The sequence below is a fragment of the Phasianus colchicus genome, chromosome 3 (assembly GCF_987193195.1).
Source record: "Phasianus colchicus chromosome 3, bPhaCol1.hap1.1, whole genome shotgun sequence".
NCBI lineage: Eukaryota > Metazoa > Chordata > Aves > Galliformes > Phasianidae > Phasianus > Phasianus colchicus.
The window spans coordinates 87,339,753-87,483,931 of NC_143438.1; the positions used below are offsets into that span (position 1 = coordinate 87,339,753).

At 42.1% G+C, this 144,179-nt stretch overlaps 1 protein-coding gene across 3 annotated transcripts; it reads right to left on the reverse strand.

Annotated features, from left to right (window-relative positions):
- Window positions 1-14,958: 14,958 nt before the first annotated feature.
- Window positions 14,959-86,548, reverse strand: ST3GAL1 (ST3 beta-galactoside alpha-2,3-sialyltransferase 1). 3 transcript variants are annotated; one of them, XM_031591249.2, is made up of 7 exons: window positions 86,414-86,548; window positions 40,726-41,455; window positions 30,917-31,113; window positions 27,704-27,883; window positions 21,968-22,013; window positions 20,086-20,205; window positions 14,959-18,507 (listed from the first exon to the last, which is right to left on the reverse strand). In XM_031591249.2, the coding sequence occupies exons 2-7, from the start codon at window positions 41,035-41,037 to the stop codon at window positions 18,334-18,336; spliced, it is 1,029 nt and encodes a 342-aa protein (XP_031447109.2). In that variant the 5' UTR covers window positions 41,038-41,455; window positions 86,414-86,548; the 3' UTR covers window positions 14,959-18,333. The 3 variants fall into 3 exon arrangements, with proteins under 3 accessions (XP_031447109.2, XP_089994152.1, XP_031447110.2); XM_090138026.1 differs by lacking the exon at window positions 86,414-86,548 and adding an exon at window positions 42,660-43,347; XM_031591250.2 differs by lacking the exon at window positions 86,414-86,548 and adding an exon at window positions 42,640-43,347.
- Window positions 86,549-144,179: the final 57,631 nt, after the last annotated feature.

Below are 144,179 nucleotides of genomic sequence, written 5' to 3' on the forward strand. Positions count from 1 at the left end.
TTCTTTCAGCTGAAAAATGGTTTTGTACATGACATTTGGTGGGAAAAGCCCCGAGTCCCTTTTTTTTGAGATCTCTTGCTCTCTTTTTCACTCTTTGCATCGCTCTCCCAGGCATCTGGCAAGGCTGACTGCTCATAACTGACAGTGTTAATTAAAAATTGATATAGCATAGAACTATTTTTCCCTCTCGTCTCATTAAGGAGTTTAATAAATAGCGCTATGAACCTGAGGCTGTTTTTGCAATAAGTGGGCTTAATTAGTGTTTAACATAGACTAAAAAAGAGAGGAGAATTTCAGAATCAATGCTGGGAAGTTAATGACATCATTGCCAGGTTGTAAGAATTTCTTTTGTCAAAAGCAACCATAAAATTTGTCCTGGAGAGTTCTGGATTTGTTTCTTCTGGCTGTCTGTGGTCAGGCACTTTCAGTTTTCAGTTTACAGGAAGAACACATCTACCAATCCACCCCTCCTTTCACAGTACTGCTTCTTCAAACTCTGCTCGGGCTGTTGACATCCAGCTGTGTGCTTTCAGACTCAGCCAGTGTCACCAGGAATAAAGACTGCAGAAATGTTTCTGCCTTCCTTCACTTTGCCCATCTCCACAGCCTGTTTCTCTGCTGGAGGTGATGCGAGCAAGGAGAGGCTTTGGGGGCAAAGAACCCTGACTGGGAATATGGAAAAGAATGACAGTAAGCAGCTGTACTAGTTCTGCTGGGAAAAGAGGGGTTAAATCTCAGAAGGCGTGTTGTTATCAGTAGTGGCTGTATTTTGATTATGTACAAAGCTTTAGTACCATGAACTTTTTCAACAGTCATTTTAGGAGCTGTATTTTGAGCACACAGAGAAAAGATTAGATGTCAGGGGGAAGTTTTTTACTGGGAGGGTGGTGAGGTGCTGGCACAGGCTGCCCAGAGAGGTTGAGAATGCCCCATCCCTAGAGGTGTTCAAGGCCAGGTTAGATGGGGCCCTGGGCAATCTGATCTAGTTGTTGATCTAGTGGCTGGCAGCTCTGACTGTGGTAGAGGGGGTGGAACTTAATGATCTTGAGATTCCTTCCAATCCAAGGCATTCTGTGATTCTGTCAAAAACAACCAAATGAGGTGAGGACTGTGGGGAGAAATGTAAGAGAAAAAGTTGGAGTGATCAGGTGGGAATTTGGCACAGAGAAATCAGCACATGCTATATACAGGAAGAATTGCATAGGAAGATATTAGTAGTTTATATTGTCTTAATAACACTCTTACAGATGTCAAAACAGCTCATACTCAGATGATGGAACATCCCAGAGCTCAAAGTCAGACACTAAGAGTTGAATGCAATGATCCTTATGGGCCTCTTCTAAATTGGGATATTCTGATTGATACAAATCTACTTAAGGTTATCCATGAACAGGCAGAGCTGTTGGCTTGGTAGCAATGGCAAAACTTGGAGTCCTCCCCTACAGAGAGTACCTAATCCAAAGTTGGCTCACTTCCTTGCTCTTCTCTTGGTAAATGGATGCACTGGGATAGAGCAGAGGGAAGGTAAATCCCCAGACCAAATAAACTCCCAAGATCTCTTCTGCTTCATGTTTTTGTTGTTGTTGTTGTTTGGTTTTTTTGTTTGTTTTTTGTTTTTTAATGTTCTGTAGCTGTGAATATAGGTGGGAAGGAAAAGATAGGAAGAGATGTTGGGAGTACATAGAAGGGATGTACATAGATAAACGAGCCTGCAAAACAGCATGAAACTGGGAACCATGCCAGGTGACACTGCAGGAGGGACTAAGCTGTCCTTAAGGGAATACTTTTTTTTTCTTTATTTTCTTTTTTTTTCTCTCTGTAAACAGTTGGATTTTCATTTCTGTATGGCAAGTGAGTTTGGGATACAGTTACTTACAGTTAAAATGGCCACCAGTGAAAAAGTTCCTATATGTTGGGAGAACAGGTGCATATCATCTCCTTCACGGTATAGTTACTCATTAAATTGGATATTTTACCAAAAACAAACAAAAAAAAAAAGCAGGTATTACAAGGGAGGACTAAATAGCTAAATGCGCAAGTGATAAACGTCTGAGTTACTGATTAACTCCTGACTTTTGTAACCGGAGCAGTTCTTAAGTTGGTTTACTAGGAGACCAAAGCACAGAGCTGTGCCAAAAAGGGCTTAACCTTTAATTAAACACTTAACCGCTCTTGCAACACATCCTGTACTGGGACAGTTGAGACTGTACTGCCCTCTACTGATGGGAAGAATTCAGACCTGTTTCAATGCCTGCAATGCTGGAGGACGGATAAGTCAAAAAAAGCAAAAGAAACATATGTGGGACAGGACAGGTTGAATATAACCTCCTCTTCAGTGTGCCAGCTGCCAGAGGCTGAAAGGGAAGGAGTGCTCCTCAAGCATCTGCTCCAGGGCATTCACTGCAGATGGGATGCTGGGCAACTGAGCCTTTGGTCAGAAACACTATGACTTATGGTCTGGGTTGATATCTGGGCTGAAAAGGGGAGACTCAGACATTTTGAGAGCAATCACACCTCGTAAAGCAATGCAGGAGGATGCTGAACAGGCTGATATTCATTTGTAAGAAAGAAGGACAAAGAGTGTTTTCAGATGTCTTCTTCTGCCTCTTCCATCTGGAGTTCTTATACCTGCTTGCTCTCCTGCTCAACCGACTCCATCCAGACTGGAGTTTTGCCTCAAGCAACACTCCTGATGTCCTTCCTAATGTTGTCTGTTATTGCGGCCTGTCACTTGAGAGCGTGCTGGTCGCCATCTGCGAATTGAGAAGCGAGGTAGTGATTTTCACTACAGTTAACATAATAGAATCATAGAACTGTTTGACTTGGAAGGGATCTTTAAAGGTCATCTAGTCCAGCTCCCCTGCAATGAACAGGGACATCTCCAGCTCAGTCAGGTTGCTCAGAGCCTGGTCTAGCCTGAGAGATTCAGCTGAGCAGCCTCAGAATCTGGTTCTCCTCTACAGTGGCTGGTACGTTCTGAGCTCTTTTAGGGATCTGATGAAACCCCTTAAAATGTGGTGTGAATGCAGTGGGACAGCTCCATCTTGTGATGCACAGGAAGTCTTTTTAAAGTTTAATAATGCATTTTAATTGATATAGGATGTGCTTAAAAAAAATTACTCTGGCAAAGAACTGATCCTGCAATGCCTTAATCTTTGTTTTTCTCATAGCAGGAACTCTCAGTATCATCAGTACGTATGGACACAGGCTTGCTAGATGAACAGGACACCACCCTATGCTGGTGGGACTCAGGAACCCACAGAATGAGTATGGATGATGGACAGTGGTGAACAGAGCCCTGGAGGTCCCCATTATCACCAGGCACATAGGTCACCCGTGTCTCCAGGCTTAGAGTCTACCCTGTGAATGAAATTTGAAAGGGTGCAAGTCTGCTTTGGACTTTATCTTTCTTCTCAGTCTCTATTAATGCTTAGAATCATAGAATCATTAAGGTTGGAAAAGACCACTAAGATCATCTAGTCCAACCACCCATCCATCACCCATCCATCATCCATCATCCATTTGGTGGGTATGCCCACCAAACCATATTCCTTAGTGACACGTCTGCATAGTTCTCCAAAGACAGTGATTCCACCACCTGTTCCAATACCTCATCACTGTTTCTGAGAAGAAATTCTTCCTAGTAGCCAACCTGAACCTCTCCTGGTGCAACTTCAGTCCATTCCCTCTTGTCCTGTTGCTGTTGTCTGGGAAAAAAAGGCCGACACCCTACTACAGCCTTAATTAAGGGAGTTGTAGAGAGCAATAGCATCACCCCTGAGCCTCCTCTTCTCCAGAGTAACCAATTCCAGTTCCCTCAGCCACTCATCATAAGACTTGTGCTCCTGACCCTTCACTTAGAAACACAGAACTACAGAATATGTTAAGCTGAAAGGGACCTTAAAGGATCATCAAATCCAACTTCTCACTCCACACAAGACCACTGAAAATTCAGACTTTATGTCTGAGAGTGTTGTCCAAATGCTTCTCACTATTAAACAAAAAGCAACAGCTATTAAAAAATACCTATGCTTTGTCATCACTATTAGCTGTCAGATAAGGCAAAAATGTGCATTTGCTGGGACCAATTCATTCTGCTGCTTCACCTGCCTTCTCTGTGCTCAACTTTAATTTTTTTCTTTAACAGTTTCACAGTAAGGCTCTATTATTCAGGTCTCAGGGAAACAGCAGGGTGCACACTGAACAATAGTGAAGAGTTTGGCAGCACACAGGTTGCACACTGGTGCCAGAAAATCTTCTCTGATGGCTCTCAGTTCCTCTTCCCCCACCCATCTCTTCCAAAGGCTGACATCAGGGAAAGGGAAAATACAATTGAAAACCATCAGGAGTAATGTCCTGTTTATTTTCCTGCTAACTGAATTATTTTCAGGGCATCTCAGAAAAGGGAGCAGGGTGTGGAGGAAAACCAGAACAAACACATGCTGGAATTTCATTAGCTTTCACCAGAGAAGAGATGAGGATCAAGATCAAAATGCAGGTCAGGGACAGGATAAATGGGGCTGAACATATGTCTTATGTCTTTGTTTACCATTCTGGGACAAGATCATGAAGAGCTGGAGAGGTTTGTGTGCTGGAAGCGAGATGATGTAATCTGTTAATTATGCTTGTGACCATACTTCAGTTCAGTTACTGCTGGCCCCCATAAGTCCTTGGAATAACCAAACCAGAGCAGTGCTAGCTCAAGCATGCACTTACTAGGAAAAGAAGAGATCTGGGCTCTTTACAAGCAGTGACCACTGCGATTTGCCCTTGTTTCAAGTCTTTACTTGTGGAACTACACAAAATGAGGAATACGATCTGACAGGTCTTGGCTGTTGAGAGGATAAGGTTTTCTCCCTCTCTTTTTCACTTCTCCTCATTCAGTCCTGCTGTCTTGTACCATACCTACCTGGATAGGAAGGAGAAAAAATAATCTTCCAAGTGATACAGCAGCTAGGCTATACCAAGTGCTGTAACACATAGTTTTCTTTTTGTATGTACTATTTTATTATTTTGTTGTTATTGCTATTGTTATTTTGTTGTTATTTAAACACCCCTATGGCAGAGGCATTTTATCTCATTGATCTTTAGGGTTCCAACTCAAGCCACTCTATAATTCTGTGATTCTATGACACACTGACTGCCCAGGTCATCTCATGGTCAGTGAAGCCTTCGTAGATAAGCAGGTTCTTCTTGTCTAAATGATATGTGAATGTCAGAGATTCTTAGTCCTCCAGGCTTTCAGTCAGTCCTCAGCAGCTCAAAGGACTTCTTAGTTTGTGCGAGAGAAATGGGATGGGACACCCGCATACCAAGGTATGGGGTGAGGAAAATGGCAAATCTGTCAAGATTTGCTATGTGAGAAATGGGTTGTTGAACACACTGTTTCTGACCACATGGCCTCTAGACCATCTCTGCCTGCTTCCATGTGGGAGATTTGCTTCCTCTGGTAACCACAACCTCAGAGTAACATGTTATGTTGTTCTCACTGCTCTAATTGCAGCTTCCATCTCTACAATTACAGCTGCTGTAGATCAATAACAAATTGATGAGTGAGAGCCTTTCCTGAGGCAACTGCACAGAGAAGTGGCAGGGAATGGAGCAGGGTATTTTCCAGCTTTCAGTTCACTATGTCCTCTCAAGTCAGGGTCAGCAATAAGACAGCTTGCAGGTCTGACCATAGTGGAGATCATGAGAAAGAGAAGATGAAGGGAGGAGGTGGAGCACAGGTCGCTTCCTCCTGAGGTCAGGCTGATACAGGCCATGGATTTACATAGGGATGGAATCATGGGTAGGATGGGGTACTTGAGCTCTCTGCCCTTCCGTTGTCAGAGCTGTCTCACTACAGCAAAATGTGCTGTGAAAAGAATAGAGAGTTTTTTGAGAGTAGTCCTTTCTGTAGACAAGAGTGAATGAAAGAAGGAAATGCCCTTTATATATTTTGCCCTTTATATATTTATATATTAATATATATTATATTTAATATTTATATATTAAAATTGCACCTAGACCCACACACTGGCCAATCTTCTAAACTGGATAAGCTATTTTACTAATCATAGAATCATAGAATCATATAATTGTTTGAGTTGAAAAGGATCTTTAAAGCTAATCTAGTTCAAGTGCCCTGCAATGAATAGGAATACCTACAGTCAGAGCAGGTTGCTCAGAGCCCCATCCAACCTGACCTTGAGTGTCTCCAGGGATGGGGCATCCACTATCTCTCTGTTCCTGCACTTCACTACTCTGATCACAAAAAATTGTTTCTTTATATCCAGTCTAAATCTCCTCTCTTTTAGTTCGAACCCATTTCCCCTTGTCCTATCGCCACAGACCCTGCTGAAGAGTCTGTGTCCTTTTTTATAGCCCCCTTTAGATGTTGAAAGGCTGCTCTCAAGTCTCCCTGGAGCCTTCTCTTCTCCAGGTTGAACAGCCTCAGCTCTTTCAGCCTGTCTTCAGAGGAGAGGTGTTCCATCCCTTGGAGTATTTTGTGGCCCTTCTCTAGTTGCACTCCAACAGGTCCATGTCTCTCCTGTGCTGACTCACATCTGGATGCAGTACTCCAGGTACGTCCTCACCAGTGCAGAGCAGAGGGGCAGGATCACCTCCCTCGACCTGCTGACCACAATTTTTTGATGCATCCCAGGGTGCAGTTGGCTTTCTGAGCTGTGAGGGCACATTGCTGGCTCATGTCCAGCTTAAACATCCACCAGTACCACCAAGTCTTTTTCAACAGGGCTATGCTCCGTTCTTTCATCCCCCAGCTTGAATTGGTAGTGGGGTTGCTACAACCCGTGTGCAAGACCTTGCATTTGGCTTTGTAGAATCTCATGAAGTTCTCCTAGGCCCACTGCTTGAGACAGTCTAGGTCTCTTGGATGGCATCTTGTCTCTTGGGCATGTTGGCCACATCCCACAGCTTGGTGTCATCCGCAAACTTGCTGGGGGTGCACTCAGTCCCACTGTCGATGTCACTGATGAAGACAGAATCAGTCCCAGGACTGTATCATTCCAGTACTGTACTTAATCCATGCACTATATCTTCCCTAACTCATTCCCATTTTGTTAGGGTCTGAGTTCATGGAGTCTTTTTTCTCCACAATATATAGCATAAATTGCTTGCTATTGTTCCACTCCAACTCTCCAGTGGAAAAACAAACACACGTGTGCTTTGATTGTCATCTCTTATGCTAGTATAGAAGAGGAGAAATGCAAAACCTGATCTCTGAGCCAAATCTAACAGAAACTGGTTGGCACTTGCTGTGCTGAGGAGAGGAATGGTGCTGGTGACAGCAAGAAACACAGGGAGGCTTCACCTGCCTGTTGCAGAGTGGCCTTTTCCATTGCTCTGGAGTGCTCAGTATTTGACTGTGTTGGGCTCATACTTATAAACAAAACAAAGCACAGACTAAGGCTCTGTCCCACAGCTGCTCCTGTTGTTCAGTCAGTTCTGGTAGGGGACAACCAGCACTGTGTCCAGGTTTAGAACTATAGGATCTTAGGATCGTTTGAGTTGGAAGGTATCACAAAAGGTCACCTGGTCCAACTGCCCTGCAATGAACAGAGACACCTATAGCTATAGCAGGTTGCTCACAGCTCCAACCAGCCTGACCTTGAATATCTCCAGGGATGGGGCATCCACCACATCTCCGGGCAAGCTGTTCCAGTGCCTCACCACCTTTACTGTAAAAACCTTTTACTCATTTCCAATCAAAATCTCCCCTCTGTCAGTTTGAAACCATTTCTCCTTGTCCCATCATAGCACTGTCCAGGGACTGTTCCCACCAGGCAGTACTTGGTATGTGGCACTGACTGCACCAGTGCCAGGGGAATTCTGTGAACTTTTCTGTTTGCTGGCACAAACCTTTCAGTGCTAATCCAAACCCACTAAAGAAAATGCAAAGATTTCCAAGAGACTTCAGCAGTCTCCGTGCTGTGTTCTAAAATGAATTCAGGCCAACACAGGATCAGGCCAAGTTCACATAAGCAGCTTTAGCCTGATGTCAGTGGAGATGCTGATATGAATTTTCAATAGAAAGGCTTGAATTGCAGGGCAATTGCTTCCTGAAGGCAAAGCATTCACGTGTTATATCAGCTCTAAGAATCTGTAACTGTGAGAAGGACACAGTCCAGCCAAGGTAAGATTTAGAAATGTCTTCTGGATAATTTTTAATGCCTGCTTTACAGAGCAGGAATGACTTATTGTAGCGTGAAATCTGTGAAGCTTGTGCTTAAAGCAGCCTTCTGCACTCCTCCTTCACAAATGAGGATTCTTTCAAAAGGGAATAAGACCTTAGAAATGATTAATTTTCCCAAGGAAAATTTTCTCTTTGCCTCAGTGCCTTTTGCCCTGTTATAAAAGCAGATATTTGATATTTTCTTCTAGCTTTAAAAACTCTTCCAAAACTCCCAAAATTCTGGGTGAAAACCAAGATTGGGACAACATATCGAAAACAAACAAACGAAACTCACAAAGGATAAGCATACATCAGATATGGCATAAATGCACATATATGTCTTTGTGCATGTCTGTATTACAGAAACTCTAGGACACACCTGCTTTAACAATAAAAAGAAAAAGTTTTTTCCTCTATCATATTGTGGACAACCTGTTGCCCTGCTGCACATCATGTAAATGATACGAGTTTTAGGAACATGTTGAGTCAGCAAAATGTTTGACTGGCAAACAGGCTTTGCTGGATGCTTGAACAGATCAAAACTGATCATCCCCATCTCCTCCCATGCTAAGCAATATACAGAGGCATGATAAAAGACAAGCTCAAAGGGATGAATAGAGAGGATGCCAGGGCATGGCACGTCCAGAAATGGCATTTCCATAGATCCACAAATTAATATTCAGGAAGTTAAATTCACAGAGATAGAGCTCAGATAATGACAAAAAAAAAAAAAAAAAAAAAAAAAAAAAAAAAAAAAAAGGCAATGTATTGCTTTTGGCTGGTGTAAATAGATGTGATTGCTTTGCTTCTGGGAAGAGGAGCTGTTGTCCACCTACTGAGAAGATCACCAGCTAACAATGTGCTAACAGGTATCCTTACACTAACAGGTATCCATCCCTACACAGGTATGCAGAGCTGATGAGCTTGGTTTGTTTAGGGAAAAAGTTTTTATCTTCTGTTCAAAGCTCTTTGTATCTTTGTTTCAATAAAGCTATCCCATCCTCGGACAGTCAACCAAATACAGACTCAGTCTTGCAAATGAAGAGAAAAATTCTGCATGTTCATGAGAATTTCCTAGAAGCATAGCCTGGAAGGACTCCCTGAAGATCTCTAATCATAGTGGCATCAGACCAGTCATGGTTCTGTCTATCCAGCTCTCCAGCAACAGATGTCCCATCAATTTTCTGTTTGATCCTTCTCATCCTCCTAGTGAGGAAGTTTACTCTCATATCCTAATGTCCAACAACGGGCAACAGTGACTGGAGCATCTGCAAGTCAGGCTGGTGAACTTTGTATCACATTGTAATCAGAGAGTGGTTTGCATTAGAAAGGACCCTTGAAGATCATCTAGCCCAACTCTGCCACAGGCATCTCTCACTCCATCAGGTTGCTCACAGCCCCATGCATCCTGGCCTTGAACACTTCTGGAGATGAAGCTCCCTGCATCTCTGAATGCTGCAGTAAATTGCTGTTCTGTGGGTCTCTTGGGATTGGCACAACTGTCTCCTTATAGAAGGTGGATGGGACACAGCTCCATATCCCAGCAGGGACAAAACAAGTGATGCCAGCATGCCCCAACAAGTGCCATCCCAAGATAGATGCTCTTACATCTGCACAGACAGACACTGATGGGAATTAGTGTGGTCAGCAGCAGAGCCATCTGTGAACCCGAGGCAGGAGCCAGGAGTGCTGGGTCCTTGTGGCTGCCCTGCCAAGTGGGCCATGCTTCTCCCCCCAGTGCTCCCTGATCCCTTAGCTTTAGGGCACAGCTAGGGCCAGATAGGACTTATGCTTTCACTGAACCCAGCTAATTAATTTGTGACATTGATTGCTTTTTGCAATATATTTGCCTCTCATTTAACATGTGGCCACTGCGCCTGAGAACAAAAAGATCCCAAAGCACACAAGTTGATTATATTGGTAGCATAGCATACAAGCCTTGTTAGAAACAAGCGAGCTGCCCTTATGGTCCACAGAAGGCATTTTCATCTGCTATAACTAAAGTCTTTTAGATCTCCAATTAAAAAGATTTGAGCATTACTACAACACCAGGAATGCCAAATATCTGCCCGTGATCAGGAAATTAAATTTCAAAGGCAAAATAATTTCCTTTTTTGCAGTGACAATCATTTCTAAAGACTCATTACGAAAGGCAACAAATGCATAACTGGGTGTGTTGTCTCCTCTCAATGCATAAAAGAAAAACTGCACAGACACCCGCACCGATGTGAAACCTCACAGTGTGGAGTCTTGCAGGACTCCTGCCTGTAGCATTCCCCAGTCCCTTTCATTGCCAGCGTGCTCCTGCATTCAGTTCTCAGACAGACCAAAGACCAAAAAGATAGATCTAGTAAATGAATCGCAGCCTCGCTGCTATGAGTGAACTGTGCTCTCCAGAAGCCACTCTACTACTCCTGGGAATGGAAAAATAGCACTCTCTAGTGGGGAAATCAAATAATTTACTGGAAAACAAATCACTGCGTGGTGTGGAACACTCCATAGGAAAGCAGCTGTTGCTTCATATCTTCACCCAATTTTTCTTCCACCTTTTTCTGTACATCTCTGGTCACTTACTGCCTCCACTTAGCCAAGGAGGAAGGTAGTACCTCCTGGATGTCCCACCTGCTGCCTTTCAGCTTTGGCTGATTTCTTTTTCAGATACCAGAACTGGGTCTTCCCCCTTGCTCTTGGCACATCATACACATGCCTCTGCCAGTGTATGGACAGTGACGAGGGCAAAGGGAGAACAGATGGACTAGTGAAGATGATGTCAGGGTGTTTCCTTAGCACAGCAATAAGAGGGCTCCTTTCCTCTCTTTCCTTTTCACCATCACCCAGTGGAAAACTCCCTCCTCATTAAGATGGAGAACTCATTACAGGCTAAACTGAGATGCTAATCAGATATTAGCTGTAACCATTAGTGAAAGAGCTAATGAGGTGCTGAGACCTCCATCTCTGACTGAAATGAGTTAATCACATCTCACTGCTCAGAGACTCATTAATCTACATGCGTGCTCATGTTTCCCATTCCTTTGTTTATGATAGGAAATAAAAACAACATTCTATCTTTATTAACTTATGCCATTGGATCTCCCTGCTAATCTATGAAGTCATGCAGAGATGGGCCAGGCTTGCAACCAGTGACCAGCTGTGAATTCCTTTGGTTCTTGAGGAATAACATCTGTGGGGAATGTTATCACTGCTGCAGTGGCACACGCTTTTAGGGAAGGAGGTGTTGCACCAGTGCAGGGAGGGAAGCAAATGCCACACACACAGTCACACTGAACAGTGATTTCTTGTTGCCCATGGCTTTTGGAAATGGTGGTTTAAAAATTATTCCAGCTCTCACAGTAACAATAATTGAGTTGCCACCAGTGATTTCAATGCAACTTCAGAAGCACTTCAGCAAGAGCATACAAAGTGCCCCTGGTTGCACTCCTCCTGATGAAACTCCCAATTCTTTCCTGTTTGGATCGTGTCATTCCTGCTAGTGATGAGCAGTTATTTCACCTGATTCCATTGGGTTATCTGTGGGATAAGTAATTGGAAAAACTTGTAATTGAGTTAGCTTGATGCAGTTTTGACTTGGTTTCTCTCACGTGTTACTGATAGTATCTTCTCTCAGACTTCTGGAAAGGTCTTTACAACCCTTGAGTTCATTTTAACCTTAAGGTTTGTTGGGTTGGAATCAACTTTGTTCATAGCAGCTCATATGGTGCTGTGCTATGCATTCATGGCTGTATGAGTGTTGATAGAGCACCAGTGTTTTGGCTGCTGCTGAACAGTGCTTGCATGGCATCAAAGCCTTTTCTGTTTCTTGCTGTGCCTCCCAGTGAGGAGGCTGAGGTGGGCAAGAGGCTGGGAGAGGACACAGCCAGGGCAGGCAGAACTGCCTAGTAGTTATTCCATCCTATATAATATCAACCTCAGCAATAAGCTGAGATGGAGGGTTGTCTTCTGAGGTGGCTGTTGCTTGGACACTGGTTGGGTATTGGTCTGCTGGCATGAGATGCTGAGTGACCACATTTGCATGGCTTGGATTTTTGCTTCTTTTAACAGATTAAACTTATCATAGCCCACGAGTTTTCTCTCTTTTGCTCTTTCTGTTCTCTCACGTATCTCACTGGGAGGAGGGAGCAGATGTGTGGATGCTTTGCTGCTACCCAGGGTCAATCTCCAACAACATGCACTGCCCAAAAGCCATAAGCAGTCTAATTCTCTCCTGGCCTACCAACTTCGACTGACCAAAACAAATGGTTAAAACATTTTTGTTTCTGAAGGTTTTCTGAAGTTCTGCTGATTTTATTTAGTCTGTCTCGAACTTCCATTTATTTCTATTTCCCTGTCAAATTAAACCCTCAATGACATGGTCTGTCAGCCAGACAACTCTCCAAAATCCCCAATGATGAACCCATGACTGTGACTCCACAGCCAGAAACTCAGTGCTTCATCAGCCTCCTGGGGCCTTTGCTCACCCCTACACACCCTCTGATGTCTGAGCACGAGGATGCGTTCTAACAAGTCTTCCCACACCCAAAGGAGAAACAGGATCAGAACACAATGAAAATAGATGGGGAGAAGCTGCTTTAAGTGTTCCTTGATGTAAAACCTGATGTTGGCACTCGGCTTGGACTTCACAGGAGGAACACTGTGAGCCTGTGGGATGTAGTGTTGGTGGCATAGGGCAAGATGATTTTCTTGCTGATTTAGTGTCTGGGTGGACAGGGAGGCAGCTGACAGCACAGCTATGGGCCTGCTATGTGACACTGGAATATTTGATCATGTGGAAAAAGTAACAGTTCTAGGAAATGTTACGTCTTAGTAGGAGTGTTAGTGTCACAGGTCCAGCCAAATTCCCATACAGATATATTTATAATCTGCCAGCCAAATGTTGCCTTAGAAACTAAGGAGTATAACACTGTGCAACATTTCCTATAGGAGAAAATTAAACCAAAACCATGGACATTTACCTCCTCATAAAATAACCTAACCTTAGAGAACTTTCCACTGAGGGAACCACATTTTATTTCACATTGCCTGAAGATAAGAAAACAATGAGATCTGCTCACTGAAAGTGCAGGAGAGACAAGTGAGAACACATTTTAAAGGTGGCAAGACAGTCCTCCTCCTTTTCATTGGTTTGCTTTAATTGCTATCCTCAGTGTGAGCCATCAGAGAAACCCGTGCCATGAACTGAAGCCATATTTTCCCTTTGCAAAGCTGTTTCTTGTTGATTGTATAAACAAAAGCCTTTGTCCAACTCCTGCAGTTGGTCCATCTGTCTAGATGTCTTGCTCTTGTTGCTGCTACATATCTTACCGTTCCCTGGAGTCTTTAGATTGTATACTTAAGACAAATTATCCTCCAGACAAAATCACTTCAGGCCTGGAATCTGCATTTCAGCATACTTCTTGGGAGTGGACATGAAGCATGGTTTTGAATGGCAAGCTGTCCCCATTTTATTTTGCTTTGCAGACAGAAGAGAAAGGCTAAGAGACCTGGAACTGTTCAGACTGGAGAAGACTAAGAAGGGATCTCACCAATCCTTACAATTCTGTCATTCTGTGATGGCACCTCCTTCTACCCTTCTGAGTAACTTTGCCGCCAGCAAAACCTCAGCACAAATGAAATCCATTAAGAACAATGTGGTATTCAGAAGCAGATACTGGAACAGGCTGCCCAGAGAGGTTGTGGATGCCCCGTCCCTGGAGGTGTTCAAAGCCAGATTGGATGGGGCCCTGGGCAGTCTGGTCTAGCATTAGGTGGGAAGGTTGGTGGCCCTGCGTGTGGCAGGGGGGTTGGAGATTCATGATCCTTGAGGCCCCTTCCAACCCTGGCAATTCTGTGATTCTGTGATTAATATGGTGCCAGATGCATGAGCAGATCCTTCCACCTAATTGTGGACCCCAACAGAGCAAAGGCACATTCCTCATACACATTTGGGTATGCTATGCCTATGTGTTTGGTGAGAGGTCTGCAGTGGTCGTGAGACTGACCCCACTCACACACACACATTTGGTTAGTTAATGGTGGGACTGTTCTCCCTTTCAGCTGGCTAGGTAGATACATTAATTTTCAAGATGCTCCTGGAAGACAAGACTAGCCACACTGACAACAGCTTTGACATTGCAATTTTTTGCTTAAAAGCTCCCAACAGCATTAAAATTTGAATAACAGTGACATCATGAAGCATTTAGGGTTAAAACTCTAGAAACTTTATGCTGGTGTTGGTAGGTTTCATGTGGGCTTAGAGGCTGGCCAATAGAGAACCTCTAATCTCAGTAACTATCTCTCAGCAGCATCAACCTTTGGCATGGTGTGAGGCCAAGCTAAGTAAGAGCCACAGGCAAAGGATTTTGCTATCACAGTTAGGTTGAGAGTCTAGTTATCATTTCATGGCTGTAAGATCTTCTGCTAAGGAACAGCCTATTCTGTGAGTGTCTGTGGGGACAGCTGGAGAGGACCAATCAGGCAATTACTGAGTTATTGAAGGGCTGGGATCAGGTGGACATAAGACCTACAGATACCTACAGGAGATTGAGAAGTGAGCTTTACCTACAGGTCAGAGTGGGAGACTCAAATGCAGCTTCTTGCACGTTAGGAAGCCATTTAGGGGGATTTAGGACTCAGAATGCTAACCTTGCTGAAGAATGTGGGAACCTTCAATTCAAAACCTTGAAGTTTTGCTGTTTTCAACTTTACACTGGGAGTGAGGAACGATTTGCAGACATCATGACTATGGTAGTTTTCTTCATGGGAGAAGGAAACTGTGTCATGAGAAGATGGAATGCTTCTATCTTGTACTGTTATGGGTCAGAGGAGGTCCTAGGAGCTAATGATGAAGGACGGACAGAGAAAAACACCTTTGACTTAATAACAGTAAAAAATTTATTTTGATTCATATCATACTGAAAAATTAAATAAATAAAATGTCAAAGAATGATTGAGACTCCCCACCATCACAGCAAACAAAACAAAACAACAACAAAAAAATGATTATCATAATCAATTATGCAGTCAGAAAAAGTAGGAAGAAAATGTGTTCATGAGAGGAAAAAAAGTGCTCAAGACATTTGGCTTTGGTTAAGAACACAACACACACTCAAGGAGTGCTTCAGAGAATTTTCAGGGGTGGTAAACACAATTCAAGAGTTTGATGTCTTGACATGTTGATTTAGCAACTTGTTGTTTTTTTAAACAAAATAAAACTAGAAAATTTATAGCAGGAAGACAGACAGTCTTCCACTGACAGTGGGAATGAATTCTTCCTCCAGCATCATTTGTTGGTACCTCTTTATTCCGAAGGCATTTGAATGATGAGTAGTCAGTCACATAAAGGACTCTGTAGAAAGTTCCTCTGGAATAGAAATGCAATGGTGTGGACTATCCTTCATCCTACAGTTTGTAAGGTCCACCCTCTGCTTTCCTCCTGCTCTGAAAAATGGACCTCAGTGGTACACAGTTACTATCTGCTGTTGGCAAGAAAAATGTAAATTGCAGCTTGTCACATGAAGACTTTAAATCTACCCAGAACAGTATGAGCCAAGAGCTTTGTATGTGCTGTCAGAAGCAGAATATTCAGGGAAAAGTTGGAAATTTAATTTGAATAGCAACAGGAAACTTCTTAAAATAATACAGGCTAGAAGATAGCTGATTTTTTTAATATCATTTTTCTTGACTGCAAGCTGCCACTTGTAACAAAAAATCAATGGGAAATGGTACCAAGCCACAACTCTCTTCCACATCTTTCTGAAAATGACTGGAATAGCAATGAAATGTTCCCGTTACTGACATCTGAGTGAAGAAAACAATGAGAAAATAAATTGCAATATTTCAAACTAATGATTTTTAAAAATCACCAAAATCCAGTCAGAGGGTGAAGATACTGTTGGAGTCTTCCATAGAAATTTTTTCCTCTTAAAGTTTCTTTGCTTGACTAATATTAGTGTGACATCTTTCCAAAAGCATATGAATTAACAATTTAAATAGTGGGAATTATTAAAATAAACAAACAAGATTCAGGTAGAAACATTCAGCACGTTGAATTTGCTCCACCTGTGACATGCAGGTGAGTAGCTGTGATGACCAACATGCTAAGAGAGGACTTCTTGACATAAGGATCACGACCAGGTCTCATAATGAAGATTTGAAAATCCAGCCCTTTCCATATTGCTGAACTGAAGAGTTATATGCGTACATCAAAGACAATTTAGTTCCTCATTTGGCACCCATGGCTCTTTTCATGTTTTAAGTCCAGTAATAGCCATGTGGGCAAAGAAGTTTATCTTGGTGAAACACGTATATTCCATCTGACTGTATCATTATGCCATGAACTGCTGCCTCAGAGGGGAGCACGCTATTAAAAGCTGGCCAGGGGAGGCAAATCTTGGACTGAAGCACATCACTGATTGCAGAGCGAGGCTCACTGAGGCTCACTGAGCTCACACCAAAATGCCTATCCATTAGGATGTGCTGTCACAATTGGTGCATGAAAGACAGGTCATTTAGATACAATTTCTGAATTACCTCAAATCCCAACCACTGTAATCCATTAGAAATGAAAGATGCCATTTTTTTTTCCAGGCTTGATCTAAAGTCCTTTGAAGTCTGTGGCAAGAACTCCATTGGTTTCAGCTGAGCTGAAAATTGGTCAACAATCCGTAAGTTCTATTTTCATTATTTCAAGAGTTCTCCACTCTTGAGTACCTGAACTTCATTCTTGGACTCTTTGAATCCAGACAAATTCTGCAGATGTAAAATCACCACTGTCACTTCCCTCCTCTCCTTGCCTAGAAGCTCTGCCAGTAATGCAATCATTCTTCCAGCAATGCACATAAAGTCTGGCTTACACTGTAGGATCAGTTTGTGTAGATCGTGTCTTCATAGATGCTGCAAGGGATTCATCATTACTGTGTCACTATCTTATACTCCAACCCATGCTATTTCTTCCATTTCAAATGTAGACGTTGTAAAGAGATACCACTTTCTAAATTTGTAAAAAAATAAGAGGAAAAGATTCCTTGGAACATTTGGATATTTTCCCATAAAAAAGGTAAAAGCTACCTTTAAAAATTAGCCTTGTTTGTGTATGCTTAAGTACAATATAGGAGCTATTATTCTTAGTTTCAACTACAAAAGTATACCACTTGGAGGCTACACTTTGGTTAATTTTCCTCCCCTTTAATAAAAAAAAGAAAAAAAAAATACCATTTGTCACCATTAAAAAAAATCACATCTGTTGCACAACTATAAAAGGCACATGTAAACGACTGAACGAGAAAACAGTCCACTTTCCAACCTTAAACTGATTGAATAAAAATAAGCATTCTGGAGTAATTTTCACAAAAAAAAAAAAAAATTAAAGTTATATATAACTAAACATGACAATTAAACAGGCTAAAAAGGCCTTTGTTTTTTTTCTTTTTTTCTTTTTTTTTTTTTTTCTGGAGTTTTCAGTATTCTTTTTTTTTTTTTTCTTAATATGGCTGTATAGGAAGCAATAATAAATAAGTAATAATCACAGGTGACTTGATCTGTATTTTCTAGATGTCATCAATGCAAAATGTGGCTATGGTAGAAACAGTTACTACTCCAGGCAACTTCATCATGTTTTTGCTTTATAGTGCATGAAACAAGAAGTAATAGAGGAAACAGAAGAGAAAATTCAAAAAGAAGATTAACAGCAGAACTGAATTCATTTCTTTGAGGTAATCCTTACTATGATGTTCAGAGCTACTTTAGTAGGTGTCAAATCCTAGAAGACATTTTCCATGTTCTTCAAGGATTTCTTGCCTTACTCAAGGAAAGAATGGACATACAAACAGCAGTTCCTGTGCCCAAGTTTCCCCAAATTGCAACAGGTAGATCTTTCACCAGTAATTCAGGAATCAATCCATAGAGCCTAAGGAGTGAGTCAGGATGTCATTTATTCCTACAACTGATTGGTAGTTCCCAGCTATCTACAGATAGCAAATCAAGTGCAGCATTGAAGCTGGTCCTCAGCCAAGCTCCCTGTGGTGAGCACTGCAGCAGTGTGACACTCTGAATCCACTCCAGGTTCACACCTTCAAACCTGGCTGGCATCCAGATCATCTTCACTGAGCTTTGTGCTGCTGCATGTTGGAAACTGCAGCCCCTACTTGTCCCTGTGGCTAGGGTCATCTGCCCTTGAAAAATTTTATTTTTTCAATGGAGGCAAGAGTCAAAGTTACATTGAACTCAAAATCCCCATCATGGACACCTGTCTGTCGGAAAGCCCCAGCTGAAGCGTTGTTTTCCCAGTAGTGATGCCAGTGTCCTTTGCTGTCTGCTCCAAAACCATACACATTCACCTAGGAAATAAGAAAACTAGTTGTTATGGCATGGAAGGCAATTGGTCATCTGAAATATTGAAAGCTTTCTCTTGGTTATCAGTACATCTATAGACATCCTCACCTGAGGACCTCTTTGTTATACCAAGCTATTCTACTGGCTGAGATGGTGCCACCACAGGATAATGGTCCATGGCCTAATCAGTGCACATTACACCCTAAGCTGTGCTGAGAACTACCATACCCAGACAGAAAAGGACATTTGAAGACACGACTTCTTGTTTAGTGATATGGAAAACACATTCTTGTTCCCTAAGCATGATGTTTGATCTCAGGAGGTCAGAAACCTAGGTTGGAAAGTCTCCTCTGTATCAGATTAAAGCCACAAAGAGTAGAAAAATCTTCTGTTTGTTTGTCTTCAAAATAATGACTTCTGCCAAGCCTTGCAGTCACTTCTGATTCAGAGTCAGATGGGCTTTATGCTTTCTGTTTGTGTACAGGAGTACTCCTGTACTCCTATGCCTCTCCTCTCCCAGCTGCTCACTCATCAATGGCTATGCCTGTCGCCTCTGGTGGTAAGTTCAAACGTCATGGTTGACTTTAATGTAAACTAGCTATGGTGATATGGCTGGATTCAAATGAGTCATGGCCCATAAAACAAGCACTCTAACCTGGACTCACTGAAATATGAGTGTCTTTACATTATTTCTGATAATGTCAATGCTTTGCTCATTGCCTGCCTGACAGAAACCAATGTCCAGCCAACCTGCCCATCCTATCTGCCTTGCCATGGTACAGTTTCTGCCAGTGTCATTAGGAGTATTACTGTCAGCATACTGTCAACACCCCTCCAAGCAATAAAGACTAAGGAAACAAAAGCTCTCTTTAATCAGCAGAGCTGTGTCCAGGCCAGGGATTTTGCCAGCACTGTGTTTTTTTTCCCCTCATGCTACCAAGCTCATGCTTGCAACACCTCACATTACCCAGTCAAGGAAATTTCCTCAGACTCATTGAACAGAGGCATTTACTGTTTAAATTCACAAGCCTGGGAACAGAAAAGAATTTGAAAATAAGTCATTTTGCATTCTCCAAACTGATTTATGTAGGAGTTGGTAAATAAAATTATTCCAGTGGGATTATGTTTAAGATTCAGATATCTAAATGGGTGTCCTTGAGCACATGGATTTTAAACCCTATCAGTCTTAGACATAAGGAAGAACTTTTTCTCTGAGAGTTGCCAGGCATTGAAATGGCCTGCCCAGGGAGGTAGTGGAGCTGCCGTCCTTGGGAGTGTTCAAGAGGTGTCTGGATGAGGAGCTATGAGATATGGTTTAGTAGCTTGTGGTAGCAATGGTAATGGTAGACGGTTGGACTAGATGAACTTGTAGATCCTTTCCAACTTTGTGATTCTATGATTCTACTATTAAAAGAAACAGTGATTGTCACTTGAGCGTATCTGAATGTTACTGAGGACTTCGAATCTGTCTGAAGAAGCAAAAGGCACAGAAGGTGGCAAATAAAGGCCAGGGCATGATTTTGGCATCTCAGTGTGGTACATCTTATTTAAAACCCATATATCCACGTGTAGCCAGACTTTACCTCATCGCATACATGGAGTGCAAATATCACAGAAAGAAGGCCTGTGGAAGGGTATCTCCCATGATTCTGAAGCCAGTTTTCATAGACGTATTTGATAAAAGATGGATTGTAAATCAGGATCTAGGCAAAATTGGAGAGATGGATTCATTACTAAAACACCTTGGGAAAAAAAAAAAACACAAAACAAACTGTAGCATTTCATCCCTAAGTGACACCGGGTTGGAAAGTACCACAGAAAGGAATAATAAGTATTCTTTAATGGCAAGCGAAAGGAAAACAAAGTCCCACAGTTAAACATATTCCATATTTTCTATGTGCAATTACACATATCTATTCCTTTGTCCGACTCAGTACCCTACTTGATCACACTAACATAAAGCCCAAGTAATTCCTCCTGAAACCAATGGGTATGAGTCTGTGCAAGAAAAAGAAAATTAGGCATTCAACTCTCCCTGCAGCATCCTGCCGTAGTGCAGGAGAGCTCTGGAGAGTCTGAGACCTTTGCAAAGAAAATGTAAGATTACATGCTGTATTTGGGGGCTGTATGAGCAACTATGTCTTCTGCAATGTATGGCAGCCATGTCTTGGTGTCTATATTTATAGGTCAAAGCAAATCTGAGGGTTAGGTATAAACTATCAGGAAGCCTATCAGGGAGCATCAGCTGCATTTCTCCTGTTTACCAAACATATTATTTTTCTATGTTCTTCTGTTTTTTTTTTCGTTTTTTTTTTCTCTAGCAAGGCATATATCAGACTTTGTTATTTCCTGGGGAAATTATGGGATCATCTAATGGAAACAGTAATTTAGAACAGGCAAGATAGAACAGTGATTCCAAGTACTGGTGGGAGCCCTTTTTTTCAACCTTCTTGTACTGAATCAGTAAAAGAGAGGCTTTTCCCTCCATGCTGCGTTTGGAATTAGAGTGACAGTGTTTCACTGCTATCTGGTTAGCTGCAGGGCTTTTTCTTTTACAAAGTCAGGGGTTAATTGCTGATATTTTATCTGTGTGTAATTGCTTCTCGAATGGTGCTTAGGATCACATAGTGTGTAAGGAAATACATACTTCTTGTCTCTCTTGTTTGGGAAGCTGCTGAATATCCCCATCCAAGGGCTAGGCTGGTGCTACACAGTTGTGACACCACTTTAACAACCTGCCACAGTCTAACTCACAAGGGTTTTGCAGAAGGTAATGTGTCCATCACCACAGGTAGAAGTGAGCTGAGTAATTATTTAATACCCCACATAGGTCCACTGTTGAAGTAGAGTGATACAAACTGATAGTGGTTAAAGGTCTCATCTGAAATCCTTGGCAAAACCTAATCTGGTAAATGAAGGATGGACTCTAATTTGTGCTTGTAATCCTCCGTGACTGACAACATACTGTGCCAGTCCTTGAGAGACTAAGAGCTCTAAGCTTCTCTGAAAATCAGCTTCTTCAAAAGTTGCTGGAACAAGACTTCCATGTTGTTGGAAAGTCTGTGGAAGATGAAACATCTTTAACCTCCCTCTACACAGCCTGCCTTGCTTATGTCCTCAGATCACGCAGCTACAACAAAAGACTATGCATGGTGACTAAAGGTCCAGCATGGGAATGGCCATCTTGCTCCATTGGAAATCCTGCCCCCAGCAATAGGGTCTGTTAAATCACAGCGTTCTTGGGAAAAAAAGTCAGTCTGATGACTATTATTTAGTGCATAATCTATACCATGAACAGCACAAGGGAACTAAAACTTTTGCTTATCTAAGTCTTGTAAAAAGAGTGTATTTTGGTCACTGCTTTCATGGATGTTAAAGACTTTCTTGGATTCTTGCAGTCTCCCAAAGAGGCAAATGATCTACAGATGGCCCAGCAGAACAAATTAACAGACAAGCACTGCTCACCTTTTCTTTTTTGACTTTGATTTTCCGTGGAACAGGAACATATGTGCTGGTAAAAGAAAAAAAAAACAAAACAAAAACAAGAGCAACAACAACCAAGATTAGTGAAAACCAGCACATTATAAAGTCATGTATTTCTAAAAAGAGAACAAATGTACTTCACATAAAGTAATACATTCAAATAATTTGAAAGTAACAAATTCAGAAAGTGGTTGGAAAATGAGGCTGCAATTAAGTAATAGAGCATGAAAAAAAAATAATCTGAGCTTTTACTGAAGCAAGGCTTATAGAAAGGCATTACTTTTTTTTAATTTTCAAAGCAATTATCGACACTGGAACATCGAGGATGTAGTGAAGCATATACTACACAGTCACTACGACACAGAGATCATGACTTCTAATTCTTGGACTGTTACTTCCACAGCATTTGCACGCTGGTAACAGGCCTTCACTTAATTTCATGGCAGAGAAACCTTTCCCCACCAGAGGGAGACCTTTCCCCTCCTAATACTTGTAGCTGCCGCATTATTTTCGGAGGTGGTGGTAGCAGAGCTCATTTCTGCAGTAATGTGCAACTCGGGCATCCCAATACACAGCCCCTCACCACCAGGCTATTCCCTGCCTCCCAGGCGGATGCAGACGGCTGCCAGCAGTTCCCCAGTGTAAACCTTTCAGATCACACCTTATGACTGGCTTGAAATCACGAGTCATGTCTTGAAACAAAAAAGTCTTTTCTGCTCCGTGTCCCATGAACAGCACATGCTGAGATTGCACAGATCATCACGAGTGCTGAAAAAAAATCTCCCTAAGGTTGTGTCAAGTGAGAAAATCTGGCTTCTAATTGGAGCGCATCTCGAAACACGCCCTGTATACTTATTGCACAGAGGCTGTGAGCCTTCCATTAGCATCATCTAAACATTTACGTGTGATTTTTGGTAATCCAGTGGTGAAAATGGCAATGTTCTCATTTCCTTAACTACTTTTGGGCACCGTGACCTGAAACGTCTACTTTGGGCTCTATGTAATAGGAGAGGGGACAGTTGGGTTGCAAGTGTGACACAATAAACATGCACAGAGTTTGTCAGCGCTAATGGAGAAAGGGACACCCATTCAGACTTCTAAGTCTGCAGTCAGCAAATCTGCCCCTGCACCTGTTTCCCATTTCTGACCCTGATCGTGAGAAGCAAGCTTGACAAACCTTTCTGTGGTTAAGAGGACAGAAAGGGCTTCCTTGTTGATAAAATCTCACTATTACATGAATAAACAGTCAGTCTTTTCCAGAAAAGTGACAGTGATGTAGAGGAAACAAGGAGACCATATTTCACAGGCACGTGGCCAGGTCCAGTTCAAGTGTTCAAGATAATATTGGCAGACAGCTCTAATCCACCCTCAAGACTCCTGTAGCTCTTGTAATGTGATAAGTTAGTCTTGCTTATTATGGGATATATTTTTTTTAGAAGCAATACCCAAGTCCTGATGCAGAATCTCATATAACTGCATAGAGTACTGGCACACTGCTCGAAGTCAATTGGAGACCCCAACTGTTAAACTTATATAAAATTTGGGCTGCTGAACAGCCAGAATGCTTGTGATCTTTTAGCAAATAGATCAGTCCTAGAGACCCACACTGTAATAGGACGTCCATCAATCAAGTGGTAGAAGTCTGAAAGAATCAATAAAGGCATCAATTATAGGAATATCTGCTGTTTGGCTTTTATTTTGGACAGTAAAAAAAAAGAACTATGAAATATAACAATAATATAATAATAGTAAATTAATAATATAATCTGGATGTTGGTGGCCCAGCCTGCCTGCCTGTGGTGATCTTTGGTGGTCCATTCCAATCCAAACCATTCTATGATTCTATGATAATGCTACTGGGAGGTGAACAAGCTAACTCACACATTTGAGTCTTAGGAGTTTATTATTTCGTTTGAATAGAACACAGAAAATAAAACACTGCATAAAAGTCCAACCAACAGTGATGCTTACCTTTTTTAAGTATGAGTGCTGTTAACCCAAACTCGGTCGACACTACACAAGCCTGCATGTGACACATAATGGCCACGCACATGCAGTAAGGAGTTAAACATGTCTCCTCTTTCAAAATATCAAATTTCAGATGGGTTTTATTCTTATTTGATCCTCCCTCTCTTCCACAATGTACTGTCAGCAGTTTCCTTATACACTATATCTGATATGATGATTAATACCTCCTCAGAGGTTTATACCATTAGTCTAAAATTCCATTTAATGTATTGTTATGATTTGTGTGCTTATGATTGTCTGGTTTTATTATCCAGCATGTGCCAACTAATTAATTATGCAATTGCCGTGCTATGAGTATATGGCAAAAATCTTAAAATGCTGTTATTTCTTCCGTGTGATAAATACATACTGATTTACACCAGCTGCTTACCAAGCCTATTAATACAATCTAATTATAAATATATATCCTGCAACTTACTAAGCAGAGATATTTTTCCCTTAATGTGCTGATTTCTAATTCCTGTTATTGACCAGTAGTTAACCAATTGTATGTTCCAGCCAGGCTACTGCTCACTCAACTTCTACGCTCACTGCAACCCACTCACTGTGACCTCTGAAAGGTAAATACTCCACAGAACGTAGGAATGGCTTTGCAGTTTGGGCACAGAGCAATGACAGTGATGGAAACACGGATGGGTGATGCTAGCAGCAACTGATGACGGGTCGATGGTTAGACTAGATGATCTTAGTGTTCTTTTACAACCTTAATGATTCAATGACTCTACAGACTGGCCCCTAGCAAGCTCCTCTTCCTAGCACAGACATGTATTTGACAAAGATGTAGCAAGGGGCTTCATTCAAAGTCCACTGAAAGCAGCTGGGAGCTTTCCATTGCTTCCTGATAGGATTTGGATCCAGGCTTAAGGCCAGAGATTTTCAATCTTTTTTAAATCAATATAACTTATGAAATAAAAGAATTAAGCCCTGCAAAAAAGGTCAGTGATATTTCTTAGCTGATTTTCTAAGTGGGTTGATTTATCTGATGTATGACTGTTTTTTTCAAAATGGATTTTTTTGAGACAACTTATGATTGGACATATTAAGTGCTGGTGACAAAAAAAAAAAGCTAAAAAGAAACGAAATCACATTTGTTACTAATTAAGAGAATCCTAATGAAAAGTGAAGAAAATCAAAAATGCATTTGTTAAGAGAAAAATATATAAAAACAGAATTAAAACTCTATTTATTGTCCCATCAAAAGTTTACATCCAGCAGATAACCTCATGTACAGTACAAATATCACATTATTTCATTCTCTGGATTAAGAAAAGCCATTTTATGAGAAGAGAAAATCTGCTAGCAAGCATCCAGAAAAAACATACAATTTGTTCACATTTCTAATTCTAGTGCTGCCAAAAATGCACTTCCATCTGAAAGCACTCATAAAGAGGAAAGAGAGAACAAATATCATTGTGGCACATTATTGCCAGGTAAAATGTTTTAATTTAAGGCTAAGTCACACAAGTGCTGCAAGAAACAATGCTGTCTCCTCTGCATGGTTGTCAGTCACCACGTGCTTTGCTATCCTGAGACACCTTCATACTGAAAGAGCAAAGATGTTGTGGCAAAGCTGAGCAGAAGTTCATAACTTTCAGCAGGGTTATCTGAGGCAAATTCAGGGAGCAAGGCATGAATGGGAAAAGGAGAAGGAAAAAGCTAGTCAAGGATGCACAGAGTAACTGTCTTCATCTACACCAAACCCAAATACTACCTCTTGTATCATCACTATTCCCCACTGAAAGTCTTAGGTCAGATTTAGAGAGATTTGCTTCTTCTTCACTTGGAACAATTACTTGTTTGTTCTCTCTGAAAATCCTTTCTGGGGGGATGTGAGACCCCACCTCTGCTCTCATGAAACTCCATCTGGAATGCTGCAGGAGCCCCCAGTACAAGAAGGACGTGGGCCTCTTGGAGCGGGTCCAGAGGTGGCTGTGAGGATGACTGGGGCTTACAGGAGATCTGGAGAGGGACATTCTACAAGGGCATGTAGTGACAGGACAAGGGTTTCAAACTGAATGAGGGCAGACATTAGGAGGAAATTCTTCATTATCCATGTAGTGAGGCACTGGCACAGGCTGCCCAGAGAAGCTGTGAATGCCTCACCCCCGGAGCTGCTGAAGGCCAGGTTGGATGGGGCCCTGGGCAGCCTCATGTGATGGGTGGCAATCCTGCCCTCGGCAGAGAGGTAGGAACTGGATGGGCTTTAAGATCCCTTCCAACCCAAACCATTCCTTGGTTCTGTGATCTCTGGTCAGACTAAGGCGCTGAATCCCAGGACAAAGGAGGACATCAACAGCTAGTGGGGAGCTGAACTGAGCAGTCAGGGCAGGATGAGCCATTTCCAGCTCTCCCTCTGCCCTAAGCCATGTGGTTCTGAGTCACACGAAGGAGGAAGAATTTGTTTTCTTGAGAATGCAGGCAGGATTGTTCTTCCTCTGCTGAAAAATCTAGGAAGAATCAAAACTGCTCAGGTAACAGCTGATAAGTACAGCCAAGTTTTCACTTTCCATCTCTCTTCCCTGCTGCAACGCTTCCTGAAGACCCCTTCAGATCTCAGCCATGCAATTAGCTACAGATCTGATCCCACCACATGTCTGACCTCCACTGTACATTTGAGATCTGATATAGATTTGTGCCAGAACACCTGGACTGGAGACAATTTCCCACCAGGAAATTAAAATAATACCAGACAGAAAGTTCAAATGGTGGCTTTGCTCTCTGAAGCTGGTAGAAGGGAAGGAGTGAGAGTAAGAGAAAGAGCGGAGGAAGCAAGAGAATGTGAAGGGGTTCTCCAGCCTGAGAGCGAGTCTCAGAGCAAAATAATGCTCTGACATGGATCCAGCTTTCCTACAGATGTGTATGGCTCTATTCAGAGAAATGTTGCAAGTGTTTTGTCTTCAGGACCTTCCTGGAAAGACTGGGGAGAAGTAGGTGTCTTCTGACCAGGTAAAATGCGTACAGCTTCTTATCAACATGCCCAAGGGAAGAAGTTCTGGATGGATGTCTAAGTACCATGGTCTGTGTCTGCTCTTGCTTCCTTACACAAGCATTCTGCACATTCTGCATTCCACGAGGACAAGCTGAGAGAGCTGGGGCTGTTCATCCTGGAGGAGAGAAGGCTCTGGGGAGACCTGAAAGCAGCCTTTCAAAACCTAAAGGAGGGCTATAAGAAAGAAGGGGACAGCTCTTTAGCAGAGCTTGTTGTGACAGGACAGGGGGAAATGGTTTCAAACTAAAAGAGGAGTGATGTAGACTGGATGTGGAAAAAAAGTCTTTTACAATAAGGATAGTGAAGCACAAAAGCAGGTTGCCCAGAGATGTGGTGGATGTCAAGCTGGATGAGGCTCTGAGCAACTTGACCTAACTGTAAGTGTCCCTGTTAAGTGCAGGGGAGTTGGAGTAGATGACCTTTTGTGATCCTTTCCAACTCAAATGATTCTATGATTCCTCTCCGTCTCCTTGTCCTCTTCTGCAAGTGGGATAATGTATGCTAGAGACATTTTGGCCAGCAAAATGTCACAAGCAGGATAATGACTAACCTATAAAACGCCTGATTCTGTACCTAATGCTGCTGTAATAGTGAAAAGACCACACTGGCAAATCCCAACTTCTGCTTAACTTACAGGGAAGCTTCATAGACCCTCATAGCACCCACCCTTCAGCCTGTCCACTTGGGATGCCCTTACTCACAAGTTGATAGTGCCCGTGGTGAGAGCAGTGACAATCCAGCGCAGGTCCAGGGTTTTGAAGGGGATCACGATCATGCTCACATTTTCTGCCAGCTCTCTGTAGCTCTCAGGATAAACAAAGTGATGGGTGGTCTTGCTCCCAACATCTGATTCGTAACCAATGGTGGGTGCCCGGTTCATTCTACAGCCCAAAAATAAGAAATAAGAGGGTGAGAAAGTGGGAAATGAATTAGATAGGTGCAAATGTGATTTTTCTTGCTTGAAGTGGCAGGAAAAAATTCCCATGGCTAAAGAGAGTGCTGCATGTAGGCTCTTCAGGTGTAGAGATCCCCAGGCAGCTGAAGTGACCTTCACTGTGGATAAATTAAAAGCAAACAAAGGATAGGCTTTAGTGTACAGTTGGGTTTGTCTGCAACAGTGTCTCTCTGAGCATGCCCCTGGGTCCCCTGTATGGTCAGGAGAGAGTCAGTCAACAGAGCCGTGGGCCAATAAGGTCACATATCCTCTTACCCTAATCAATGTATTAATTACACCTCTTGCAGGTGAGAAAATTACTGCCCTCAAATCCATCAGCTAAACTTCACGCAGTTCCATTTGCCTCATTCATACAGGTGTATTTGGATGGCTGGGGTGTAAGTAACAAAAGCATGTTATCTGTGATGAGAAGCAGCAAATACTCCTTGTGGTCCTTTCATGAGAAAGCACCAAATTCTCAGTGGCAAATGCAGGATCTGCTGCCAAACCCTTCATTTTCTCAACTTTGATCATCTATCTAGGGAACAAGGAGCACTACAAAACCAGCTTCAAAGCCTGATAATGCCTGCTTTATATCCAGTCTGCAGATCAGAGAACCATACAGTGTAGCTGGCCTTGCATATCTCCATGTCACAGTACAATACCAAGAGGAACTCTCAAGTCAGCTCTGAGCAAAATAAATTTGTCTGTTGCTCAGAGGAGTCTCCTGTAGATACAGAAGCTCATCTCCTGGCAGGAGGACAAGGAAGGATGTAGCTGAGGAAATGGTCAGCATCATACATTGCTGGATAACATACTGCTGTGGCCACTGCTAACACTGCTAACAGGGAAGTAGTTCTCTTTAGCAAGTTTTAGCCAAGTTGCATTCTTGCAGTGCTCCCCCAGGTGAATTAGTTAAATTTCTTCTAATTTCCTCAAAGGGAGTTATTAACATAGGTAGAACATTCTGAAGGCCTGCATGGACTTGTTGCTGAACTGTCTCTTCCTTGCCAACTTTAGGGATCCTCACTGTAATGCGTAAAAATACTATACAAAGAGTAAGAATTCCTACACTTCTATCTTGAGATTAGTCAACCTGAAGTATGTTATACATGGCATGTTTTCTGTGAAGACAAAGCTAAGCATTGTGCCTCACTTACGGACACAAAGGCAGCAATCATTATATCATACAGTCTCAACAGGAAGGACTGGGATTTCACTTAGTCAAGAAAACTGACAACAAAACAAAAGTGACCTGGAACACAGTGTATGGAAGGAAAGGTGTCACCTCAGGCTCTTTTTCTACATTTGGGTCTATTGCCAGAGCATGTGCAAGTGAATGACCAGATCACCAGAGATTTCATTTGTTGGATTAGCACATGGATGGACCAGCTCCTCTGCAGAAGGTTCTTCAACAAATCCTAAAACTTTGTGCCATTCATTCAGATCCAGCTTGAGACAGCTAAATTAGAAGTCACATGTAAGGAAAAAGTCTTTCTTAGTGAGGGGGTGAGGCACTGGAAAAGGGCTGCCCAAAGAAGTGGCAGATGCCTTGTCCCTGAAAACTTTCAAGGTGAGGCTGGATCAGGCTCTGGGCAATCTGATCTAGCTGTGGATGTCCCTGTTCACTGCAAGGGGACTGGACTGGATCACCTTTGAAGGTCCCTTCCAACTCTAAGGGTTATATGATTCTATTTCGAAGTCAGAGACAGGCATGATAAGTTCCAAATCACAGAGAGTTTCCCCTTTGCCAGGGATGCATAGCTACGGGGAGGGGAGGGAACACACATCCCCCTAGTTACTATAAAAAAAGTTTCAATTTTGATTCCAGCAGAGCCTGCCAGGCTTTCCTGTAAGAATTTTGGAAACATAGGTCAGGCAAGGTAAGAAAGTCCACACAGGAATAGGGTGGTCTCCAAAGCAAGGAACAAAGAGTTAAGCATAAATGCACTTCCACTGCCACACATTTACAACCTGTGGGATGAAGGTGGGGAGCTCTTCCCTTCATGTATGAGATCTGGTTGGCTGACTGCCTCTGGGAAGATATTTGTTGCTGAGGGCAAGGCACTCAAATGAAGGAAGCAATCCTTGAAATAATTTATCAAACATCTGGTATCCAAGCCACATCAAAAACAAAGAGGGTTAAGGTGGCCTAGCAGTTCAAACAGTGCTGATCTGTTGACTCACTTTCAACTGCTTCCAGCTAAACATTACACTCCTTCTGAGAGCGTAAATTCACACACTGTATTTTCAGTAGTAGTCTCTCCGTTCAAGGCCTTTTGACCTGCCCTCAAGGGTCCCTGAATTGTGCTGCACTGCCAGCTGTGATATAGAGCTGGAGAATGTGTTGGACTACTGTGGTCAAGAGAGCTCCCCCTGACACCTTGGCAAGGTGAACTTAGTCCAGATATCTTGACTGCCCTCTGGGAGGTTCTCTTTGCCTATCTCATGTCTTCTTGTCTTACAGCAGGAAAAAATAGACAATGCTCATTGTCACAAAAGACAGAGGTGATGCGTCCCCTAACAAAGTAGCTCTAGCCATGAAGCTGTCTCCTCCCTGCACAGGAGCCTTCTCAACCTACCACTGCTTATAAGTGAACCAGTGCAAGAAAGAAAGATGTGATACAGTCAGTTATGTGTGCAAAATACCATTTGTAAGCACTAACTAGAGAGAGAATGTTTACCCAAAATTATCATTTTTTCAGGGATTTTTTTAAAACGCAAGCAGCTATGAACAGTGCCGAATAAGTTACAGTATCAACACCTACCTAAATCCAAGACAGGTCATGTTTTCCTTCTGGACTAAAACAAGAGGCCGTACCTTTAACACACATAGTTTATGTTCCTGTAGCTTAGACAGGACCTAAGCACATGATTTCACTAGGTAGTCCTTGAAATCTTTTTTGCTCTCTTGTCCCAGAAAATAGCAGTGAATCTTCAAACAACAGAGACCTCTGGAGCTGAGGTTGTGCCTGCTTACCTGAGCACAAAGTCATGGGAGTCAATTTCTTGGCCATACTGAGACTGACGAAGGTTGCCAGAGTTGCCCACGACGGCACACCGTCTGCATGAGAAAGTGCCTCGCTCCTGCAGGGGGTCCCCATCCCCAGGAATGATCCCAAACAATTCCTTGAGAGTATCATTAATATTCTTCGGAGATTTCTCTCCTTGAAGTTTCTGTTAGGGAGAAAAATCATTCCAGGTTACCAGTGTACCAAGATAGCCAGCTTCTCTGTGAGCTAGACATGGCTTCAGATGTCTTCCCAAGGACCACCTTAGCTCATGCTGCTGCAGACACTGTCTCCCATAGTGTATGCTACAAGGCTTCAGGTGGGAGCTTCAAATGTGAAGGAAAAACATGGAAAACCCTTTCCCAATTACTATTTTTAACTTGCTTTCCCTTTTCTCTTTCTTTTCCATTAACTGCCTCACATCTCCAGTCTCTATCTAGCCATAGTGGAACAGATCATACATTCTCCTCAAAGCTGACCCCAGCTCAATTAAAGTTCTTCTGAAGTCTAAAAGCTTTGTACTGCCTTGGACCACACGTTAAGGCATGTATAAGATTACTTTTAACTCTCCTAGGAAGGACAAAACAGTCTAAGGGAACCCAATGGAGTACAGAAGTAGGACTGAGCCAGCAAGAATAGCCATGGACACCCTTCCCTCAAGTTCTGGCATATGCCAGAAGTGGGACGGTGAGTTTTCACTTCTGTTGTCCTGAACTGCAGAGAAGCCAAACGCTAGTACAATACACTACAGAAAAGTAGAGTTAACCCTGAGAGCTGGAGATGTAAAACCATATAAAAAATTCTCAAGGATGAAGAAAACCACCCCGGACCTTGGTCACTGTGCCTGTTGCCATGGAGGGGAGCTCTTTGTATCAGTCCTGTGGTGCGTGGTGGAAACAATGGCCAGACGGTGAAGGCACAAGCAAGGTGCAGGGCAGGTGATGTTACATTCACTCCCTTTCTGGGAATCTGCTCTCCAAGGGCTGCTAAAAAGGTTGGGAGTGCTGGCATGCTGACACAAATCACTGCCCACACCCATGGTGTCACCTGCTCACACATAGGATAGAAAGCTCCCCAGAGGAGAATGGATCCAAGACAACATCCGCCAAAAGGTTCTGCCCTTGCTCTGCAAGCCCAGGGCAAGGAAAGACAGGGAGGGAGGGAGGAAAAATACCTTTTCCCACGACTCCCAGCAATGGCCTGGGGTAATTTGGCTTTACTTTTGACACTTTTCTCTCACCTGCACCAGGATCTGTAAATCTGTCCTACTCTCTCTACGTACACGTAAAGAACTATGACTGCAAATTCTGTTTGATCAGCAAAATTATGTGTTGTCTCTTCACAGATCTATGTAAAGAAACCTTATTTGCACTGAACTGAAGGACAAGTCCATGGAGTCAGAGATACAGGACAACAAGGCCAAGAACTCAGAACAAAGGAGCCAAAGAAATCTTACCTGAATCACAGAATCATAAAAAGTATTGGGTTGCAAGGGATCTCAAAGATCATCTAGTTCCAATCTTCTGCCATGGACAGGGCTGCCACCCACTAGAACAGGCTGCCCAGGGCCCCATTCAACCTGGCCTTGAAACACCGGCAGGGATGGGGCATCCACAGCTTCTCTGGGCAACCTCTGCCAGGACCTCACCACCCTCACAGTGAAAAATTTTCCCCTGACATCTAATCTAAATCTCCTCTCATTTAGTTTAAAATGTTCCTTCTTGTTCTGTCACTACCCACTGACAGCAACTTCACTTTCCTGCTAAGCATTGCTAACCTACACACTCATGTACGGACTGGTGGTCCTCATTAAAAGAAGTCAGCACAAAACTCTTGCTGGGCTGAAGCTGCCATCCATTATTGTCTTGGCTTGCAGTTGATGCTGAGTATTGGCAGAGATGAGAGGAAGGGCTTGGACTACCACAGCTCTGAGTCCATTGGGTAGTGCTGAGAACTGACATCAATCATAGCATCACTGAAATAGGCACTGCCTTCTTCTGGCTGCATTAATAACTCACCCCTTTGTGTTATTCCTTCAACCCACTTTGAGGGCAGGATATTAGAAAAGCCAGGCCAAGCAACCAAATGGACAATTCCACAGCTAGAAGGTGATTAGGATGCACAGACAAGAACACTTATTATTACTACATATGTCAGTATTCTGTAGGCAGTTTAAGTACAAATAGTCATTTTCTCCTAAATTTTTGTGTGTGATGTTACCAACATATCTTCACATACCTAAACTTGTGTGTTCTTTATGAACCCAGTCTAACCTAATTTTCAAAACTAACTGGCCTATTAGAAAACCACTTAATGTTAGCCTAATCCTGCAGCCTTCAAAATAAATGAGGGCTTTTCATAGATGTCACAGAATGCAGCATCAGGTGTATAATGCAGAAAAATCCCATTTTTTAAGAAGGAACTTGTTTTGAGTTATTTGAACACACGTGCACACACCATCTGCAGACTCCTCTCTCTGTAAAGACTGAACTGACTTTAAATGCCTTTAAGAAATGAAAGAGAAAACCAGCAAACACTGCTTCAAAACATTTTAAAGAACGTAGTCATTCTAGGGAAAATAAAAATCTCTTCTTGAACTGATTTTGCCCAACAAAATTCTGATAGAGAAGGTAATTTTCAGAAAATCCTAAGCACCCGAGCCTTCTTTTTATATTAAACTACCTTTTCAGACAGAATGATAGCATCAGTAAAGGAAATGAACAGTAGCACTTAGTTCTGTTTTTGGTGCATTATGGACAGGCACAGAACTGAGATCTGAAGTGTCTTTCTGTTACACTGTGATCAGTCTAGACTAACTGCATTGTAATCATGTTAAAACATAGTCACCAAGCCCAACCAGAAGGCAGGATACCATTGTCTTAAAATCTCTCAGTTTTACAGAATTTCTCCAGCTGAGATTAGTACTGGCTTTACAGACTGCAAAGACCTTATGTAGAAGGAGGACTTTGTGCTGAACTCCACTGAGGAAAACACCAGTCCGTCATTAGAAGTGCTGTTTTCATATCCTCAGTGATAATCTGATTGGACTTTATTCTTGAAGAGCAGGACTAATCTTCAATTGGTTAGTCTTTGACTACTTTTCAGCAGTACAAAGAAGAACAGGCAACAAAGTTGTTTAACTCCAAGGCAGATCTCTTTTAAAACTTCAGGCGTAACATGCAGCCAAGTTCCTTATTTCACAATGTTTATTTGACTTCTTGAAAATGTCTATTTTAATAGCTTTATAATTACAAGCCAATTATAGTTCACTTTCCCACATCCTGTCATATGAAGCAGAGCCATGTAAACCCTGGCAGTGCAGACAGCAGCGTGATGCCCGCTTGGAGCTCTGCTGAGATGTGATATTCCTTCCAAGTGCTGTAGGTATGCACCAGGGATATGTCTATGGATATAACTGCTGGAAACAGGCTTAAATACATTGAAATACCTGAACCGTGCGTCCTTGGTGAAGTCACTGGTCTTCTCCAAAGTCTTTGCAATCAACAGCCTTATCTAATGGTGCAGTTTAATCCCTTGCCCAAGTCCGAAAGGAATCTTTACCTGACTTGTGTCCACATTTCAAATATCTCAGAACACTTCAGTCTCTAGCCCTCTGAGAATAAGAGACCAGAAACCTTAGGATTTTCCTGTTTTTATATCTCAGAAGGCTTCCCTAGGCTCTCTGGTACCATCACAACACCAATAATGGTACCAAGCATTGCTTAGAAGCAGTACTCAAAACTGACTAAGGGAATGCAAGGGGAGGATGTGAATTCAATCAAGGCTGCTTGGCGCTAATAGCTTGGAGCAGTGACAATGAAGTCAAAGAAGGGAAAGTCTGCTGGTGCTTATGCACCCTGCATCCATGGGCAATTTGGATAGTTCAGGTTGGATACTAGGAAAAATTTCTTCTCCAAAAGAGTGGTAATGAATTGGAACAAACCAGGAATTACACCCCCAGAAGTCTTCAAGAACCATATAGATGTGTCACTGAGTGACATGGTTTAGTGGGCATGGTGGGGGTGGGTTGATGGTTGGACTAAATGATCTTAGTGGTCTTTTCCAACCCTAATGATTTCCTGATTCTAAGTTTGGCACTGCATTATATTAGACACACCTTCAAAATCCCAATATATTAGCATGTAGAAAATATCCTGCTTAACCTGAATGTAGAAGGAAATGGATCAAGCCTGGGTCAGGACACAACCTAAGTGGTGGAAAGCCATAGGTATGGGACTGGCAGCATATCTGGGACAGCCCTTTTACAAGAACATTGCCAGGCAGCCTAGGGAAGTAAGTGCAGAAATACTGTTTTTCAGTGTTTTTCCTTTTTCCAAACTGTCTTTAAAAGATAGAGACTTAAGCCCCATGAGAACCTCTTTTGCACAGCTACTAATTGCCTTGCTGCAGCAGTTTGGAGGCATTAACACTCAGGCAGCACATCCCAGTCATAAGACATTGTACAAAGATTAATCCCAGCAACAGCCTGATGGGGCAAATGCAGGTAATCTCCATTTTGCAGACCGAAGGAAAGGTTAAAAGGAGACCATCAATTTTAAAAATGTCTCCTTGGTCTGGAAAATATGACATTATTATTGTTATACTTAATGTCCTGCAATTACTATGCATCAAAAAGATTTAGGGGAAGAATACAGGGCCTTTCAAGGGTTTGGGTTGGCTTTGTGTAATGATTTGTGACTGTCATAAAATATGCATTTTCAAATATAAAGTTAATGTGCATTTTTTATGTAAATAGCATACAGTAATGTGTTTATGCCAAATTGTATGATTTCCAGCTTCCATGGCTGGTACAAGCCACCTCCACAAGAACAAAAAGACCCTACCTCTGCCAGCTCTGTGTGCCTGTGTTTCTGGCTGCGGGATGCTTGCAGCTCAGCAGAACTGAGCCTGCAGTTCAGAGGGATTGCAAGTTCAAAACACTTTCAAATCCATCTATCCTCACCATAGGGGAACCTGGTGCTGCAGCCCAGCTGGACATACCCGAGACTGCTGGCAGGGACAAGGGGAAACACAAGGTCAGGCTCTTTCTCTCAGTATGTCCAAGGCTGGTCTGAACACTGGGCTTGCACCCAAGCAGGATGACATGAGGTCACACCGAGTATGTGCAGCCACTGGGACTGCACTGTGCTCTACCTTCTAAAGGGAACACGCTGCCTTCGAGGCGCTGAGCCCTTGGTACTGCATTTCAAGCATCACGGTGTCCCAGTTTTAAAGATTTCTTGTGATCAAAGTATTTGGATAAATTTTCTACAAAGAGCATTCAAAACGCATAACTCAGGTGCCAAGTATCTCTGATACTGCCTTAAAAATAACAGCAGCTTCCACGCGCACGCGGTGGGGATGCCCTTTTATTCACAGTCTGCTGAGAAAGTCTTTAAGCCATACATTACACTTTTTCTTACAGCCACGAGGACTAAAAGCTAGCATTTTCTTTTAGATAATCAAATGTCCCCAAGTGCTGAGCTTTCTTAAAAGAAAAAAAAAAAAGGAAAAAAAAGAAAACAAACTCCTCCAATACCAATACCACAAGACTCAAGATAAAATATGTTATAATTGGAAGTTTATGAACAATGTGCAGCAGATAAGATTGCCAGGGAACTCTGAGCCTGATTTTACTAAATACAGCTTTAATCCATCAGCTTGAGTGGAGTTATTTGGAATTTAGGACAGCAAGTTCCATTCTTGCATTTTTTATACTCTCTGACCACTAAAAACAATGAAGAAAAACTTTAGGACAAAACAAAAGAACTATAAATAAATGCTATGCCATGTTACAGCATGTATTTTTTGTTCCAGCTCCTTATATATGGGCTACTGAATTCATTGGGACTGTCATAGATCAATGGAAAACTTGAAAGCGAGCCTGTTGTTCAGGAGAATGGGATAGATAATAGGGAGAAATGCAGCACGTTGTATAAGGTGCCAACTTCCAGAGAGACTCTGACAATCCCTGAAATGTAAGATGAGTAAATGCAAATGGACAGAAAGACAGAGGGACACATGGAGATGAGGAGAGGGGAGGGGAGGGGTAGAGGGGGGGTAGAGGGGAGGGGAGGGAAGAAGAGAGGAGAGGAGAGGAGAGGAGAGGAGAGGAGAGGAGAGGAGAGGAGAGGAGAGGAGAGGAGAGGAGAGGAGAGGAGAGGAGAGGAGAGGAGAGGAGAGGAGAGGAGAGGAGAGGAGAGGAGAGGAGAGGAGAGGAGAGGAGAGGAGAGGAGAGGAGAGGAGAGGAGAGGAGAGGAGAGGAGAGGAGAGGAGAGGAGGGGAGAGGAGGGGAGAGGAGGGGAGAGGAGGGGAGAGGAGGGGAGAGGAGGGGAGAGGAGAGGAGAGGAGAGGAGAGGAGAGGAGAGGAGAGGAGAGGAGAGGAGAGGAGAGGAGAGGAGAGGAGAGGAGAGGAGAGGAGAGGAGAGGAGAGGAGAGGAGAGGAGAGGAGAGGAGAGGAGAGGAGAGGAGAGGAGAGGAGAGGAGAGGAGAGGAGAGGAGAGGAGAGGAGAGGAGGGGAGAGGAGAGGAGAGGAGGGGAGAGGAGGGGAGAGGAGGGGAGAGGAGGGGAGAGGAGGGGAGAGGAGGACGACTAAATCAAGGGAGGGTTTATCTCCTTAGTGGATTTAAGCAAACGAAAAGTAACAGCCATACAAAGAAGCTCCTGTTTCTATGAACAAAGACACAACCAGGCAGATTTTTAGACCTTCACACGTAGCAAGAGTATTTCCCCTCCAAAAGGCCACATACCACCAAGCCGTTGTATATTCTACAAATACACCAAGAAGGAGACTGGTAACCATGCAAAGATTTGCAGGCAAGCAAAACCACCGTGTCCTTTGGCCCCACATGTCACTTCACCTCAAATCTTTGTCACTAGGCTCTGAAATCAGTTATGGCTCTGCCAGAAGTGGAGAGATATTTATGCCATGTCATCGTTTGGCTGAATAATCCCTATTCATAACTTTAGAAGCAGGGTTAATAAGAAAGGAGAGTGGGCTAAGCTTTGACAGAGCAACCTCTCCAGCAACAGCTCTACATGTATTTAGCCCATATCACATTTGTCTTCCCATTTGTCATACCAGAGACACAGCCTTATACAAGAGTCCCAGCAGAGTCACCCTCCTCTCAATTACGGGGTAATGAAAGCATTGCACTGTCTGGAATCTGTCCTGCAAACATTTCTGCCTTGAAATGAAGTTGAAGTAACAACTAGCAATTTCAGCTCTCCTTGTGCTTCATTTCTAAGTACAAATATAGTGAAAAGTCCCCAGTCCACTGACTTAGCAAACCAAGCAACCATAAAATGTGGCCACGTGCAATATTTTCTTGAAGACTGGCAGAAATCACTGAATAAACTTGAAAAAAAAAATGAGACTAAAACCGAACAGCAGAAATGGGGCTCTCCAGGATGCACCTGGGATACACCAACTGTAGAAGCAACTCAAACTGTCTCAGAAAGGGCTACTCAGATTGGTTGCAACCAGGAGCTGCAGGGCTCCTCCACCATTTAACATTAGGGGAAGTGTTTTCAGTGCGTGGCTGATTTCCTCTGAACAGTGCAATTTTGGGTGGCACCAATACATTTCACATGTTCTGGTTGAAAGTAAGTTCTCACTGAAAAACAATGGTGGAGAAAGTGTAGAAATCTTCCATCTAAGAAAAAGTTGCTTTGATTTTGTGTTCTGAAATAGCGTATTCCCTTTGAACTTGACCTGAATTTAAAAAAAAATGAAGGAAAACAGTAAAAATAGAGTTAGACCTGAAAATTCGGGGGGGGGGGGGGGGGAAAGCTTTGGGCTGTCCTGAAAGTCTCTTCATTTAGCTGAAAAAGAACCCTCCTCTCCAAATATCTGTTTTGAGTTGAACTGGTGTTAGATATTTGTGCTTTTTCTCTTTCAGTTTCACTACAAGAAGGAGAATCAGAAATTTCGTTCTGAAAGTCCCAAATTTTCTTCCGTTTTTTTCAACTTTTATTTTAAAGAGAGAATGCATCCAAGCCTTGTGTTTAAATCAAACCTGGGTCTGAGTGCAGAACTTAAGCTTGTCATCTTCCCTTTAAATGGGTCTGGCACAACCCAGATGAGAAATAGGGGGATCAGAAGGAAGAGTGTATGAAGGCAGCAAGAAAACACATGAGTGGAAACAGCTATCATGGCAAAAGGGCAGGTGAAAGGATGAAAGAGTTGGAATATGAGGCTAATAACCTCAAAATGGGCTTTTTCGAAAATGAGGATATATTTTATGTAACAGTTAAACATTGCAGTTTACTGGCAGCTATTTTCCACCAGAAAATACAACAGGCAATGGAGTGAAAAGTGATAAATCAGATCCAGCCTAGTTTATACAGCACCTGACACCTCCTCTGAGACCTGGACCCCCTCAACATGCACACGAATGTCCACCTTAATTCCACATTAAGGGCTGTGCATGGGAGACCAGGTTGTAGGCAGTTGTGCGTTCAAAGAAAAGCTCTGTGAATCTTTTTTTTTCTGACAAGCAGAGAAGCAACTCATTATGAAACCAGCCAGAACCTGTGCTTTAGCAGCTGGGCAGCAGAGGCCATCAGCAACTCATTTAACGCAAGATCTCATTTCAAGAAAACACAAAAGGGGCTTCAGTTAGACAAATCATCAGGAAACACCTTCTTCCCCTCTATGCTTCTGGAACAAGGTATCTACCCGCTTTCATGATGTTGAGATCCAGCTCTCTGCACCACCCAGTCCTAAGGACACATATGGCTGCTCCCTCCCGTGACCCAGTGTACCTGTGTGCCTCGCAGACCTGTTTTACGTAACCAGCAACAATGCAGCCTGTGCTCATACACATGGAATGAATCATTTTCTGTTGAATCCTGCTAATTATTTACATGTCTTACACTTGGTACAGTCCCAAACGAATTACACACTTCCCCATAAGTTTGCTTTGCTGCTTCAACAGAAAGGCAGAAGGCCTTTTTTTACCACCTGCAGTGCAATAAGCCACATTACAAATTCTCATCGCAACAAGAGGGGAGTTTCCTCCCAACAAGAAGGCAGGTAATACTGAGACTTGCAAATCCCTAGCTCTGTCAGGGAATTTCATAGACTCATTTGAGTTGGAAGGGACCTTTAAAGGTCATTTAATCCAACTCCCTTGCACTGAACAGGGACACCTACAGCTAGATCAGGTTGCTTAGAGACCCATCCAGCCTGACCTTGAATGTCTCCAGCGATGGGGCATCCACCAGCTTGCAGGGCAACATGCTGCACTGCTCACCACATTTATTACAAAAATCTTTTCCTTATATCCTGTCAAAATCTCCCCTCTTTTAGTTTGACACCATTTCTCCTTGTCCTGTCCCAACAGATCCTGTTAAAGAATCTGTCCCCTTCTGTCTTATAGCCCTCCTTCAGATATCAAAAAGCCACTCTCAGGTCTCCCTGGAACCTTCTCTTCTCCAGGCTGAACACCCCCAGCTCTCTCAGCCTTTCCACGTAGGGAAGGTGTTCCAGCCCTTGGATCATTTTTGTGGCCTCCCCTGGACAGGTTCCAAAAGGCTGATTTTCCTAATTTTTCCTGATTTTCCTTGCAGCAAACAAACATACGCAACAAGTACCCGTGTGGTAAACATCAGAAAAAACACTAATTTTTTCCCCATTCTGACTGCCTCATCAACTGGGACCACAAATGTTTACAGCAGGAATTACCTCCCACCATCTTTTTCAGCATCACCCGAGGCCCCAAATCTCAACACATCAAGGACAGGCCGTCTCCCCGCCAGCACACCTTCCACTTACCAGCCACCACCTGTAGCTATCCTCCGGGATCAAGGCATTTTGTGAGGTCAGGAAAGGTTGCATAGTTGAGTTAAACCTCTGGTCGAACCAGAGGGAATGTCCCAGCTCGGAAATACAGGTGCTACAGCTACACGGCCTCCTAGGAAATTTGATGAGTTTTCGGACTTGCTCAGAAAACTGAGTGAGGATATGTTTAGGATCCCAAGTGGTCATGGTCACCTGCTGCTTGTAGTTCAGCAGGAATGACGTCACCGTGATGAGCACAAAGGCGAATGTGAAGACCTTCACGTTCCTTTTCCTGACGGTGACCATCTTGCTGCTGGTGGGGTACGACCTGGGGGGAAAGCTAAGGCAACACGGACAGGCTGCTGCCAGCCCTCGGGGCTGGTCACCACCTGGGGCCTAGGCTGCACCTAACAACTGCAGTACCTCCGTCCATGGGGGAAGAAGATTCGTTTTCCTCCGACAGGCTTAAAAAAAGGCAAAGCTGGGTATTTCTTTTCCCTATTCACGGTGCTTGGAAGTCTCTCCCACTATGGCTTCAGCAAAGACAGATCTTCATCCTTTCACATTCCAAGTTTTCTGTGCGGGATCCAAACTGTAAAAAGCAGACCGCGGTTCTTTCTTTCCTCGTAGATAGTTCACCAAGGATCAGATCATTAGGGGGTGTATATTCCAGCTGAGAAACATACTTTGATGTCCATTTAAGCCATATAAAGCAGTTTGCAGCCTGGAGACACACACAGAAAAAGAGAGAAAAACAGATGTCAGTTTCCATGCTTTCCACTGCCCATCCCAAAACTTCTGAGCCCTCAACACAGCACCAGCTATGACTTCAGCTGCCCTAAATGCATACCAAGGAGTTTCAGGCTGAAATTTCCAAAAGGGCAGAACATCGACCTGTGGATGTTGAGTCCCTTTATATTGAGTCAGCCACAGCTCTCTGGCCCTGTTTGAATTACAGGTCAGTCATTTGAATAGCAATGAAACACCTTATTCCCTTAGGCTGACCTTGATAGCCACCAGATAAGCCAAGTATGCATAACGTGATCCAGCTGAACAAAAAGCGCCAGACAGAGGAGAGAAGGACAGGAAGGAAGAGGAATTCGTTCCTTTCTCTTTCTCCCCCAACAAGTTTCATTTCCTAAGTATTGGGGCTGGATTTGCAGTTCAGAGAAAGCTAAGCAAGAACAGCTCGTGTATTCTGGGACAGATGGAGGAAGTTAAAGGATAAATGGCCTTTGTTTTGCAAGGATTATTGTTATTTTCCCTCTTACTGCCAAGGTAGGCTAGGTACAGCCAGCTTTTGATCTCAGAGGTTCCCCTGAGATCCCAGCCAGGCAGAGAGGCAGGGAGTGGGGGCTGGTGAGCAGCCCAGATAGGAGGTTTAAACAAGCACCAAGTCTTTAAAAGCTGAAAAACGGATCCCTTCCTCCCACGATGCCACTGTTTCATGGGAAGAAGATGTCGCGTGGCTTTTTGAAACTTAGATCTTTGCAAAAAAAAAGGCCTCTAAAGTGCCATCGCTTAATCAACATTCTCTTAACTAAAAAAAAAAAAAGCAAAACAACAAAAATGAGGAAAAAAATTGGAGAAGAGTCTGCATTAGAATAGGGGCAGTTTGTGAAAAAGCAAAAGACCAGCAAATAAAATCTCATGGACTTAGCTTCAGGCATCAAGCCAGCAAAGAAAGAGCAAAACAGCAACTGTTATCTGTCAGAAATTCCCATATTAAACTAATCCTGGTAGGATCCCTCCCATTTCACCCCCCGAGCTGAGGCTCCTTCAGACAAAGGAAAGAGGCTGCTTCTTCACTTTGGGATCTGCAAGGAGACCCTAAAGGCCAAACTGCTTTTCCAAAGAACTAGTCACAGATACAGCACAGTTTTTTAGAGGTGTTGTTTAAATATTTACCGAGTTTTGTAAAGCCAAACCTGAAAGCAGGAGCTTCGATCATGGTTGTGAACCCCAGCTCTGCTCCAAGTTTCTCCTCCGTGATGGGCAGTGCGTGCCACCCAGTTAGTTGCTGCTTGCCAAATGCCCTGAGATTTATTTGCTGCCTGGACCAAACAAATGCAACCAAGGCTGACAAGCAGGTCAACCTGGACAACGAAAGGCTTTATTAACCCAGGCTGCTCAAGCAGTGAATTATATTGCAGAGAGCAATCCTGTGTGCCTCTAAAATCCTGTCTGTCTCTAAAATGAATATTTTGAAGGGAACTGTAGTGAGTTTTGGTGCTAACCAGAGACCTCCCTGGGTAGTTTGGGATTCACATTCCAAAAGGCAATGGAGATGAGGTCACTATGCCTTGGAGAGTAAGAATGGGATTTTAACAGCCCTGTCCACACCAGTTGGTCTCTGTGCCAGAGAGCGGTCCCAAATTTGTTTGCTTTACTGGTATGGATGCAGTTGCTAGTCTAAACAAAAACACAGTCCCCAACCTCCCCAGGCTGTGCCAAGTCCCAGAAGCAAATTGATTCTCCATTTACGGGCCGGATAATTCAAAAGCTGCAATGTTGGCGGGTTGAACTCCTCCTGCTGTTAATGTTGAGCCAAGTCACTGTTTGTCAACACAGTTGCTGTTATTCAGTAATTTTTAAGTGGAGGAGGGAGGGGACCTTCCTTGGAAAAGCCTATAAAATGGGTTATTGTTCAGAAAAGAACACAATTGCAGCCTCAACAATAAACATCCATTTCACTACATTTTTTTTTTAACTGATCTATGGTGAAACTTATATTTAGAATAAAAAAAAAAAAAAAGATGCTGTGTTTATGCAGTGAACTCCAGTGACTCCAAACTGTAATCATACCACCTGTTATAGCAGGGGATGAAGGTGAGAAAAGAGCAGAACTCCCACGGCCCTTCTCCAGCATGGAAATGCACACCACAAACTCTATTTTAATTCTGACTGTTTCCGTTTCCTTAGGAATGCTTTCCTATGGACACTCAGAATAGGAAAAAATATATATAAATATATCCTGACAAAAAGGCTCTCGGGACTATAAATATGATTTAGGGCCTGAGGAAAAGGCATGCTGAAATGAATAGAAAAACTTTTCATTGGCTTTGCTGTGACTTGGATGAGGCCCATTTTTTTTCTGTTCTTAACACAAGTTAGATCCAACCCAGAGATCAGGATTTTCTTTCTTCCTCGCACTGAGACTTCTAATGCATCTGAGACCACTCACTGGGCAAGAAGAGCTGGGCAATGCCAAAGTAGCAGCCCTACCTCTGCTGCTGATGTGGGCTAGTGCCTGCAACCCCCACTCTAGATTCTTTCCCTGTACTATTTGCACTAGTCAATTTAACTTCTTGCAGAAAAGCAGCGTGCAACCAGACATGGTTTTATCAACACAACTCACTGCGACCTTGACATTCACGTATCTGCAAACAGGTCGTTTTGGCATTGGACCAAGGAACAATTCCTGGGAATTTAAGATGTGGAGGTTTAAATGACGTGCCCAGCCCTGCTCAGCTATGATGCACTGATAGTTTAATGGGGTTGAACTGCACTGTGCCTGTGCCTACCTCTGTCTGTTGTCAGCAGGTTAAGCAATCTTAAGCTACTGGGTCTTATCTGCAATCTGGATTTCTCCTGCTTCCTCCCTACTTCCTCCTGCTTCGTACGTATACCTTTGTTCTCATTTAAAATATCCTTGGACATGCTGAGATAATTTAATTCTGCAGTGAACTCACAACAGACAGTGGCATACAATGCAGAGAAAATGCAAAATTGCATTTCTCAGGCAAGATCAAAAGTAAGGCATATTCATTTGTGGTGGGTTCCAAGTGCAGGAGTGGTTCCAGTGTGACTCTGTGGTCATAAAGGAAGACAGAGCTTAGTCTACTAAGTTTTATGAACTGAAATAAAATATCCTGGGACTAATCCACTGCAATTGACTGTACTCATTTTTTTTGCATTTTGGAAAGAAGGAAAATAAATACCATTTTTTTCCTCCCAGGGTAGATCTTATTTGTATTGCAAAATCTGAAGAAAGTCTTTGGTCTTTGCCAACTTGGAATGTGAATAAAATCAAATTTATGTGATAGAATAACAAAACTCCTAAGACCTTCAGGAAATTCTTTTTTTTTAATACATCCATCTAGAAATGCAATGTATTCTCATTGCATTTGTTAGGTTATGTGAAGAAAGCTCACCTGTACGCCACAAAGGAGCACAAAGAGACAGGGACAGGTGGGAAAGCCCAAACAATACCCTGTCTGGCTGCTTCCTGGCTCATCTTAGGGTGCCATCAGCCCATCAGAGCCCACTTCCTCAAGCACAGGGACACGAGGGCAGATGAAAATGTGAAATAATGACTCAGAAAAAGAGCTACCCTCTCTGAATCCATGGCTATCCCAGGACAGCCTCAGGTTCCAGGTGTGAAACCCACCCAGATAAGCCAACACCAGAGCACCTTTCTGCCTGCCTAGTGGCATAGAGCACAGTATGGGGTGCAAGGGAAAAGCATCTGGGGATAGTAGAACCTGATCTAGTGCTTAATCTAGTGGTTGGCAATCCTGCCCATGTCAGGGGGGTGGGAAATAGATGATCTTTGATATCTCTTCCAACCTCAGTCCATTCAATGATTCTATGATCCAGGCATGGTGCTGCCCCAGCCTCACCTTCTTGCTGGATCCAGATCAACTGTCCCCTAACAACACTGAGTCAGAGCAGCAGTGTGAATTACTCTGTCATTTCAAATCACTTTGGCCACACACCACAGGTAATTTCTTTGGAAATACAAATCTTCAGAAAATATCATTCAAGAATGAATGACAGAAAATAATCTGAGTTGTGCAAGTAGCATTTTGTTGAGGTCAAACCTGTGTGCTTAATGTTGCTTACAATAATATCACTTCCTCCCGACTTTTGTTTCTAAACATGCAAATTCTTTTTCAAAATTATTCTGAATTATTTTAGAAATGAAAGAAATGCTTAGAAATATTCAAGTGTGTGTTAAAGACAGTATTTCATAGTCGTGATGGGTTGAAGTTGGATTTAATGATCTTAAAGGCCCTTTCCAACCGTAATGATTCTATGTTCTATTAAAATTCGCAGAATGCTTCATTTCTTGACTTTTTTCTTAGTCTTAAACAAACAAAAAAAAAGTGTAATGAAAATAATCATCTCCCCAAGTAAATGGCCTTTTATGGTTGAGTTTAACCACTTCCTAAAGCCTGTCTGCTAGCAGGAAAGTACTAATTGCCAGCACATCACTGAGATCTTTGCCAGCCTGCATTTGATGCTGACAGTTCAGGATCCAGCCTCCTGGTCCACAACCCACATTAAAACCTAGGTATAAAACACACTTATCTGGTTTGATGTCATCAACATTTTCCATATGCAGGACATTTGTCAAAACAGCACAAAAGCAACAAGAAGCAACATCCCTGAATAGAGACATTTCCAGCTTTCCATGCAGACTTTGAACATCTCAAAGGTTCTGAGGTGCTTTGCATTCACAATATATTTGTTATCAAGCCTTTTGACAACACAAGCTGTATTTCCTCAAGCATGCTTCCTGTCTTTTTGGGACTTTTTCCCATTCATACACCTCCTGAGTAACTATGTTTCCAACCTTGAGTCTCAGAGCCGTGTCCTTGGATGCACCATGAGGATGCAAAATGAAATCTTGCTTTACTGTACAAATGAAGGTCCCAAATGTTTTGGAAGATATCACCACAGGACAGCAGAAAGCCTGTCCCTAGAAAAACGTGTAATTTTTCAACTCAGTTTTGTGCTAAATCCTGGAAAGGAACAGTGGATGGGACTGTTATTCCAAACCACGGGCTCGTCTGCCCTGCCCCAGCTCATCGCTGGCTCCTTCCCACTGCTAGCAGCTGGCTGACATTTAGAAACACTTCACTGGTCTGACACCTTGCCAGAGACCTCTGAGCATGAGGCTTTTGCTATGTGAGATGGATTGAGCAATTACAGCCTGACAACTCCTCAGAGCTAAACACGAATCTCCCTTACACGGACAATGCTGGGAGCCCATGGAAGACCTCTGGGCCATCTCCTCCAACTCCAGATAATCAGGCTCAGAAGGAACCAAGGACCACACGAAGGATGCAAACACCAGGGGATGTTGCCCATGCCCCAGCAACACAGGTGTCCCTGTCTCTGCCACCAAAAGCTGCCAAGGATGCTATTCTGGAAAAGTACCAGGTGGCACATGAGGGTGGTGAGACTACCAAGAGAAGTTGTGGATGCTCCATCCCTGGAAGTATTCAAGGTCAGGTTGGATGGGGCTTTGGGCAGCCTGGTGTAGTGAGAGATGATCCTGTCCATGACAGGGGATTTGGATTAGATGTTCATGAAGAATCTTCCAACTTAAACTACTCTTATGATTCCACGAGTTTGTTCTTTTCCATCCACAAGTTAATTAACACCAAACTGTGTTCTGTTTCTCAGAGCAAACTGAGAACTCTTGCCCATCCTTAGGGGTGACACAGGTGCCCCTGTTCTGTGTGCACTGAACAGCAGCTCCAAGTCCCACCTGTGTTTTAATCAGTAACAGAATGATCTGTAAGTCCCCTGCCACATCTCTGACTGCACTGTGAAGAACAAGCCTGTTTGACCACTGCTGTCAAAAAGGTCATAATATCAAACTCTGTCTAACACGTTGATAATACTGCTCACATTTGTTAAAATGCTCACCTCGAGTATCTGCGACTAATCATATCAACATTGCCTATAAGAAAACAGACAAAATACAAAAAAAAAAAATTAAATGAAAACAAAAAGTAAAATTACACATTAGGTAACATTTAAGCTACGAGAAAAATTTGTTTTACTCAAATTTCAAGAGACCAACTCCTCTGCATTTCTTGAATTTGAAGCCAGTTCTTGGGCACTGTTTCATCCATCACAGTGAATAGGAAAAAAACTGCAGGCGGTTTATGGAGCATAAATGCATGGCATTTAGGTGCTAGTGATCTGAAAAAAATTATTACCTGTGTCTTATCTGTCACACTTGGGCTGTCCAGGCAGATAAGAGATCTCCTTGATACTAACAGAGCCCTCCCTGCCTACGTGCACAACAGGTCTGTGTGGTCAGAGTAAGCAAACAGCTTTTTGTGCAAGATGTGTACAATATTAACAGAAATTTGGGTGGGGAAGTTGCACTATACTACCTCAAAATAAATCTTTATCTTAGCAACTTTTAACAGGAGTGTTACTAAGGTGCCTGGAAGTGGAATCTCTACTGCAGTTCTTGTGGGAAGGGCTGAACAACATCTCTGCTCTTCCCTATCTATTGTGTCTATGGCAGATGTCATCATGGGGAACTGAGTGTGGAGGAAGGCAGATGCTCAAATGAAACCTTTTTAAGGATGAAGGACAGCAGGGAGCTGCTGAGCCAGAAATAGGTCTGAAACAAATTCTGCTCTGAGAAGCAGAGCTTGGATTGGACTCTAAATGAAAAATAGCTCAGGAAAACATACACCATGATCTTAAGGGTTTGCTTTCTTCTCTGATCCCAATAAAAGAAAAAGATGCTGATGCTACAAAATCATTCCAGGATTCCATCAACCTGTCACTTTTTTGATAAACAGCACACGACCTACTGTCATCTCTTTGCAGCCTCCGGTCTTCATCCTTGAGAGGAGTGAAACTGGGTTTGGGGTGAAAGGGAAGGCTGCAAGGAGCATGCCAGCTGTCTAAGGTTGACATCCCCTCGGGTCCCAGTTACTACTGGAAAACACAGAGGTGACTGCAACTGTGAAGATAAAACCATGATCAGATCAGCCCCTGAGTATCTATTCCATGGGATAAACTGGGAGAGACCACTGAGATGGGCGATTAATTCTACCCTACAGGCAACTTCACTGCTGAGACATTCCTTCGACTGAACCCTCAGTTTAAGCACCTTTAAAACAAAAGGAGAGCACCAGAGCAAAAGCCATCCAGCCACACTGTGAGCAGCAGTGATTACGGCCAAGGGTGAGGTGGGAGGCTCCCAGGTCTCACCTGGGTTGTGATGGAAACCAGAGGGGGAAGAACCTGCTGTAGGAAGCAACATTATCCCACTAAAAAGTGATTTTTGGATGAGGAGTCTTATTTCTTTCTGCATACAGTATGACTCAAAAACAGGACCTCTGCTTCCCTTGTGGTACCTCATTTTCTTTCATATATTCCAAATTTTCTTTCACACATACACCTGTTTTAAACAGAAAATGCATCACCAGAAACTCTCAAAAATATTTTTTTCCTTCTTCATCTTGCAGTCTGCAATGCTGGTCAGGCTCAGAATTAAACTGCTGGACTAGGAAGGCTATTCTGCAGTGGGACAATACACACCAATGGGCTGGGCTGGGATTTTGCTGCTGTCTTTATACAGGCTGGCACACCAAGAGCCCAAAGCTGGGGCAAGAAATACAACAACTCCACAGTGAAAATCCAAACCTAAAATTCCTTCATAATATCCGTCCCTGAATTGTTCAACTTGTAACAGTGCTTAAAAACATCCAACCAGAAGACTGGACCAATTAAAAATTGCTGTTTGACACCCTTTGATGACAGAAAGACCACGGTGGACAGAGAGTTTCTGTACTCTGAAATCTTTCGCATGCCATTAGGTGGTATTTAATCGGAGATCAAGCTTTGCTGGCTTTTGCTTGGGAGATCAGGAGCTGTCAAAGGGATTTTCAGGACACTCACGTGTATTTCCACCAAGTGCAATTCTTCAATAGTTCATGATTGGATCCTCGTCATGGAGCTTGTCAAGAATAGTTTGCTTGTCCTACTCTCCCTTTCTTCATTTCTTTCTTCATTTCTTTCCTACATTTTTCCTTTCTTCATTTCCTCTCTTCCTCTCCTTCCTAACTTTCTTTCTTTCTTTCTTTCTTTCTTGGTTTCGCTACGTATTGACTCTCTCTCTTTCTCTGTCTGTCTGTCTGTCTGTCTGTCTCTCTCTCTCTCTCTCTCTGTCCATATTTAAGAATCTTGCATCAGTTTTCCAGAACCAGTAAGAATGCTACTGGCAGGTAATCCAAGTACAAAAAGACAAATTAATGGTGGCAACAGCAGTAATAGAAATAGAGGCAAGTTAAAAATATTGTAGAAGAGAATTCCTGTACATGCATTAGTTTCAGTTTTATAGGATTACAGGAGAGGATATAGGATTACTTCAGATTATGGAACACTCTAAACTAAAGGTAGAATTCAATCACATTGACAGCACGTGCTTTGTTAATTTGTCTACGTGCATCCAGCCCCAAATAGTCACCAGCTCCCAACAGTCAGCAGGCTGTTTCTTCGTTAATACCAAGGGAAATGGATGTGAGTCCAAATACAATTGCTCGTGTAAGATGCTGCAAGGAATATATTGTGAAGAATCTTGATTTCTGACACTAATAGTGTGATTAACATGCTGCAGAATGCCTCTGAGCACTGTAATTCTAAACCCAGAGAAAGGTTAGATAATAATGATAATAGTATTGTCAATAATCCCCCAAATCTAGGAAATATGTTTTCAAGCCCAAGCATCTCTCACTGTCTTCTCTGGAATTTCTGTCTGGAAGTACTACTGAACGGTTTTTGGCACTGCAGGCTCATTAACTCATTGCATGTACACTGAGGGCTCCTTGTCAAACCAACAGCCTATGTCTTAGAATCAATGACACCGACCAGTGCAGCTCTGTGTTGAACATTTATTCATCAAACACACTGCACTCATGCTGGAGAAGGTCTAATAGAACCACAGGGATTTGCTCCTTCATTAACGTGGGATTTGAATTCAGCCTAGTGAAGGCAACGGTGTTGGCCAGCCCACAATAAAATTTGGAGTGGTTTTAGCATCTGTGCAGTCTGAACTTGTCAGCCTATGCAAGATACAGAAAATACAAATTAAAATGTTTAGTTTTCCATTTACTGTGCATGCCTCTGAGAGACTGGCAGTCATAGGAGTTTTCTAAGGAATCAATAAATAATACATTTAAAAACATATAACAGAGATAAGTAATGCACGTGGTAATTAATACACCGTGCTACGAGCCAGAATTACAAAGCCATTATGCAGGTCTTTTAAACTGATCGATCATTTGTACATCCCTAAGAGGAGCACTTGACCTATTTGGATCCATGCGCACTGTGCTCACACATCATCCAGCCTCTGTGCACAATAATCTTCCCAGGCCAGTTTCTGCTCTACATCTACAACGACAGGAAAGAAATGAATGACTCAGGCTGCCTTTTGTCCAGAGGACTGCCAGATCTCAGGCTGTTTCTAATACCTGTTGGATAGAAGCAGATGCCCGAGGCAGGCAATCTGAATAAGCACCTACGATGTTCTGTGAGTGGAAGCTTTGCTCTGGATTGTCTGCCAGCCTGGTTGGAGAAAACACTATTTCAGGAAAGAAATTCTGTCTTTTTGTCTGGACTTTTTAAGTGTTTGTAGGGAAACAAAGATTAGCATACATCAGAGTGGCACAGAAAAGGCTTCCCGTAATCCTGCATATGAAAATATGTCAAGAGCTGCATGCAAAATGGATTTGCATACATCAGAACTGCATATACGGCAGCTCGACTGGGCATCCTGAAATGTATTAAAAATGTTAATACTGAAGTATGTGGATGCTGATAATTGCATCCTGGAGAAATACATACAGATGAGCACAAAACTATGGCATCTTTTCCACTTATCTTACTTGGATGGTTAAAACATAAAAAGAGAGAGTACTAAGGTAGCTATGTAGCCAGCGCTCCTAGAATATTTAAGGGATTCCTGGTTCAAAGAGAAATTCAAAGTATGTCCCATGAAGAAATAATTAACAGAGAAAAATTTCATTTATTTAGTACTGAAATTCTGAACCTTGAATATCATACTATAGGCCATTGAGTTAGAAAAAAAGCAGAAATTTTAGCACAAGGAAATGATCACTAATTCCATTTTGCACATATGGCATCAGCGCCTTGCTCTCACCCTATGCAGTGCTGCCAGCCACATCCTGCTCCAAGCCACTTCCCAGGGGCTTTGAGCAACGTGGTCTAGTGGGAGGTGTCCTTGCCTAAAACAGGGTGGTTGGAACTAAATGATCTTAAATGATCTTCTACCCCAAACCATTCTGTGATTCTATGATTCTACTCAGAAATAAAGCCGTAGCAGGCCAGATGCTGGAAATTTCCCTTTTTGTCAATGACATGAAGAGGAAGGGAAACACTGCTCAGGGAGGTGGTGAAGTCACTGTCCCTGGAGGTATTCAAGAAGCATGTAGATGTGGTAGTAAGGAACATGGTTTACTGGGCAACATTGGTGGCAGGTGGACAACTGGGCTAGATGACCTTAGAGGTCCTTCTCTACCTTAATGATTCTTTGATTCTATGATTCTAAATGTCAAACCTACTGAGAAGCTTCCAGGAGCTGTGAATGCATGAGCATCACCTAATGAAAGGCTTAAAAGCAAGCTCCATCTGGGATGCAACACAGAAGCTACACAAATATTGCTACTGTGCACAAAAGTTTCCAACAGAAATAAAAAGTAATCTTGCTTCCAAAAGAAGGATGGATGTTTCAGACCAGGAAAGGCTACTGCAGTCAAAGTGGGGTCTCAGGGCTCCTGTTCTCACTCCCATGAAAAGTGTAATTGAAAATGGAACTTACAAAAATGTCACCACTTGATCTAGCATTAAAGCTCCAGGCAAGTTTTAATGGGCACAGCACTAAAAAGTAAGGGAAAATAAGGGTCTCTGCAACCACAGCAGTGGCCTGGGGCTTTGGGTTTGCTTTTAAATGAGCAATCAATTCAAGTCAATAAGTTTGCTTTGCAAGTGGGAGCTACAGGATCTTTATTTGTATGGCCTCAATTAAGCAAAGGAAAAAGAAAAGTCATTTCACCTTTAATTAAAATTTCTCAAGGATTTGCCAGGAATTGTATATACTGTGAATTCCTGAAAACACACTGTTCTGCGTGGCTTGGCTTTAAATAGGTATGATAAATTTTTAATCCCTTTTTTTTTTAAGATGTCTTTCTCACTCAGATGTGAGAAGGAAATCACTGCAAACAGAATTTCATAGAATCACAGCATCACTCAGGTTGGAAAAGACCACTTAGATCATCTACTTCAACCACCTACCCATCCCCACCATGCCCACTAAACCATGTCTCTCAGTGACATATCAACACGTCTCTTGAACACCTCCAGGGCAGCCTGTGCCAATGCCTCACCACTCTTTCTGAGGAGAAATTCTTCCTAATGTCAACCTGAACCTCCCTACAACTTGAGGCCACCACTTCTTGCCCTATCACTGATATCCAGGAGAAGAGGCCAAGCCCCAACTCCCCAACCTCCCTTCAGGGAGTTGTAGAGAGTTTTAAGTTACCCTCAGAGTCTCCTCGTCTCCAGAATAAAATCCCAGAAACAATCCTAATAAATTCCCACAGGAGAACTGATGAATGATGATTTATGCAGGAAACACAGCATTGGCTCAGGGGCATTGCTGTTTCCAAGCTGATCTAAGAGGGGTCAAGAGCTCCCAGCCCAGCAGCTTCACAACATACAGCTTCATCCAGCAATGGGCAGTTACTGCTACCAGGCTGTTCTCATCCAAACAGTAAATACCCGCAGGTCCCAGCTGTTCGTTTAAAAAACCTCCTTCCTAGAGATCAGCATCACCATTGCACAGACATTTCCAAACTTGCAACTGACAGAAATTCTTCTCATTTTCTTGCCTCCTGTGCTTCCTACTTAATTCCATCAACCCTGCTCCGATTTACATGCACGGCAGATTTGGTGCATTGCTGATCTGTATGAGAAACAGTGAAGAAAGTGTGGGAGACAGGCAGCACCAGGGCTCATGGTGACAGCACACGGAATATGAAGGCAGAATTACCTCACCTGAGTTTTACAAATACATTCAGTCATTTCCACCACCCAGAAAAGCAGCCAAGGAGGATGCTTTTGCCCTCACAGTTGCACAGCGAGGTGCAGTTCCTGGCTGGCCCTTTGATTTGGCCAGAACGCAGACAGTCTGGCTTTGGTTCTGGACATTCGTTCATAGAAATGAAGGAGGCTCAGCTGGGCGAGGCGTAAAGGCGGAACCAGCCAGTGACATATAGTCATTTTGTGAGATGTTTGTCTAACTTGTTCTGCCATTCCAAGTTATTTTTTTTTTTCTCAGCAAAAGAAGCGTGGCCAGCAGATCAAAGGGAGGTGACCCTGCCCCACTACTCTGTGCTGGTGAGACCTCACTTGGGGTACTGTGACCAGATGCAGAGTCTTCAGTACAGGAGAGATGTGGACCTGTTGGACTGCACCTATAGGAGGGCCACAAAAATGATGGTAACAATCCAAGGGATATAGGTAAACATTTTTTTATGATAAGGATGGTGAAGCACTGGCACAGGTTGCCCAGAGAAGTGATGGACGCTTCGTCTCTGGAGACATTCAAGGTCAGGCTGGACAGGTACTCTATAGTTGTCCCTGTTCATCTCAGGGGAGTTGGACCAGATGACTTTTAAAGGTCCCTTCGAACTTGAATGATTCTCTCATTCTATGTCCTGGTGAGCAGCTATCTGCTGCTGAGGCTACACTGCAGCCCCCACAGTGATGCAAAGGGGCAAGGAGTAAGAACACTCCTCTGGGAAACAGCTTCAGCCTTGGATCCCTTGCCTCATTCACAGGATATGACATTTTAATAACTTTTAATAACTGCAGCCAACTGGGAAGGACACAGCCAAATGTACGTAGCCCATACGGATATCAGAGGCTGCTGAACCTGGAGGGAGATTCATTTTGTTTACATGCACATAACAAAATAGTTAAAGTGTGTTTCCATAAGTTTCCTTTAGCTCCATCTTCTTTCTACCCCACAGTTGTGGAGGAAAGAGGAGAATGCATAAGAAAAGCGGATTTGTTAGGATTAGCTGGGAGCAGGAAGGGTCTGAGAGCAAGCTTACAGCCATGCTGACAGCTTACAGCTGGAGTTAACCCTTAGGTGGGACGTGCTGCTGCATGCAAGGATGCAGGGAGTTATACACGCATCTACCCACAGTCCAAATTCCTTCGAGGCTGAACCAAAGCAAACTCTAACCAGAGTAAAACCCTCTTCAAAGCTAAATGCAGAACAAAGGAGAGAGGAATTGGAATCAGCTCTCTTTCTCTCCTTGGCTGCTATTGCAGGTACCCTCTTCAACCCTGCACTCCGCAAAGCTTTTACAAACAGCTGTAAAAGAAAACACGGAGTTAACTCGCCCATTTGTCACTGTCACAGCAAAAGGGATGAAGAAGTTTTTGCAGCCCCAGCTGAGCCCACAGAGAGGAATTTGCTGCTCAGGCACCCATCAGTAATGTAAGAGGGTAAGGTTCCTATGGGTGATGCCTCAAGCCCATAATACATGGCTGACTGAATGCACACAAAGTCCCATCTCAAAACTGCCTTGCCCTGATATGCAAAGCCTGTGGTTCGACAGGTGTGCCCATTACTTCAAGTTGGCCAGGCATCTTTAAATGAGTGCAGAAATACCAAGCCAACTCAGAAATTATAATGGAGCTGTCTTCCCGACGAGCAAGCAAAAGGAGAAGAACCCTAATAGTCCTGGACAAAACAAAAGCATAATGAAAACATGTACCTAGAAGATCACAAAACCTGAGTGGCATTAAACAGCTGCATGATGATCAATAAGTAACTCTGGCCTTTGCACTCACTGCAGTCATTTAATGCGCTTGAGGTTTGTGGCAGATAGGTAACTAATGATAGGAGAAGAGGTAATGGTTTTAAGTTGCATCACGGGAGGTTTAAGTTGGCTATTAGGAAAAATTTTCTCTCTGAACGGGCGGTCAGGCATTGTAACAGGCTGCTCAGGGAGGTGGTGGAGTCACTGTCCTTGGAGGTGTTGAAGAAATGTGTTGATGTGACACTGAGACTTGACTTAGTGGAAATGGTGGGAGTGAGCTGACGAGCTGGACTAGATGATTCACACAGAGGGTGGTGACACTCTGGAACAGGTTGCCCAGAGAGACTGAGGATGCCCTATCCTTGGAGGCATTCAAGGCCAGGCTGGCTGTGGCTCTGGGCAGCCTGGTCTAGCAGTTGGCAACCCTGCACATAGCAGGGGATTGAAACTAGATGATCACTGTGGTCCTTTTCAACCCAGGCCATTCAATATTTCTATGATTTTAATGTTTCTTTGGTCCCAATATGCAGCTCTGTGCCTGTGTGCATGGCTCCTCTCCAATTCAACCGTATTTCACTGCAGTGCATGCAAGAGCTGCATCCAACCCTCAAAAGAAAGTCCCCTGTGCAGTCAAGCCTAGCAAATGCTAAATTATCAGGAGTCTGGGACATGTCCTGCCATGGGACATCTAAACCCACTGCCACTTGCACAGGCTTGTGGTTTGAGTGACTGCAGCAGAGCTTTCCCATTGCCACCTGTCTGCACTGACATTTACCATCAGAGATGCTCATTTTGGTTACTACCTCCCCAGTACAATATTGTCAGCCTATACTGACCCCAGTGCTAAGGGTTCACAGGTTGCTTTTGTAACTTTATCACCAGCTTCCAAGAGCCTTTTCTCCCACAGCCCTGGACAAGATTAGCCACTGCTACTTGACTGGATTGCTATGGTAGTAATAAGGAAAAAAGTAATTTCTTTTCCTTAAAGAAAAAAAAAATCAATAATTGGCATTACTATGTAAGGTCCCTGACTTTAATTATAAATAAATGTTAGACCTGCTCAAATAACAGCGAATTTATGGCAGCAGGCTGCATGATGCTGCTTAAGCCTACGTGGCCATCATGATACATACAGAAGACAGAAAAAGTACCAGGGACTGCAGCTTGCATTTTATTGCCCAAGAAAATGAATGTGTAAATAGCAATAAAACGCACAATTATTTAGCACAAAGCCAAAACACTCAGCAGCATTTATAGCCTAATAGATGGCATGCTTCCCTGCTCTAATTTACCATTAAACAAACAAGACAAAGATGAGAGAAAAAAAACACAATGGCCCCTGCCAATACAATCAGCTCCAAGATGCCAGGTGAGAACAGCTCGATGAAGGGAACACTGTGTTGCTTCAGCTGGCCTTGCCATCAGTCATTTAGCCTGGGCTGCAGGTGCCACAGCACTGCAAAGTGTGCGTCTGCTCCATCCCTGTGTCTCCTGCAGGACTGAGCAGGGTAAGGGGGGCTGCCTGAGGCAGAAGAAAGGGTTATTTATTGGAAACCTTGTAACAGATTGGTTTCTGGAGAAGCAAGCTTGCTAGCGTAGGACTGAATGGTCAGGGGCATCATCCATGACAAGATGCAAGCTGGGAAAGGCAGGGAGAGCTTAAAAAATATGGGGAAAAAGGTAAAAGCTCTTCAGTGCCATCTGTTCAAAAGCAAGGAGAGAGAATGAGAAAAAAATGTTTGTACTGGAAACAAAGCCATCCAGAGCCAAACCTAGATGGCCTAGAAGAGTATTAGAAGCACTATTGTGTATGGTTGGTGCTGCCTAGCTGTGGGCTTTGACTTTCACGACTTCCTTGTCTGTGCTGCCTACAAAAGTTTAGTTATGGCTCATCAGAGAAGCCCAGTTTGTGTGCGTTTTTTACATATATACATATAATGAAACACATACACTGCTGATAGAAATCAGCAGGTATTATCCATTGCAGTCAAGGTGCGTCAGATTAGAAAGTAGAGGCTCTCCAGCAGGGTCTGTTTGTGATAGGACAAAGGGAAAGGATGTCAGACTAGAAGGGTGGAGATTTATACTGGCTACAAGGAATGATTTTATTACAGTAATATGGTGAAGCACTGGAACAGGTTGCCCAGAGAAGCAGTTGATAGCTCTGTCCCTGGAGATGTTCAAGGTCAGGCTGGATGGGGCTCTGAGCAACCTGATCTAGCTGTAGGTGTCCGTTTGTTGCAGGAGAGTTCGACTAGCTGACCTTTACGTGACCAACTCAAATGATTCTATGATTCTATGATTCATCTCAAATGTTCAACTCACACTTGTAATTTCAAAGTCAAACTCTTCTGCTGGGCAACTCTCATATCGAGGCTCCCCCTCCGCTGGCTCCCCTTGCCCTCTCATTTACCAGCCTCCCAATTTAGACATCAAACTAACTGTCTAACACAGGCACAGTGTGTGAATAACCCAGAGAGCAGGGGAAGGATTTATCGACTGAAAACAAACATAGACATTTTTTCTCAATTGGATTTGTGATTGTATCTTGAGCCTGCACCAAGACTAACTAAAACTGGATGAGCGTTGTAAATGATTTCCACCAGCTGTTTAATCCAGTGTTCCCTTTTTAAAACTCAGGATGTATTTTAAGATATCTCATGCTTACAATATTGGACATTAGGTGGAGGACACTTCCTATATTCAACATAATTAGGACAGAAAAAATAGGAAGTAACAGACCAAAGATGGGCATCTTCTATCCAGATCTATTCCATTCACTTCACTGACAATGCCAGAAGCAGGTCCTGCAAGAATCTCACCCTGCATGGAGCAGAGGACCTGAGAATGATTTCTGATGTGGCTTCCTAGATCTGGTTCAAAGCCCAAAGTCAGCAGAAAAGCTGTGAGCAGCACGTACCATGATCTGGCATCAATTATCAAGCTGCTATATAGAACCAAAAGTAGAATGCTAAATACTGAGTTCTTCCATTCCCCGCACGTTTCCCTATATAAGAACAGGGAAAAAAAATCCATAATCATCAGTATGACTGCCTGCCTGGATTTTAAAGCTGATAGTAAGTAGTACATCTGTCTTTTAGTTATTAACGTAACTAAGCTTATTGCATAACATCCATTTATTTTTGGAAAGCAGTCTTTCTACCTGTCCTAACAGCACATTGCTGAGACAATAGGAACTGGGAGCTTTTGAGCAACAAGAAAATTTCTACAGACCACAATCAGTTATCAAATTGTGTCAGACAGTGTCCTGAAAGTCTGGGTTACCAATTACCCATCTTTCTGAGAGAAAAGTCCATTTATACTCCCCCAACCACCTTTGCATTAGCTTCCATTTCATTCTGCTGTGGGTAATGCTTCGTTTTTACTTATCTCATGAATGTCAGCAGAGAGCATTCCTCTGCCAGATCACACACTCCACGCGCTGATGTTACATATCACCCCCTCCTTTCTTCGCTCAGGACAAAGCCAGTTGCTCAAGCTATGCCTACACCTGGGGTCAAACTCTCAGAAAATGCTCCACAACAGCTCTTATCCTGCACCCTGTGCCCCTGTATTGGGCACAATATGGGAACTTGATCCCTGGGACTCTTATCTTTGCGCCACCAGCAGACCTGCAGCAGCTAAGGGCTTCTTGCAGAGTACTGCTGGCTTCTCTCTGCTATTCTCTGCAACAGCAACAGGAAAGTGTAGTTGTACAGTGTGAATGCCTGTCATATAGTGTTCATATCCCTGAGTTAAAGGCTCTCAAAACACCCAATTACAGGTCTCTGAATGCCAAATCAATATTTCAGAATTTACCCCTACTTTCCTGCAGTGCTATCAAACATAAACAAAACATATTTTATAGTGCCTCCGTTTGACTTTACCTTATCACTGTACAAAGTACAGTTGTATTTTATTTATATATATATATAATATATAGTACAAGGTGGGGCAGGGCTGTGGGTGAGAAACAACATCAATGTGTACTAGATTATCAATAACAATAAGACTTTAGAACTTAGGGGCTTGTGCTGCATCTATAGATCTGAACAAGGATTTTATGGTAACAATATCACAGCCTCTTCTCCATGCTTTGGGATGCTTTAACCCTTCTTTGCTCACAGCTCTCAAAGACAGGAGCTGAACACATGAGCCTTTCTGCTTGTTTAGCCTTATATGCTCCTAGTAGGGAGACCTAACAGTGCAAGAATCATTAGCACAACCAATAAAGCACTTGCTGGCACTTGAAGTGGCTCCTAATGTCCATCCACAATAGTGCAGTGTGCTGTCATCGTGACAAGGGAGGCACCAGATGCCTTTATTTTTAATTGCTCTGAAGAGGCACCTGCCCCACTGAAGGCTCTGCCCAAAGACAAGACCGTTATCAACCCCTCCCCAAGGCAAATGCTAGTCTGAGACATCCTCTTTTCCGTGCACTGAAAAATGTTTCTAGTTCATAAATTCATGGCACGGGTTCAAAATAACTCCCAGAAGGTCTTTCAGTCACAGCCACAAATATGGTTTCACTCTTCAAATTCTGCATTGGCAGTAAAATCAAAGCTTGGCCACTGCTTGGCCATTCCATCTTGGAAACAATTTTTTTTGGCTGAGATTTCCTCAGTCAACCTAATCCTCAAAGGCCATCAATCACAACTGGCTGCTGAGATGAAGGCACTGGTCTGAATGCATTGCTGGCCTACAGAGAAGTAACCCCTTGATTTCGGTGCTCCTGTGAGCTTTTCCTCAAAGGTGAATTTCTCTGTGCAAACCATTTAGACAGCACAGTACTCTCCTGGCTTGCTATTGAACTGCCTAGGATAGAGCATTTAAATGCAAGAAGGCAAAACAATCGTATTGACTGTCCTTTGTCTGCCTTTATTTAATTCTGTAAAGCAAACAGCTTGTGCAAAATGCGCTCCATGTAATAAAACCGTATTGCACATTTGCTTATAGAGGGTCACTAGGGAGAGCAAATGTGCCTGTACTCAGCAATAGATGTTGAATTTAAGGTTGAACAGCAATTATTCAAAATGAGAGAGACTACTGGATCCAAGACTGCTGCCCTTTAGGACTCAGCCTGTCAAGTTGCATTGCTCTGTACTTTTTATCCCAGTGAACTGCATCTCCACACTGTTATTGTTGGGTGATATTCGAGCCTTTAAGCCCCAGCTGATAGAGCTTGAAAAGAATAAGCATATCCAAACTGCATATTCTTTGTTAAAATGACCACTGTTGTTATTCTTATTAATAAGCAAAATGCCATAGCATATTAAAGGAACAAAACTTTGAATAATTTATCCTGAGAGGATACAAAACCAGTGTTTTCAACTTAAACACACCTACAATTGCTTCTTCCCTAGCTTTAAACATTCTGTAGCTATATCATCAAGAGGAAGTGGCTACCATCTATTTATTTCTCTAGAGGTTTTTTTTGTGTGCATTTTCCATCAGTAAACTGCTATTTCTTCCTCTTCTGAAATTAAACAAGGAGTCATTAAAACATCACACATGCGTCTCTCCACACATTCTTCCTCAACACTTATTACCTATCTAGCTTTGAACTTGATAGACTTGTACATATTACTCACCAAAGACAAATATAACAAAATTCCACTGAGCTCAAGTTAGTGTAGAGATGTGTGCCATTTCCTTTTCAAGTAAGATTTAATCAATGCATGGCTACCTCAGCCCTGACCAGATGATCAGTCAGCGCAGCTCTGAGTAATCTCTTGGAAAGTCTGAGCCTACAGACAATTACAGACCACTTAATCACAAAATTTAATCAAGATAATAATTAGGCACTGCATCCTGTTTAATGCACAAGGATGTGAGCCTTCCAGTTCCTGCTGCCAGATTGGAACTGAACACATGAACGGGGGAAAGAATCAGCAAAGTCAACAGACTATATCCTTGATGAAAGAAAAAATGCTAAACTCAGATGTCTTGGCAAATCCTTTGTGCCAGCTGAAAATCCAATCCTACAAAATTCTCTCAAAGCCTTATTTCTTCAGAAGTCCAACTTACTTTTATTTGACCAAGCCTGAGAGATAAAGCTCAGGGTCCTGGCCCTGTAGATGCTGTATTGATGCTTAGCAAGCAGCTCTTGCTCAGATAAACCTTGTCCTGCAGAATGGTCAAGCATGGAAAGGAAAAGCTCTATTAAGTGGCTTTTTGAAGGTCAAAGTGAACATACAAGCCTGTCAGCTGCCTGTCAGTCATCGTAACCACTGAACCACAATGCTTCTGTCGGGTCAGCTTTGGAGGTCCCAGCAAAGAGTTACATGAGTCTGTAGTTAATGTATTTTAAAAACAATGTTGTGTTTACTGTAAGCTAAGCAAAGTCACTTTCTGGGACAGATGCTACTTTTTCCATATTTACTTCCAGTTTCAAAGTGCTGCGTAGGTCTTCTTGTTAGAGCCAAATCAGACCCACACATGATACAGCTGGAGAAACAGAAGCAATAGCAATGCATCTGTAAACAGTAAAAAGCCCAGAAACACAAACTTTTGGAAGTAAGAGTGGAGTGGAGAAAACGGGTGAGATGACCCCACAAGTCACTTCCACTTCGGAATTCCACAAAACTTTCTGTGTTAAAAACAGGTTGAAAAGTAGATTTTTTCCTATAAAACAAGTGCTCTATTGTAGGCTGAGAGGGCCAAGTAGCTCTATATACTCTCTTTGGAGGAAACATATTGGGGACAGGGTGCTAAATGCTGCTTTGTCCTCAGAATAGAGACAGGCATGTTTTAGAGGTCTGCTGGACAGTTTTATTTATACTAAGGATCATGGTAGTCACAGCTGCTTGAGATCAGGTGCCAAATCATTTGAAACCACATCCCAGTGCTTCCTGCATGCTACCTATTCTGTCTATGCACGGTTTGCTGTGAAAAGCCTGGGCAAAGTGTACATCTTCACCAAACACCATCACGCATTGAGATCCTATCTCTCCCTCTGAGTCCAGTTCATGCTAACTATGGACGTGGGCCAACACCTCATTTGGAACTTGCGTGGCTTCCCATAGGAAACAGCAGAAAATGAACTCTGCAGACAGACAAAGAAGTGAAATCCTTTCTTTACACACACATACTATAAAATAACAAAGAAGTTGAGCTAAGTGATGGAAACATTTCCATCTTTACAGCCACTGTTAGCTATGATGAATCCTTTTTGTAAATTCAGTGTCTTGAGCTGCAACTGCTTATCAGGAGTGTTATTATCAGCCATTGTGAGCCTGCAAACAAGAACATAGTTTGTTTTACACTGTATTTTGAAGGCTGCTGGCCACATCCACCAAAAAGGGGGTTCTAACAGACATACAGTTACCACTGTTCAAATTTTAATAAATATATGACATTCCCATTCATTATTTAAGTGCCATACAGATGCAGTTTCAGTCAAAGCCACCTCTTCATATATGTTATTAACTACAAATGTGCCTTTAATAAAATATTACACTATGCAAAACTATTGTACCAATAATCTAAGGAAAATTAACAGAAAGAATTCAAATACAGAGTGATAAAGCCTAAACTTCCTATTCGTAGAAAATGTCTTTAATTTTAATGGGACCTCTCTCAGACCCTGCACAGCAATGAAGGCTTGGGTCTGCTGAGCACACACAAGGACAAGAAACAGCTTCTCCAAGCTATTCTGGATCACACACAGACTGATGCAGGGTTACTTGGGTCAGAATAGGTCTATCTGCGGTTGTTTTGACCACAATTCAATAACACTGCCTACAGATCCAATATATGTAGCTCGGTGGCCAGCTTTGTATTCATTATCCACTGTCTGGACTTCAAAAAATGCTCTGTAAACTGGTGTTCAAGCTGCCATTTGGGATTCAGTGAAGCTAAGGCTCTGTTTTTCTCACCAGTGTTTGTATTTTTGATAAACTTGTGCACTGAGGAATCTCAAGTTGGGTACTTGGAACCGAAACATCCTAAATCTAGTCAGCTTGCAAATGCTGGCCCCAGACTGCTTGCTATTTATTTTCCCTAAATTAATCCGAGCTCAGCAAGACGCTTAAGCACACATCCAACTTTATAAAGACAGAGTGGGTTTCCCACTCACTTAAATAATGCAGATGCAAATGCACTGCTGAATCAGGTCTATAAAAATCCAATAGCTGCCAGTAATAAATGCCGCGCCATACAAGAGTCATCTTTGCTCCGCAGCCAGAAGGATGGAACGAATCTGTGCCCTAACATGCCAGTGCTGTGGGGCTGCCTCTGCTCACTGCATACCATTTAATTCCCTGGGTGTGCAGAGACAGGCTGAGAGCCTCTCACACTCCTCCTCCTCTCCCTGTCTGCAAATAAGATGTGTCTCGATATAGAAGGCATCTATTATGCAAGATTTACCTTGGGTTTCCCTGCTACCATGCATTCAAGATGTAGATAGTGTCAGCGCATCAGCTGGGTGCCTGAAGCTGGAGAGGGACAGAAGCAGAGGTGGCATATTTGCCAAAACATAAAGTTCTCCAGCAACTTTGTATTAGACTGGCTTTATTTCAACCAGGATAAATGAGGAAACCTCAAAATAAATGTAAGCGATACTACACTGGAACTGGCACCCTGCCCGACCAGCACTATACATACTGCATGCTGCGGAAGCTTAAGGTGGTCCCTGTAAGTCTGGCCAGCTCTGATAAGACTCTGTTCCAGGAAAAGGTCAGAGTTAAAACCAACAAAAAGAGACTAAGACAGATGCCTTAGTGCAAACTCGCATGTCGAACACCCTCTGCTTAGCAGCACTCTTCTGACATTGGTACCTCAAGCTGTGCAGGGATTCTGCCATCAAGTAAATCCTAAAATAATAATAACAGGTTCCCAGAGGTTTCCAGCGTGATGTCTTTACACACCGCATCTGAAAACAAGTGAGTGTTTAGCATCTGTGTCATGACTGCACATGGCATACACACAAAAATCAGGCATTCCTTGGGGCCTTAGCACTGCAGGTGTGACTAACACAAGTGGACGACTTTGGCAGAAAAGTCAACCACAGGTACAGTCTTCCTTAGAAGGAGATGGAGGGAGCTTCTCCCTCCCCACCACTCAGCGGAGGCAGGACATGCAGTTAGAACCATACAATCATTAAGGTTAGAAATGACCACTAAGATCATTTAGTCCAACCATCACGACCCATCCCCACCATGCCCACTAAAACATGTCCCTCAGTACCGCATCTACACTTGAACACCTTTAGGAATGCTGACTCTACCACCTCCCTGCTCCAATTCCCCACTACTCCTTCTGAGATGAAATTTTTCCTAACTTAATTATATGTCCTGTTCCACCCAGCAGGGTTCCACTTGCTGGATTAATAATCTGTGTTCCTAAAAAGAACAGATCTGCTTTTAAGGTAAATGCTTTACATCTCAGGGTTGTAACTCTTGGGACTACCTTTGAGTGAAGGTTCAAGGCAAAGAATCTGTATCACAGGGAAGGTGGCTTCTGTGTAGCCCTCAATAAGGCCTTCAAAAAGGCATCAATTCATGGACATAGGAGACCTTTAGAGGATCTGGCTCTGGCTGATGTATGACATACATATAGGATACCTACCAGCAGAAGGAAAAAAGCAAAAGAATCCCCTAACATTAACCTATTTAAAAAATAACAGAACAGCTTAGGTTGGAGGGGACCTTAAAGATCATCTACTTCCCTCCCCCTGCCATGGGCAGGGCTGATAACCACTAGCTCCCTTAATAGCTTTAAGAGATGCTTCATCAGCTTCCAAAAGAAAGACTGTGAGATGGAGTAGGGCTCCAGGTCAGAACAGAGTTTTATCAAGTAAATCTAGATGAACTCAGCCATTTTTCATGCATATTCATCTTAGAGAAATGCATCAGTTTCTCTAAATGTTAATAATGACTTTTTTCCTACACTACAGGCCCTTCACAGATCTGAATGCTGCAGGTTTGCTTGGTGAAGAAGTTGCCGTGGGAGGTTGCTGTCCTCCAGCATGGGTGAAATCTGTCATTTCTGTCATTTTCAAAGACTATCATGAGAAGGCATCTCACCCAAGCTGCAAGATGAAGTATCTTAATCTGGAAACTACTGTTTTTTGCAGGAGGATTTCCATACAGCCAGAGGTAGGAAGCCCTCTCTCCTTTCTTGTTTCTTGGGTTAAAATGAGTTAAATGGATTACAATTAATTAAAATGCCCTTTAAATCATTAATTTGTAAATAGGTTATTTCTAAGTGCATCTGATTTCAATTTCTCATGATTTGAAATCTAAAATTAAAGCATTATTAAGGGATAAGGGTCAGCCAACTGGCTGGCGATGAACCCACCTGGAACAAAGTGATCTCAAAATAAACTTTTTTAATGAGAAGGATGGCGAAAAGCCAAGCAGAAACTGCAGAGGATACCTCATTAAAGAAATTGATAAGCCTAAGTCGGGTCAATCTGTTTAAGTAACTCGATGGCTTCAGTCAGATAGGAATAGATCTGTTTAATTTGCCTCCAGCAAAGCAGCGGTGTGGAGGAGGAGGAGCCCTCGCGGGGAGCCGTGAGCTCGCCGCAAAAGCTGGATTTGCTCACTTGGAAGAGACATCTCACACAGAGCAAACAGAGGCAGCTGCAGGCAGGGAGCAAACCCATAGTGTGCACTGACACCGTGGGACTTCTCCTGTTCTGCCAGCCCGCACTGTGGGCGTGGGGCCGGCTGAAAACACCCGCCAGGCTCACACGGAAAGTAAACTTCAACATGTGAGCAAGAGCGATTTTCTTTCGCACTTTTGCAGCCCTAGGAGAGCTTCCACAGGAGCAAGTGAGTTGATACCCTGCTGGAACAAAAGCTCAAAATCTGGTTCTCGTTTTCGAAAGCCAGCCCAGGGGCCTCGAACGGGAAAATAAATTCTTGCAATGAAGAAAGACCATGCTGTGAACTCAACAGCATTGCCTGGCTTCCGTCAGGATGTTGTCTGTGTTTTCAACCTGTGCCGATGGCAGGGTTATCAATGCTTCAGGACTTCTGTAATGCTGAGCACAGCACAGCCACCAGCATCCAGCCTGGGGATTGCCAGTAGCCAACAGCTTCTTGCTAATGACTGCTGCACACCGGGCAATGGATCAGCAGTCATTAGCAAAGCGCTGCTAAGCTGCTAGACCTCCTTTGCAGGTAGAAGGGTGACCCCACTGATATATCCAGGGGGCTGATTTCTTCACTGAGCAGAAAAATTACATCTTTAAGTAATTGCATGGTTTGGTAACAGGAAAATAAGAATTTTGGTTTTTTTTAAAAAAAGCCCAACGCTGGTTTTATTAGATCAATCTCAGCAGCAACCCAATAGGAGGTTTTGTCAAGCTTGGACTTAATCTACCCTCAAAAATGATGTATAATGAATTATCATAATGATTAACAGCCAAACACAGCATAAATGGAGTCCCTGTCACCCAGGCTTCAACCAAACATTAAGCTTTATAATGTATGAGCATACATAGTAATGAATTAGTGTGTCTCTCCCAGGCTTTTATGCCTTGCAGGCATACTCAGAGGGGTTTGGTGCATGTCAGCAGCCCCGGACATTAAATACACTTCAGGCAGGCCTTGGAAATCATGAGGCTTTGCATTCTCTGAATAGAGCTTCTGATCTTAGCATTAGGTATTTCACCTAAAGCTTCTCCTGCTGTAACAAAGTCATTTTCACTTCAAAAAGTGAAGTGAGAACACCCCACCTTCCTGCTCCACCTGGAAAGGCGACATTTTGCTGAAACACCATAACGACAACATGAATCTCCTCAGTACAGCAGCAATCCACAAGTCGAAAACCTGCAGCTCCAAAGTCAAAGTGAAATCTGCTTATATAGTACCCAGTAAAATATATATTACCCAGAGAAAAAGCTTCAGCAGCAATACGGGGGCTCTGGGGGTCTTTGTCCTGCACCAGCATCGCCTGCCCAACCCAGGGCAAAAGGACCCCACAACCCCACTGCCTACACAAGTGCCATCCCCTATGGGATGAATACAGGAGTGATACAGTAGGGAGAGGAATTTTTTGGCTAGATGATTATTACAGATCATTAAGCTGTTCTCCTCTGGCTGGATTTGCTGTTGACTCAACGAAAGAAAGCACAGACGGCTGAGGAGCTGCCAAGCCTGTGCAGGGCGGTTATGTCAAACAAAAAAAAGTCATTAAGTCATTGTAAAATCGGAAGGAAGCCATAGACACTTGTTTTCTCTTACACCTGCAAAACTGAAACCAACTTCCCTTTTCTCTTAATGGAAAACTTGCAAATGCAGAACTGAGGGGAATACCACTCCTTGCCTTACCCATACTGAAAGAAGATGTTCAAAAAATTTCACCTTATCCCAAACTTCACTTCCTGCAGTTTCATCTATTTTGATTCAGCTATTCCCTAGGGCCCTGCAGTTTCTCTTTTAATTAAAAAAGCAACCAGAAAGGGGAAAACCTGAGGGATTCCCAAGAAGGCAGCTCCAAGCAGCAGCTGTTCACCCGGGCAGTGCGCAGAGGAATTGCATTGCATGAGCAAAGAGAGATGGGTGATGTGCAGAGCCTGGCTTTGTCAAATGACTTTTTCAGGGCTTTGCGCCAGAAGGAAACAGAGATAATCTGCTAAAAAAATTCCTCATCAGCATGGAACTGCCAGATGCTTCCTGTGCTCGAGATTTCAGGATGGAAAGGCTACATATGAGGGCACAGGTTCAACACAGTCATTGGCAGCAGGTTGGGAAAAAAGACAACATATAGGACAATGTAAAAGCACAGCTACAGGCCAAGTCCTCTGCACTGGGAAGTCATCACTCCCTGGGGTCTGACATTGAGATATGGCAGCGGCCAGCATGCAGCAAGTCAGCCAAGTGCAAAGCCACACAGAGAGCAGTTCAGGGATGAGTGAAACCAGATCCTCATCAATGGCTTGGCACAAGCCTCAAGAATAAGGAAAGTATCCCTCTGAAGCAGACTTAGCATTCAGAGCAACTCAAAATGACAGCGAACTTGATGTAAAAGCTATAGCAATAATAATTTATTAAAAAAAAAAAAAAAAAAGTAGTAGATTTTGTTTGCTTTTCTGGATGCATCTGTATTTTCACAGTCTAAGAATACATCCATCCTAGTCATTCTAGACCTCAGAAGAACTGCCTGCAACTTATTATTATTTTTACATACAGCTTTAAACAACCCAAATTAAGTAATTAAGCAAACAGTGCCTTCAGCAGACATTCGAGCTTTTTGTGGTCAGACTTTCCAGTTACTTCATGTTCTCTTTAGCCATGTCTTCTATTTCCTCCAAGTATTTCAGCATCTCAGATGATTTTAGATTACATTATATCTAAGGCTGTAGCTGTCCAGCTCATCACAAACACTCCAAACAAGCTGAACACATAGAGGGACACTGAGTGAAGCTCTGAAAAGCAAAAGTGTGATGCAGAATTCAAAATCGCAATGAGAAACATGTTTTCACATCCCATGGCTGCATTTGCAAGCTAGTAGTCCTTTTACTTCTCTATAGCTCAATCAATATTGTTAGCCTTATTTTTTTATGTATTTAGGTATTAGCAGAGAGGAGAATTGACGTTTCACTACTAGAGAAATTTTCCTCCTGCATCCCTCTATCTCTTCCTGAGAAAAGCCAATAAAAGCTTTCTTGCAGTGACAGTGAACATGTGTAAGATCAACAGGGCTACCAAATTAAAGGCTAACCTGTTATAATATCACTGGTGACTTGCACACACCGCAGAAGCATCCCACAGAGAAAAGAGCTCATGCATGCTCTGCTACAAAGCATGTCAAAAAAGCATCTAGATGGTGTGAACAAAGGGAGATTGCCACAGAAATTACAAATGATGTTTTTGCAGAAGATATTCCTTCCTCGGGTTATCAGCAGCAATTGGTGCTTCCGAAAATCAGCAGAAAGTTGTGAAAAGCCCTTTAAGATAGTAAAAAGGATCTCCTCCTCAACCTTTAGGAGACAGCAGTACAGAGCAGAGCATGAGATTCAGTGCCTGACACACCACATACTTTTCTGGCTTACTCAAACCTGGAGTGCAGTGTCAAGTTTCAGGGTCAGGCACTGCCAAAGCAGTAATACCTCACTAGAGTTCAAATGTTGCTATTCTTTCACTTCAGTACAAAAAAATGCTAACATGTGCTCTGGCAGAGTACTGACAGCATCTTTTCAAGTACAGCACGAGAACAACTATACAGTACTAAGGGAAGCTGATTTTTGATGTGGGAATCCTTGAAGAAGGCTTTCCTCAGCCTGGACCTCTCTGGCCTAAGAGTCCATCTACAGGGCACTGTGTCAGGCACTGGAAAGACAATGCCTGGGTAAATTTTCACCTATGTTGTTCATCATAGCAGATGCACTTGGTGAGCTGCATTCCACAGTCTACACAAAGTCCCAGGACAGGACAGGAAAACACTCTGTTCCAAAAGGAACAGTTACCTCCCTTCTACACCTGTGCTCCAAACACAGTAAGACAAGCAGTTTTCTCCTAATTAAAAGAAACCAAAACACTCCTGAAGGAAAATAAAGTCCAAATAGAGTCCAAATTCCTTGGGTGACACAGGGAATACTCCTTTCTGCAAGGTCATTTTTAAATTATTGTGTCACAGTGGTATATTATTCAGAATATTGATTCTCCCAATAGTGCTCACCAGCCATACTGGGGTGATACAGCAGGAGCCCCATTCCCCATGGCCACATTTGTGCATGGCCTCATAGTGCCACAATGAAACAAGATGTGGAAGTGAAGGTCTACAAACCTGATTAAAGGCACTGAAACCACCTTCCCCAACATGGATACAATCACCACATCTTCATCCCCATTTCCAAACCTCCAGTAAGGAAGAGACAGAGAAAACATTGTCCTAGGTTTCATCCAGGAAAAGTATTCTGATAGACTCCCTCCACTCCCTATCGCTGCACATCAAGTGAAATGTGGGGCTTGGTACCACAGTAATTGCAGCCTAACAGTATTTATTTTGCACCTCAAACTCCTCTGCTCGAAAGGCTGACACCTTCGCAGCAACTCTGGGCCTGGCAGACCTCAAATTATGACGCCACAGGGTATTAATTTGCATCTGGACTGATCCACTCCCCCACCCAAGCATCTTTTACCAGTCCAGGGTCATCCTGGCTATATTTAACATCTGCTTTCAGAGGCTGGCAGCCAGCAGCATCCCATTTTGAGACCTCCTCCATCCTCGATGCCAAAACAGATCCTCCAGGGCCACCAAATCCTGCTGAGGGCCACTTGCTCTCATCATGCTGCCAACTACAAGCTGTTACTGGCTACCATGGCTGCTACCTATCAAGAGCTATTAATAAGTCACATTCACTCTTCTGATTTAGTATAGTAAGATTTATAAGGTTATAGCTTACAAAATCAAAATCATTTACATAAAACTTCCATACATTGAGAGCTTAGATACTGTAAATTACCCATCTACCTGTCTAAAGGAGGCATACTTATATTTTATAAATAGGTGTATTTACAACCAAGTATTAAGCTCTCTATTCTTCATCCAGAACAGTGGAATCTCTAGAAACATTGTTCTGGCACATTTTAACATCTCATCAGTCATGTTAGCACAGCATGGGATATGGAGAATCCTTAAAAAGAGAAAAAAAACCAGCAACCATAGTGTTATTTGTGCTACCAGAGTCTTCTTAAATTGCACATTCAAAGGTTCCCTGTATTTCTTCATTACTCCAAATTTTTGGCATCTCCGTGGAATAAGCTACCTGTATTTCAGCTCTTCAATAGCAGATGACTAAGGATTTTCAGTACTTCAGAATGTAGACCCAACCAGCTCTGTTTCAAAAATGCTTAATGTGATAGCATATTTGAAAATGAGATAGAAAAGAAATAGTAATTAAAACTAGATAAGCTCTGAAAGAGATAGAAAGTAGTAGTTCCAGCCCATGGCTGGCAAAACCACACCAGACAAAGCTGAATTTTCCAGATCTCCTATGCAAACATCTTCAAGCCCGTGTTCTATCTAAAAATCTATCCCATTTCACTTGTTCTAAAGATGATCAAAGTCTCTCTTTACCTAATCTTTACAAACTCTCTCAAGAGTTGGAATCAGAGATTGTATCACAGGTTTCTGCTGGAACAAAGACAAAGCAAATGTTATCTTTTGTACCTGAGACTGCAGGTCACAAGTCTTCATCCCACGGTTAAACAATAGATAAGATATGCTCAGATCAACACTGCCAATGAAACCAATCATTTCAAAGCACTGGCAACCACAGCACTGCAAGCAGAAGAGCCAGATTTTGTTGTAAAGTGCAGTTTGGGTGCAGAATGTGTTACAGATATATTCTGGGTATTTCATAAATATCATATGTCAGCTAGCTAGATGTGTTTTTCCTTTAGTCAAGGATGGGTAGCTGCATAATCTCCTTACCTGCTCTAAGATATATCTTGTATAGAGGAAATCTGTACTAAGTTTGCCCAAATGTTCTATATAAACTTGTGTCTATTTTTCTTTCCAATATGTTAGAAGTTAGATGCTTCTATATTTCTTGTTTCAGTTGGGGACCTTTATCCCACAGATCTTGCTACTTCTTATTTTTCCCACCTATGACATGATTCACTTTTCCTTTGTTACTTGATACATTGTCACTGCATGGGAAAAAGGAAGGAGAAAGTAATGGCACAAGATTTAAACTTAAAGTTTATTCTTCTTTGCCTGTTTGAGGCTGCTTCAAGCATGAATTCACTGCTGCTGTTTAAAAAAGAAACTCCCCAATTACCCAAGTGACTCAGCTTCTGAGGAGAGACTGCTGGCTGTCTGTCATGTGCCAGCACACCACACATCCATGCTTATAGCAAGAATTTCATTTCTGATCTGTAATCTTACACGGATTGCATGGCTTTGAAGAAATCACTTTTTTTTTAATTTAATTTTTAATTTTTAAAAAAGAAAAAAAAAGAGATTTTAAACTCATGCTTCCGTTTCAAATGGGTTTTTTTCCTGTAAGACTTATATTCAAATACAAAAGCTGAGATTTTAAACATGTACATACATTTTCAATCCAGCTCACGCGATCATTAGCAGCATTAAATCAGGAAAGAATCCACTATAAAACACAGTCATCTGGTACCACAAAAGCATGCTGGCATTTCTAATGTTCTGTGAGGGGCTGGCACTCCAAGCCAGGAGATAGCAGAGCTTTTCAAGTTCTGCTCATTATTTGCTTTGCAGTGACACAGGAAACAGTGAGGACTTTAATCTGTAAATAATCTTTCCCTTGTGGATCAGGAAAAGATCTACATGAAAAAAACTGTATTTTTTTTCCTCCATGAAATGCTTCATTAAAGTACTGCTCACTCAATAACAAGTTTGAGGAGATTAAAAAAAAGTGTTTTTGTACAAAGCCAAAACTCCTACACCTCCTTCTTATGCTACAAACAGCCTGCTTGAGTTGCAGGAGATCGGGCTTTGCATAAGAATGCTTCACAGAACTAGAGGGAAAAACAATTCCTAAACTCTAGGGAGGAATTAAGAGGAAAAATGTGCAAGATGGTCACATAAGCAGCTAAGTGCTCCAATCTCGCACATCAAATAGAATACATCTGCTTCCCTTCTCCTACAAGTGCCCTCCCCAACGGGGCACAGACATCTGACTTCAGACCGAAACCTTCTTAAGGATTTTTTTAATTTGCTGTCTCTCCCTGTACTCACTCCTTCCTGCACCACCTAACAGATCGGGTACAGGGCAGCCCTTCGTGTTTGAGTCTTAATGCTGTACATCAGGATGATTGATTGGACCTCAGCAGAACGACTGTGTAATGATAATTTCAGAGAGAGGGAGGATTAATTTGGGTGTGATGCTGCAAATCAATCTCCATTTCAGAGTAATTAACTCCAGCCGCTTCAAGAGCTGCAACACAGCCAGCACTGCTGCAGGTACCCACTAAGAGCTGTAGAACTCAAGAGACACCCATGTCTCCCACATCTCTCATATGGACATCACTGGTGTCCAGAAAAAGCTGGAGAAAGAGCGAAGAGAGGATGGCAGATGCACTTTGTCTCTGGGTTACAAGACACATCCCTCTAAGTTAGTGACAGTGTCAGTCTGGTGAGGCACTGGAACAGGCTGCCCAAGGAAGAGGTGGAATCACCATCCCTGGAGGTGTTCAGCATATGTGTAGATGTGGCACTGAAGGACACTGTTCAGTGGGCATGGTGGAATGGGTCGACAGTTGGACTAGATGAACTTCGAGGTCTTTCCAACCTGAACGATCCTATGATCAATCCAAAGCTCTGACAACTTCTTTTCAGCTCTGGAACTACTTCCATGATGAGAAGTCAAGTGCCAACTTTTTTTAAATGTAGAATCCCTGTATTTCCACACATGTAACCCACAACCGTAACCACTCAGGTATCTCACAGTAATGCAAGCTATGGGTTCTGTAACTAAAAAAAAACAGAGTGAAATCCTGGCCACAGCAAATTTGGTAAAGCTACAGACTGACGCAGCAACTCAATAGTCTGATTTGTTGTGGCTGGTTTTATTAAGGGTACTGGAAAGTACATAGATGATTCTGACTTAATGGTTAAGAGCAGCAAATCAATAGTTTGGGCCAAATTATGTTCCTATTTTAGTTCATTTAGATCTATGAAAATGAACTGAATTACTCAAGATCTTCATATATACGTAATAAAGCTGGTGCATTTTTGGCATCGTGGTCTGCGGGTACTCATTACAGAAGCCAAACCACAGGCTTGCTCCAGATGGCTTGTCTCTACAACACAGCATGCATCCAAGGCACTTTACAAACTAATCACCTACTGATCATATCCTTTCAATTAAAAATTACTCAATATTTCCAAGTGCTGTCATCCATTTTAGAAATACCAGAAAATTATGAGGTGCTTGGCCAATAAAATGCAGCTTTTTCTATGTTATAAAATTGTCAGCTGAACAACATTACCCAGTAGGGTAAAGCAGCAGAGTTCGTATGTGGCACATGCTGCATTTGCAAGTTTCTCCACCCCTACATCTGCTGTAATGCCTTAGCAGGACCATCTGAGAGCAGAGAAACTGGGAAAAAATGTCTCTTACTCTACAGAGGAGATAAAGGTGAAGAGAATCATAGAATGGATTGGGATGCAAAGGACCTTAATGTCCATCCTGTCCACCCTGACGTGGGCTGTCTGCCACCCCCCAGCTCAGGCTGCCCAAGGCCCCATCCAACCTGACCTAGAATGCCTCCAGGGATGGGGCACCCACAGCTTCTCAGGGCAGCCTGTGCCAGTGCCTCAGCACCCTCTGAGTAAAGAATTTCTTCCTAATATCTAACTTAAATCTCCCTTCTTTTAGTTTAAAACCATTCCCCCTTGTCTACAGAAACTTAATTCAATTAAATGGCTAGCGCTCCAGAAGAAAATCTAGCTTCTCCTGGCTGTCAGTTCAGAACAACAGGCAACAAAGGTAAATTATGACCGACAAAACAGCAGACTTCTGTACTCACTGCAAAGAAAATTAAGAGTATTCTCCAGCCAAATGGCTGTGCATATCAAATTTAGTTTATTACATAGTGGCACATACTTAATGCCATAGCCTCACACAGCCATGCTTTCAGCCAGGAGCATATGTTTGTACAGGATAAGTGATTCCACATAAGCAAAATCCTCCTGTACTGTGCATTTTGGACAGATATCCCAGAACTCTGTGTTTTTCACTATGCTGGGTGAATTACAGGCTGTAGATATCATCTGGTCCATAAACACATGACTCCCTACAGTCACCTAAGCAATTCCATGTCCTGTGAGAGTCATTTACCACCTTGTCGCAAAGACAGTAATCAGGACATGTGATTCAGTCACTTAGCTCACCCATGCTTTTAGTGTTTATAAATATTAATGACCCTGATTGCTACGTAGTCCTACTGTAGTTTTAAGCTTGGATCATCTCAAATAGTCATGGCAATGAGACAGTTCCCAGGAAAACCAAGTTGGCAACAGAATGCAAGAAAATTTTCAAAAGAAATAGAGACGTGGCACGAGGCCACTCATCTTGTTTCCTGACATTATATGGCTGTATTTATACAGTTCAACCAGTGTATAAGTGTATCACTACAATAAAGTCATTCCTTACAGCAAAGACAAATGTGACCTGTTCATTTGGAAATATGCAAGGTTATATGAGGTACTAGTGTCCCTAGGAAAAGTTGTATTCCACTTTCCTTTCATGACAAACAGGTATGATATAAACACAGCCACTCTCCAATTCTCTCCACAGCGAACAGGCATGCGATGATCTTTATTCCACAACCCCCACACTTTTAGCTATCAGCTTCCTTCCCCTCTTGGTTGAAGACCTTTTCTTCCAGATGTCACTTGTGACCACAGACCTAGTGCAATAGCTTATTTTTGTTTCACTGCTAGCAACTGCAGTCACTTCAGGTCATTAACAAGACTTGTCTTGCTGAGAAGCTTCTAGAATTGCAATGAAGTATTAATTTAATATCTTCAGACGAAGGGAAGTATGCAAATAAAGAGCACTGTGATGTACCAAAGAGCGTCCTCTGATTACCATCTCTTGCTGGTCCAACAGAAGTAAATGGACTCCAGCCTGAGTTTTTACAATAGTTTCCTGGATAAAGATCCTGTAGTTTAAAACAAACCCTGTTAAACAAGCTATAGTCCACTTAGCTTGACAAATTTAAAACAATTAACTTGTGGGGAGCCAAGCTGCTTCTTCCCTATTCACTGGTCAGCTGCTTAGAGACAATGTCTGAAGTACAAGGAGGCTTTCAGGCCAGATTCTGATGTTGTTCAGAATGGTGTAAATCAGGAATAATCCCTTTAGAGATTAGTAAAAGGAAGATCAGATTCAGGCTCGCAGAGTTAAGTACAAACCAAATGCTGAACTTCTAATTCTTCTATGAATAAAGAAATTCTCCCTCTGCATGTCCCCCTCCATCTTGCCTAAAGCACTCTGAACTGATGTTCAGAAGAGCTGCTGATAACACCCAACAGAAGACATTCATTATTGCAAAATACTTCTGCCTGCAAATTTATTAAGTAAGCCTTGCAATTAAAAAAAAATAAATAAATAAAATTAAGAAGGTAAATTACACAGGAAGAGCACCATTTTATTTAAGATCCCTCCTGACCCCTGAACCATGAAATGAATGACAGTAACCATCTTTTACAAGAAACCAACACATTTAATTACCTTGATTCACGGTATCTGTCCCCAGTTCCAGCCATATATCAAAAGAAAACATAAGAGTTTTGGCCAGATGCATGTAACTTCCTCAAAGCATCTCAACAGGTATTCCAGTGCTGAATGCACTGGATATAGATGAATGCAGGGCTATCTGATGGTTATTCCCCTTTCACCTTCTCCTCTGAAGCTTCAGGCAACAATGACAACAAAAAAAGCCACATCAGCAAGTCACTGTCTTAATAAAACTATGCATCCCCGTACCACTATGTCAGAAGTATACAAGTTTTGCTGTTCATGATTGTGCTAATGCACCAGAGTGTGCACATTGGAAAACCTGGTGTAAGAGACTAAGACATAAGTCTCTTTCCTATTTAGATCAAGATATAGTTCCTCATTTCCTGTGAGGGTTGTGAAGTTACCTGCTGAGGACAGCATGAGCCTACATTAATACCACTCTCATTTGATGTGGAGAAGTTCAGTCTCTCTGCCGTGATGCTTACTGTGCTTATGCCTCCTAAAATAGCCTGCTGAGCAGCCTGACGGATGGACACCTTTAATTCTGGATGCCAAGTGTGTCAAGAAGAACCAATTCCTTACTCTCTAACTCTTTCAACACACAAGCTGCTTCCTGCAGGTCCCTGTGGCATGCCTTAAAGTTCACTTACCAGGTTTAAAATCTTTTACCATGCACTGTTTGCAAGGATTTAGTGGCCTTCAAGGCAAACTTAACAATCTCACACCCCAGCTATTTTGGACAGGAAGCTGAATTTCAATAGGAAATGTAAGTAGAGTACCGAGGACTGTCACCTCAACAAAAGAATTTCCTTTGAAAAGGGGAGGAAATCTGATGAGGTTACTTTGCAAGAAAGGAAATTTTGTTTTTTCTTACCTCTAACCACACTCTTGGACAGTGATGGCAGATATGTCTAGGAAATAATTCTGCTAGACACACTGGAAACAGTTCACTTGGAACTGAATAAGGAAATCAGCACCAATGAGCCTGTCTAAAAAGGTGCCATGTGTTCCAGAGATTATGAGAACTGAGATGCTTTGCAAGTCTCATTAAGCAGATGAGACTTTCAGCAATCGATTCTAACACATGTGCTGAGCAATAGCCCTGTGCTGACTCAGAGAGAAGCATCCTACCCACTCTGTCTGCTTAACACATTTCAGGCTCAAAAGAGTCCCCAGGTAATGAGCAGATCAAGCCTTAATGAGCTCATTAGATATGACAAGTTTATATTCAAGGTTACTTTGCACAACCCTATTCTCTCTCGGAGAAAGAGGTGGAATTGTCACGCAGCATTTGTTATTGATGGAAAAGAGGATTAAAAACCAAAAGCAGTAGTTGGTACTAGAAGCAGAAACACCTTAATTTCCTTGGAAGTCAATATTGTCAGTGCCAGCCAAAGCGATGCTGCCAAGCACCTGCCCAGGAGCAGCAGTCAGCTTGGAAGAAAGCACGGCAACTCAAGGGGAGATCAGAAAGATTGATTTTTGATAGCTGTAAAAAAGCAAGAGGGTTTTTAATATTCAGGAAAGCATCAGTGCCCTAATAACAGAATTTCCATCTCTAAGAGCTACACTTGTCAAATAACACTGGATTAGACACAAGAATATAAAAAAAGAGATCCTGGCTTTGACAAATTTGAAGCAGCTCCTTTGGTAGAGGTGAGGAGGTCAGAGAGTGATGCCTTTCAAAAATGTGCAAGTCTCACCTGCTTTTACCCTTGATGTGACCCTCAGGCACTGATGCCTGAATGTAAAATCTCATAATTTAAATGAGACAGCTGTCAGTGGCAAAGGAATAGGCAGTACAAATTTAAGTAGCACACCTCACCCTGTCCTGAAAAGCCTGTTGCTTTGCTCTGATAGTGAAAAGATTTCCACCCCACACTGGTAATCTAACCCTTAACGCATGCATTTATGCCAAGCAAATGTCAAGCATATATAGAAAGTTCAAGAAGGAAATGGGGACAGGGTCTCTCATTCTGCCTCTTGTCTATTCTCTACCCCAATGCCTCCTGCATGTATGCATCACAGCCTGTACATTTCTGAGCAAGACAGCAATGGCACAAAACTTTGCTGGCAGATTACAGTCGGACTCCCAGAGATAATTTCCACACTCAGAGACATGACGAAAGCAGGGTTAGTGGCTCCACAGGAACCATCTTGGGGCAGACTGAAGCTCGATGAAATGCAGGTTTCCAAAGAGAAGCACTGACACATTTTTTTTTTTTCATAAAATGAAGAAAATTCCTTAGTTTCAGTGTGGCAAGATAAATTAGGGAGTTGACATTTTGAGCAAAGCTTCATTAAGAAGTTCACACATGCACACGTGAAGAAAGCTGGGATGTTCACATCCCCGATGGCTCGCCTAATGAGGATCCAAGGTTTGCTCCCTGCTGCTCTAACTTCTAACTCTTGGTCAGGCTCATTCCCACAAGAGGACTGTCCTTCTCCCCAAAATAACAACTTTAAATGGAGCAAACATGTGGCTTGATAGGACTGTTGGTCACTTAACGCAATGACAGTCCTCACGTATAGGACAAAGGTCTGCTGTCTAGACTGGGGGAGAGGGAAACTCTTCGCCAAGTAACAACAGAGGCAGTGACCGGACTGAGCACTTCTGGCTTCATCTGGGAATATTTCTGCCTAACAAAGCATTCTTCACCCACTGTTTTTGAGGGCTATAGGTAAAGGATAAACATGCCCTGCTTATAAGCAAACTGAAGCAAAGACACAACTAATGAGTCCCTCTTCTATTCCAATAGAACAGAGGAAGAAAAAAGCATTCTGTTCTCCTCTGTCTGGGCAAAACAGAGACAGACATCCCCTTCCAAACAAGCTGAGATGGTAATTGCAGCCTATTGATTCTTTTCCATCCAAACCTCCAGTTTTTCCCTATTAAAAAATCCCAAAATGAATCACACTTACATAGTAGCTTACTCAGCCAATATTTACACTCAACCCAGTATTAACAAGAGACTCCTGAGTTGCAGAGAGGTAACTTATTCAAAAACTCCTCTGTTTCCATGCTACCAGCAAATGCTTTAACAAATCCCGCATTTACTCTATACTGTCTTGTATTTTTCAACAGCCAGCATCCATCTAAATAGTTGGGTGGAGAGGAACCTGATGATGTTCAACAAAAGCAAGCATAGAGTCCTGCATCAGTACAGAGTAGGGGATGATCTGCTGGAGAGAAGCTCTGCAGAGGAGGACCTGGACGTTCTGGTGGATGACAGGTCCGTTCAGCCTGGATAAAAGAAGACTAAGAGGGGATCTGATCAATGTTTATGAATATATAAAGTGTGGGAGGCAAGTGGATGAGGCCAGACTCTTTCTAGTAGCATGCAGTGACAGGACAAGGAGCAATGACCAAAAACTGGAACATTGGAAGTTCCACACCAATACACAGATATGAATTTCTTTAAAGGAAGGGTGGCAGAGCACTTGAATAGGTTGTTCAGAGAGGTTGTGGAGATTTTCAAGACTCATCTGGACACCAACCTGCACAACTTGCTATAGGAAACCTGCCTTAGCAGAGAGACTGGACTCAATAAACACTAGAGGCCACTTCTAACCCCTGCAATTCTGGGATTCTGTGATCTCCTGCTCCTTTACTCCTTCACAGGCAGGCTCATCTGGACATCTACACTCAACCCATGGTGGTGTGGTTTAACTGTGAATAGAGTAGAAATATTTCAGCTGGAGGGGACCTACAAAGATCAAGCTCAAAAGAATGACCATTTCAAGGCTACCAAGACTTAAAGCGTATTATTGAGGGCATTCTCCTCTATATATAGAGAGAGTAGATATATATATATAGAGAGAGAGAGAGAGTAGTATATATATAGTAGATAGTTATATATATATATATATATAACTATCTACTGAACAGTGATAGTCATGGGAAATGGATCACCTTGCTAGGAAGCTTGTTCCAGTGTTTGACCCTCACCACGAGGAAATACGTTTCCTAACACCTGGTCTGAATTGTGAACATTATGTTAAATCACAGCAACATTTGGAAAGCTTATATATCTTGATCATAACTTCCACAGTTTTCAAGGATCATGAGAAATACAGAAGAAAGTATCTGTTTGAAGCACATTTATTTCCTGTAACTGGAGGGAAATTCCCACTCGTGAGAGATCTGAATCAGCCCAAGTTTCCCTCTGTCTGGACTACACACCACAGTTCTCTAGTGTCCTTAAATGTCTTATAGTCTACAAATCTTACAGCTTTTCCTCTAACATTTCTGGTCTGAAGCTTTTCCTTTTCAACTTTTACATAAGTATTTTTGCAACATTCACATAAAATCCTTTGTGGTAGTCACTGAGAGTGATGCTCTGTGTTGCCCTGCAGTATCTCAGGAGCCAAGCCAGCAATAGCAGTGCCCCAACAGCCATTTGGACTAAGTACCAAACTGCACAAACTTTGCAGCATAAGTATCACTAGAGCAGACATAGCAGAAACTCAAATGATTTTTGTTGCCAAGCTTTTGCACAACACCAGTGACTGCACTATTCAATGGAGTGGCTGACAGTGAATCATTGTAGACTAAAGACCTCCTGTCCATTAGGCTGCAGATTTACTCGGACTTTCCCGATTCAAACACAGGATATCACCTGAGGTGCAAAGTTTAAGTGTCCTCAGCCTTCCTGATGTCTCAGTTTGCTCTGACCATGGCTCTTAAAGGACAAAACTCAGCAGAGGAAAGGGAATAGCAGAGAGACAGAAATGGCCTGCAACAGTCTGTTCTACCCTGGCAAGGAGCAATGGTGGCACAGGGTCTGATGAGAAGAACACATGTAAAAGAAAGGATGACAAGCAGCATGGTACTGGAAAGGCAAGACTGAAAAACATTTCAGTGTGTGATCATAAAAAAGATGAATGGAGAGAAAACAAGGAAAACTCACCCCAAAGCTTCACGGAAGCTCTCAGCCTCTCACACACTCAGTGCTTTGATGGCAGTTAGCACAAAAAAAAAAACAAACCAAGAAACCAACCACAAAGACTCCACCCAATATATTTAACTTTGATCCAAACACACAGCATGTCACTGATGGCAGGGCACGATGCCACATGCCCATAGTTTATGCTTCCTGAAAAATTTGAATATAATTGCTATGGGCATTTCACTACTGCCTGACTCTTCATCACAAAAGCGTTGCTATTTTTTTGCCAGTTTTGACATTTTGTGTTAGAAACCCAAATAGTAAACCTTGGACCATTTGGCTGCCAAGCAGGAGAGCTACACAGCAAGAAATATGGACGAAGCCATGGGAATCGTCCTGATATTTCTAGAGGCAAACTTTCCTTTTCTAGGTTCTTCTAGTCAAAATTCTTTACTTTATCTCAAAGGGTTTGAAATTGACACGGAATTAAGTTCAAGTGCACCAAAAAGCACGAATGCCTTGTTTTTTTCAAAACCAAAATTATGATTTGATGATTATCTTGACCTGCTTATGTTTCCCCACCAAACCAAAAGCTAAGCCAGATCACCTTCACAAACCTATTCAGCAAGAATTAGTAAGAGAAAACATGACATGCATGGAGCAATAGCAGCTAAAGGCTCACACTAATGCAGCCCAAGGGCAGATCATGTGAAAAGCATCACTGTATCCCATCAGATTAAAGGAACTTAAGATATAGGCATGAATGTCCTTATTTGCACCCTGATAGCTGCAGAGCACCATACAAGAGACTCATACAGAGGTCAGCTCTAATTCGAGTTGCAGGTAGCTCAACACCATGTTCTTTCCATACAATTTTGTAGAAGTCTCAGACCAAAGTACTCTATTTCTAGACTGAGCCCAAGCAAGGACTTTCTGTAGGACTCCAACCGGTGTACTTTGACCCTAATATTCAGACGATGTTTTCTAACCTGATCTTTAGATTTGCATGCCACGCTGTAAGCAGGTATCTTAAAAATAAATCCAGTTCTGGCCACCCGTAGCATTCACTGAATTTGAGCTGGAGATAGAGAACCTGATTCTTACCGAAAAATCAGGAGGTGACACCTCACACTTCCCTAGCAGGGTCATATTAACTGAGCTGGCAGATTTGATAGAATTAGATTTCTCTGTTGAGCTGGTGCAGCACTGTGATGTGTCAGCACATCCAGCGCTTCAGATATGTAAGTTTAAGTCCTTGATTGAAGATCCAGCTTCTAGAAATGATGTCGTGTCCTTTAAAAGGAACAACCTTTGTTTTGGTGCATCAACAGCTAAAAAGTAATAACTTAAAGAAATACACCAATCTTGGGAAAATTTCAGTAACAATTTATTCAGTCCAGAGGCATTTTATTCTTGCTTCCAACATTCAGTTGAATACTTAAACTTCTCTGTGCTGGATTTTGCTCTGCAGAAAAACCCTCCAAGGGGATGGATAACAATGGCTCCAGCTTAGAGGAGTTTTAGGGACACATAAAGTATACACACAGGTACCTCCATGGCAGTAGCAGCCCTATGGCAGGCAGCAAAATATGGGGAAGGTCATGTTTGGTCCCTGTGGGCTCAGACTACATCCATTCCTTCCTCATGTTCTGTGCTTCCAGCAATGTATGTTGGACAAACCCAACCAACAGGATCTTGTTGTATTTTCCATTAAGTATTTCAGTTTGATACTTAAAAATCACATTGTGTTCAAGATGCTGAAAGACAGATTCCTGCAGGTAGACAACTGCACTCCCCCTATGCTCTGTGGGGATCAAATGTGCAGACCCTGAAGCTTGAGGCATGGCTCACACAATACACTGGAGCAGATACCTACAAGGCTAAATGAATATGGATGAACTGCAAATTGCATTGGGATAAATGGGACCAGATGTGGGACCAGATGCATCACAGCAGAACTTGAGAGGCACACAGGAGCTGCCACCTTTCTGGTCAGTCTTCAGACACAGACATTAAGGCAATAAAAGCAACATAAACAGCACACAACAGTAGTTTGTCTGCATGTTTCATTCCCTTGTCCTACACAGATGTTTTCTGGGACTGCTAACAGAAAGTTTCACACTGTGGTACCTAATTCCACTCTGATGTATGAGCTGTCAATTTGCATACCTCTGACTTATCGGCATCTTCATTGAGCAGATAACAAACATTACATATTCTGATGCAACCAAGCAGGACTACATAAGTCAGATAGGGGCAAAGGAATCCTTTCTCCTACATGCACCCCCATGCTTTAACCTTTATCAGTAATCTCAGATAAGCAAAAAGATATCACTGCTTCTCTCTTCCTGATCAGATACGTCCTCCAAGTCGTTTGCCCCCTAAGTGAAAACAAGCAGCTTCTGGACACCCAGCTTACAGTTGCAATCTATACCAACATCATCTTTCTGAAATAAAAAGAAGGAAAAAAAGTGTAATGTAAGGGAAGGAGAAGGGCAGGAAGGAAGGAAATCTGTCACTGATTTAACTGTCTGCACAGAAACGTTGCTTCAGAAGAGACACCCACAGCCTTGTGCTCCCTTCTGCAAAGTACAGAATAGGTAGAATGCACAGAAAACTAAGCCTGGTGCGAGGAAGGAAAAAGTTAAAGCAACTCTACTCACGGCATCTGGCCAGCAAACCCAAACAAAAACGCGTGCTTATCCGGCGTTCCTCAGCTGGCGCCATAAAAAGCTCCACCAGGTGGTGGGATTAACAGCATGTTAAATTTGCTGTGGAGCCGGATCTGCTCTTAGAAGCACATTTCTGCTTCACTACACCTCTGAAAACACTTCTGCAAGGCGTCCTTAATAAAAAAAAAGGAATTACTGCTATCATTTAATAGCAGCATTTGCAATGTATTTGGGATAAAGGACGCTGTTATAGCCAAGGGGATGAAACTTCCATCTGCGTGACCCTGATTTCCCCTCAAATTATTCTCAGTTTTCCAGCAACAGAAAAGCATACTGATTAGCTGAAGCAAAGCCTTAAACAAAATGATGCTTAGTGTTAAAAGTTACCTTTGCAGTTGTGATTCTCGTAATGTTACTAACATCAAGTTTGGAAGAAAAACTGCAATCCAGGCTGAGAGTTCTCTTCTGGTTGGGATGTGTGAAAAACTGATACAAACAGAGCAACTCGCTGTTCCCATGCACAAGCAAACCATGCACAAACAGCAAGCCCAAAGAATATGGAATTGGATTGTTCTCTCTTTTTGCTCTTTCAGACAGTGCTCTCACGCTCTCCTAGCAGAAAAGTGCAACACAAGTATGTCTGACAGAAGTACTTGAAAAACCTGGTGGTAAAGAGACCAGAAGCTGCTTGGGTTGGGCTACAGAGTGCAGCTTTGTCACTGCTTAGGATTTAAACCTGCTGAAATGTTACCCCCCCAGCAGCACCCAAATGAAGCAAAAGGAGTGAGGAAGTGGGAGGGGGATACAGCAACAAGTTCCCCATGGACCTACATGGAGGATCTGCTGATTGCAGGATAACCAAGAAAGTAAGTGCAAAACACGGAAACAACTCACAAACTCTTTTAATTCACACCCAGCCATGCATAAGCTTGAAAATTCAAACCCATTCAAAACCATCATGCTCCCAGAAGGGACCTGAAGGACAGTTAAATTGGGACAGGTAGCCTGGGGCAAACCCCAGCTTCTAACACAAGAGCAGCTCTGCCAAAGCATTACATCGGGCAGCGTCCCACAGGCTGTAGGTCAGGCCCTAAAAATTGAGAAGGGGTGAAGATATGGGCAAAAGATCACATGGGACACTAAGCAGGGATCCAAGTGGAGACCAAGTAGGGATCCAACTATTCCAAAGCAAATGTTCCACATAGAGCCAGCCCCCCAGCTAAAGCCATGTGCCTAACATACAGGAGGAGAGTGCACTCCCAGCTGTCAAGTGGCAGGAAGGCTCCAGTAAGGGGCAATGCTTCTTTGTGCCTTATGTCAGCGGAGAGCACCAACACTCAGGAGGAATGCATGAGGATGGGATCGAAATAAAAGGTGGAGTTTCTTTTTCATATCCTCACATTTCCTGTTTCTTTTCCATGCTGAAATTTAATTTCCTTTTCCAAGAGAGCTTCAGGAGCTTATGAAAACGGACTCAGAAGATTACAAGGGCTTTGTCACCCTTCCAATCTCCTCGAAACGATCCATAGCCAGGGAGGTTCTCCCTTCGCATGTATGCCCAACAGGCAAACATATAATTCTGTCTTACGGTTATATATGAATGACTTATTTTGGAGTATTGAATACAGAGGAACTCAAGCTTTATAAAGAGTTGTAAAAAAACCACACATCTCAAATGAGTCAACGAACACAAAGGAAATTTTGACCATTTTGTTTTCATTTTCACCACGGCACGCACCAACTGTTGGCTAGAAGAGACAACCAAGAGCCATACGAACAGCTGACAAACTGCTGACCTCGAAGATTAGTTATTTACACTGCGCTGGAAATTAATACTGCCGGCGGTGATGTGCGGGTACCTAAGGTCCGCTTCCTTCCTCTAACGGAGCGATACCGGCAGAGCGAGGGGAAAAAAAAAAAAAAAAAGAGAGAGAAAAAATAATAATGATCATAATAGACAAGCGGGTGCGGGACTGAGGGAGGCGGGCGGCTCGGGGGCGGCGGACGGGACCCGGAGCGGCCCCGGGGATGTCCCGAAGTTGCGCCGCTCCCGCCGCCCCCGCGGCCGCTCCCCGCGGGGAGCTCCCGGCTGCGCAGCCGCTGCCTCCCCGCAACGGAGCGGCGCGGCGCGGCGCCGGAGCCGCTTTCTCCGCTTCTGGGCGAAAAGAGAAATAACCCCCAAATAAAGAACTTAAAGAGGAGCGGGGAGGGGTGGTGGCTCCCGGCGCGCCGTTTGCAGCGGGGTAAGCGGGATTTGCAGGTAAGCGGGAGGGAAGGAGGAAGAGGAGGAAGAGGAGGAAGGCGGAGGGGTCCCGCGGTACTCACGGCGGGGCGCGGGAGGCCGGCGGGCGGCCAAACCCCATGGCCGGCGATGGGCGATCGGCGCTGCGGCTGTGCTGCTGCTGCTGCTCCTGTTACTGCCGTCTCCGCTGCCCGCGGAGCCACTCCGGGCGCCCCGTCCCTCCCCTTCCCTCCCTCCTGCCCGGCCTCCTGCTCGCTCATATAGCGCGCCCCCAGCCAGCCACGTGGACGGCGCCGGGCCCCCGCGGCTCCTCCTCGGAGCTAGGCAGGGCGATACCCGGACGGCCCCCACGGGCAGCCTCTTCCCGCGGGCTGTTACGCGGGGCTGCCCTGTCCGGTGGGTGTCGAGGCCGGCCTCTCCCCCACTCGACGTTTGCTACCTGCTCCCCGGATCACCACCCTGAAGTGCCTTCCGTCCACCCCCATCGCTGGGACAGCAACATTGTCGTAGTAGGGATCCCAGAGGTGATGGCATCAGGAAGAATTGGAAGGAAATTCAGTGCTTCTCAGGGGTGAAAGTGTGCTTTGCGTCGTTAATGGTAATAATAAAAAAGTGTGCGTCGTAAATAATATCTTCCTTGCATCCCGCATCTGACGTTTTTAAGACTGCTATAAAATGCTGTCGAATTAAAAAGCGTCATTAAAGAAACCCCCAGACAGATACATTCAACTGATAAAGTGTATGCTCTAACAATTTAACAACATAATGCCTGCTTTTTTAGTGTTGGTGTGCGAGGGTTGGAGCCAAGCCGAGAAGCGCGGAGGTTATAGCACCTCCAGAAAAGCAAATACCGCTCTGCTCCTCTCCCCGATCCCACTGTGGGCCGTAGAAGATACACATCCACAGCATATGTCAGGGGTGAGCTCTGAAGGATGCTGGGCAGCTAGGAAATAAGTAGCTCTGTGAAGTATATGAGTTTACAGTTATTAATTTATTTACCCAACCTGCCCACGTTGTTGGTTTATTGCATCCAGCACAACTGACTGCCACTGGAAGCTGTAAGGCGCTACGTAGGAGCTGTAAGTCATCAATCACTGCCGAGCTCATTTCCATGGTTGCATTAGTTAAAAACGTAAAGTGTGATTGCAGACTGGTGCCATGTTGCATACCACTCTGTGCAGATATTTGCATTTGGTTTTAAGCACCTGCGGGGGGCTGAGCATGGACCCATATACCCACAGATCCATAGAGTAGCTCATAAACCCATAGGGGGACTCCCCCATCCCAACTCTGCCTCTGCATGCCACAGAGCAACATCATGTTGTGTCCTTCCTAAGGGGGGTGTGGAGGAAATTAAATCAAAAGTAAAGAGGGTAAAAAAAAAAAAAACTTTGTTCAAAAAATTATTTCACGCAGAATGTATTAAGACAAAGAATTGCTGTTGGAGGGAAACAGAGTATTAATTAGTTCTTTCTCCAAGAGCTGCTGGAGGTGGGATTGCTCCTGAGGGAACTCTGTGTGATCAACCATGACAGCTTCTGTAACCCTCCTATACCTTCGAGCGAAGTGGTTGAGTTTTCTGCTTCATTTGCTTCCTGATGACTGTGGGTAAGTGGGTCTGTCTGTGAGGAAGTCTCTGGGAATGGCTTGCCAGCTCTCAGGCTATACAGCAGCCTTTGGGATCCCACCTAAAAATATGTTGAGGTTATGGAAAGACCGATGAGATCTCCTAAAGATGGAGAGATGGAACTAGATGGTCTTTCAAGTCCTTTCCAACCCAGGCCATTCTGATTCTATGATATCCTGTATCCGTGCCATGGCAGAGCATAAAGAAGAGCCTTGGTGGGGCATGGAGAAGCGCTGTGGTCAGCCATGGAGAAAGGCCTTGTTGGGGCATGGAGAAGGGCCTTGATGGAGCATGGAGAAGGGCCTTTATGGATGACAGAGAAGTGCCGTGGTGGGGCATGGAGGAGGACATTGGTAAGGCATGGAGAAAGGCCTTGCTGGGGCATGGAGAAGTGCCATGATGAGGCATGGAGGAGGACATTTGTGGGGCTTGGAGGTCAGGTCACAGCCACTGCTACCAAAATACTGAGAAGCTGAGCAAGGAAGAGAGAACAAGACCACATCCCCCTGCAACAGCAAGCATGGAACCTACTTCTCTTTGTTCTATCAGTTAACTTATTTGGATGCTTGTAACCTTTCTGCTGCTCCCCCGTTTGTGTGCAGGTAGCAAAATGCTCTCTGTTAATGCAGGAGTAATTACAGCAGGATTCAGCCTGAAGGGTTGGATCTGCTCCCCTTTATATCTCAGCTTTTCACTACCAAGTGTCATTTAGATGTTTTTGGGAAAGACTCCAGGATTTGTTTCACAGACAATATTTCCTCAACAGCTCAGTGGATATGAAATAGTTTGAACTAACCATGCAAATCTTGCTTGTCTTCTTATGTGGATAAACGCAATCTATTCTAAACTCAGGGCCAGGGCTTTCAGCTGCTGATGGGGGATCGCTATGCAGACATCAAAGCAGCTCTATCAGCTTTCACCAAGTGGGGATCCAGCCCTTTGTTCATATCTTAAAATTCAGAAACCGTGTCTAGGTAAAGCATTTTTCTCTATAATTTTAAGTAGCCAGTATTTTATTTTATAGCTGTTCCCTCAGTGGCAGGATTGTTTAAAGGCTCTTCAAGGCTGAAGGAATTAAAAATGAATAATTTAAAGCTGGTCTATGATGCAGAATTTTTAACATATGTTTTACAAGCCATGTAGAACAATTTTTTTTTTTTTTGTCTTGTCAGTACATGTTTCACAAACACGCTGTGCTGGAACCAAAACCCTTTTTATTTAAGACTCAGATTTGAGCCCTCCTATGCACTGACACAGTGGTGTGCTGATGTCTACAAGCTGTAACAGGGAAATCATTATCACTGGCACTGATCAGAAAAGAGGAGAAATGAAGCAATTTCACTGCTTTTCTCCCCTTACACAGTGGTGAACCACATGTGGGCAGGGCTGGGGTTCACTCACCTCAAAACACTCCATCCCAGAGGATGCAGTTTGCTCAGTGACACACTACTAGAGGGCTGGACCCCCAGGTGGTGGAAGAGGAGGAGCTGAAAGACCCTGACACTCGCTGTATGATGACTGTTGTTTTTTTTTTAAGGTTGGACATATTTTTTTTGCCAACCTCCTGTTAACTTCCTAAACAATGTAATGCTTGGTACGTCAGCTTAGTCACTCTTGGCAGTTTTAAAAATGATGCTAATTGCTGTTAAGTACCCAATGATTCACATTTTATTGGCTTTATTTCTTGTCCCTCCCTGGCTGCTTGCAACCAATGATGCAAATGCTTGAAGTCAGAATGGGTTTCAGTCTGACACACCTATGTCCACACACTTCCTTATTTCCTTGGATTGGCCAGCACATCATGTCTGTTTTATAGCAACTCCAGATTTGCAATTAAAATAAATTATTTTGATTATTTTAAAAGCTTTTCAGGACCAGAACCAATGTCATGTATTTCAATGAGATGTAAGTTGAGAGTGCAGATTGGGCTTGTGTTCGCTTTCTCCACATTTGGGCTCTTTGCAGTAGGTAACTTGCCATCTTTCAAACAAGCCAATTGCCATTGTGTCTTGGCCAAGAAGAAGGAGTTAAAATAGAAAACCAGCATTTGGTCTGTACACAGTTGCCAAGAAGCTATTTCTCCTCGCCTGTGTAAATAAATTGTCATTCAGAATGGCTGGCTCACTCCAAAATATTTGCAATGAAACTTAAGTGCTATGGGCTAAATCAATGGGCTAAGGCCAATTGTATGAGCTTCAACAAAACCAAGTGCCAGGTCCTACAGTTTGGTCACAACAACACCATGCATTGCTGTGGGCTTGGGGCAGAGTGGCTGGAAAGCTGTGTGGAAGAAAAGGATCTGGAGTGATCCATTAAACCATGCTACCAATGGGGGAAAGAAGAGACGTGTGGGAGCGTGGCCCTTCCTCAGCTTCCCCACTATTACTACTGATGCAAACCATTGTACACACTGAAATGCTGCCTGGTTGCTGTCACAACTGATATTACTGACCTGCCACAGAGAAATATAGTGTCTCCAGTCCAACGCCAACTCCACACAGATGGTTTTACTGTTAAATCTGTATGTTTTTATTGCAACTAATCATACAGTCTATTATGTATTGTACAGAAAGACACCTTTTGTCTATTATGTTTAGCTGTGAAGGAGATTAAATACTTCAGAACTTTGTAACCATTACAGTTATTGACCATGGCAGAACTCTACACCATTTGTTTGTTCTGACTGATACGACAGACAGTTGGTCTACGTAAATGTTATTTCCACTGAAGAAATGAATGATATTCTTTATTTGAATGCAGAAGAGGCACTGCCATTATGTTGTATACGTAGCTTCATAAGAGCTGTAAGTATGTGGGTCACTCCCAAAGTTACGCTACTTATTTCCATGGAAACTACAACAGATACAAAGAGCACAATAACATCATTTGATAGAACATATTCTCAGTTACAAAACACTATTTTTCAACATAGTCACCACCATGAGCTCTGCAATTCAGCCAGTGATGAACATGGCATGCATGCTGCACTCAAAAGAATTTGCTCCACTGGAGGTGACCCATTGTCACTGTCACTGTTGCCACACTACCACCACCTCACCATGCTCACATCCACTGTTTGGTCTCTGTAGATGTTCAGCAAGTGTCCATGAATGACACTCTCTTCCTTCATGAAGAAAGGTGATGAAGTCACTGACCCTGGAGGTGCTCAACAAACATTTGGATGTTGTACTGAGGGACATGGTTTAGTGGTAAGTATTGTGATAGGTGGATGGTTGGATTGGATGATCTTGGAGGTCTTTTCCCAGTGTTGGTGATTTTACGATTCTGGGATTCATACCCTCTGCCCCTCTGCTGCCGTCTGTCACACTGCAACAAAATGTAATGAGATACTGGTAGGAAGGTTCAACCTCTACTGCCATATCACCAACATCTTTCTCCAACATTGTTGGACAGCATAATAAAATAGGAGGCATTACTTTTGGAGAAGCCCTTGTACATAGTAAAAACAAGGTTGTAAACTTTTCAGATGTATCTGATGACAATTGGTTTTGCCATAATTGGTGGACTCTTTGATTTCAGGTGTTGGTTTACTTTTTGCAGACGATGTACTGGACTTACGTCCTATCTCACTTTGGATTTTGCATAATTGTGATCCTGTCCTTTAATCCAAAACAAACAAATGGCAGCTGGTTCTCTGTTCCTCAGAATTGCTCAGAGGTTTGAAACAGGGTTTTAGATCAAGTTCTCAGCCTTCAAAATGCCCAAAATTAGACTCTGGAATTGGAGGGCTTTAAAGGCAAAGAGGAAAGAACCAAAAGTATGCAACACCTTTCTCTGGTTGATGTTGGAATTCAAATAGCAAGAAACCTGCAAGGCTTGAGTGGGACTGATGCATGGCTGGTGGTCTCAGCATCTGGGTGCAGTACTGCATCTGAGATGGCTTTCATATCAGAGCATGTTTTCTTCTGAGATCAAATTATAATACAGAGAACGTTTTTAGCTTTTAGGACTCCTTAGCACTGGATATGAAAGCATTTGCTGCGGATAGAGGTTGTGATATGGCACAACTTGCTCTCAGTGAATATCTAGGAAAGTCAGAAAAATGTTTCAGTGCTGTAGCACATAAAGACGCACCGTAAATACCAGAAGCTTGATTAGCAGAAATATGCAGGAAGTCTGGATCTCAAGCCAAGCCCTCAGCAAACTCACATAAAAAGACAATCCTAGCTATGAAATACTGCCTTGCTTTTATACTCTCAGATAAGTATTGTGGGTTTTTGTAGTTGTTTTTCTGCAAGAGCAATATAAAGCTCAAAAGAAATAATAAACAGAAGATAGGAATAAAACACTTTGAGGATATTATAAATTAGATAAAACTGTAGTACATCTGTCAGAACAAAGGAGGTTAAATTCACATGGAAATACTTTTGGAGTGTTTTATACACGCGTAACGTGCACAATCTCCCCAACATAAAGAACCATTTTAGGTAGTTCAGACGTCACCTACAGAAAGGGTCAAGAGTAAAATTCACCTGATTTACCTTCCTGCGTCTGGAGCCTACAGTGCCTCAGCCACTTCAGCTCAAAATCCTCATCTGTTCCCAGCCGAAGATTTGAAAACTGATGCATTAAGTGACTGTGCAGTTATTAGCATCATTTCATTTCACTGCAGCTACCCCCAGGATAATCAGGAGTAAACTGGAAGGTGAGATTAGATTTGGACTCAGAAAACAAATGTTGGTGAGGTTGAAGTGTCTATTAGGTCTGTGTTTGAGTCTGCAGCCCACAAGAAGAATGGCAAACAAAGCCTGTTAAAGAAACATTTTGACAAGAATGTGTTTTTTTTTTTTTTTTTTTTTTTTTGGTGACTCAAACAAAATAAATATAGTAACATAGAAGAACCTTTTCAAAGTCAGACTAGTGTGCTTGTCTCATCAGTACCAGCTAAGTGTTTCATCTCTCTTGAATGTCACAGAAGAACACAAACTCTGCCACCGTGCAGTTTTTGAGATAAATATTCTCCCTCAAAGGACATTGCACACGTTACAAGGGCTCTACATGCTGTATTAAGTTAAACACACAAAGAAAACAAAGCACTAATTGTGTGTGGAAGTCACCCCCTAGGAAAAGAATGAGAAGAACAGTGAGCCACACCTGACAGATGTTAGTCACAGCTTAATTTACTGTGGAATGACGTTTCTGCTCCTTGGTAGAAAAGCAACATAATAAACTACATAGAATAGGAGAGATTTTTGTCTTGCCAGGTGTAAATGTTGAGATAACATTGCACAATCCCTTCCGCTGGTGGGACAAGCTGAGCAGGGATAAATGGTGTAGACAGGATTGCTCCAGGGAATGCAGCTGAGTGGTGGGGCTGGGGGTAGTGCTCACAGGCTTGGAGCTCCATGTAGAACAGAGTATCTGAGATGCTACTAGAAGGGGAAAAAAAAAGAGTCTAGAAATTGAAATGGTCTGGGAAATATTTAGGTTGTATTATTTCTGTGCAGACCGACTTACTAAGGCAGCATTGAGTTATCCACAGTGCTTTTTTCTACCTGATGTTAACAAATCAGCTGCTATGGAAGGTCTTGTCATAACAGATGACTGTGAAGTAACTGATCGTGACCTTTTTCTACCTAAATTGTATGTCTAGGTAAAGAAAACCGAGATTATAACTATGAATATCTGATTTCAGAAGGCCAAAGTTGGATGAACTAAGGAGTTGCTTTAGTGATCAGAAATGAGAGCCGGACAAAAGAATTCGAAGACTTGAAAATACTCTTTCTGTAAAGCAGGTGGATGCAGCACTTAGATTATAACCTGCATTGAGGAATTTGGAAGGAAATTTCTTTTAAAACGCAGAAGGCAGTTAATCTAAGATTTTTATAGTGTCATATTGTAAAACAAATTCAGAAGGAAACATTAAAATCTGGAGATAAATACGAGATACGTAGCTAGTTGGATGAGGCAACCTGTATTTACCAGAAGGAGATTAAACAAGAAAAATTTGAAAGTGTATTTGAGATGTAGAGTGGTTCTCGAGGAAAGATTAATGTAACAGACTGTATTCACCTGGTTTTTGATGAAGCAGGAAGATGGTCTTTGATGAAGCTTACGAAGACAGGCTGAGGAAGCTGGACTTGTTCACCATGGAGAAGAAAGGGCTGCGGTGTGACCTAATTGCAGCCTTCCAGTATCTAACGAGAGCCTACAAACAGGAGGGCAGTCAGCTCTTTGAAAGGATAGATAACTGCAGGACAAGGGGAAATGATTTTTAAGTTGAGGGAGGGAAGATTTAGGTTGGATGTCAGGAGGAAGTTATTTACAGAGAGAGTGGTGAGGTGCTGGAACAGGCACCCAGAGAGGTTGTGGATGCCCCGTCCCTGGAGGTGTTCAAGGCCAGATTGGATGGGGCCCTGGGCAGCCTGGTCTAGTATTAAATGGGGATCTTAGTGGCCCTGCTTATGACAGGGGGGTTGGACATTCATGATCCTTGAGGTCCCTTCCAACCCAAGCCATTCTGTGATTCTGGGAAGCAGGTGGACTGGTACTACTGGGATTACTGGTGGTTCTGTTAGAAGGTAGGGATGAATGAGACAGGTGGGTCAAAGCGTTTGTGTGCCGAGGATGAGCTATTAGAAGTTACAGACAGAGCCAAACTACTTGTTCTTTATGTAAACGTGGATTCAAAATAGCTTCTTATGAAGATATGGGGAAGGAAGTCCATCCTGCATTATATGCTGACATTCCACATTCACCACTGTTAATTAAATAAACTTGTGGCTCAAAATAAGCCTCATCCAAGGCTATCATGCCTTTGCACTGTTCCCAATCTTCTAATGTCTCCCTGGATCTGTAAAAAGGCTTGGGCTGAGGGTTGCTTCGTGGCTGGAAAGCAGTCAGCAAATTTGAGGGAGCTGACAATGTGCACTTTAGACCAAGTGAAATGAGGTGAAACCTACCCTTAGGAATGAATAGAACCATCTGCCTTGAGATAGCAGCTCTTCATTTGCTTCCAATTAAAGAGGGGAGAAATTCTGGTATATGAGATGACTCTAAGCCGCCAGCAGGATGGAGCCGTGAAATGGGCAAATGAGATTTGCTCAGCCTAGTGAAATGAAAGCTGTGGGGGGATCCGATTGCTGTCGATTAATTGGGAAGTAAATGGCAGGGAAGGGGAAAATGTATAGCAGCTAAAGGAGCAATGAGTGTTAGCTGCAGGTGAATACATTGAGATTGTGAATTAAAGTAATGCTACTAACCAAGACAAAATGATGGGAAAAAAAAGCCTCCAATGGAGAAGGGAGAGCAAACTCATGGTGTTTACATACAGGGCTTGATGCATTTATGGGAAAAATTTTATGATACAGTTTCCTGTATGAGTAAATAACTGATCTGAATGGATCTGACTTTAATATCCTTATATAACCAAATATGGCTTGATGCTGTGTATGCTCAAAGAGATACAGCATAACAGGTGGCATCCATCGCACTGAAAAGAGTAAGAAACAAAAGGTGTTACACAGCCTGGCTGTGTATTCTGCTGTTCCCAACAGGCCACCATCCAACACCCTTTCCAACCTCTCTAAGGGGCTGAGGGTGGCCTGCTTTGCCCCTGTGAGGGTGCTGAGGTTACAGGAAGACAGAGTGAAGCTGCATGAGGATGCTGCTTGTTGTGGGAAATGCCACTGACATCAGATATTAGTATTTTCACATTATCAGTCACACACTGTGCTACATTAAAGTTTCCCACAGATACGTTGTTCCAAAATATAGTTTCTAAACATTGTGGTTTTGGCAGAAGAATGATAAAAATAAAAAAAATAAAGCTAGTTTGAATGGTAATGTTTTACAGCAAAATAGGTGCTACTGTTCCTTTTCCTAGTTTTACTGCTAGTTCGTGTCACTGAACAACCTTTTTGTCTTTACTGTCTTTTTCCTTCCCTCAGTTGTACTTTGAGCAGTCTGAGAAGTCAAAAGAAGTTTTGATCAAGATATGAGGGGAAAAAGACCCTGCTGTGGTACTGGCTGACATTCCAGTCTCACCACTGTTAATTAAAAAAGGATGTGTTTCAAAGTGAGCTTCATGAACTCATACAGGGCTGCAATGCCTTTGCCATTTTCTTTCTCCATTACTGCAGGAGGACTTTCTTCCCTGAACACTGAAACTTGATCAGTCAATAGCTGCAGACAGTAGGGCTGCACCCTCAGCATAAAGCAGCTTTTTAGCAACTCTCGTGGATTTATGATTTACATCAAGCAGCGATCTGCCTTCATCTTTTATTTGGTGGGACACTCATTATATCTTTCCTTTCTTGTGCCATTCACATCATTAGCATTTCTGTCTAAACCTTAACTGGTGTAAATTACACATCATAGGAATGCAGATCTTACACAAGGAAACAGTTGTCTAAGAAATAAAATGCTGGGCTATCACAATGTCTTTTTTTCCCACTGTATCTCCATAGGTTTTCTCACTGAAATACCCTTCCCCTCTTGACTTCAGAAATCCACCCATTCTGCCACGTGTAAGATGCTGTTTCTCTGTTCTCTTCTTTGTTCTGTATTAAATCCCACATGCTGCCATTACTGAGCAGTATCTGTATTTCCTACACTGTGATCATTCCAATCAGATCCCAACGTGGATCAAGAACCTATCCAGTATGAGGCTGGATTATACCACTCCTCCCTGACACATTAGGAGCTGAGATAGCGACCTGTTGGGAATCTCTCGTGTCTACTAAGATCTGAACTGAGCCAGACATGCATAGTCCAGTGCAAATATTTCTTTTTGGCTGAACACACTCAGCCTCTCAAATCTCCATCTGTCTCTTAAAAGAGGTAAAAGAGCAATACACCATTCTTTCCTGGGATGGCACCTCAGACTAGTTGTTCCTTTTGGTTTGTGAAGTTCTTCCTAACTGAGGCAGATCAAATCCTTGAGATCATTCTCACAACTACGTAAGGTATAGTTATGGTCAAAAAAGATTAGGTCTCTTTTTTAGCAGATGAAGGAATTTGTTGCATTTTCACATGTTTCTGTTTGGTTGGATGGCTGGTTGGTTGATTGCTTGGGGTTTGGTTTGGTTTTGTTTTTTAATTGTTTTGTTTGTGTATTTTCTTTGTGTTTATTAGTTTTCCAGCACAGTAGAAAAGAGTGTGGACTTTTCAGTATGCAAGCCTCAAAATAAATTTAAGACAGAGATTAACCAAATGATCTGGACAAATCATCTTTATCTTCTGGAGCAAACCAGCCCATAGGAACTTATCCAGGGAGCCCTTATTAGGTTAAACAAGGAGTGTTGGCCTGAAGAGGTATTTTGGAAAGATATCTTCACCTGACAGTGGGCTTTCTCAATGATTTTACAAATAAAACCTTCTGGATTTTTGCATGTGTCTGATTGTTTCAGCCTCCAGCTGTTTTTGTTTGTTTCTTTTGGAAAACAATATCCATTGGAAACAAATGTCTTCATCTGAAAGTCTTCTGTGTTATAACCAAGTTAGCACCACGATCTGCTTCTAATGAATTAAGTAGACTGAGTTTTTTCTGTCTCTCAGGTGGATACCTCTGACCAGATGTGATCTTCTACCCAACAGATGGCTGTACAGCACTTCTTGCCATCATCTCCCTTTGAAGGCAGTGCAGAGTCCTTCCAGTGTGAAATTCATCTCATCCTAAACTGGATGTTTGAAACAGACTAGATGAATGTCCCTCACAGCGTTTCTATTTCTTTCTAGCAACAGTCAAGGAAGCCTGTGGTGACTACCTCTTGTGTCAAAGCCTGCATTCTAGACCAGTGTATTTAGGCAAGATGGATCTCTCTTTCCAGCTGTCATTTTTCCAGCTTTGAATCATTTCCTCTGCACCTCACACAAATGAGACTTAGAAACATCTTGAGCAGAAGCATGACTTTAATATCCGTGTAGGAGGATGCCTCACTCCTAGGTGCTGGGACTGCACACTGGGGCGGTTCATTGAAAATTTGATGAGGGAGATATAGCTGGATTTCAATATGCATGTTGTCCACAGTCTGTATTTTGCATTAATTGTACTTTCTTAATGAGGAGTATGTGGTAAGAATGAGAAAGCACCTTAATATTTATGATCCTCCTGGAAAAAAAGACTGTATTATGTAACTATTAATCTTGGTATTTTTGTTCTACATGTTTTCCATTTTTTTCTGATATTAACATCCCCTGCAGCACCACAGCTCCTTTCATCCAACTTGGTTTTCTAGCATCAGCTGCTCAGCTGTATCTAATCACACCAGGCTCAGCCACTAGCCCAGCCAGACAGCTGCCAGATTTTTCTTTCTTTTTTTTTTTTTCTAAATAAATACAAACATCTGTCAAGTTGTAAAGCAGAGAGCAATGAATCCAACTTTTTTTTTTTTTTTTTTTTTTTTTTCGCTCCCACTTGAAGAAGGCAACCAGAGAATTGCACAATCTCTGCAACAAAAGACAAAGGATTTTTGTAGCTGGACAAGTTCCCTTTATTTTAGATCAGATGTGTTTAAGTGTCAGTGTGTTACCCATCACTCTCATAGAATTTTATTAGGTCTACAGGAAAGAAGTAATATAAATCCCTTCTCTTGACCAACATCCCTGTTTAAGCTCTTATGTGATAAATATTATCACTATTACATGATTATGTATTGCTTACTCACCTGGGCAGCAGCCACTGCTCAGGAGGAACTTATGTAAGTGTAGCTGGCAAGGAGAAATGAGAATTGTTTTTTTCCCATCCTGCTTATTCCTGTTGGAGGTCTTCTACCACAAACCATAGGAACAGCTCAGGTGTGACCTACTTCTGCCCGTCCCTCTCTCTTGCCTAATATCTCCCCATCCCTGCCTTCTCCTCTTTCACACATTTACTACCCCTGATTGCAGACGCTTTTAGGAAAATGGACAGCACTTTTGAAGCCATATTGCCATTTTTTTCTTACCTATGGCTGTGTCCCTTGAAAATGCCCAGGTCACGCTGTAGAACCAAGCTGTAGCCTACATTCACTCTGTTGTTTCACATCAACTTCATCTTTACCTGTAGAATAGTTCGATACATACAGATTGCACTACCTATTTTCAATGTGCCTGTACCATGGCTTTCTTTTTGGGGAAATCAAAATGGATCAGAGCAGAGATTCCTTGTGAAAAATTGTTTTTCCTTAACTTTTGCTGCATGCTGTTTTGGTCAGTGAGCCGAGGTGATGCAGGTGAGACCACAAAACCCGCCTGCACATCCTTCTGCATTGTTGTAAAGGTGATTTATATCCATTTAGTTGCAGTCAGTAGGGATCAGCATAGGTTAAGTCGATACAACGTGGGCTCTGATTGATTCGGGAAGGTTCACGCAATGGATTGTGCTGGCTTAAATAATCATTTTTAAGATGTTTGTTGCCTTCAGTTACAAACTGGAACCTGAGCCAATTTTGGTGCTACAGATAAAACAGGTTTTTAGTGGTGTTTCACTGCAAAGCCACCAAGGGATAGGCAGAAGTGAAAATCGTGTGGGAAAAATAAGAGAGCATTAAAGGTGTGAAATATTCAGCAAGAGTTCAAGCCTTGGCTGGAATTTTAAAGCTAATCTTTACTTAGCTAATGTGATCCTGCATTAAAAAATATAAAATAAAATGTATGGTGTTCATTTTTCCCCTTATTTTTCTGTATGCTATTTATACCAAAAAAATTTTATAAACATTTGCTTGCAACATCTCACAAACAATCCTGTGACAATTGGAACAATGCTTCCAAGAGGATTAAGGAAATTTGTAGGAAGAATCATAGCTTTGTCTGGGAGCAATCAAATACTCATTGCAGGCATCTTTGTTCCTTAATCTTAATTTCTTTGTGCTGGTACCTTGATTTGTTTCTCAAATTTAACAGAGAAGGGTATGAAGACACTAAAAATCTAAAATTACAATGTAACCATATGGAAATATTAAGTTTAGGAAGCCTAAGCACTTAAACCAACTGTTCAGGGTATTTTCCCCTTAATGTGCTTACATAAATCACATTAGTTTTTATGAGAGTTATTTTTCAAATTTATAGACTTTTTCAGATGGATCCTCAGCTCCCAAGGTAGCATATGCAGAATCTGAGGGTGCTTCTGCAAACTGAAGAGTATGGAGTTCAAATTTAAACTCTGATGTTGCTTTTGTGGATGTCATTGGATGCACGTTATGACTGGACTTTGGAAATAGCTTTTATTTTAATGCACAGCTCTTGAAAGCTAAATTATCATTTTTGAATGTCAAGCACTCAAATTACTTATATAATGTGCAGTATTTATGATAGCTTTAGAACAGGTATGTGCAATGTCTTCATCTGTAACAAGACTTGAAGGGGAAAAAATCACTGCCACTACCTGAGCAAATATTGTGCATCAGCACTGCTGTCTGACATCGCGCTTCTCACTGGTGCTTCACTGAAATTCCCCATTTCTGGAAATAGGTGGTTTGGGGAAGATCAAGTAAGTTAGAAGAAAAAGCATATTTCTAGCTTTGAGGAGTGTACTGAATGTGCCCAGAAGGTTCAGAAAGCAGAAGGCATATAAAAACTTTGCAACATTTATTACAGCATTGAATAAAGAAATGTTTCAATGTTGGTTTGGGGCTTTGGGGATGGTCTAATTCATGGATTTTGCATTTGGCATTCTTGTGAAAATCAGCAAGAATCTCCAGAGTGCAATGAATGCATGGCAAGACTTCCAGCTCACCCACATCATGTGTCCCCAATGGGGCTTACTGCAGCCTCTGAGCTGTCTGATAGCTCTGCAAAGTGCTGCAGAGACTCAAAGGGAGAGACAGTGCCCATGGCTCACAGCACATCAAGGGACCAGGAGAGACTTCAGCTCCTCAGCTTGTAGCCAAGAAGCAGAAGCCATGTCAGATGGAGATCAGGCTCTGTGCAGCTCATGCATCCTGCCAGTCGAACCAGATTTTGATGTCAGAGATCTTTAAGCTCACCTTACACCACCTTACACTACCCTCTTTGCACCACTCCAAATGCAGATACAAGCATAGGTCCTGAAGGCACAGCTCAGATTATATTTCTCAATCTACTGTACCCTGTGAGGAGTGGTATCTGCGAGGCGAATCTAAATTGCAATATAAATAAAGTGAACGCTGCTCACAGTGAAGCCAATTAGTGAGAATGACAGATCAGTGAGCTATGCTGCTCTCTAGACCTACCCTTGGGACAGGGTATGGTTCCTGACTCATGTGTTACTCAGTGCTTGAGTGTCTGGGGATGTTGTTTACAGCATTCCACAATGCCATGGTTGGACCTGAGAGTTTTTCAGAAAAAGGAGGGGACCACAGAAGGTGTTTGAAGCCAGATTGGATGGGGCTATGGGTGGCCTGGTGGGGGGACAACCAGTGCATGGAAAGGGGCTGGAACTGAGCAGGAATCGAGGTCCATTCCAACCTAGGTCATTCTATGATTCTATGGTTCAAAAGCTTACCAGAAGGTTGGAGCACTCACCAGGAAGCTTTTGTTCCACCTTGAATTTGCACAGTGGCTCACATGCTTGGCATCTAGCAGGCATGACTGGGTGCTACTAGCTTATGGTCAAGCGATGAGCCATGGAATTGATTTGGGTGAAACACCAGTGTGTTTCATGCAGAATGTCAGCAGAGGTGACCACCACGACCCCTTCCAGCCTTACTACCACTGTTACTCTTATTCTTGTCCTATTTAATGCTTGTCAACGACTAAGATTTCACTCAGTGCTCCTCAGGCTTTTTGCTTTCTAGTTGTGCTTTAGCTCCTGCTCTGCAAAAATGAGGATTTCCATTTCAGCACAAGCTTTCACAGCTGTGAAGTGTTTTGAATGACAAGATCTCTACTTTTGTTCTTCTCCAGTGTGGGTAGGTTGGACTGCACATCAATGAATGTGAAGAGGCACAGATACCAAATTCATTATGCTGGTGAGGTGAACAGGTAATTGTGCAATTCAGACTGAGACTATGTCAACCTATAGTGAAAAAGCAAGATGAACTGTGCAGTTCCACACAATGTCTTTGTTTAGTTAGTTTGCTTGTTCTGCCCAGTCTTCTGCTTCTACTTTGAGTGGGAAATACTTTTTCCTTTTTCTTTGCCTAAGCAGTTAAAAACAGCAGTGACTCCTGATCTGCAGTGCTGGGAGCACGCAGGTATGTCTACTACAGGGCAGTTACCTGTATTATATTTCAGTGAGACAAAAATCACTGCTGTGTGTTAGAGAAAAGAACAAATTCCTTTCCAGATTTAATGGCAGGTAGCCTGTACTAGAAGATAGAATGGGCGATAAGCTTCTTAAAATAATAATCTCTTAGTGTAGTTCAGATCTTATTCCCATCTACTTCTCAGCTTCTTTCTCTGTTTCTTTGTTATTTTGGTGGGGAGGGCTGTTCAGCACTGGGCGGGCAGCAGATTTACAGCACATGGGGGCAGCCAGAGGATTCCTCCAGCTTAAAATAAATTCTTTCACTGAATGAAAAAAATAACAAAAACAAAACAAAACAAAACAAAAAAAAAAAACAAAACAAAGAAACATAAGAGGAGGGTCTGTGTGAGGGAATGCAGTGTGTTAACCAGCTGGGCTGCTCCATTCTGTGAAATAGGAGTTTTCACAGGAGACAGTTCATTTGGAAATGCAGAGATATGACAGAGCTGACGGCTCAGATACATCAGTGCATCCCCCAGCAGGCTTGTTGTTGCATGGTCACTGTGATGCTTAGACTGGTTAAAACAATCTACAAATGTATCCTGAAGTCATTGGCTTGCTGCTCGTGGAGGAACTCACTGTTTTGAAGCCTACCCTCTCTGCAGGCTTTGCGCTTTCTCACACCAGTCCCATCACAAGGAAACACTTTTGAAGCTCTTCAAACAACTCAGTGCTCTTCCTGCCCAGAACACTTAAGCAGAATTTTGTCACTGTCACACATCTCCACAGAGAACTGCAACTTGCAGCCTCCTCCAGTCATGGAGAGCAACTGAGGTGCTTCAGACCCACTGGGAATTGGAAGAATATTGAAAGATATCTGAAGCACCTCTGTAAAGAAAGCCCTCAAGGACACTCGTAAGCTCTGCAGTGGTTTTCAAAGCTAGTCAATATCTGAAAATGCAGAAAGTGGGATTTGAAAATCCCTGACTGCTTAGGCATCCAACTTCTTTTGAGTCCAACAGATTTATTTATTATTTATTTACGTTCTCATATTGGTGAGAGTTTTGCATCTACAGACACTTTTCAAAATCTGCTCCTACATCATTTTCCAGACTGGCAATATGTATTGGTCAGACATTGGTTGGTGCCCTAAGTCGCAGGTAAGCTAAGAAGCAGATCTGATGGGAAGAATCAGCACCTCCCTATCACCATTTTTTGCTTTTCTTTTTTAACAGAAAACAGGTTTTCCTCCTTCTGGCAGCATGCAGCTGCAGACAAAGCCATTTGAGCAATGAAAGGGTGCTTTTGCATACAGCCTGCTACAGCAGCACATTCCTGTCAGTAGAAACTCTACAGATGTCCCCTAATCTTGGAAAAAATAAACATCCCTGTGCCACCATGGCAGGAAGGCTGTCCTCGTTATAGTAAATCAGAGCAACTCTGTTCTTTTTCAGAATATGCAAGAGCACCATCTGCCAGAGTGAGCTGCACCAGGGAAGCAAATCTGCTGACTAAGCCATCAGTGGACACAAAGATTTATTTCTAAAGAAAAAGTTCAGTGAAATAAAATCACCATGGCAATGTTCAGGTACGGAGACTCCAGGGATTGTGAACAAGCAGCAGAGTAAAGCCATACACCATCAGTAGCTAAGGAGGTGATGAACAGCAAATCATAGTTTTCATTAAGTTCACCCTCTTCGTAGTCACAAGCAGATCCTTTGGAAGTCCTCTACTTGCTTGTGGTACTTACAGTTTGAGCCTTTTAATGCAGAGGGCCAATGTAAGTATCTGCTCAATGTCATGAAGTCCTGGAGATATGAAGTGCCTCAGTATCCCAGGTATTTCTGAGACTTTGGGGCTCTTATCTTGGGGTGAATTCCATCTGCTCTGAAGCCTGGCCTTTTATAGTTGAGAACAGAACACAGAAGCACCTTTACCTCCTGTGCTAAGGCAGGAGCCTGGCAAAATAAAAGTAGCATACACAGGTCCACAAGCATTGAGTTCAGAAGACATTGATTGTGTTGCTGTTTTCTTCATTAAGACCAAAGCTCATTTTCATCGTCCCCTGTACGCGTATGGAACATATAGGATGGATACCCAAACAAGACAAAGCTACTGAAGAGCACAATTCCCTATTTCAGTTGTATTCATGTTCCCTGATTATTCATCCATGCTTGTATTTTGGCTTGCAATCTGGTTATGGTCAGGTGCCAACAAACTTCAGGGACAGCGAGAACTGGCTCACACGTCAGTATGGGAGTAGCCTAAAATAGTTAGGTAGTGTAAATCACCATAGTAACTGCGTGTTGGTGCATTAATTTTCGTGAAAGAAGTGAAGCTTGTAAGTCAAAAGGTACCTACACAGAACAGTGCAATAGCACATAAAGATACTGCAGCAGTCATGAATAAGACAGTCAGGCTTCCCAGCCTAGGTTATCCTGCTTTTCAAGGAGGATTAATTATCTAGGTGGAAGACTTCATCAGCATGGCTAGCCTGCTTTCAGTTGCTGCTTTCAGGAAATTCACATGGCGAAGTCATTGTTCTGTATCTCTAAGATTTCCCAAGCCTCTCAGAAACTCTTTTGCTTTCCTGTCCTTAATTTTTCTCTTTCTTGTTTAATATGAATTTAAGCAACTAGATTGGTAAAGGATTTGAGAACAAGTTGAAAATGGGTGACCTGTAATGTTTAGCAAGGACAGAATTTCATCATGAAGTTTAAAATGCAACAAACCATGTGAGAGGAACCTCTTCATCTTTCTGTTCTCTATTTTCTCACATCACCAATGAAAAAGGTGATGTATTAACATCGTGTTTGGAGGTTTACTGAAGGTAGTAATGAACGGGCTCAGGCTGTCCAAATATTGGCTTAGCCTGTGAGATACTCTTGGATAAGGAGGGAATTACCAGCAATAGCACTGCAGCTGTTAAATGCTTTACAGGCTATCTCAGTGCTCATCTTTCCAGATGAGTGGAACAATGTATTAACACTTTTTGCCCATTAAGGCATCAGTTGACATGTCAAGCTTAACTGACACCAACCCAACAGTGGACAAAAATCCCTTTATTTCCTGGATGTTTTTATCTCAGGGAAGCTATTAGAATGACTCTAGCTTATTTCTGAGTCTCTGTCTGCCTTGCATTTTCAGACTGGGTGAAAGCATCAATAAGTATTACAAGGAACTGTCAGATAAACTAGGGCAAGCATCTGCACCTATTCAACCCCTCAATATGTCCTTCTGAGAGGGAATCCCAAGCCCTTATATTCCCTTACACCTGCATAGCTGGTATCCAGTCATGGGTAGAAAAGGTGCCCATGACATCCATCACAAAGTGGTCAAGACACCATGGGATAGCCTGAATTTCCAGACAGCCCTGCACCCTGGTGTAAGTGTACCAATCTACAGAAGGTGATATAAGAACGTTGCTAATATAATAATATCACTTATAATAATGTAATCTACAGAGAGTTACATGAAAAAAACAGGTTTAGCTTTCACCTGCTCCCTAAATTACATCTCCCACGGTACTGTGGATGCATCTGCAATTTGTTTTCTTCCTATTGTTTTTCTTAATATTTTCTTTTGCACAGATTAAATAATTATTCCCTGAGCTAGAAAACAGGGGAAGGATAGGAGGGGAGAGTTCAACAGTGTCAGATACTGAGAAATTCACCTAGGCAGTAAGCTATCTGGGTTTCTATTGCTGTGCTAGTTAAAATTCAAATGTTTTATGCAACATAGAACAACTTCAGCAAAAGAGCAAATATAGATTTTTGTAGTTTTACAATTGGGGTGTTACTCTGGAGGATATAAATTGAACCTAGTTATCCTACAGAATGTGAGGCTGCCATAAACTATAATGACAATAAAAGAAAATTGATAACAAATTATTCTATACATACATACAATACATATGCACATACATATACACATATTGTTCAGCTGGAACTCTTTGCCCAGTTTGACATGAAAACATAACATTTTGGAAAATAAGCACGTGGCTGTAAGAGAAAAATCCTTCTGCTTTAGCTTCCATTGAAGTATGTTGGCACTTTGTTCTCTTCTTTTGTGGATGGATCTTGACAAAAATGTTTTCATGGATGTAATAAATAGATTTTAATGAGAAAAGACAGAGGAGAGGATGAGCCATGATGGAATGGAGTATTTGATAGAGAGGCTAAGCTGTGACATTTTTTGAAAGAAGGTTGTGAAAGAAGAGGAGAAGATATGCACAGGGCAGCAATGGAAATTCATGTGAATCTCTTTCCTGATTTCTAGGTCAAGTTATCTAATCAGCTATTTAATTTACAAGCTTGAAGCATGCTGACTTTCTCTTATGCTTGGTCATGTCAGTGCCTTTCATTTTTAGAGATAACACATGAATTTCAAAGCAACTGAGTAATGGACTTTTAGAGGTTTCTATGTATATAGCCACAGTAGTATCAATTTCTATGTGTAGACCAGTTAAATCAGTGTCTACAAGGATTTCAAGCCTTTAAAATGTTCCCTAAATGCCACTCAAGGTGTCACCAGTGGCTTTTACTTGAGGTTAGCCCAGGTTTCAGTAGGGCAAAGGAGTTTTGCTGATGCCATTACCAACCTACATATTGAAAACTACCACATGCCCTGAGTAAGCACAACCTGGTGATGCAGGATGCAGCTTACAGCAGGATTTTGAGCAGGGGTCTGCAGTATGTGTGGGGGAAGTGCACATAGTATTTACTAGGAAAGCAGTAATATCTGAAGGATCAAACATATTGATTCCAATCATTCCAGCATTCACTCAAGAAAAGGGATTTGTCTTAAAGGACAGGGAAAGATGGCTTTTTGAGATCAAAGCTAATCCCCCTTTATAGACAAAGCTTCATTCTGAACACTACCATCACAACTGAAACTCCAGAGAGAAAAAGTGTCAATGCCCATCAGCCTGTTTTCAGGGCAGTGTGTCAAAATATGCCAAAACACACCTAAGGAAAAACGTGTTGTGTTTATCCCTCAAAAATCACTCCTCCCCAAAGTCAGACACAATATTTAAAGAGTCAACAAGAGTGTCTATGAGCAAGAACAGAAAAGACACTGATATCTCTACAAAGGGTAACATCATGAGGGAAGATTTTGCAGCTTGCTGAAGTCATGAGTCAATTGGCATCCAATTTTCAGAAGCACAATAGCAGAAGTGTTACTATAGATAAACACTGAAGCCTTTGATATTTAATGACTCCATTCACTAGAATAGAAAGTGGTCTGAAAAGATCTTTTAATCTTTATGTAGTTAAAAATATTTTTGAAATAGGGAACGTTGATTTCTAAGTAAAGATGCATAAACACCAGTGTTAATGACTTACCTGAACTTATTTGCTGAGGTTTTTATTGTTTATGGTTTGTATCCTAAACTTTACCCTTTGGAGTTCATCAAGTGATGCTATATGCAAGAAAACTAAAAGTTAAAGCTAAAAATTGAAAAGCTAAAGCTAAAAATTGAAAAGTCAATAAACCAACAAAATTCACATGTGGTGATTTTAGAGTATTTAAAGAGCTGCAGTATTTGACATCCCCAGGACACCTGTCTGAGACAAGTTTGTTAGCAGTATTTAGTATGATGTGATATTCCCTTTTGGTCAAGCAGGGTTGTTCAGGGTGCAGAGCTCAAGCTGCTCAAGGAGCCCCTTAAACTCCAGGGACAATAGCTCAAGGCAGCATGAACAAGGTATTGTTATTCAGGTTGGATATTAGGGAAAATTTTTTTCCAGGAAGAGTGGTGAGGCATTGGAATGGGCTTCCCAGGGGAGTGGTGGAGTTTCCATCCCTGGAGGTGTTCAAGAAAAGAGTGGATGTGGCACTGATGGACGTGGTTTAGGGGCATAGTGGGGATGGGCTGATGGTTGGACTGGGTGATCTTAATGTCTTTTCCAACCTTAATGATTTTATGAGTCTATGGCAATCACTGTAGATTTTTGTTTTGTTTTTGTGTCAAAACAAGGGAAAAATAATAGGAAGAGACCTTATCCTGCAGCAAAGCATATAAGACTACACAGTGATAAATATGGGATGAGCAGGGCATCCAAGTCAGTCCTGTGGATCACCCAAAGGACTGTGAGGCTGAACCTTTCAGCTGTCCTCCTGGCAATGCATCTCAGGAATGGGACAGGATGCAGGCTGTCATGCTCACAACTGCTCTGGAAGTTCCTCCACCCTAAATATTTTGACAATATCTCAAAACATCATCTGAGAGAGAACTCCAGGCTTCCAGCAGCATTAAAGATCTGCAGAATTCCTTTTGGAAAATATTCACATAGAATGGGAGATGATCTGAGAACAGTCCTATGCCATGTCTTTTCTTTGGCTGTAATTTTTTCGGCTTACTGGAAACTAGAGCAGCATCCAAAGAACTGTAGGTTGGGGAACAAAGTTTTGGGTGCTTTAGTTGAAGAGGGCATGAAGGCAGTTTGCAGCATCCCTGATTTGTGGTTCACGTGGATCAGCTGCACTCTTCAGCCTGGTCTAGCAATGGGGATGTTCAGATCATGTCCTCTTTGCTTATCAGAGATAAGTTTTTTTCCTTTTATTTTAAAAAAAGCTCTGCCCAGAAATCTGATTTCTTTTCCCAGCGAAACTATCCTCTTTCCAATAATCCCTCTGGCAGTACAGGCAGTAATTCAGGTCATAGGTTTTGACAGCAAAACCACATCATCAGCAAGTCACTGCAAATGAATATGTTTTCCCTGCTCCTTGTGGATTTCTTCTCATGTCCAGCACTCTGCTGCTTTTAAGTGAGAGCAAAAGATCGTTGCAGCAGTGGCTTAGGAGCCCTCTAAATCCTCATGTGGAACTGCCCCTTTGCTGAACTATTAATTCCGTGAAGCGGAGTGAATCTGGGACACGAACAAAGCGAACAGCAAAGGCACACCCCATGCTGGGAAGTGTGGAGGAGGCATTGTGCAAGAGAAGAAGCACCTGAAGACACCTCCTGTGGCCCTGCAGAGACAGGGTGCTGGGCAGTGAGCCAGACCCCTGATCAAAGGTCTTAGCTTTCATGAAGAAATGCTGACTGACTCTCGGTTAGGAAAGAGAAGTGAAGGAGGTCACTTTCTTTCCAATGTTGGCCGCTTGCATAGGGCTAGGAAAACATAGGGCAACAATTTTACAACAAACGTGGCAGTTTTCATCCCATCACTATGGTGTCATCAGAAAGTTCAACTAAACAGAACTCAGATGAGAGTCAGGTGATAACCACACTATGGATCCGGGAGCTTTATGCTAAATGGGGGCCGTGGATAGACTCTTGCAGTGAATCAACTGCTTTTGCCAGAGTTATTTACATGTATCAGCAATACTGCTTTCAGTGGCCCTCTGCTAGGTTTATACCTGAGAGCAGCAAGTGACCTTAAGCACATACTCTGAGAGGAGCCTAGTTCTACGCAGCCAAAGCCATTTTTCAACAGCATTCAATTGGCATTAAGATGAGAACCACAATTAAATAATAGCTTGAGAGTTGAAACAAATATATCTAATCTGGGTCAGCTCCTTAGACAGGTAGGTTGATGGATCTCACATCAGCTCAGTGCAGTTGTAGCCAAAAATAAAGACACGGCTCTTTAAATGTCGCTGTGAAAGGCCTGTGTTTCATTGTATAATAATAACATTTTAATTTGAGGTTGTTCCTCAACTCCACACATTTTGATTGCTCATTAAAATTAATAACTTTTTCTGGAAAAGACAGTACCCACGCCCATGTTTCAGGAAGAATGTGACAAGAAAACAAGGACAACATGGCAGCTCATGAAAGCTCTTCCTTGCTTTAATGTGGTACAGGTAATATTTTTGTACAGTCCCTTAGCTGGAGCAGCTGACTCCCCTGGGCTTTCTAATCTCTAATTTCTGTAACCCTGTGAATCTGGCATAAATGCAAAGTGGGTCTGATGCTTCTACACAGAACAAGCTGCATTAATTTTTTATTCTCTCCAACCACAGAACTAGGAAATGTCTTCTAAGACTGTGTGAAAGTTCATCCCTGGAAAGACATCTGATTTTGGTGGGTGGATTTGATCACAGATAAGGTTTGAGAAAGTGGGAAGGTGGGGAGAGAAGAAGTGTTGGCTAGGTTTCCTGTAAGAAGATTCTATCTTCTATGTTGGTGATGGAAGGAAAAGAAAGGGGGCTGAGGCTTTGAAACCCACAGGTCACATGGGCTCACAACAATGGGTGCTGTTGCCATCATGGCCTGGATTTTGTAGCTGTGCTTACCCTTTCTTGCTTTCCTTGGACTTTTTTTTCTGGGACAGTGACACTGGGCTGCCAAAGACAGACCACACAGCTTCCATCTGTACCTGGTGGAGATGTCCTGTCAGTGGTGATAATTACTCTTAGGAGAAAGCAAAACGGACTTGCTGGAAAGACTCCAGTGCAGGGCCAGCTAAATGACCAAGGAACAGGAGAACTTCCTCAGAAAAAGCTGAGAGAGCTGGAAATGTTCAGCCTGGAGTAAAGACAGCTTTGGGGGGGGAGGAAGGGGTGTTCTATCAACATCTATAAATACCTGAAGGGAGGATGCAAATAGAAGAGACAGGCTATTTTCAGTGGTACCCAGTGTCAGAACAAGAGGCAGTGGGCACAAATTGAATCACAAGAAATTCTGTCTTAAAATCAGGAGGCATTTTGATACTGTGAAGGAGATTGAGCCCTGGAACAGGTTGCCCAGAGAGGTTTTTCCTTATTGGAGATCTTCAAAAGCCACCTGGACATGGTCCTGAGCACTCTGCTCTGGGTGTCCCTGCTTGAGCAGGGGTTGGACCAACTGACCTCCAGAAGTCTCTGATCACCTCAGGCATTCTGGAATTCCATGAGTCCAGCAACCTGAGAGAGGTGACACTGGAGTGGGCCCCTGCCCAGATCCCAGCAGCATTCAGGCTGAGCCCAGGTTCCTGGCAGACACACACACTCAGCACACCTATTCAGCACATACATAAGGCAGACATGTCTCGCCACACAAAACACATGCAAATCCACAGAGTACACATATGAACAACATACACAGCACCAACAACTTCATCCCATTCCCCTTTCGTGCTGGCTGAGCCGAAAGGAGTATGTATATATATACACACACACATACATTTACAGTGTCATCCCTCCAGCATCTGAGAGTGGTGAGGTGCTGGAACAGGCTGCCCAGAGAGGTTGTGGATGCTCCGTCCCTGGAGGTGTCCAAGGCCAGATTGGATGGGGCCCTGGGCAGCCTGGTCTAGTATTAAATGTGGAGGTTGGTGGCCCTGCCTGTGGTGGGGGGTTGGAAATTCATGATCCTTGAGGTCCCTTCCAACCCTGACCATTTTGTGATTCTGTGATTCTGTGTGATTCATCTGTGCTCAGGCAGTCAGTCTGCCTCATAGTTGGCCCCGGATACCAGCCTCCCCAGTTAGACTCTCTGGTTGTTCTAGCCACCAAGGCCACAGCCCCATTTCAGTTGCTCATAGCGAATGTCATATTTCTGACTTGAGCCAGTATTGATGCTTGGATTCATTGAACCTGATTTGTCACAATAATTTGAATAGTACTTAGGGAAGATTTTTTTGAATATTTAGATACTAAACTCATATAAAATACTTTATTGGGTAGGAAGAGATCTGGCCATCAGCAGTCTTGTACTTCATCCCACCAGTGTGAGTTTTCTTTGCTGAGCTGTGAGATATGAGGAAGACAACAGGGAGCAGAAAAAGGGTCAGTGGCCAGGGAGACTAAATCTGTTGTTTTCCTCTGCACAACCAGACCTTGATTGTCCTGCCAGCTTCTTCTTCCATGATGTGATTTTAGAAAAATTGTACAGATATGGTTACTGAACTTGTGGGAAAATAGACTGTTTCAGATTCCTCCAATGTGTTTACAGGATGGATTTGGCAATCCAGACTAAGGGTTCAACAAATCCATGATACATAATAAATGTGATTTTCAGAGTAATGCACAGGTTAATCAACTCCAGTCTAATTGAATTTCCTTGCTGATCACTCTCCAGTCTCCACGTCAGGAATGACTCTCTCAACATTAGTAAAATGGATGCAAGGGAGATCAAAAATACTGCTGGCTGAAATTGAATTTGCAATTGCTTTCTTGTTTTCAGTTTTTATTTTCAAAAGCTCTACCAAGTGATGTTTTGGAAAAAGAGGCTCTTCTGTGATCATCCACTCTGATCTGACCATCATATGAGTTCGTCGTGTTCATCTGTGACCCTTGGATAGTTAATTCCACCAGGCTGTGTGGGACATCAGGCTTCTGTGTTCTTGAGAGGGCTCAGTTTGAACCCAGAAAACATGATAAGAATTAATACCTCTTATACAAAGATATCTGTTGATTAGGGTTATTTACATGGCTCCTAATATTGGAAGCCTGTCTCTTAATCTCCAGATTCCTCCGTCCACCTCAGAATCTATAGCAGATAAGAATATCCTATGTTAACCCAGAGGTCTCAAATCATCAAAACTTTCATAACAAACTTGAAATACATGCCAGAATTATGACATACTATTTAAGGAATTGGGAATGCTTGGAAACTGATGTCTGATTTAAATCTTTAGCACCTACCTGTATAGAAAAGAGACCTGCATAGGAAAGAGACCTGAGACCACCTATGGTTTCCAAAGTCTCATCCCACCAAGATGACTCAGGGTTCCATCACAGCCCTCAAAGGTACCGACCAAGTTTGCAATATTGTAATTTGAAATATTACTACATTTGACACATTTCCATGAATATTTCAAATTGACATTATCTGGCAAAAACTTTCTTGTTTCCTGACTGCTCTCAAGTTACAGCAGTAAGACATATCCCTCTGAAATCCATACTATGGTATGCGGAGACCAAGGTGACTAACACCAAGGAAAACAGAGAAGTCTTCTAGGAATTTATGAGTCTCCCCCAAATAAAAGCACTTTCAGTGTCTAATCTGAGATCTACTAGTCTTATTTTCAATCTGGAGCTATCAGACTGTCTTAGATTGCTGTTCTGGGACAATTCTTATTTCCAGCCCCCTACAAACATTTGAATGGATTGCTCAAAGACTTCACAGTAGTGTATTACATCGTTTTATGATTGAAAGGCACAGATAGACCAGGATCCTCCCTCCTTCCCTTATCTCAGTAGCGGTGCTTACGATTTATATTTCTTTTCCATTCTTTTGATTTGATTAGTTTATATATATGCCTGTGGATAATGGAAAGCAAGCAATACCGTAGGACCAGACTAACTGTAAATCAAACAACTTAAATGTGAATTCTTGTTAAGAAAAAAAAAATAAATCACTCATTAGCATCCAGGGTGTTGGGTTTTTTCATCTTAAAAAGAAAGAAACAAACAACCAAACAACTCCGCCCCCCCCATCCCCCCCAAGAAAAAAACAAGGAAAATTCTGTGGTGGCTGGTTTCATGTAATGCAAAGAATCTGCTCTGAAAAGGAGAGAACTACTTTGCCCTCTAGCAAGGACCTGATGGGCTTCCTCTTTTTTTGCTAGCTGTAAGTTGTATGGATTTGCTGTCATATAAATATTGTTTGCACACTGTGATGAATTCAGAAGGTACAATAGTACTTTCACCTGGACTCAAGGGAGAAGATGAAAGAAGGATCAATACCTGGGTTTAATGCCCAAACTGAGGAAGACAGACTATGGTCCCCTCAGGCTGATATGGAAAATTGTGAAGTGTGGGATAAAGTGTGTGTGATAATACATGGTGGAGCAAGTCCAGGATTCTGGACTTATGCTGTTTCATACAGGTTTATTCCATGATGCAGAGACCATGGATCCTTTCCTAGTGATCTGAATCCAAATGTCCCAAATCCTCAGAAAGTACCATGTCAAGACAGTCCTGCCTCTAGACTTTCATTTGTTAATAACATTAACTCAACATCCCCTTCTTTTCTCAACCAAGTCTTTGGCAATAATGCTGACATTAACAAAATGCACTTTATTAATTCAGCTAGGTTGAGCACTCATCCTTCTCCATCCATGCTCTCACATGGCACACACTTTCTCAAAACTGCAGTTAGACCATAACTCATAACTTGCAGGGCACAGAAAGGAGTGGGATACATTCAGTGCTTTGTTCCTGAGATTTCCCTTTAACTGATGCAAAATGTTTTGGAAGGTTGTGTGATGTTTAGGGGATGGGTGTAACTGGTTTGGGGAAGAACCAGCTGGGTATAAACAGGTTGCTAGTCAGTATGTCTGTATGCAGAACACACTCCTGAGCAACGAGCCTGGAAGAAGAGGGATGTAGGGAACCCCCTAGCAAGGACATGGCCCAGTGTTTCAAGAACTCCTTTCTTTTCATAGTGAATTGCTTCATCTCACACTTTAGTACAACCAAAGCAGCACTAATGAGTCGTGCAGACAGGAATGTGTCTTTGTTCTAGGCTTCTTCTGTGTATCTGTAAAGGCACTGTCATCTGCCCAGCAGGTTGAAGAATTCACTTTCTGATGTTGATTTCCTTACAGACTGTTGCATTTTTGGGACAAAAAGCATCACTGAGGGCTGTAAAACAAAGGGAATTGTATTAAACTAGACAGATGCAGATCCTAATACAATTACACTATATAAGACACCTTCAGCCTTGAATAAACTCAAATTTAGCACTGAATTTGATAGATAGATAGGTTTACCTTGGTTGGGAGGTACTTGCTTATTGCTTGTTTACTTCCTTCCAGCAGGATAAGGGGGAGAAAAATGGAAAGGCGAAAGTCATAAAGCTCGTGGGCTGAGGTAAAAACAATTTAAAAAGTAAACAGACGAACAAATAAACAAAGCACACAAAGAAAAAGGGATGATGTAAAAAGCAATTGCACACCACCAGCTGACGGATCCACAGCCACTCCCGGAGCAATGGCAAACCTGGTAAATTTCTCATCCAGATGTTGCACGCTGTCACATCATATGGGACATCCCTTCGGTCAGTCTGGGTTAGCTGTCCTGATTCTGTTTCCTCCCAGCCCCTCACTGTCAGGGCAGCATGAGAAGCGTTTCCACTTGGTATTCTGTAAACACTGCTCAGCAGCAATTAAATACCATTGTGTTATCGACACTGTTTTCATCAGTAAAAATACAGCATCACACAAGCTATTATGTGGAAAACTAACTCTATCCCAGTCAAAATCGTTGAACAAGTTTAGAAATCTGAGGTCTCCCAGAAGGACCAAATCCTTATCAATAAGCATAACACCCATAAAGCAGTAAAAAATACCTTTGTCCTGTTTGTGCAAATTTTTTTGGTAGATAACTAATAGCATTATCATATTATGAGCAAAAATCTAGGTTACAAACTGGAGGAGCTGATAAATAAAGCAGAAATCTTGATGGCTGTATAGTCTTTGTTTTTCTTTCAGTGTGTTTGGCTGCACCTTGGATTCAAACCATTACTTCTGAATCTGGAAGCTCTGCAAACTTTTGTTGTCTATCATGCTGATGTTGTTGTCAGGTGCACAGCAAAGATCAGCTTCAGAGAAAGGGAGCTTTGTGGTGGGGAGTGGCAGGGATGCAGAGCAAATGACTACTGCAAGTTTCTCCTCAAACACAAGACATTTTCAGCAAAGCTCTCTGGGATCTGAGATTTTTGTTCCTATGCAGAACTGAAGTTCTGTGCTGGAAGACTTCCAATAAGTTCTGCAGCTATATAGCAAAGATAAAGGATGGAAAAGCCTGAAGTGTTCTCATCATTCATTTTCTCAGTCACTTCATGCCACATCTTGTGGGAAAAGTCTGACCCTATTTGATTCCGTCTCTGGAATTTTTGTTAGCAGTTACAAGTGCTTTGGGATGGCCTCCTTTCTAGTGGCTGAATCCAAATCACCATTTCATATAAGTCTTAAAGTTCTTATTTTGGAATCAGGATGACCTTTCCTCAAACAACTCAGAACAGTATGCCTCCCTTAGGGTAGAAGTTTGTTCTGATGATGTAATATATCTAGTATGCCTTTCTGTAGCAGGTGGTCTTGTCAAAATATCGTATTAAATTGATAACCTTCAAGGGAGCATCATGCATCACATGGTGATTGCTTGGTATTTTATGACAGTGATAGCCGTTTCAATATCTCCTACACTTTCATCTCCTATAGATCTTGCAAATAGGCAGGTGGCACTTATATGACACCTGTACCAGTAGTTGAGGTAGCTCTTCCTACAAATTCTGTGCCATTCGCACCTATGGTAACTGGCCTGAGGCTCAGAGAGAGGCATACATGATGAGTGAGCGCATTTAACAGAGACATCCATCAGATCAGTCCTTGCATGAATTACTAAAAGGATTCTTGCAAGTTGCAGCGTCTTTGTAAACGCTTCTCTGTAAAAAAAAAAAAAAAAAAAAAAAAAAAAAAAAAAAAAAAAAAAAGAAAGAAAGAAAGAAAGAAAGAAAAGCTGCCTCAATTTTGTGAGTTCTGACTTCTTTCATGGCAGTTATCCACCACAGAGTCAGTTTTTCAAAAGGGCCCACTTTTCCTTTAAAGAATAATTGAAACTGATGTGGATATGGGGTTGTATATTTTCCTTTGGGGGCAGAAGTGCTTTCTTTCTTTATTCAAAATCTTATCTACCAGAGAGCTTACACAGAAAACAAACAAACAAAAAAGGTACAGTATCACTTATAGGCTAACTAGTGTTTTTCCAGAGTCCCTGAAGTCAATGGATAAGGTGCTATAAGCCTTACCAATTTCAGTAATTTTGTCACATGCACTCACCGTGCATAAACATTGCTGTTACTGTGGTGCTTGGAGGTGCCAGTCCTAAATCTGGGGAAAATGAATCACTGTCCTAGACAGTTTTGGGACAACAATGCAGTTTGTCTTGCAGAGTTCACAATCTACTTGTTCATGTTTTTAATTACTATGTAAATTCCCTGTTTCTATGGTTCTGTACATGTCTCATGCATGAGTTTCAAAGTAATTAAAATGCTTCCATTTCTAAGTCCAGTTTTATTACATTCTTAACAGTTTTTGTTGTTTTTTTTTAAGTTAGCAGAATGGACAAAAATTTCAATTCTGCCTAAGCAATGCATGACCTTTAGGTTTCCTTAAAAACAGGCCTCTCCATCTGTGTGATCTTTACAAGGCAAAATGTTGTTAAATTTAATCTAATTTTCCATTTACTACTCTTTCCAGGGCTGCTTGCATGGCTGCTCTGGGCCCATCTGATTCTGAATGGACCACTTGGGTTGAGGAAGAACATTCTTGCTTGTTATTTAGTTTGTTGGGTTTCACTGCTCTTAGCAGCATTGAACCAGGAGAGGGTGGGATTAAGACACACCAAATGAAATGTAATTTCACTAATATAAACTGCAACGTGTATTACTTCTGTGAGAAAGGTGATCATCCCATTATGAAGGTGCAAGAAGTAGAGGGTTGTCAGCGTCCTCCAACAAGTCACTTAAATCTGTCCTCTTTTTCCTCATTTCCTTCCCCTTTTTTCTCAGCCTGCACAATAGCACAATTGATGCCTGTTAAATTTATGTTTTGATACTAAAGTAACGAGAATTATTGACAATAAATTTGGATGTATATAAAAACATGTATATATATATACATGGGTATATCTTGTATCTTCATAATTCAATATATCTCCTTCTATACTGTCTGTAACATTTGTGTTTATTTCAATATTACTACTTTTCATACTAAACACCCAGAGGACCAAAAATTTGTTTATTTATATGTGTCTTCTCTTTCAAAAGATAGATCTTAATTACTGGAAGCTAAAACAACAGACTTCTCTTTCCAGGGAGATAGATGAGGCTTGGAGTAAGAATCTGAACCTGAACTACAATGTATGATGCTCTTGGGTGTCTCTTATACTGAGACACCCAAGAACAGATTTAATCCGGATTATTCTCCCTTTGATTTATAAGCCTTGATTCATTTCTTTTCTGTACAGAGAGGAAAGAATATGATAGGTCTCAAAGCCATTGCGTATGTCCAGATCACTAGGAACAAAGCTGAATGTAGCCTAGGTGTAGTTATCCTTGGACACCTTAAAATAGACTCCAGAATTGTGTTCATGCTTGTTGCTAAAATGGAAATTGTCTGCAGTACAGTCCCTTCTTAATTGCTATAGCAATTATGGCAAAGCTTCTTGGAGATGATTCCTGGCAGTTGTAAACTGTTGTGAAACTCTGTGAAGAATAGCCTGGATCACTCTCCACATCCTAGTGATTCATCTTGCTATGCACAGGGAGGGTACATAAATAACAGTGTGTGTGTTATACTATAAATAATTGACTGGTGGCCACTACAGAATTAATATAACAGCCATAGATATACTCCATGATACACAGCAATCTGATGTTGTCACTTCCTGCACCAAAGAGCAGCAGATATATGGCACATCCCAAGAAAACAAAATAATCTTAGATTGTAAGCACAGATTCACTTCATCTTTAACCTCACAAATCTAGGGTGTTTCACAGACTCTTAGCTAATATATAAAATTCTGCTATTTGTCTTGGGCAAAACTTGATGAAGTAACTTCCTGACTTCCCCCGATTAAGAAGACAAATTCCGTTTTGTGGTCAAGTCTCTTTCCCAACAAGATGATGAAAAGGCTAGCTAGGAAATAGGTAGCAATATCATTGTGGTAGAGGACGAATATACATATATATTAAAGGAGAGTGGCAGTGACAAAAAGTCATTCCCTGCATGCAGCCATGAGCTAAAGCAGTACATGTAAAAGGGCCTTTATAGGGAGCAATATGTTGCTTCATTCATTAAGGCAGTAATCTGCTTCTCTCTCTTCAGCTTGATGCATAAAGAACCCATCTGAAGCCAGAATGGATTATTCTCAATGTGGAAATTGGATTATGGCTTGTTAGACAGAGGCTTATACGTCACCTTCCCACAGTTCTACTTACTTCAGGTGCTGCAGGCACATGAGGTGAGCGATGCCTGTTGCTGTGATTCCAGGTGCATCTGACACCACTTGGCAGTTCCTTTGCTGCTGTGGATGAAAAGAAATGGCCAGGACTTGACAACTATCCGTAGAAAACCCCTCTTTTTTAACATTCAACTCCTTTATCAAAAACTGATCCATTTTAACTTCTTCCCTCTCCTTCTTTTGCAGGATCACAGCATCTCTGAAGTCAAAGTTTCCTTTAATATCCCTTCCCTTCCCTTCCCTTCCCTTCCCTTCCCTTCCCTTCCCTTCCCTTCCCTTCCCTTCCCTTCCCTTCCCTTCCCTTCCCTTCCCTTCCCTTCCCTTCCCTTCCCTTCCCTTCCCTTCCCTTCCCTTCCCTTCCCTTCCCTTCCCTTCCCTTCCCTTCCCTTCCCTTCCCTTCCCTTCCCTTCCCTTCCCTTCCCTTCCCTTCCCTTCCCTTCCCTTCCCTTCCCTTCCCTTCCCTTCCCTTCCCTTCCCTTCCCTTCCCTTCCCTTCCCTTCCCTTCTCTTTTTGTCTTTCAGAGATGTGTTTAGTACCATAGGAATCTACCAATTTCTTTCTTTTCCAGCGTAAGTTAAACAAAAGAGTCTCTAGTGAAAGAGCAACACAGGCAGCCATAAATTCGATTTATAAAAGTCAAATCCTTTTGTCTTGTCATCAAGGATGGTTCTTCTTGCACTTAGAAGCAGCATTTGAAAAAAAAGCAGCTGCAGAGAATGACGTAAGAGCAGAGCAGCAAGACCCTTTCCCAAAGCTGGGTCATGGTGATCAATGTGCAATGGTAGGCATGTATCACCCATTTATCTTATGGCATTTTTTAAACCATCCAAGGCTGTAATTCACTGCAAGCTCCAAAATTCAATTGTTGCCTGCCCTGTCATAACTTCTTATAAAATATATACCATCCTTTAGTCTAAATTCAGGAATTGTGTCCAGTAGGTGCACCGGAAAGTTGCAAATAAAAAGTGATTTATTTTTAACACAGGTTACTCAAACCATCCGAGGAATCAGCTCTTGGGGAAACACTCTTGAGCCTGACCTTTGCATTTCATTGAATTTTTTTAAATCCAAACCTGTTTGGGTAAGGGATTTCCTTGTCAACTAATTGTGAAGAACTGCTTGTGTCTAATCACTGATGGAATTCTCTACTGACATAATGATGATGGTGAAAACTATTTGTTATGGGAGAAAAGGCTATGTCCATAGCAAAACCACACTTTCTTTACCTGAAGACAACCTGTGTCTGCTGTGGTTTTGTTCTGCTATGGTGGCTACATCTAATCATTACTGAGCAGACAGTAAACTCTTTTAGCTGTTCTCCCCATTCAGGCCTTGTGGGAAGTCTAGGGGCAAGTAAACATTGCTGTTTGTTCACCTGTGGATCAGCTTGTCCTGGGGAGAGATGCAAGTGTACTTCCAGGTCTTAGAGTACACTTGGGCCTTGCCAAGAGGACTTGGACATGTTAGACACTAAGGTATTTATAGACCAGCAGCGTTCCTTCCCTTCCCTTCCCTTCCCTTCCCTTCCCTTCCCTTCCCTTCCCTTCCCTTCCCTTCCCTTCCCTTCCCTTCCCTTCCCTTCCCTTCCCTTCCCTTCCCTTCCCTTCCCTTCCCTTCCCTTCCCTTCCCTTCCCTTCCCTTCCCTTCCCTTCCCTTCCCTTCCCTTCCCTTCCCTTCCCTTCCCTTCCCTTCCCTTCCCTTCCCTTCCCTTCCCTTCCCTTCCCTTCCCTTCCCTTCCCTTCCCTTCCCTTCCCTTCCCTGAATCCAATGCAACAAAACATGGATTTCTATTGCAAAAACACTGGCAGTAGGCACTGAAAAGTGCTATAAACAGAAGTGTTATTTAACTAATAACCAAGCAGAAGGATTTATTGCACATAATTTCTGAAACCAATTATATCTCCTTTGAGGCCTGGGTAATGAAAAGTCTACTGCATGTGTTCCCAAAGCACTGTAAATCTGACATGTTCCTCATATAGAAAATGGCTCAGCAAGCTGGACTCAAAAGGTCTGACCTGGCATCCAGACAAAGAGTTTTATTTAGAATCTGCATCCGTTTAAACAAAAATGGCTATTTATTTATTTTTCTGTTTACTTATTTTTACCAAATATGATAATGCCTAGTTCCCGACTTACATGTATTGAGATACAATTTAATTTAATTTCCATTGTTATTTTATGGCTGGGATGCTACAGATTCCACTCCATACACAAACACTTCTCATAACTCTCTTTCCATAGAGATGGCAGGACAGAATCTGCAATGAAAGTCAGACATGTTTTTCCAGTTCTGAAAGACTTTTCATCTTGAAAACCCCGAATCTAAACTAGTTGCAGGTTTAAATCTCAAAAAGGTTCCATATGCGAGTTCCTTCACAGAAGAATAAAAAGATAGGAATAAGAAAGAAGAAAATATGTTTAATTATTTTAGTAAGTACAAGACAAGGTATATGTAGTCTAAATATAATAATGAGAATAATCAGAATAAGACGGTGAGAAATAAAATAAGGCTGAAAAACTGACAATGTCTGCCACTAAACTTGGCAAAATAAAGTAAATAAATAAATAAAGAACTGAAACTTGATGTCCAGAGTGTTTACGGAAGCAGGTAGCTCTGCTTTGCTATTTTAAGTGACCAGATACAGTGACTCAGAAAGCAGCAGTTCCCTATTGGCCACTCTTCTTCCTTAAATTACCTCCTTTTTTTTTGTACCTGCACTATGTGGTCATTTTTCTAGATAGCAATATTTGTTACCAAAGTACATCTTGCAATATATTTATAGATCCTGCATTTCTTGTACTTGGCCTTAGAGAAACCCTGGGCCTCCCAGAGCATAGGTCCTGCTCAGCCTTGTTTGCTGGGGATGTTTTGGGAAGTGATCCTTGCTATTTATAACCATCATCCAACATCTAATTTCTTTCTCAATTAGACTGACAGTCTGCCATTTTTCTCCTATAAATTATACTTGGTTGGATGATATAAGTGGATGAACTGTCAAGCAGGTGGTGCTTTTGCTTGAAGAAGGGAAATGATGTTATGTGCGATCAGCTCAAGTGCTACTGCTACAACCTTGTGGTGAAGGAAAAACCTCAGAATGGAGAAAAGCTTTCAAAGATCACCTTTTTCATACTGCTTCCTTCAAATTTTTCCCATCTCATTTCCCTGCTCCTCTCTCCTGCCCCATTTTCTCTTTTCTCACCCTCCTCTCATTGTCTCTTAGTCTGCCTTTTGTCTCACTCTCTTAGTCTGCCTTTTGTCTCACTCTTGTTTGTCCTCCTCTCTCCCCACCCTGATTCCGTCTTTGATTTTCCATCATTCTTTATCAGCTTTGCCTTGTGAACAATTTTCTTTTCTCGTGCTTCACTGTTCCCAGCCTCCCCTGGTGCAGAGCACTTTCTGCAGCTGCAGCTTCTCCAGTGGTTTGAAACACAGCTGACCTCTCTGTGCAGGAACCAGAGATCAAAGTTTGATGTAAAAGACATCTTAATACTCAGATATTTTCACTTGTGACAGCAGAAACTTCAATTGCCTCTAGAGACTTCCTGGGTCATTTCAGCTGCCACCAGAGGTGTCAATTTAACTACAACACTTCTCTTTTTCTGATTTATGGCTTTGGTGTTTCTGAGCCTGATACCTTTCAGACCAGTCCCCTGTGAACTATGGATGGAAGCAGCTCATTTCCTTTCACCCTGGCATCACCAGGAGCAAAGGGAGCTATCTGAAGGGAGTTTCCATCAGCCTGGTTCTCAGGGGAGATGTTCACCTGGAAGGAGCATATTGCAGAGCGTTTGAACCATGGGCATGGCAGAGAGCTTCTTCAGGTGGTGAACATTCTAGGAAACGTATTTCCTGAGTGAGGCTTCTCCCAGAGAAGATGCCCAGAAGGCAAGGAGCTTTTTGGTACAGGTTCTGAAGGAGACCAGGAGGTGCAACATGCACAGAAGGTCAAAGAAGAGGTACACTGAGAGGTGACTAATGAAACTGCCATTATTTCAGCTTTCTCAGAACATTCCTGGTCTTTTCCAACTGAGCCACATCTGACTACTCAGCAAAACACTTCATCTTTTTAGCCCTTCAGACCTAAGGATAAAGGCACGTGATGTTCTCTCAGAGCTTCATCTGTCTTCAGCTTTCATCTTGTTCATAGCACAGGTTAAAACTGTAAAGCTTACTCTCATTTTTTACTGCTTCCCTAAGGCTGAGAAAAGTGGATGCGTGGTAGCAAGATCTCTGGGGATGTGCTGCTGTTGGATAGTGAGAGCAACCCCTACTTTTCTCAAAGGTTATGTCAAGACAGCAGCCAATTAAACATAGTTGTAAATGAATTTCTTTTAGTCTTAATAAAAGCAAAGAAATTCTCTGCGGAAATATGCATGCCTGGTATAAAACAAACTGGGCTCAGGGGATATCATTCATTGTGTGAAAGTTCAGTTAAAGAAAACGGAATGTTCTACATTCATACCTGGCTCTGTGTTCTTTTCTCTCCCTCTCACCTGACCCCATTTAACATTCCCACAGGATATATGGAGGTATATTGGAAATGTTCTGGACTGGGCTGAAACGACAGCTGTAGTCCCAAAAGTCATAAGATGTTAAGTAAGATAGAGGAAAGGATTGGTAGCCCAGATTAATATTGCTGTAATGTGTACAAAGCACAAGAAAATACAATGTGAACTCATCTAATCTGTCAACATAAAATGAATAAAAACTAGAATGATGAAACATTTCATTTTTTTCTCCTCTTAAAAGTAGCTTCAAAATTGCTATTTTTCTTTCTTTTTTCTTTTTAATCACTGACTGTGAAATATTTTAATTGGAAAAATCAATGCATTTTCTTGTCAGAAAAGCTGTATTGTCTTAATTTCCTTAAGATCATCCCCAAAGGGAGCCTTTTGTCACAGGACAAACTTCTTTTAACGAGTGCTCAGGCTGGCTGCAGCCATCCCAGCAGAGTGGACAAAGAGCCAGGAAGACAAAGAAATAGCATCTTTTCCTCTACACTCCTCACTCTCACATTTAGCAGTTCCCTAGTAGGCAGATGGATACTGCTTGGATACTGTCCCATTTATTCCTACATTTTGGTAGTTCACTTTGTCTCTTTCTTCCTCCTATGGAGAGATAGGACTGTCTGGAGAAGAGGAGGGTTGAGGGACATCTTATCAATGCCCATAAATACCCTCTCAATACAACCCTGTTGCTACAAGGTCAAATCAAGCCTCACCACCCTGACTGCCTGACCCATTCAGTATACTGGAAACACCATGGGTGAACCCTCTGTGGGAGTCACCTTGGCCACTTGCCTCTGCTCTGTGACCTAAGCTGTGTCCAGATTCCTCATTGCACAGCCTCACTCTATCTTCACTTGAGATTTATTTTTTTTCTAATTGAATGATCATTTTCTAGAAATAACATTTGTTTATCAACACAGCAACAAGCCTTCCTTCTCTGTCTGTGTTAGGTTACAATAAACAATATTAACATATTACAGATTGTGACCTTCTGAGCTAATTGTTTTATATCTAACTGTCAGTTTGCCTTGAGTTTTACACCACTGTCATTATTCATTTTTAGGCAGAGAAAGATTTTAAGAAATAAACTAAAAAGAATGTCTTTCTTTAAATTCATTTCTTATTTTCAAGGGTTTCGTGAAAAAAATGTGAAAAAAATCCCAGCAGCTCTCCTTAGGTGCTGGCACTTACAGCAAATTCCATTCCTTTAACCACTATCTAAAATGCTAGTGGAAAGTATTAGCAAATCTGAGTGACCACAGTTTTTGGTTTTGTGAAAATCGACTTTTGTTTCAGTAAAAAATACTAACCATTAAAAGAAATATTTTAAACCCATGACATGTTTTGAAAACCCACAGGCATACAAATAAAGGAGACATTAAAAAAATCTCTGTATTTCAGCTAGGGAGGGGATCTCAAGCAGTTATACACTTCAGTGTTTCTGGATCGCTAACATGAACAGTTGTTGGCTGTGGGGGAAGGTTGGACTTTGCCTGGATTTATTCTGAGGCTGGTTGGATGGTTGCAGCTGCTTCAGATCCCTGGGGAGGCTAAAAACTTCCATCACTTCTTGGAGATCATTTTCCAACCTGCCTGCAGATCAAGCTAAGTGTTGTCCTTCTGCCCCATTTTGGAAAGATTAGGGTGATTTTTTTCTTAATTCTAAAGAAAGCTTAGACTTTATTACTTGAAGAAGGGAGGGAATGTTATTTGAATGTTCTTGACTCTCATCTCCTCTATTACCTTCCTTTATGCCTTGATTTTCACTGCACCAACTTAATGGAACAGTTAGCTCTTAATTCACACTGTGCACCGTCACACTCTCTTCAACATCTGCTGTACTTTCTACAGGGGAAGGTGGAATTTCACCTAAAAGCTTCCTGTCCCTCTCCTCTAAGTAAATGTATAGGGTTTTTATGTCACGATTCTGATTGCACTGAGGTTACAGGAGTGCTCTATAGGTATTCAGTTGGGAACAAAGGAGTGAAGCTGAGCTGTGGAAGACATGGGGGTGGGGGGAAGGTGTTTCTAGTTTCACTTTTGACTTTCATTATCCTACTGTTTTTAATTGGCAATAAATTAAATTAATTTTCCCCTATGGTAACTGGGAAATTATCTCCCTGTCCTTATCTCAACCCAAGAGCTCTTTCACCTTACTTTCTGCGCTTATTCTGATGAGGAGGGGCATTGAAAGAGCAGCTGGCAAGCAGAACCAGCCAAAGTCGATTACACTGACACCAGCAAAGTCAGGAAGTCATGGAATCATAGAATCATTAAGGTTGGCAAAGACCACCATCTGGTCTAACCGCCAACCTGTCACCACCATGCCCACGAAAACATGTTCCTCCGTGCCACATCTACACTTTTCTTGAACACCTCCAGGGAAAGTGATTCTACCACCTCCTTAGGTTCCAGTGCCTCACCACTATTTCTGAGAAGAAAATTTTCCTAATACTCAACCTAAACCTCCCCTGGTGCAACTTGAGACCATTCCCTCTTGTCCTCTCACTGGTTAGCTGGGAGAAAAGGCTGAACCCCACCTCACCACAACCTCCTTTCAGGTAGTTGTAGAGGGCAATAAGGTCCCCCTTGAGCCTCCTCTTCTCCAGGCTAACATCAAACATATTCATGTGCTACAAGACAGTGTGTATGTGTATCTGTCTCCCTTTCTCTCAGCCTCAAAATTCATAACAATTTTGATTTATACAATTAGTCCAGTGGTTCATCTTCTACACAAAAGTATTTAAAATTGTTACAGAACCTGAAAAAATTTTCTTTTTAATAGCAACAAAAAGCACCAAGGTATCCATAAGATATGGTGTCAATTGGATATTAGCATGTTAATGAGAAGAAGATGCATGAAATAGAAACATCATATAACTATTCCCAAGAATTCTGCATTCTCCACTTGAATTGCCAATTTTTTTTTAGGCAGAGTGTAAGACTCTTGGATAAAACTGTGTGGGCAGCAAAAATGAGACAGCCAGTTATAGTAAGCCAGCAAGAGGAAATAAAATGTTCAAGTCCCTTTTTGTTCTCCTTTGCTCAGGAATGTGTAGGTGCAAACCTAGTGGATGCTGCAAAACCCTGTTTGACAAGCTAGACCATTTCTATATTGAGTGTGAGCCAGTAAGTCACTCACAGCCAGCACATAACTCCTTAGACCTGGCACCTTGTCCAGGTTTTAAAAATATTTGTCTTCTCCTGTGGTAAGGTCTTGGTTTTGTATCTCTTCCTTGTGCTGGAGAGCAGAGTTTCATAGGAGGAATCCCCATGGAGCTCAGTGGAGCTATTCATTCCTGTAGATGCTCATTTCTTCCATGGCTGTACAGACTAATCCAAGATCAAATTTTTTAAAGAATTAACATCTTAGAATTCAGCTTTATCATCTCAGTGACACTGGGGTTTAAATGTACTTTTGCAAAGAACATGAGTGATCTGTTTTCTAGCTGCTGTGATTTAGGATAAGAAATGAATGTTACTCTAGAAGGAGCCAACAAAGACAAACTTCAAAAAGGAGACCTTTTTAGCATTAATATGCACATTTCTATCCTAGATTTTCAAAGCATCATTAGTAATTCTAGGTACACAACTTCTTGTATGAGAAGCACTTGAGAGAGGACTGAGCACGCTGAATTCTTAAAAAGCAGGTCCCTCAAAGGTCTCTCAAGACACTCATCAAAAATGTACTCAATTTGGATCCCAAGTCATTCTGCAGATCTTTTACTGCTTTTATATAGCAGCTGTCATCTTGCACCAAATAGGTATAGAAGTTTCATAGCTGTTATAACCCCAAATTGCCTTTTGAGTAGAACTGTTTAGTAACAAGCAACACTGTAAGCCTTACAAAACCTATAAAGTGTAATAATGAAAGCACTGTTCACATCTGTGAACTGTCGTTTTTCATTTATATCAAATGACATACTTCCTTTCAGACTTCCTAATTATTTGGTTTTCTTTTCTTTTTCTTTATTTTTTCTTTGTTTTAATAGTTTGTGTGTGTGTGTGAAACAGAATATCTGGGAGTATTTACTGCATGTCAAATGTCTTATTTATGTAATTCCACATAATTATCAATTTGGGAAATTTGATCACTCCTAGTTCTGGAGATGCTGCTTTAAATTATTTGGAAGATATAAATCTGTAAAATTTAATGAATTTCAGGAGTATTTTTTCATTAAAAATGTATCAGAGAGATTCAGTGGGTGATTTCTAGAATCGCACCAAGCATTTTTAATTAATTTTTGAGCCTGGCAAAGTGTTTCTTTTCCAGGATGATTTAGTTGTCTACCAAAGGGAGTTTTGTGATGCTCTGAAATATGCCCTAGGCTTGCACTTTGACTTATAAAAAGAAAAAAAAATACATACGAGGGGAACAACTGTAGTGTCTGAAACTCCATTCTAGAGTATTGCCCACAATGCAAATAATCTTCCATTGACCGTTTCAGGATCTTTAACATTGTAATTCATATCCTAGGTGAATTTTGAACACGATCCTCAGTTTTTGCATAGTGGGACCACTTGCATTTTTTAAGTTAAGAGGAATGAAAAATTGCTTTAAAAATATTAGTAGTGTTTTAATTGAAATCACTGCCCCGGGCTTCTTGTTTGGTAGAACTGTTTAACAATCTTCTGATGGAAATGATCAAATTAAAAAATTTCCTTTGAAAAACAACACTTTTTCCAAGTCATTTAGATATTCCACTGGGAATAGCTGTTTTACAGTCCTACAGTTGGCACAGGAGAACAGCCAACCTGACACGAGCATTTCAGGTAAGGAGACTGTGCACTTTCCCTGCCCAAAGCATTTTCTACCTGTCAGAAATGCCACTTTCAGCCTTCTCCTATTGCTTGATGCTGTATGGGACATGGAAGAAAATACAAGGAGAAGAAGGCCAGAGAGAAGAATGAGAGTCCTTGACTATGCTACACGAGCTTGAAACAGATATTGAGCTTCATCATGACCAGTGCTAAGATAATTCTGCCATAAAGCCAGATGAGAATATATCCAGCTCCCACCTCCAAAAGCTTTCTTCTGTGCACAGGGAAGAGGATTCAGACTATTAATCTCTTCACAAGATGCTAATAAATATTTCAACCCATCAGAAAACAGTTCTCTCAGGTTTTCCACTAAGTGAAGTAGTATATCTCTTTGTGCTGTTACTTGCAGCCCCCTGGAAGATGTCAAAAGCTCTTGGAGGAAGTATTTGCTGAGCTCTATCAGCAGTGTAATGAGATGGGTGACTCAGTGTTGCTCTAATTAATGCATGGAAAGACCTTTTCTAAAATACACTTGGTATGTTTTCCCTGGGAGACAGGAGATAACTGTAGCAGGCACATCCTCCCACACTTCTCCTGGGCACTAGAACTTATTAGCAAATCCCCTACTGAAGCTCTTTTACTAGGGCAGGTAGTGCTGCAGAAACCAAGATGGGAAACACAGGGTAAGTGGAACCCAGGATTTCTGTCAGTATTTTTTAATGTAATCCAGTATCTTCCAACCATGAATCCTGATGGCATATGCTAAAGGGCTGTGATCCCACCTAGTCTGTGAATATAGTGATCCTACATGAAGCAAGGTGGGTATGCTGAGTAAAATGATAACATAAGCCTCTGACTCTTTCATCTTCAACAGCCTTTAGAAGATCACTTCTATAGACTGTGGGCTATCTGTGGGATATCCTCACTCCTGTAAAGCACAGCCAAGGAAACTAACTTAAATATGTGCAGAGGGTTATTTGTCAAGCAAGGAATTAGCTGACTGAAAGAAAAATAATATCAAAATAAATAAACAAAAAAAAAATCAAAGCAAACAAAAAAGCTGAGCCACCCTACAGACAAAGATAGGGCTTCCAGGGAATAAAAACCCCGCAGTCCCATAGTGAAGCATTTACTCACTAGAATTTATCCTCTTGCCATTGTTTTTTTTTTTCTTCTAAGTGGAAAATCTGGCAGCATTTATTTGTTTTCATAAACTGGTAGAACTTCACAGTTCTGACATCTGTCAATACCTTTGGCCAGCAGGTTCAGAAGTTGTTAATATGGATCACACAGGTACACACAAAGCTTAGTCAGACAAACCCAATTTCATTGGTGAAACTAGACTTTAAATAAAGAGAGAAATGGGTAACAAAAGGGTTTATCTGGAAACTAGGACTGAAAGAGAGAACGAATCTTACTAAGTGAACCTGAGATAATTTATGTTGTCTTTTCGTCATCTTCACATCTTCACAGTTTTAACAGTTGTTGCCGGGGTCCTTTGACAAAGACCACAAAAGTGAGGTGAAGGGAGAAATCTGATGTGGGACTAACTCCTGTAAGGCAGGCATAAAGAGGCCAGCGAGACCACCCACCTCCCATCCCAGTGAAGATAAGACAATGGTGTGGCATCTCCACAAGCATGTCTGCAGCAACACAACCAGGAATGATCCAGAAGATCATAGAATCATAAAGTTTGGAAAAGACCTCTTCAAAGAATTGCAGAATCATGGAATGGCCAGGGTTGGAAGGGATCTCAAGGATCATGAATCTCCAACCCCCCTGCCATACGCAGGGCCACCAACCTCCACATTTAATACTAGACCAGGCTGCCCAGGGCCCCATCCAATCTGGCCTTGAACACCTCCAGGGACGGGGCATCCACAACCTCTCTGGGCAGCCTGTTCCAGCACCTCACCACTCTCTCTGTAAAGAACTTAACTCTTACTCTTAGACCACCCAGTCCAACCATCAAGATCCCAAAGTCTCCATTTATAGCTCTTACTAATGATGAGTTAGAGAAGGTGCCATTTTAGGTCTTCCCTTCTTCTTTCTGTGTTGGTCCCTTGCTGGAATATGATTCATTTACCACTGGACATCTCATCTTTGGATAACAGCTCTTGTTCACATGCAGTGTTGGCACCTGTGATTGGGACAATTCCCTGTGTTGGTCATGCCAACACAGAGGTTTTGTGGAGGCTGCAGGTGACATCACATCTAACTACTACAAGAAAATTCTTTTCTCAGACTGAAACCAGATACCATTTCTATCAAGACAGTGAGAATCACCAGATCCCTACTATCAAATTAAAGAAAGCTTCATGTCACAGAGTTAACTAGATCAGTTTATGCCCATGACAGGGGGCAGTAGGCCCCTGACCTCCCCACCCCCCACCTGGCCCCACAAAATGGGAAGGAAGGAAGGGGGGTGGGGAGGGCAGGGGCCCTCAGTGGAATACTGAAAATCAAAAAAAAAAAAACCATAAAACCATGACACTTCATCAGAACAGTGCCTTGGATTTTTTAAGAATTTGTGCTCAAGGTTGCTTCAGGGAAACTTTCCTGGCTGAATGGAAAGCAATATGCTAGAGAGAGATCTCAGGAGTGCTGTTTGGGTTAAGTATTTAGATAGTGATTTGGCATATCACAAAATACTTATGTATCCATGATCAGAGAGATAACAGCTACTGCGCCTGGAGTGGAAACCTGTTTGTCTTGTCTTCCTTAGAAGCTGACTCCTGTATGTTTCCCTATACCTCTGTGAAAATGTAAGTTGTAAATTCACCCAGGTTGGTCTCTCTCTTGGGAAAGCGACTGCCATCTCAGATTTTTGCTGAAACACCAAATCCATGGGAATTTGTTTCTAATTCCTTTATGACTAATATGAATGGAAAGGACACTTGAGGTTTACTTTTCTTTGCAGTGTTTTGAGGCAGGATTAGATGAGTTGCATCTTGCAGCTCTTTGTTTTACTAAGGGTGCTGGGGATGACTAGATATAGCTTTCTATATGGCAGAGATTTAAGACAGGCCTGGAAACCTGTGTTGGTAACTTGACAGTTTGGACCAGATAAAGGGCAATTACTCAGAGACAGTGAACTCTGACTGGATCTGCCTGTGCCATTCAGGTGTTTCTCCACAAAACTGTAGGTGTTTCATCTGTTTCTGCTCACCGTTAAAGTTTTGTCACTCAACTCTTTTGTTTGAATGTTAAATCATCACATAATAAAACTAAGTTTTCTGCTGACTTGTCAGTACCTTCTGTTGCATCAACAGGGAGACACCTTAGCCATTTCTGTTAGATATTTTGGACATCAACAAACATTCTGATCCAGCAAGTTTATAGTGGTCTTGTAAAAGCCCTCAGCTGTTGTGTGTCATCCTGATTTACACAAGCTGATTACCTACCCTGCTTTGTCTCCCAAATCACTGCAAAAATCTTTTTGTTGTTATTTTCTTGTTTTAGGAGGAAAGCAAGCAATCCAACCAAGCCCATCAAACAAAACAGATGAACAGAACAACAAAAAGCTCCACCCATCCTATCAAGTAGAAGTGACCACAGGATGCACAAAATGAGTTTGCTGAAGGGAGATATTCTCTCTTGGAAGAAAATTGAAACTCTTCTGAGTAAGAACATTATAGCCTACAGCACTGTCATGTAGCTGCTCTTTTATAATGGACACAATATAATGAGTGCTGTTCATGAAAGATGGTTATTATTTCCTAGCTGGAGATCATACTTCAGCATACAGAGCTGATAATTTGTACACAGTGGGAGTTCTGTTGATCTGCTAGTTTTCCTGGGTTATGTCTGTGCTGTAAGGTAATGCATATTCAACCTCACATTGCTTCTCATGCTATTCTACAACTCCACATGAGTATTTGAAGAACTGTTTCAGCCCAAGCCCTTAAGTTCTACTGATGTCAAAGCTCCTTTCTTGATCAGTTTATGGAGCAGTTTCAGTGTGATTCTGAAGATGCTGTTACTGAGTTTGAACAAGAGCAGACCTTCCTCTGGCCTTCCACCATTCTCAGCCCTTTAGGTTTCTTTTCCTCCTGCTCTGTGTGTTGTTGGCCTTTAGATTTCCCTTGTGTGTATTTTCCCATGGACTGCAGTTTGAGAAAGCTCTAATCAAGCTCGTCAGTTCTTGCAGTAAGTGGCAGGGTTTGGTCTATCCTCAGCAGGGTATGGGCACAGAAGATGGAGAAGTTTTTGACTGATAGTGTCCTTTATGATCTTGTTGAGGTAATCATCAGTCATTCAGGGGCACAGTACAAACTATTCATTTCTTGTTCCAAGTCTCCTTGCAGGAGATGGAGTCAGTCTATGGGTATGAGTCAAAGCCACATCAGTGGCTTAGCAATGTTTCTTTGGAGCACCTTGCTGCTGAAGATCCTACATGTGATTTTGCTGTGCAGCAGAGATTCAAGCAGTGGAGAAATGAAACGGCTGCTGACAGGTCTGACTGTGCTAGTCTTTGGGAGCTCAATGAAACATCCAGGGATTTGCTTTAAAACTGTATATTCTTCTCCGTTCATCTCTAAGAAGGGGAAATGACAACTGTGCCAGAAGTTTTATTGAAGTATAAAAATCCAACAAGCAATATAAAATGGCTAATAAAATAGAGCCCTGTGTCCCAAACTACAAGCAAGGAACACTACCTTGGAACTGATACTTAATCTAGTAGATAAAGCAGCTCTTGTCCATACATAAAATTAATTACGCACAAAATACTCTGCACAGACATGCATTTCCCATTATCCCTATTAGCATTTTTTATTATTTTCGGCAAACAGAAACAAAACCAACATATTAAAAGTGTCTTGGGAGTGGGGTGAGGGGAGTAGGCTGAGTTTGGTTTTGTTTTCAGTAAAGCATATTCTCCAGTATTTTTCTCTCCATCACCTTAGGTGATTTATTAAAATGACAGATGCATTGCGGATGAGAGGTCATCTTGCACCCATACGGCCCCTGGTGTTTCCTGAATAGGAGCTTAAGAGGGAAATAGAGATGTTTTCTGACTGTGCCCTTTCTGCTGTGCTGGATCTGCAGAAGAGATTACTGGCTGCAACCCTCATCATTTTTTTCCCAAAGAACATAAAGCCACACATACATCTCCATAAACCAGTAGCAAACAGATTTGTAGCATCCTCCTTCATACTATACCATATTGCTAATTTAAGAGTAGAATCTTAAGTATAAATCAGTAAATAGGACCACTATGTCTCTAATTTATCAAAATTATTCTAGTTTCCTCTCCTTCTTCATCAAGTTCATCAAGTACCTTCTTCTTCATCATGTATAGTTCCTATCTCTCCTCTGTGTGAACGGTCCCCCCATGTTGCCCCCATGTCTTCTCTCCTCTGTTCTCCCCATCATTGTCATTTCCTTCTCCATTACCTCTTCTGAGAGGAAAACTGATCAAATCTTTGTGAGGTTAAACACTTTTTCTGTGCATTTACCTATTCTGTTTCAATAACAAGTGGACAGGTAATCATAGGTCATAGGATCAGAGAATGGCTTTGGTTGGAAAGGACCTAACGGATCACCAAGATCCAACCCCCTGCTACATGCAGGGCCACCAACCTCCCCACTTAATACTAGACCAGGCTGCCCAGGGGCCCATCCAACCTGGCCTTGAACACCACCAAGATCAGGGCATCCATAACCTCTCTAGGCAAGATATGCATCGATCCCCTGAATCAGAGAGTACAGCCAGAAAAAAAATGCAGTTAAATTTTTGCATGGGAATAACATCCCATATTGCATTAAAATGTAATGGCATCTGAATGACAGGACATTCTATGCAGTTGTTTACAGATATTTGAACTAGAATTACAACATATTCAGCTCTGTTTTCAGTTTTGTTCTCAGTGATTTTCTTTGATAATAGAAATGTTTACCAGACCCATGGGAGCAGGATGGGTTTTCCACACAATGTTTTGTCATCTTCTGGGAGAAAAGTTATGGGATGACAAGTGTTACCCAAAGCCTGCACAGAGTATCAATATTGCCTTGTTGATGTCCAAAGTCATAGAATCATAAAATCATTAAAGTTGGAAAGGACTTCTAAGATCAGCTCGTCAGCTATCCACCTACTATCAATATTGCCTCCTAAACCATGTCCCTAAATAGAATCATTTGTGTTGGAAGGGACCCTTAAAGGTCATCTAGTCCAAATCCCTTGTGACGAACAGGGACACCAACAGCTCCATCAGGTCACTCAGAGCCCAGCCCAGACTGAACTTGAATGTCTCTAAGGATGGGGCATCCACCACCCCTCTGGGCAACCTGTTCCAGTGCCTCACTCCTTTTATTGTCAAAAAAATGTGTGCTTTAAAGCTAGCAGTTGTTTCTGAAATATTCTCAATGCCAGAGTATCTTGGGAAAACTTCTAAAGCACATGTAAGATAACAAGGAAAGTATGAGATGAAGAGGGAAGAAATCATAGAGCAAAGATTATTTCAATTTGCCTTCAATCCCAGAGTCTCATGCTAATGCAATTTTTTTTTTTTAAGTTTCTTTTTGGTTCCTATGGCATCAGAAAATAAAGGTGAAACTATCTGAAAGACTAAAGAAACACCCACTGTGAAGGGTGGGTATGGAGAATGTGTTGCTAGCAAGCCACTTTCTTCAAGTGTAGCTCTTGAGAGAAGTTCTGGTGCCCTGGCTGATCCCAGGGTGAACTAAAGAAAGTGAGAAAGTCAATAACTACAGCTTTAAAGTAACAGAGGAGCAGTTTCTGTGTACATCCAGCACATCTCAAGCACACAGAAAAACAATATTCCCAGGCTTTTTTTTTTCTCTGAAGAGGTTTTTGTTTAGAGATAGTGTAAATGAACAATAGGTTTCTCCTTGGGATTTTTATGTGCCAAAAAAAAAAATGCATGCAATGCAGAGTTATCAAAGAAACCACTGCATTGTCCTGTGCAAGCAAAATCTACATCCCACTGCTCTTCAGGGCCAGCTACAGTGACAGATTATGCACAGAAGAGCTTTGTAGTTCTGTGATATGGGTGATTCCTCCTAAAATAGCTCGATGGCCTTGCTTTGTGGGCTCCTGTTCTTAGCCAGGAGTAGCAGGTCTCAGGCAGAGTGGAACAGGAGACCTCACACTTGTTTTGTTTTGTTTGCTTTTCTTCTTTCCTGTTCGTGTGGGTCGATATTGAGAAACTACGTCCAATACTGTAGAATAGCTGAGAGCGGGGTGCAGTGCCTCAGGGCAGAATGAAGGGGATAGCAATGTGGCCAACCTGATTAGGTGTCAGGGTGTAGATTGTGACAAGAAAAGTGTACTTTTGTGTCCATCTACCTCTGGATTTGCACAGCACCTTCATTAATGCTGTTCTTGGACTATACTTCTGTATTTAAGTCAGATAATTTGACTGTTATTACCAACATCTAAATCATTGAGTCACAGAACTACAGAATCATTCCTTTTGGAAAAACCCCTATGTTCATCAAGTCCAATCATCACCTAACACGACCAAATCCACCACTAAACTATGTCGTAAGGGCCATATCCACATGTCTCTTAAATTCAGGACAGGGAGGTGATTGTCCCTCTCTACTCTGCCCTTGTGAGGCCTCATCTGGAGTGTCTAGGTCTGGAGCCCTCAGTACAAGAAAAACAGAGAGCTGTTGGAGAGGGTCCAGAAAAGGGCCATGAAGATGATCAGGGGACTGGAGCACCTCCGCTACGAAGATAGGCTGAGGGAACTGGCTTGTTCAGCATGGAGAAAAGAAGGCTGCGGGTGACCTCATTGCAGCATTTCAATACCTAAAGGGAGCCTACAAACAAGAGGGGAGTCAACTCTTTGAAAGGGTAGATAACTGCAGTTCAAGGGGAAATGGTTTTAAGTTGAGGGAGGGAAGATTTAGGTTGGACGTCAGGGGGAAGTTCTTTACAGAGAGAGTGGTGAGGTGCTGGAACAGGCTGCCCAGAGAGGTCGTGGATGCCCCGTCCCTGGAGGTGTTCAAGGCCAGATTGGATGGGGCCCTGGGCAGCCTGGTCTAGCATTAAATAAGGAGGTTGGTGGCCCTGTGTGTGTGGCAGGGGGGTTGGAGATTCATGATCCTTGTGGTCCCTTCCAACTCTGGCCATTCCATGATTCTGTGGTTCAGATTACCTTCAGGGATAGAGAATCCACCAGTTCCCTGGGAAGCCCATTCCAATGCCAGATCACACTTTCTGTGAAGAAATTCTTTCTTATATCCAATATGAACCTACCAAGGTGCTACCTGAGACCTCTTCTTCATATTTAATCTGTTCTCAACTGAGAAAAGATGCTGGCAGCCTCCTCATAGAATCATAAATGTTGAAAGTGGCCACTATGATCATCTAGTCCAAATAACAACCCACCCCACCATGCCTACTAAGCCATGTCCCTCAGTTCCACATCTACCTTTTTCTTGAATATTTCCTGGGATGGTGACTCCATCACTTCCCTGGGCAGCCTGTTCAAAAGCATTACCAGTCTTTCTGAGAATAAATTTTTCCTAATACCCAACCTTATCCAGCCTAATATCCAACTTCACTACAACTTGGCACTTCAGGTGCTTGCAGTAGGAGAGTAATGAAGTTTCCCTCTTCTTAGCCTTCTTTTCTCCAGAGTGAACAACCTCAGTTCCCTTTGTCCAAATGAATGGACTGAAAGCACAAGGAAGTTCCTCTGCTGACTGACAAATCATCGTTTAGGTTCCATTTAGTTCTGAATTTGACATCTGTTGGAAAAAGAGTATTTTTTTTTCCAGTCCCTTAGTATGCTGTGATAGCCACATTGAAAACAGTTTTTCCATGTAAAGATTATTTCTACTTCAAAACTGCAAGAAAAGTAATATTTAGGGTCAAAAAGCGGAACTCGGGCAATTTTAAATGTTTTAAAAAATAGAAGCAAGTTCAGATTTGAATATAACATTTGTTTCATTTGAACAAAACATTTCATTATTAATGTTTTTATGAAATTCTTTTTTTTTTTTTCCATGGGCACCATCCCATCTAATAAAATGTACTACTTCTCCCTACAAATCTTGCTTCACTATTAAATGAAATACATTTCAACACAAACAAATGAAAAGCTATTTCAACCTTAGTATGCTCTGTTCTACTAAGGCTGAAGTATTGAATTACATATTTCCTATTTGAAATATTTTAGTTTTCTATGTTTTTGTACAATGAAATACTACCATTTTAGGGTTATTTCTTTCACTTCCTGGATTGGCAATGAGTCATTTTATAGAAAAAAAAAAAAAAAAAAAAAAAAAAAGAAAAAGCACTTCTGACTCAGCTTTTCTTAAAAAAATCCCATCAATTTCTATAATTGTTGTAGTATATTCCAAGCAGTAGTCCATAAACAAGAGGGAGGCTGAGCAATATATTTTAGTAGAGTTCCAGAGTGTTTTATTAAATATTCTGAAGGATCTGTTCCTGGAAAATTCCTAAAAAAACCCCAACAAAACAAAGCAAACTAAAACCCTAAAGTAAAGGATTAAGCAAGCCTGTAATTACTCATGAGAAATATAATAGATACTTGTAGAATAGCTCAACTACCGTGTACAAACAGTACGACCAGGAAATTCATTTTAGCATGTTCCCAAGAACATGGAGAAGGAGAAGGAATTGGAAAGCTTCTCTCTGTCTAATTAGTGGTTTGGGTCTGGGATTTCGATTGCTGTTTCTTCAGTTTACCTAGATCAGCACTTTCCAGTGACTGAGGCAGTAGGTGGCAAACCAGCATCAATACCCTGGATTTGTTGACTTTAGAAGTGCCTTGCAGTGCATTCTGTGATGTTCCTGTGTCGTGTTCTTCTTTCTGCTGTTATCAGTAGCACTATAGCAAAATGAGCTCCATTTGTTACTGGTGAAAACTGACTCAGGACCAAACCATCAGAGGGAAAAATAAGTTTCATGTCTATCAAGAGCTCATTATTGCAACAATGTGTTATTAATAATTTGACTGACGTTTCCCCTGGAAAAAGCAGAAAGTAAATGTCAATAATATTTACCCATGTGAATACTCTTAGAACAGCTGCTCATTTAATTACTACTTTGGATGTAGAAGTCTTCTCTCTCCCTTAGCAAATACAATTTATTCAACCAGGAACAGAGTTCCACTCTCATCTGAAACAACATAGAAGTTTTCAGATCCAGGAAAAAAAATCTCAAACATATTTCAGGTAAAAAAAATAATTTTTTAAAATCTTTTAAATTGTTCTAGGCCTACTGGAGTCTACTTCAGAGTCATTACTTCATCGTTCTCTTCTTTAATAGCAAGTCCTGCTTGCCCCTTTACCACCACTTCTTCCACCCTCTGCAGCTTGGTGATAGCAGCCCTTACTGAGGAGTGAACATAGCAGAGGTGAGGGAGCTTGGGCATGGCAGTGCTCCCATCTTGTGCCAAAGGATTTCTGAGTACTAGGTTAAAGTACAGTGACAATGAGAGACAGCTAAGCAGTCTGTCTCTGTAATTGGTATGAGAGAAATGTCAGCCTGTAACTCAGCATGTGTGCACATCCTGGATTTAGTAACAGCTTTGTCACAGCCTTCTCCATTGAGACTTTCTGAATGGCAGCTGTCATGTTACCCAAGCCTTGTTCCTGGGGACTTCTTTCTCACTCTTTTTCTTCATATTCTCAGAAATGGGATGCTGGGTGCAATACCTGCTGGGTTTGTGTGTGCTGATGGGACCAACAGGAGGGGAAACTGCAGTCATTCTTTGTGTAGCTTACGCTCCAGAAAGCCCTCAGAAAGTACATCATTCTAATTGAATATGCCTGTCTGTGTTGGGCTTAAGCATTGTTGGTGAAGCGGTGAGAATACTCAGGGGAACTCTGAGAAGGTACACTTTTGTAACTTAATTGGGTCAAAACAAGGTGAAGCAGTAATTTTCTAATTAAATGATATCAACACCAACTCTGAAATCACACCAGAAGCATTCTCTAGCATGGCTGTGGCCACAGGCTCAGAATGATCCTGTTATTGGTGCGGATAATCAGAAAAGCATAACATTACTTTGCTAGAGATTTTCTCTTTTTCTGTACTACAAGGCAGGGGCTACTGTTCCCAGCTGTCTCCAGGAGATTTCCATCTAGTTATGCATGGCTTCTCCAGGATTTCAAGTCATTTAAGCATTCATTCTTTCTCTTAGTTTCATTAAACTGTTGTGCAATATGACAGAAACCATGCATGGGAAACACTACATTTGCTAACCACTAATTCTTTCAGACATTATGGTAGCACTTGGTTGACTTCTCTTGCAACATACAGTTACTTTGTCTTGTTAATGTTTCAATATTGACTTTGTTTTAGAAGTTTTCTGAAAAAATCCCAACTGTTCTTTCTCTCACCAATCCTAAGGCAGCCCATAAGAAGGATCCAGGCAACATCTATAAAAAACATGAAAGACCTGCAGCAGTAAGTGAATAGGAATCAGTTTGTTCACTGTTGCTTCTTTTTGAAAAAGTAAAAATAAGGAAAAATGAAACCATGTTTCCAGGGTAAAGCCATGCCTAAATAAATATTTCTTCACACAAAGTGTATCTACATTGAGGAGCTCCATTCTGCAGCTGAATGTTGTAACTGACAGTTTCCCCTACAGCCAAAGCCACTGCATGTTTGTATGCAAAACAGTCTGTCTTGTTAATGGCATTACGTTTGTATTAAATGTGAGCTTCATATGCTTTTTTCTTCTGCCCAGATATGTCAAAGGAAAATTCCTTCTCTCCATGAGAATTTGCACATTGTCCTATTTTGATCCAAACTGTCTGTTCTTCCTTCTGTTATAAGCCTTGGTTGTGCACCCTGGGAGACAAGTCTTCCAAAGCTCCCAATAAGTGAGTAACACATATGTTAAACTTCTACCCAATTAGCAAAAAGTAAAAATGGAGGGTTTTTTTTCACCTGCCTCAGAAGAATCTTGTATTTCATCTGTTATCTTCTCTTCACAATATTCTTCTCCCTGTGCAACATTTTCAGGGCTCTCATGTTTGTATTTAGGTAAGAAAATTGCTCCATATAACAGAGGGGCACTCCAGTTTGATCTGTTTCCTGTCTGCATTACATGAAAACCTGAAGTTCATTGGAAACTAGGAGAAATTTCAAATGATGTTTAGAGGTGCACTTAAGTGTGCTCTGCGATAAGTAGCACAAGACAGTTCTCCAGGTGCCTGGTACATCATAGTTTCCCTAACATGACTTCTGGCTCCTTCCTTATACCAAACTACCAAGCATGATTAGGACTTTCTAGTCCTTCCTCAAACCAATTATTACCAAGCACAGTATAGTGTTGTCTGTATAGTGTTGTATACTGTACGTGTCTTGGATTAGAATATATCTGGATCCTGATGTTAAAGACATTGCTTTGTTTGGTCCAGTCATTGTTGGTCGTGTTGTATTACAGTTACTTTGTAATACTTTGGGATACTTTGGGAAAGTTTATAAATCTGCTTCCACCCCATCTGTGTGTAGTGGCGTGCTAGATATACATTAGGGACTCTCCAAGAAGGGGTACTAAAAATCATTGGGAGTATTTCTTATTTTGTGGCGCCTCTCTGCTTTGGGCTGATGGGATTTCTTGAGGACTTGGTAGACACATGTGACTGCTACTGTTCCTAATACGTTGGCAGAAAGGTCTGTCTCCTTTGCCCACAGTGGGATGCCTGTGGGGGAAGGCTGTAAGCTCCATGGATCCCAGGACACTTCTCTGTAGCCTGTAGATGACGAAAAATATCTGTTGATACACTAAATGGAGAAAACAGTGATGGGACACTTTATGCAGTAGAAAAACCTAAGAGCAAATGGGTAACATTTGATAGAAAGAGTCATACAAAACAATTGACTGTAACTGCCAGGTTAAAAATATCCATGTGCCAATGCCTGCTACGTTTTATTTTTTCTTAGAATAGCAGTAATGACCTCGGCACAAAGCACTGCCTAGAGACAAATGACCAGCTGGGATTAACGGTCCTTGACTTAATTTTGGCCCATCAGCACCTCCCAGACCATCATTAATCCTGCTAAAATGCTCTGTGCATCGATTACTATTGATTCATTCATTGATTGTGTCCAAAGTCAGAAGTTAGAAGTCATAGTACAGAAGACACCCTGGAGGCTCTTCTAATAAGATGAGTTTGCTTAATTCATAGACTATTTGATGTACTTCAGAAGGAAACATCATAAATAGAGGTAAAAAAGGTAAAGAGCACTTATAGGACACAATGAGCCCTGGCCTCTTCTGCCTATTGGAGTCAATGATATATCACATACATTTAATAGGACTGTTCTCTAAAGCAGGAATCCAAGGTGTATTATAAGTCATCTGCCAAGGGACAGTAAGATGCCAAGTAAGAAAGGCCATCAGATACCCTTTGCCTATGGCAGAGGAGTGATTTGGGGATAATGCCCTGCTTCTATTATCGAAGACATCACTATCTGCATTCTTTGCCTTTGGAAACACTATAAAATTTTCTTTCCAAAGGTTACCTGAGCAGGTTTAGCTCCTTTTCCTCTTCTACCTGCTGTTGTCAGACCTTGTCTATTCTGCAAGGATCTAAATCTGAATAATTAATGTAGCACCCTGTGGGAAATCAGATTGATTGTTTTTAATACCTGCTTTATGACAGGATTCTCAAATTGTAAAAGAGAGGAAAAACGCTTTAAAAGATGATATAATTTAATAACCTGCCACCCTCATATTTCCTCTTTAAGTTTCCCTACTGGGATTCAATATAAAAGATGAAGTAAAGTGAACAGCAGCATTTTTGGAGGAGATCTTTTATGTCTTTTGATGCTCTACAATGTACCAAATGGCAGGAGTGTACACAAAAGGGAATACTTGTGGTCAAAGGTGTTCCCAAACACACACTGCTGAAGAGCTTCCAAAGTGCTGACAACTGGCCAGTGCCCTGTGGTAATGTAACACTACTGGACAAGTTGCTCTGCCTCATGGGAAGATCATGGGAAGGCTTTTCTTAACACTCACATGTCAGGAAAAGGGAATAGAGCAACTTAGGAACCTCTTGTGTGTCCCTGATTTGCAAAACATTTAAAAGACCTAACTATTGTGAACAGGCCCTCATTTTATACACTAATTGACCAGTGGGAGGAAGAACAAGGGGAAATGGCTTTAAACTGGAAGAGGGTAGAATTAGACTAGATATTAGGAAGAAATTCTTTACTCTGAGAGTGGTGAGACACTTGAAGAGGTTGTCCAGCGAGGTTGTAGATGCTCCCTTTCTGGAAGCATTCAAGGCCAGGCTGGATGGGGCTTTGAGCAACCTGGTCTAGAGCAAGGTGTCCCTGCCTATAGCAGGGGGTTGGAACTACATTACCTTGAAGGTCTTTTCCAACCTGAGCCATTCTATTATTTTTCTCTTGAAATAGTAGTAAAGCTTAGATGTCTTCAAGATATTGTGGGTACACATATAAATACAACCATCACAGCTCTTTAGGATCATTCTTAGTCAATGTGGAGAAGCAGGTCTTGCCAGGGTATAACTTAGAAGATATGCATTATGCATCTAACTGAAACTGAGGTACCATAACACCTAAGATTTACTTGTCTTCTATCAACTATAGTGGAAGCTTGGGACAGCTAGATATATAGTTCTATCTTAAATGTCCACACAAAGTCAATAGAATGCTATATTTAACATATGCCAAATGTCACCAAGACATCAATAGTCTAAATAGAAGCATCATAATAGCAGAGGTGTGAAGGAGATACTGGGTCCAGATTGTCTTTTGGCGCAGAACACTACCTGTTCACTTTCTCATCCCTCTAATTTCCTGTAGACAAATGAGAGTGTTCAACTAGACTACTGGTCTTGAACTTAGAGTTTCAGTCTCATGGCTGTTTCACAATTGGTAGGTTATTGGGTAAAGGAAGAACAACTTTATTTTCTCCTGTGTTTTAGGGAAAACGTGCCCAGTGACTGCAGAGATTTCTTGGCAGCACTGGTCTCTGAAACTTTCTCCCCAGTGCCTTGTGTTAAGCACCTTGGTTTGGAGAGCTGTGACACAGATGGTGCCCTACTGGCTGACTTAAGCACTCTTGAAGCTATTTTTCTAGATCCCCACCTTCAGTGTTCAACTTTTCCTGTTCTACAACAACAACCCAGAAGTCATATGTCTTCCACAGAATGACTAAATATCATCATAGCATACTATGTAGAAACATACAGCTTCTTTATTTTTAGCCTTATGCTTAGCTCTGGATTTAGCAACAAAGCCTCACTAAGTCCTTGCATTGACCATTTTATCTTCTTGTGTTTGGTTAGCCTCAGTTCCTCAGTGGCTTGGGATTGAATCCATCTGAGCAAAAACCTGAAAGGTTGGAGTTGGCAGTCCTTCCTTTGAAGTATAGAAGCATCCATGTGCAAACAGTACTGCATGTAATCCATGCTCTGCGACCACCTACTTACTTCCTTCAATGTGAACTTCTTGTGGTTGTTTTCACTGCTTCTGGGATACTGCCTAAACGTAATAGTAAGGTAGTGTGACCATGCCTGAAATCTCCACAGGAGTCTCCTCTCTCCTCTCAGAAATTCAGATAGTTTGCTTTTTTTGGTATTGCCTTCTTCCCATTTTCTCTTTTTAGAATGTCTAGAAGGGTTTGTAGTCTTCACAGCCCTGTACAAATATATGAGTGACAAAGACAAGAAGGTGCTGCAGCTAGTGAAATTCTGAGCAGTGAGCTGTGACATTTTACGCTCATTTCCAGTGTCTGTAAATCCATAAAGCTGTGAGATTCCCCAAGTAAACAAGCAAAATCTTTTTTGGATGACAGAATGCATTGGAAGGTAAATCTTAATGATAGTTAAGATTTCTAATTAGAATACCCACCAGATGACAAATCTTTTAGTCACAGCAAACTGTCACTTGAAAATATGCAAATTCTTTTTTTGACTTGAAAACATCAAAGAAAAATCATATATAATGTTTTTTGCTGTA

What these genes read in the sequence shown, in the direction of transcription:
- ST3GAL1 (XM_031591249.2), bottom strand. Translation starts at nt 41,037, where the DNA reads ATGGTCACCGTCAGGAAAAGGAACGTGAAGGTCTTCACATTCGCCTTT. An exon ending in TCAAAGTCAAAAAAGAAAAG is followed by an intron (nt 20,206 to 21,967) that starts GTGAGCAGTGCT and finishes AATTTTGCCTAG; the next exon opens with ATCCTGATTTACAATCCATC. An exon ending in CACTCCATGTATGCGATGAG is followed by an intron (nt 18,508 to 20,085) that starts GTAAAGTCTGGC and finishes CTTATTTCCTAG; the next exon opens with GTGAATGTGTATGGTTTTGG.